This window comes from Thalassophryne amazonica, chromosome 2, assembly GCF_902500255.1.
Source record: "Thalassophryne amazonica chromosome 2, fThaAma1.1, whole genome shotgun sequence".
Taxonomy (NCBI): Eukaryota; Metazoa; Chordata; class Actinopteri; order Batrachoidiformes; family Batrachoididae; genus Thalassophryne; species Thalassophryne amazonica.
In genome coordinates this window covers 140,100,474-140,244,652 of record NC_047104.1, presented here as the reverse complement: position 1 = coordinate 140,244,652, position 144,179 = coordinate 140,100,474, and the positions used below count along the sequence as shown (strand labels likewise).

The 144,179-nt window shown below is 40.2% G+C and overlaps 3 protein-coding genes across 8 annotated transcripts; 2 read left to right on the top strand and 1 right to left on the bottom strand.

Moving 5' to 3' along the window:
- Positions 1 to 29,021: 29,021 nt before the first annotated feature.
- zrsr2 (zinc finger (CCCH type), RNA-binding motif and serine/arginine rich 2) lies at positions 29,022 to 43,439 on the top strand. 2 transcript variants are annotated; one of them, XM_034194784.1, is made up of 11 exons: positions 29,022 to 29,284; positions 31,089 to 31,168; positions 31,249 to 31,330; positions 32,785 to 32,893; positions 34,493 to 34,579; positions 35,061 to 35,099; positions 35,408 to 35,538; positions 40,423 to 40,636; positions 41,809 to 41,864; positions 41,987 to 42,096; positions 42,204 to 43,439. In XM_034194784.1, the coding sequence occupies exons 1-11, from the start codon at positions 29,202 to 29,204 to the stop codon at positions 43,034 to 43,036; spliced, it is 1,824 nt and encodes a 607-aa protein (XP_034050675.1). In that variant the 5' UTR covers positions 29,022 to 29,201; the 3' UTR covers positions 43,037 to 43,439. The 2 variants fall into 2 exon arrangements, with proteins under 2 accessions (XP_034050675.1, XP_034050676.1); XM_034194785.1 differs by having other exon boundaries at positions 29,023 to 29,242.
- Positions 33,325 to 59,679, bottom strand: LOC117531687 (AP-1 complex subunit sigma-2-like). 2 transcript variants are annotated; one of them, XR_004566703.1, is made up of 6 exons: positions 59,524 to 59,679; positions 55,115 to 55,293; positions 51,772 to 51,880; positions 51,534 to 51,671; positions 47,697 to 47,822; positions 33,325 to 33,340 (listed from the first exon to the last, which is right to left on the bottom strand). XR_004566703.1 is itself a non-coding variant. In XM_034194794.1 (5 exons), exons 2-5 carry the CDS (start codon positions 55,291 to 55,293, stop codon positions 47,775 to 47,777), a joined length of 474 nt encoding a protein of 157 aa, XP_034050685.1. In that variant the 5' UTR covers positions 59,524 to 59,679; the 3' UTR covers positions 47,337 to 47,774. The 2 variants fall into 2 exon arrangements, 1 of the variants encoding a protein (XP_034050685.1); XM_034194794.1 differs by lacking the exon at positions 33,325 to 33,340 and having other exon boundaries at positions 47,337 to 47,822.
- An 8,920-nt stretch (positions 59,680 to 68,599) lies between these two features.
- On the top strand, positions 68,600 to 141,016 carry phka2 (phosphorylase kinase, alpha 2 (liver)). 4 transcript variants are annotated; one of them, XM_034194778.1, is made up of 32 exons: positions 68,600 to 68,972; positions 69,209 to 69,367; positions 76,139 to 76,186; positions 79,867 to 80,035; positions 80,493 to 80,575; positions 83,001 to 83,081; positions 83,204 to 83,302; positions 83,413 to 83,559; positions 87,513 to 87,566; positions 88,489 to 88,611; positions 88,726 to 88,821; positions 90,683 to 90,790; positions 92,054 to 92,132; positions 97,227 to 97,361; positions 97,452 to 97,561; positions 97,688 to 97,832; positions 103,484 to 103,562; positions 103,682 to 103,824; positions 103,913 to 104,083; positions 109,950 to 110,059; positions 110,156 to 110,292; positions 110,411 to 110,573; positions 119,546 to 119,625; positions 119,703 to 119,781; positions 119,874 to 120,003; positions 120,107 to 120,208; positions 123,713 to 123,831; positions 123,928 to 123,951; positions 129,562 to 129,615; positions 135,539 to 135,772; positions 140,310 to 140,510; positions 140,582 to 141,016. In XM_034194778.1, exons 1-32 carry the CDS (start codon positions 68,895 to 68,897, stop codon positions 140,753 to 140,755), a joined length of 3,714 nt encoding a protein of 1,237 aa, XP_034050669.1. In that variant the 5' UTR covers positions 68,600 to 68,894; the 3' UTR covers positions 140,756 to 141,016. The 4 variants fall into 4 exon arrangements, with proteins under 4 accessions (XP_034050669.1, XP_034050672.1, XP_034050673.1 ...); XM_034194781.1 differs by lacking the exon at positions 123,928 to 123,951; XM_034194782.1 differs by lacking the exon at positions 129,562 to 129,615 and having other exon boundaries at positions 140,582 to 141,015.
- The last annotated feature ends 3,163 nt before the right edge of the window (positions 141,017 to 144,179 follow it).

The following is a 144,179-nucleotide window of genomic DNA, read 5'->3' as shown; positions in this document are numbered from 1 at the left end:
TTGCATTTATGTTTCTGATCAGTTCTCATGTTCATGCCTGCTTCCAGTTGTATTATGTTCTGTCCATAGTTCCCTGGTTTCCTCACACTCTGAGGAAAACCAGAAAAACAAAAACAGAACTCAGAACCCTCTGAGTTCTGTTTCACTTCATGCCCTGCACCTGCTCTGTTTTCATCCCTCTTACATCTCCGTCTGTGTTGTCATGTCACTCCACTAGTTCTGTGCCCTCCTCTCACACTTTGTCCCAGTCCGCTTTGTGTTTTCATTTAGTCACACTCTTGAGACCTGTTCACACATCTTTGTCTTTTCTTCTCTCCACCTTGTGTTCTCTTCCCTCACTGTCTTGCACAACATAGTATCTTTGTTCATTAACCACACCCCCTTTCTGGATCCTTCCTCTCACATGCAACTTGTTAACACCATCTGTTCCTAATTAGTCCACATGCATATAAACCCTCACAGTCCCTGCCAGATTGTTGTGGCTTCCAGCACACTCTCCAGCCTTTTTGTCCTGATTAGTCTTGCTGTGTACCAGTTCTTTGCTCTGAGTTTGTTGACCGCGCCTTTTTGCCTCAGACTATATGCCAGTGTTTGCTCGTGCCTCAGACCCCTGCCTGGAAATAACTACATTTGTGCCACGCCCTGCTTGTACCTCTGCTCCGCTATATGACCACCTGTGTACCGAATCTCTGTCTGTAATAAACATGACAACTTCTTATACCTCAAAGCCTGGTTTGGGAGTTTGTACCATGGGTCCACCCGCTCCTGGTGTCGGGCAGCCGCCCGTCATGACATTCTTAGCATTTGGCCACCTTTGTTAATTTGACCACAGTGTGAAATTCTGCTCAGTTAAAATTAATATTAGTTATTAGTCATAATAAGTAAAAAGTAATTAAGTAATAATGAATAATCAAAATGAAGTAATGATGATAAATTATAAAATCTGCTCAGTTAAAAGTAATGTTAAAACTAATAGTCTAACAATAGCAAATCAATTTTATTTATATAGCGCCAAATCACAACAGTTGCCCCAAGGCGCTTTATATTGTAAGGCAAAGCCATACAGTAATTACGGAAAAACCCCAACGGTCAAAATGACCCCCTGTCAGCAAGCACTTGGCGACAGTGGGAAGGAAAAACTCCCTTTTAACAGGAAGAAACCTCCAGCAGAACCAGGCTCAGGGAGGGGCAGTCTTCTGCTGGGACTGGTTGGGGCTGAGGGAGAGAACCAGGAAAAAGACATGCTGTGGAGGGGAGCAGAGATCAATCACTAATGATTAAATGCAGAGTGGTGCATACAGAGCAAAAAGAGAAAGAAACACTCAGTGCATCATTGGAACCCCCCAGCAGTCTAAGTCTATAGCAGCATAACTAAGGGATGGTTCAGGGTCACCTGATCCAGCCCTAACTATAAGCTTTAGGAAAAAGGAAAGTTTTAAGCCTAATCTTAAAAGTAGAGAGGGTGTCTGTCTCCCTGATCTGAATTGGGAGCTGGTTCCAGAGGAGAGGAGCCTGAAAGCTGAAGGCTCTGCCTCCCATTCTACTCTTACAAACCCTAGGAACTACAAGTAAGCCTGCAGTCTGAGAGCGAAGCGCTCTATTGGGGTGATATGGTACTATGAGGTCCCTAAGATAAGATGGGACCTGATTATTCAAAACCTTATAAGAAGAATTTTAAATTCTATTCTAGAATTAACAGGAAGCCAATGAAGAGAGGCCAGTATGGGTTAAATATGCTCTCTCCTTCTAGGCCCCGTCTGTTGGGAAGGTGTCGTAACACGGACCCACAACAGGGGGCGCAAATGAACGGACAATGGATAAGAAAAGGAGTAACAATTTAATGTTGTGAAAAAACACAACGGAATACAAACAAGAATAATGATGCCAATTGTACACAGGAGGACTGTGGGCAGGCTCGAAGATAGGAGACCTCGGATGAACGAAGAGCCGGGGCCCACACCACTTCCACCACCAACGGCCTGAAGAACACCGAAGCCGCCAAGCCCTGAGTCCCCAGGTGGTCTCTGTCCTCCGTTGTCGGCCCTGGTACTGCTGGCAGACAAGAAACAGAAGGCGGTGAGTGTGAGTCCTCACACCCAGCAACCTTTACACTCAATTCCTCCGGGAGGGATAACCTCCACCTCCAGGTACGTCTTTACTCGTGCAGCTCCCGTTTGTCCCTCTTCTGGGTCTTCACGGGAATGCGACTGCACACAGAACAATGTTAGACAATCAGTAATTCAGCAGAGAACGTTACCTCTAGTAGTAGAAGATTTCTCGGCGAGGAGGTGGAGTTGCAGTCCGGCCTTTATGGTGATGGTGATGAGATGAATGAGTGACAGCTGGTGCTGAGGATGAGTGACAGCTGTCACTCCCAGTGGCTCTGGCGCCCTCTTGTGCTTGAAGCCCGCACTCCAAGCAGGGCGCCATCTGGTGGTGGTGGGCCAGCAGTACCTCCTCTTCAGCGGCCCACACAACACCGTCAGTACTCTAGCTACAGCATTTTGAATTAACTGAAGGCTTTTCAGGGAACTTTTAGGACAACCTGATAATGAATTACAATAGTCCAGCCTAGAGGAAATAAATGCATGAATTAGTTTTTCAGCATCACTCTTGAGACAAGACCTTTCTAATTTTAGAGATATTGCGCTAATGCAAAAAAGCAGTCCTACATAATTTGTTTAATATGCCCATTGAATGACATATCCTGATCAAAAATGACTCCAAGATTTCTCACAGTATTACTAGAGGTCAGGGTAATGCCATCCAGAGTAAGGATCTGGTTAGACACCATGTTTCTAAGATTTGTGGGGCCAAGTACAATAACTTCAGTTTTATCTGAGTTTAAAAGCAGGAAATTAGAGGTCATCTATGTCTTTATGTCTGTAAGACATGACACGATGCAAGTAAAGGCAAATATTGACCTGTACAAAGTGTTCTCATTTTCATTTTTTTTTTTTCTCTCATCTTATACAGGTGCACTGGATGCTGTAGATAGCAGCTGGAGGCTGAAGTAATGGAGCTGGATAAAGATTTTACCACCCTTCAAGATGACAGGTGCGCATGATGCAAAACCAAAATTTCAAATGAAAATTGTGAGTTAGTATTAAGGTTTCTAAAATGTGCAAACAATTGTTACTGACATAAATTAATTAATTTCACTCCTAAGCACAGGGCAGCTCAGAAAAGAAGATGCTCTGAAAACCCAAACAATCGCCCAACTTCAAATCCTCGAGGAAGGAGCCATTCGCAGAGTGAAGGAGTATCACATCTGGGAACACATTCTTCCTCTGACTTTGTCTGGGACAGTCAACCACCTGTGGACCAGCTGCTGTGTGAAGACCAACATCCAGGGAACATTTGATTTGAAAGGCTATATTCCTGCTGAATAAAGCATCATTTTTTTTTTTGTCTTCATTCAAATATTACAGTGTGAATTCACCTCTAGTATGAAATCTGTCCTTTTGCACAAGTCTGCATATGGATCACACAGCTGTACTGTATATAATTTTGTATACTGGCCTTGTTCTGCTGTAGTCTGTATAGTTCGTTGTATGTATATATTGAATATGAGGAGTCATTCATTTGAAATGTAAACTTTTATGACACTAACATTTAGTAAACATTTAATAACTTGATAGCACGTCTGAGTTTTTTTTTTAATTATTATTATTTACAGTTAGGGCAACATGATGGCTTAGTGGTTAGCACTGTTGCCTCACAGTGATAAGGTCATGGGTTCGATTCCTTCCTGTGGCCGTTCTGTCTGGAGTTTGCGTGTTCTCCCTGTGTTTGTGTGGGTTCTCTCCGGGTGCTCGGGCTTCCTTCCACATCCAAAGACATGCAGGTTAGGCGGAGTGGGAACTTTAAATTGTCTGTAGGTGTGAGTGTGAGTGTGACTGTGTTTGTTTGTCTATATGTGGCCCTGAGACAGACTGGCGTCCTGTTCAGGGTGTACCCCGCCTCATGCTCTGTGACTGCTGGGATAGGCTCCAGTCCCCCCACGACCCTTAATTGGACTAAGCGGTTGAAGATGTGTGTGTGTGTGTGTGTATTTACAGTTGGTAGGCTCCTAAATGTGCAGCTGAGAAGCGGAGACCAATGTTTTCTGGTTTGTAGTCATCATGTAGTTTTCTGCACAGACACTGGTATGACCGGGGTGAACCTTGTGGCACAGGTCCGAACCTACAGTCCACCATGGAGAGCTCAAACAGGCCACGCAGCACCAAGGAGATCAGAGGTTACAGTCTGAGGCTCTTCTTTCCTTCACCAAGAGACAATAATGTGTCAGAACAGGTTCCTGAAATAAATTAAGCAAAATAAATAAGTGTTAAATTCACTGACCTTCCACACATCTCTTGCAACTTGTTTTGATTTTCAATTCTGACGTCAACAGTTATTCTGGAAAACGGCTGACTTCAATGTTTTATTTGCTACATCGATGTAAACAGTAGGTGGCAACATACAGCAATCTACATTATTAAACACTAACCAACATCTAACAGCCCAAAGTATATTTTTATTTGCTTGGCCCGTCATACAATATGCTTTATAAACTGGTTATTGATTAATTTTAACCTCCATGTCAATGATGTTGGATACTGATTAAAAACCCCAAACAAACCAGTAATTAATGCATCAAACACAGAAATGTACATGAACTGTAGAAACACTTATACTATGTATAGCAAGGTGAAGTCTGGATTGAAAACATGTCCTCCGGTCACATATGGATTATTGACTCAGGTAAACGGGACGGTCTTAACTAGCCACTAACTAGCACTAACTGTTGCTAACGTAGTTCATTACAGAACAGGCTACAAAATAAGTTAACTTATTTTTAAAAAGCAGACAAATGGTTTAGTTAGGATTAACATTACCTTCGACTGCACACATCATAACATTAACTGTTTATATAAATGGACTGCATTTATATGGTGCCTTTCCATCTGCATCAGACGCTCAAAGCGCTTTACACAACAATGCCTCACATTCGCTGCCATGTAAGGCACCCACTACACACTGGGAGCAACAAGGGGATTAACGACCTTGCACAAGGGACCTTAGTGATTTTCCAGTCAGGCTGGGATTTGAACCGAGGCTCCTCTGGTCTCAAGCCCAATGCTTAACCACTAGACCATCACCTCCCCTATATCTGAGCTGATGCTAAGCTGGCTAAGCTACAAACCTTTATAGTTGTAGATGAAGCGCTCAAACATAAACTGTATCCTTAGTCCAGTTTGGAGCAAGTGTAGGAGTGTCTCTGTTAATTGGTACACATCTTGAAACTTCACTCTTAAAAGATTCTGTAAAAAGAATAAACTTTCTGCAGAGCTTTGACTCGCCGCTGCATTGGAAGTCTCAATGCAGAGTAAACTCATTTAGCGGAAGTTAGCCTGTGGGTGCGTGAAAATCCCCCATTGGGCAGCGGCAGTCTCGTTTGAGGGCGGGCGCTAAAGGGGTAAAATATATGATGCATATGATGTAATTTCTCTACTTCAAGGGACAAAAACACTGCATTTTGTATGAGTTTTTGGACAAATTACATGCAAACAAAGTGAAAATGCAAAGAAAAAGTGATGGTGTGTTGGGAAAGTGGACGTGTGTTGCAATTTGTTTATGGCCCTGAGCACAAACATGTTGAGGTGGTTTTGCAGGCGAGAGAATGCAGCTACTCTGGTTAGCTGTGTAGGCTAACACTTACCAACACGACCTCTCACATTTGCCTCGTCTTCTCCACTTGGAACCGAAAAAAATCCACTGATCTGTATATAATACTGGATCGTTCATTGGCCCACACACTCCGTACAAACCCCTGAAGAAAACTGGCAGCCATCTTACCACTCGCAAGTTATGTGGACCGCACATCGACGGCTTATTAGAACGTCAACAATTTGAAGCAATAACTGACATGATTCTCTCATTTTCTAAAAATTAAAATTTTTTTAAATCAAAGTTTATACAAGTTTTGTGTAATCATGAGCAAGCTCACACACACACACACACACACACACACACACACACACACACACACACACACACACACACACACACACACACACACACACACACACACACACACACACACACAGACATATATGTACAGTAGTGTTCAGAATAATAGTAGTGCTATGTGACTAAAAAGATTAATTCAGGTTTTGAGTATATTTCTTATTGTTACATGGGAAACAAGGTACCAGTAGATTCAGTAGATTCTCACAAATCCAACAAGAACAAGCATTCATGATATGCACACTCTTAAGGCTATGAAATTGGGCTATTAGTAAAAAAAAGTAGAAAAGGGGGTGTTCACAATAATAGTAGCATCTGCTGTTGACGCTACAAACTCAATAATATTATGTTCAAACTGCTTTTTTAGCAATCCTGTGAATCACTAAACTAGTAATTAGTTGTATAACCACAGTTTTTAATGATTTCTTCACATCTGCGAGGCATTAATTTTGTTGGTTTGGAACCAGGATTTTGCCCGTTTACTAGTGTGGTTGGGGTCATTGTCTTGTTGAAACACCCATTTCAAGGGCATGTCCTCTTCAACTTAAGGCAACATGACCTCTTCAAGTATTTTGACATATCCAAACTGATCCATGTTACCTGGTGTGTGATATATAGGCCTAACACCATAGTAGGAGAAACATGCCCATATCATGATGCTTGCATCACTGTCTTCACTGTGAACTGTGGCTTGAATTCAGAGTTTGGGGGTCGTCTCACAAACTGTCTGCGGCCCTTGGACCCAAAAAGAACAATTTTACTCTCATCAATCCACAAAATATTCCTCCATTTCTCTTTAGGCCAGCTGATGTGTTCTTTGGCGAATTGTAACCTCTTCTGCATGTCTTTTATTTAACAGAGGGACTTTGCAGGGGATTCTTGCAAATAAATTAGCTTCACACTGGTGTCTTCTAACTGGCACAGTACTTACAGGTAACTCCAGACTGTCTTTGATCATCCTGGAGCTGATCAGTGGGTGAGCCTTTGCCATTCTGGTTATTCTTCTATCCATTTTGATGGTTGTTTTCCGTTTTCTTCCATGCGCCTCTGTTTTTTTTTTGTTTTTTTTTGTCTATTTTAAAGCATTGGAGATCATTGTAGATGAACAGCCTATAATTTTTTGCACCTGCATATAAGTTTTCCCCTCTCCAATCAACTTTTTAATCAAACTACGTTGTTCTTCTGAACAGTGTCTTGAACGGCCCATTTTCCTCAGGCTTTCAAAGAGAAAAGCATGTTCAACAGGTGCTGGCTTCATCCTTACATAGGGGACACCTGATTCACAGGGGACACCTGATTCACACCTGTTTGTTCCACAAAATTGACGAACTCACTGACTGAATGCCACACTACTATTATTGTGAACACCCCCTTTTCTACTTTTTTTTTATTAATAGCCTCATTTCATAGCCTTAAGAGTGTGCATATCATGAATGCTTGGTCTTGTTGGATTTGTGAGAATCTACTGAATGTACTGGTACCTTGATTCCCATCTAACAATAACAAATATACTCAAAACCTGGATTAATCTTTTTAGTCACATAGCACTACTATTATTCTGAACATCCATTTGATATATATATATATATATATATATATATATATATATATATATATATATATATATATATATATATATATATATATATACGAGACGAGGTCTGTCAATAAAGTATAAGTCCTTTTTATTTTTTTCAAAAACTATATGGATTTCATTCATATGTTTTTACGTCAGACATGCTTGAACCCTCATGCGCATGCGTGAGTTTTTCCACGCTTGTCGGTGACGTCATTTGCCTGTGAGCACGCCTTGTGGGAGGTGTGGTCTAGCCCCCTTGTTGGAATTCCTTTGTCTGACATGTTGCTGAGAGACTGGCGCTTTGTTTGATCAAAATTTTTTCAAAATCTGTGAGGCACATCGAAGTGGACACGGTTCGAAAAATTCAGCTGGTTTTCGGTGAAAAATTTTAACGGCTGATGAGAGATTTTGAGGTGATACTGTCGCTTTAAGGACTTCCCACGGAGTGAGACGTCGCGCAGCGCTCCCAGGCGCCATCGTCACCCTGTTTCATGCTGCTCCCCTCCACAGCATGTCTTTTTCCTGGTTCTCTCCCTCAGCCCCAACCAGTCCCAGCAGAAGACTGCCCCTCCCTGAGCCTGGTTCTGCTGGAGGGTTCTTCCTGTTAAAAGGGAGTTTTTCCTTCCCACTGTAGCCAAGTGCTTGCTCACAGGGGGTCGTTTTGACCGTTGGGGTTTTACATAATTATTGTATGGCCTTGCCTTACAATATAAAGCGCCTTGGGGCAACTGTTTGTTGTGATTTGGCGCTATATAAAAAAAAAAAATTGAATTGAATTGAATTGAAAACCTCCACATTTCAGGCTCTATTGATCCAGGATGTAGTGAGAGAACAGAGAAGTTTCAGAAGAAGTCGGTTTCAGCATTTTATCCGGATATTCCACTGTTAAAGGAGATTTTTTTAATGAAAGACGTGCGGACGGATTGCAGTGTCGGCTCGCAGCCGCCGCGACGCTCCGCCACAGGAAAAACACCTCCGTGTTGATAACCATTTGTAAAATCCAGGCGGCTTTTGATGGCTTTCAGTGGAGTGAGTATCTGAGAAATTGTTTAACAGCTTGGCATGTTCCAACTTGTCCTTAAGGCTTCCAACAGAGGTGTTTTTTCAGTGGTGGCGCGTCGCAGATTTTCGACCATTTCCAGATTTTAATTGTCTGGAAATGGTGGAATGAAAAGGACTTTTTTTCCATCAGAATTTTTTCAGAAGCTGTTAGAGACGCACCTGGAAACCATTCGAAAAATTTATCTGGCTTTCGGTGAAAAACGGGCTTCACAGAGAATAAGGACTTTTACTACAGCTTTCAGGACTGCTTTAAGGACGCTCGGTGCACCGCACTCCAAGCTGCGATGACGCGGCACAAACCACTGGATCATTTCTAAACAGATGGCTCTGTGGATACGAGACCGTCGTGTGCTCTTTCTCTGGTTATCACAAGAGCTGGACATCAGCCATTTTCCGGCAGATTTCACTTTTAACAAGAGATTTTGTCATGGAAAGCCGCGCGGAGGCTTCGTGCGTCACGACCGATTCGCTGATGAAGCGAGACAAAGGAACACCTCCGTTTCGGGGTGTTAGAGGACAAGCTGGGACATGCCCAGCTCTCCACAATTTCTCTTATACTCACTCGACTGGTAAGCACTGAAAGCCGAGATAGACATGTCCCAACTTGTCCTAACGAAACGTTGATAATGAAGCAAAATAGATGAACATGATTGGAGCATTTTTAAATTTTGACCTCAGTCTGACCTTTAACTGACTCCAACCTGGCTGTAGACGCTCTTTACACACTTCTATCATATATTTTTGTTTCTGTGTAGATGTAATCATGACAGTGATAATTAGTTTTGGTTTGATGCCACATTTTCAACTGGCTGAAGAACTGTGACGTCTAATTGGTGTTTTGGTTTCTAATCTGTTTGTGTCTGTTTCAATTTGAATCTTTGTATTTGAGGATTTTATGATGAAGAACACTGTGTAATTCTCTCACCTTAAAGTGTGGATGAAATAATAATAATTAATAATGTTCTTTCAGGATCACTGACTTTTGAACGATGGATTTGGATAAGGAGCTTCAACAAGCTATGGACAGAATCTCTCGGGGGGAGGACACTTACCCTAACATTGACTTTGAGGAGATGATGGGACGAGGGCACACAGCTCCTCCACCTGCTGCACCTGTTCTCCCTCCAGTTTCTCCTCCACCTGCACCTCCTTCACTTGTTTTCCCTCCAATTCCTCCTTCACCTCGTCTCCCTCCAATCAAATCCGCCTCTACACACATTGTCTTGTTTTATGTCAGACCTGTCATGTCCCTGATCCCCATTCACTCCAACCCTCCTGCCCCCACTTTGACCTCTGGGACCTCTGTGACCCCTGGGACTTCAGGGACCTCTGGGACCCCTGGGACCTCAGGGACCTCTGTCCCTGCCATCCCTCAGCCCGCTGCAGTGGCCAAAGTGCCCTATGTTAAAAAAACCACCGAACGCCTTCATGATTTTCATGAAGGAGCAGCGGCCCAGCGTCGTGGCGCAACACGGTGTCTCTGACTGCGCCAAAGTAAATAAGATCCTGGGAGAGATGGTGAGTGTGCACGCTCCTGCACATGCACAGGCTTGTAGTTGTGTCAGTGAGTGTGTTAACTGTCGTCTGTTTGCAGTGGAATTCAATGACTGAGGAGGACAAGGACAAATACTTTGTTCTCTCGAGGATGGAGGCCAAACGGCACAGAGAGGAGCATCCTGACTGGGTGCCCAACAACAAAAAGGTGAGCAAGCAGTCAGATCACACATGTTGTATGTTCACATCCCTCACACACACATGACCTTTGTTTTTAACACCTGACATCTGAATCTTTCTTTTTTCACAGCGAAAAAAGTCCTGAGAGTTTCTCGATCTCGTCCTGGACCTACACAGACAAAAACCCAGACCTTTAAAAAAAATAAACTGTAAATATGTAAATATGTTGGAATCCACATTTTTTAATCTTTGTACAATAAAATGTTTTAAATATATTCATTGTTTTGTGGCTTTTTCTGAGAGCAAACGGGTCTGTTGGGAAAGTGTCGGTACACGGACCCACAACAGGGGGTGCAAAGGAACGGACAATGGAGTAGGTCAAATAACAACACTTTACTGTTGTGAATGTGCACAACAAATACAACAGATTACAACAATAGATCAGAATCAATTCACAAAGGTGTCGTGTGGGCAGGCTCGAAGATAGGAGACACCTGTCCAAAGCAGAACCGGAACCACACGATTTCCTCCGCCACCAGACCCCGGGAATACTGGAGCCGCCAAGTCCCGAACTCCCAGGTGGCCACTGCCTCCGCGTGTCGGACCTGGTACTGCTGGCGAGGAACAAAAACACAATTAAAGGTGGGCGCGTTTGCACCCAGTAATCCGCACGGCAGGAAAGCTACCTCCACCTCTCGTTGGAAAAAAGGTCTGTTATCACTCACAAAAATCACAAAAGGTTACTGTCAAGCAGTCAGCTGAGAATATTACCTTCCAGGTAGAACGATATCTCGGCAAAGAGGTGGAGACGTCGTCCTGCTGATGTACCCCTGCTGATTGGTAACAGCTGTTGCAGGTGATGCGTGACAGCTGTCACCCTAGCTGCTCCTGTGAGGCGGCTGCGCCCTCTGGTGCCTGGAGCCCGCACTCCAGGCAGGGCGCCCTCTGGTGGTGGGCCAGCAGTACCTCCTCTTCTGGCGGCCCACACAACAGGGTCACTTATTTAGTTCTTAGGCTTAGATAGAGACTGAGGACTCTCGTGGTTCTTTCTCTAATCAGCACAAACTGAATATGAGAAGAAGAGCCAGTCTGAAAAATGTGTTTATAGATTTTCAAACAAATATTGAAGACTTCAAGCACCCTGCACCCCTTGGAACCAAAGCTGTCTCAGACAAACAGTCAGACAGTCCATCTGCTAAAGTCTGAAATCAACATCTGAATTTGTCCTGAAGGACAGTTAGGACAAAGCTGTGTGCTGGTGAGACAGAGGAAGATGCAGAGGACAGGATGAGATGGAGACCGATGATCTGCTGTGGTGACCCCGAGCAGGAGCAGCTAAAAGAAGAAGACATCAAATGAAAACTATTCTGTAAGGCAGTGCTTCATGGGCTTGTTGCACCCTTGGTGTCATGTTTGTTGGCCAGCATTTTGATTTTGAGGAAAAATCTTTAAAAGTTAAGGGCACAGGCAAAGTTGATATTTTGGTTATTAGGTTATTAATTACAGCACAATAAGGTGCTGGTCAGTTAGTTTTCTGATCTATGGATCCACAGCCACTGTGAAATTTGTCGATCATTATGCATCTTAATGTTTGATGGATAAATGTTAAGTATATATATATATATATATATATATATATATATATATATATATATATATATATATATATATATATATATATATATATATATATATATATATATATATCACTGAGTTTTCTGGCAGTGACATTATGTCTAAAGTTCTTCAGGGTGAAAATATTTTAATTTTAAATGTTCTTCCCTCTGGATAAGTCAGCACAGTTCCAATACTAAACAGAATTTGTTATCTGCAGTTAAAGTTTAGTTCTTGGAGCTGCTACTCTGTCAATAAAATGCTTCATTCACAGGAAATAATGACAGTTTTCATTTTCACCTCAATGTTTCCACAATAAACTGGATTCAGACAGTTTATCCAAATTACTGTGATGTTCACAAGTACAAAATGCTTTATTATTAATCTTTTGTTAATCTACAGTGCACTCTTGGACTTGCAGAATGATGTCCCTGCTGGATATATAATCCCCTGCTTCTGTGATCCTTTTGTTTTTGGTTCTGAGATCCGTGTGCAGTGCTCGTTCACGAGCTGGAACAGCCTCTTCTCCATGACACAGTGATGTCCAGCAGTGCTTCAGGGGTGTGTGTCCTTTGATTTGATGTATTCAGCAATCACATAAGTGGTACTGAATGATTTTCATGAATAAAGCTGTGATAAAAATGTGCACACACTGTGTACAGGATTACAGCTGATGGCACCAATGTTATCTGCTAAATACTGTCTTACTGTTCTGATTGGCACATTTGGGACACGTTTAAGAAACTTTGTCTATCTTCCTTTTGGCAAGTTATTGTCATTTGTCACAGTGTTATCCATAGATTCAGTCATGTCCGTGTATTTACACGAAGCCTGCACGTCCACATTGAAAGGCGCTGCTCTCCACAGCCTTCTACATGAGCCACTTGGAGAATACTCGTGTGTATGCACCAAACATTGGAACAACGGTCTATTCATTTTTTGTGAGATGTTTTGTTTTCAATTTCTTTACTTGTATGTAAATCAGACTTTATGCTCTCACAGCTCTCACTGTTGGTTCCTGTGTGAGAAACTTGAAAAAGTGATTTCAAAAAGAATGAATGAGTGCTGACGTGGCAGTCAAATGGGGATTTACAAAATTACACCTTACAATCAAAACAGCACCAAAATCGTGCCAGCAACCCACTTTGAAATCTTTGACACGTTACTGGAACAATATCTGAAGAAATTTGGCCAGTCTGGTGGCCAAAATCAAAATTTTTATACATTAATACTGCAAAGTCACAAAGCTTTGAGTGCCAAAAAAAAAAAAAAAAAAAAAAAAAAAAAAAAATCATGCATTTCTGACATTTACAAATCCATTTTTACTGAATTTTGCATTTCAAATAGGAAAAGTGCCAGAAGCCCTGAAATGCTCACATCACCCGCTAGATGGCAACAAAAGATGCTCAAATGCGTGACAAGGTCTTGACTGTTTATTCATTTGAAAAGCTAACTTTTGGTGAACATAAAAATGGGCTGACAGCCAAAAATCAACTTACAGTTGTCTCTCTTGTCCTTACAGGCAACTTGTTTTATTCATTTGGAACATATTAAAGGATTATTAACTTAGCACGAGGTCTGTATGGGAAAATGTCAGACTGAGGTCTTGACAGTACGGACCGAGTGCAGCGAGGTTAATAATTTGTTTATTACATGGCTGTTCTGAGCTGTTTTCATCTTGTTGGTCTTCATTTTGCATGTCCACTTCAAGCTTGTTTGCTGTTAATTCCTCCAATTCAAACTTGTCAGTGTAATAAAATTCACAATTCATAATTTCTTTGTTCGCTGTTTGTTTTGTGTAATTTTGCTCCATGAAAATTGTAAACAAAATTGCAAAACTCTGCGTGCAAATGGTGTTTGGGTGAAAATGGTGTTTTAATATTGGACATCAAAGAAGAATAGTTCAGTTTGGTTCATCCAACAATGGTCCAGTTATTCAAATAACCACTTGTTCCCACCAGGGAATGCAGAACCTTAAGGTCTGTGAGTGCACAACACGTCAACCCTTAAAGCAGATGGGCTACAACAACAAAAGACGACACCGGGTGCCAGAAGGTGCTATGCGCAGTAAAATCCCCACACCCAATTGTCTCTCTCACACACACACACACACACACACACACACACACACACACACACACACACACACACACACACACACACACACACACACACACACACACACACACACACACATCTTCAACCGCTTAGTCCAATTAAAGGTCGCAGGGGGCTGGAGCCAATCCCAGCAGTCAGAGCATGAGGCGGGGTACACCCAGGACAGGATGCCAGTCTGTCACAGGGCCACAAACAGACAAACAAACACAAACAAACACAATCACACCCACTCAACCACCTACGGACAATTTAAAGACTCCAATCCACCTAACCTGCATGTCTTTGGATGTGGGAGGAAACCGGAGCACCCGGAGGAAACCCACGCAAACATGGGGAGAACATGCAAACGCCACACAGAAAGGCCACAGGCGGAAATTGAACCCATGACCTCTCGCTGTGAGGAAACAGCACTAACCACTAAGCCACCGAGCTGCCCTTTTGAGTTTCATCACCAATTAAATTTTCAAACACCTCTTTGTTATCTTATCTTATGTTAGCATTAAACATGTCATTCAAGCATCTCAAACTACATTCCTTAATATCTGCTGTCTGGTTAAAATGTTCACAATCGGTGCATTTTGTAGTGTACCACACGCATTGTCATTCTTTTGCCAGCACGTTGCCTTCTGTCCTTTATTGTCTCTGCTTCTTGCAGCACTTCAATGTTTATTTTTCTGTGGTGGAGTTGTGAATGGCCGGCCGGGCGGACACGTTTCTTCTTTGCAGTGTTCTCTCTGATGGAAGAGGATAATGCTGCTGAAGAGACTAATATGCAGACGAACCACAGGCAAAACGTAACCGCGTGGCTTTCCTGACTGTGCTTGGACTCCACCTCACACCTGCTGGAGACAGGGACTTACACTGTTTCCAGAGATGGTAGACGTCTTTTCATACTGTCTTTCGTTGGCCTTCAATGAGTCTCTTGAATTTTCCTTTGGTTTCCAGAAGTTCACTTTGCAGCTCTTGGATTCTTCTCTGCATGAGAACATACAGACTGCTCTCTGTGCCCGGGACCTGCTCGTGGTTACTGTCCACGCTGGTTTCATTCTCTTCACCTGGAGGGAAAAGGAAGAAGAAAGGCACCTTTTGAATATTGAATATTTGGATGTCTATTTTAAAAAACAAATACCAAATAATTACCTCTGGATATCAGGTAATTTTTTTTCAATAAATAAATTAGACCATTAAAATTAAGGGTGTGCTATCCAATTATGGTATGGGCCCAACATTAGACAAAATTACTGAATCAGATATCGGAAATGACAAAATAAATAAATACATTTGATGACTCTTTTAGTCATGTTGTGGGTTATGCAGAGGTGGACTGGCCATTAAGAGCACCAGGATTTTTCCTGGTGGGCCGATCAATAAATGGGCAGACGGCTGCCCGTTGTTTTAATTTGTCATGGTAACATGGTTTTAGGCAGCGAGCCGTCCAGCCGTCATTTGGACGTTCAAATTTTGAAAAAGACAGCCGAAAAAAAAAAATGGACGGCTTGCCATCTAAAATGCACAGTTTACCAAAGGAGCTGTCTGTGTGTGTGGAGCCAACTGGCTGCAGACTGCAAGGGAGGGAGGGGGGTTTCTGAACGGAGGCATGAGATGTTACATTCTGCTCAGAAACATCAGTGCACATGAGACAGTGAGCGCTGAGCAGAGAGAGAGAGGATTTTAACCCGAGTAAACATGTTAAACAAACAAACAAACCAAAAAAAAACAAAAAAAACAAAAACCGTGGAGCTGCCTTTACTTCTCTCTCCCCTTTACCGATGCTGTTCTGACGGTACCGTCCATGTGCGCATCGTATATTGAATTTATATTGAATGAGATGAAATAAACGGTCAAATATCCTTAAAAAAATCCTTAAAAATGTGAATATGAACTGAACAAAAATCACGCATCAGCGGGGAAAAAAAAAAAACCTGCTGTGGAGAAGCTGTGCAGTGATGTTCAGAGGCACAGATCACATAAAGCAGGTGAGAACTCTAAACTTTAACAGCTGTTATTTTCCAAAGATATCTATTTTCAGTCTTGAGCTTAATGTAGTGTTCAAGCACAAAACATGACTGAGGAGGAGAACAAAAAGGATGACTTCATCACACTAAAATGGAATCAGGATAAAAAGACAAACTGCTGATTTGTATTATTTTTTAAAATTATTAAGCTGCAGCTATGTTTTATTTATTTCAAAGTGAGTTACCTCTTATTTTATTCTGATTTATTTACAAAAAATATGGGGAGTCAAATCAGCCTGCATTGTTCTGTTCAGTATATATCAAAGTTTATATCAAAGGTGTTTGTGTTTGTTCAACAAAGTTTTAAAAACAAAAATAAAATGTTCACATTTTTCTTTATAGGAGTTCTGTAATTTCAGAAATGCATCAGAAACAACCACAAATCACAAAAAGTTGGGACGACATGTAAAATGAAGATAAAAATAAAAATGTTGCACTATTCCCAGTTTCTCCACTCACAGAAGCCAAAAGTTCTTCCAGAGTTGTGTCTTGGTGGCTTCCCTCACTTGTCTCCTTCTAGCAAGGATGTTTAGTTTTTGAGAACTGCCTACCTGACACACATTTACCATAAAGTACCACACTGTTTTCATTTCTGAATGATTGATGTAAATGAAGTCGAAGAAATATTGACTGATTTGGAAATGTTCATGTTTTAATTCCCTGACGTTTCTCAAGAAAACTGGCTGTAAAAATGATTAATTAATTCTTACATTTAGAATAAACTGCCCTGCCCTAACCTTTTTTTTTTTTCTTGGAAAAAGCTGCAGGCCTTAAATGTAGGAATGGATGTATATTACCAAAGAAAATAAAGCTGACCACACAAAACATGAAATATGTTGGCTTCAGACAGTCTGCAGTAAACAGAAGTCAAAGAAAATGTCAGGATGATTGTGGGTCCACCACCACATTTTTCATATCATCCAAAGTTTTCTGATTTGAGGTTGTAAAAAACAAAACAAAACAAAACAAAAAAAAACAAAAAACAAAAAGAACAATTTAAAAAATATATAGTTGAACTGTATATAGAAAAACTTTATAAGCTGTGTTACCTTTATTCATTCATTTTAAAAGGTCAAACTTATTTGTCTGAAGGTGGATCTTTTGACAGTAAAGGTTGCAGACCCAGACTGATCCCAAATATGAGTAAATTAAGTACTTTTACGTATTTATTTTTTGGTGGTTTTTGTGGCATTTTGGAAATGCTCTGTCTTTAAAATGGTACATGTACTCTGGGCAGGTCTGCCAGCTGGTGTTCAAGAGATGAAACTTCAGCCACTCACCCAACAACGGCACCGTTTACATATGTACATAAACATGTATACCATTTCGTTCATACCCGATAGATTAACACAAATGAAAATCAATTTGGCTCACTCAGGGTGCACGGAAATAGCAATCAAATACGTAAATTTTGTGATTTTGCCATTTTGGCTCATTTTGACCCCAGAATTCCATGACCCCCTAAAAAAAGCAGATCCTACCAAGGATTTTTTAAAAATGTGATTTTTCTTCATTTCTAACATATATACAGTATCTACCCATAAAAAATTTGGGACAAATCTGAAGGGGTCATAAATCACCACCTGCCTGGCTCATAATGTATTTAAGACCGGACAATGGCTTCTCTCACCCCAGCTTTTTCCCCACATATCTGTGGACTTCTGTCTCTGCCCTTTTTTTTAAATGTGCCCCATATTCAAGACCAGAGTGAACAAATTGTTACAGAGGACTGTATAAAACTACAACACTGCAGCCTCTAGTCAGCTGCCTCAAGTCTCTGCCTCTATTCTACTGTGCAGAAAGGTGCAGCCCACTGCTCCTTCCACGGTGTGTTCACTTGTATGTAAAAAAAAAAGAAAAAAAAAAGGGGGGGTAAATTCATAGGTTGAATTTCCCCATTGTGGGATTAATAAAGCAATTAATCTTAATCTCAATTTTTTTTAAATTTATATATGTCAATATTAGTATTGTATCTCAATAGCTTCCAGGTCATGTGACCAATTGACTCAAAATCAGTGTGAAATTATAGTACTCCACTGGCTGCATGAGATACACCTCTTGTTTTTACATTTTAAATCAAATCAAATTTCTTATTAATTTTTATACATCAATATTAGCATTTTAGCGCAATAGCTTCCAGGTCACGTGACCAATTAACTCAAAATCAGTGTGGAATCATAGTACTCTACTGGCTGAATAAAATACACCTCTTGTTTTTACATTTGAAATCAAATCAAATTTCTTATTAATTTTTATATATCAATATTAGCATTTTAGCTCAATAGCTTCCAGGTCACGTGACCAATTAACTCAAAATCAGTGTGGAATCATAGTACTCTACTGGCTGAATAAAATACACCTCTTGTTTTTACATTTGAAATCAAATCAAATTTCTTATTAATTTTTATATATCAAAATATTAGCATTTTAGCGCAATAGCTTCCAGGTCATGTGATCAGTTGACTCGAAATCAGTGCGGAATCATAGTACTCCACTTGCTGCATGAGATACACCTCTTGTTTTTACATTGTAATCTCGAAATATTTTAAATAAATTTTTCTATGTAAATATTAGCATTTTGGCAAAATAGCTTCCAGGTCATGGGATCAATTGATTCAAAATCAGTGTAGAATCATAGTACTCCAGTGGCTGCATGCGACACGTCTCTTTTTTGATGATGATGAATACTTTATTGAGCAAGTTAAAAACATTTATACATTGCGCACATTCATCTTTGAAAATCCGTACATTACTCAAAGGGAGTAGAATGAAGTAAAACTTATATTTTCTACCCCCTTTCACATGTTTTATTTTCGACTACGCAGACAAGAATAAATAAAAAAATGTTGAGATCATATATACCTATATAAACACACACCTTGCATTATACATATCAACATGTATTTATATAAATACACTACCTCTATACACAAATACCCTTGCATACACCAATACACACATGAGATTCAATGAGATTTGACAGTATAACACTTTTAACCCACATACATGCACCCATGGGCACCCAGCCCATGCATGCATGCACGCACATTTACCTATATTCGATTAAACCTGATGATATATTATTTTTTTTTTCCCACACACATGTATCATGGGCAACTCGTGTGCATTCATATTTCCCATACGTTCGTCATGCCCAAATAATATAACAGTTTAGATCCACAAACATGCACACCTGTATGTATACTAAGAATTATGTTATTCAGTTTCATATTTTTTTTAATATTTTGAGTTTTAAATTTCTTTTGAATTGATGTACTGTAGTACATACTTTGATGTCCTCAGTTAGGTTATTCCATAAATCCACCCCATGTCTCGTAAGGCACATTTGTTTCATTGTTGTACGAGCATACTGTTTTTTTAAATTATATTTCCTTCTTAGATTGTAATCTCCCTCTCTTTCACTAAACAATTTTTGGAGGTTATCTGATAGTAGGTTTTGTTTCACTTTAAAAATAATTTGTAAAGTTTTAAATTCTGCAAGATCTCTAAATTTTAGTATTTTGGATTGTAAAAACAGTGTACTCGTATGATCTCTGAAGCCTACATTATGGATGATTCTTATTGCCCTTTTCTGTAACTTAAAAAGTGTGTCTACATTACTTTTATATGTATTACCCCATACCTCAATGCCATAGCTAATATATGGTAATATTAATGTGCAATAAATAATATATAAGGACTCCTGATCTAAGAAATGTTTGGCTTTCCCCATTATGGAAATACTTCTGGCCATTTTGGATTGTATGCTAGCAATGTGGGGTTTCCAGCACATCCTGTGATCAATTATTATTCCTAAAAATCTATGTTGGTTAACCCTTTCAATAGGAACCATGTCAATTTTAAGATTTACTTTTGTTTTCATTTCTCGGTTTCCAAAGAGCATTAATTTTGTCTTTGAAATATTAAGTGACAATTTATTACTATCAAACCAATTTTTTAATTTAATAATTTCTATTTGCATTTCGATCACAAGTTGTTCCAGGTTTTCCCCAGAACATACTATCATTGTGTCATCAGCAAAGAGGATAAATTTCAGTTTTTCAGAGATGAATTGCAAGTCATTAATATAAATTAAAAAAAGTGTAGGTCCTAAAACGGACCCTTGTGGAACTCCACAATGTATCTGTTTAAACAAAGATTTATATTCTCCTATTTGTACATATTGTTGCCTGTTGTTTAAATAAGATTGGAGACAATTTAGTGCAATACCCCTTATGCCAATTTTTTCCAATTTACGTAATAATATGTTGTGGTTAATAGTATCAAACGCCTTTTTTAAGTCAATGAAGATCGCCATTGTATGTTTCTTTTTATCAATATTATTTGTTATTTCTTCCACTAAATCAATTAAAGCTAAAGTTGTTGATCTATTTTTTCTGAAACCATACTGGTTATCGTTTAATATCTTGAACTTTTCAATGTATTGATCTAACCGTACTGTATATAGTTTTTCTAAAATTTTTGAGAATTGAGATAACACAGATATAGGTCTATAATTTGAGAATAGATACTTATCTCCACTTTTATATTTAGGTGTAATTTTGGCAATCTTCATTTGACTTGGAAACTCTCCATTAATAAAAGATAAGTTATAGATATAACTTAGAGGTTTTGCAATTTCATTAATGACTTGTTTAATTATTGTAGTGTCCAACTTATTGCAATCTACTGATTTTTTTTGCCTTCAATTCATTAACAGTGTTTATTATATATTTCCATTTCGTCTGTTGCTGATAGAAAGAATGAATCTGAGTTTACTTGTTCAGTACCTATTTCTGAGGCTGAATATGGCATTTTTATTTCAGCTGCCAATTCTGGCCCTATATTGACAAAATAATGATTAAATGCATTTACTAGCTCTTTGTTGTTATAGATCTTTTTATCACTGTCAATGAAATAGTCCGGCAAGGTACTACGGTTCTCCTTTTTCCTGATGACACTATTTATTACATTCCAGAGACCTTTAATATTTCCCTTGTTTTGTTCTAGTTGTGTTTTATAATACATCTTTTTACAATTTCTTAATACACATGTCAACTTATTTTTATATATTTTATATTTATTTTCTGTTTCGATTGTTCTTTCTTTAATAAATACCCTCTATAGCCAGTTTTTCTTTTTACAGGCATTAATTAAACTGCTTGTCATCCATGGGTTGGTTTTAGCTTGTTGTTTGATTTGGATTGATTTCACAGGGCAACATTGATCATAGAGAGTCAAAACTTGTTATAACGTGTTATAAGCCGAGTTAACCTCAGTTTCATCTAATATTACTTTCCAGTCTTGTTTTAATAGACTTTGTTTGAATAGCATTATTGATTCATTTGGTTTTACTCTTATAAAATTAGTAATCTTAATATTTTTCTTGGCTTTCCTATAGTTATAACTTATTTTCATAGTTAAAAATACTGGTAAGTGGTCACTTATATCGTTTATTAATATGCCACTGGAAATGTCATTGTTTAATATGTTAGTGAAAATATTATCAATTAGTGATGAACTCTGTGCAGTGATTCTGGTTGGTTTAGTTATTTTTGGATGGAATGACAAGCTATACACAGTGTCTATAAAATTTTCCGTAGGCTTATGTGTACTCATTTTTAATAAATCTATGTTAAAATCCTCACATATAAAAACATCTTTATGTTCCATTTTCGTATACAAGTTATGCATTAGTTCAGTAAACATTTCAATACTTGATCCAGGAGATCTGTAAACACACGTAATCAATATATTTTTTCTGTTTTCCATTATCAATTCAATTGTTATACACTCCATAATATCATCAATAGCCAATGTCATGTTGTCAATCTGTTTTGCATGTAAGTTTTTATCCACATATAATGCCACACCACCTCCATTTTTTTTTTTGTTTCTGCTCTGTGCAAACATCTCATAATCTTCTAACATAAAGTTGTTTGTTTCATCATTTTTTTTATCCAAGTTTCTGAAATTGCTAATACATTAAACAAAGTACCCAATTGGTTCAAGTAATCTTTTATCTTTTCAAAATTTGCATGAAGGCTGCGACTATTGAAGTGGACAATTGACAACATCTCATTAGGTTTATTCTGAGTTGGTATTTGCTGGTCTTGATAATACATGCAGTCATCATTTATGTCATTATAAAAGTTTATATCCGGGTCAACTTAATCTATAACATGTTGCATTTTAGATTCACTACATTCAAAAGTTTTAAATTGCATTTCTTGGTTTTGTACTTTCATTGTCCTCTATAGGCAGGGAATTGTTAATGTTTAATTTGTCATTTTGAATTGAAGGTAAAACTATCTAGATTTTTTATTTATATTTCATTTTTCAATTGTATTTGTTCAGTTCATGTTCTTCTTTGATGCATAGTACCTTAGCTTCTTCTGGTGTACCTAATAGTTTTATGTAAACTCTGCAGTTAGAGGTCCATGTTCCTTGGATTTTGTTTTGTTTCTTTAGTAGACGGGCTTTTCTAGCTATATCTGCATTTTTTTTGGTCAGATGATCGTTTATGTATACCTTGGTCCCTTTAAGTTTCTTTCCCTGCTTTAATATGGTTATGTTTCCTATTAACAAACCTTACTATTATTGCTGATTTTTGTTGCTTGTCTTTTCGGGGCAACAGATGACATGCCTCTATATCCTGCGTGTTCATTGTAATTCCTTTGGTAGCAAAGAAGGTGACCACCTGCTGCTCCATTGATTCCAGGTCTTTGTCAGTAGGCTCCTCTTCGTTGGTTACTGCTCTTACATAAGTTTTTGGTTTGATGTCAAGGCCTGTAACCATAAGATCGTTTATCCTGGAATATTGTTCAAGCTCTGATACTCTATTTTCAAGAGTTTTAATCTTCACGTCTTTCTCCATATTTTGCTGTTTCAGTTCATTCACTTGGGCCATTAAGTCTATAATTGTTTTTTGTTGGTTCGATATGTTTTGCATGTCCAGTCTTATAAAGTTCAGAGACTTCTTAATGTCCTCTTGCTCCTTTTCAATGGTTGGACTTATGCTTAAAGGGACTGATCTTATGTTTGACTCTGATGTCTCTGTGCCGATCTTTTTTGGCCCCATAATGGTTAATAAGCTCGGTCCTGTTACTTATGCTAAGCTGCTAGCTACCAGCATGCCGCCTGCTTATAGGCTTTTAGTTGCCTCACCGGTCAACCACAATGTTTCCCCGCCGGACAGCTCTCTCCGGACCAGCCACTCAGGCAGTTTTCCCCACCAACCACTCTCTCTATACCTCAGCCGTCCACTGCTACCTCGGTTAGCCCACGGGCCAACCTCGCTCCTCCGCCGCTGCCTCGGTTAGCTCACAGGCCAACCTCACCGGGGCGTTGCTTGTGTTTGTATTTTAAGTCTGTTAATATTTTTAATTAATTTTAAATGTACATTTTAGCCTTTTTGCTCAATAGCTTCCAGGTCATGTGATCAATTGACTCAAAATCAGTGTGGGATCATAGTACTCCACTGGCTGCATGAGATACACCTCTTGTTTTTGCATTTTAAAACTATAAATATTTTGAATCAATTTTATATGTAAATATTAGCATTTTAGCTCAATAGCTTCCAGGTCATGGGATCAATTGACTCAAAATCAGTGTGAAATCATAGTACTCCACTGGCTGCATGAAATACACCTCTTGTTTTTGCATTTTAAATCTGTTCATATATATTTTTTTAATTTTTATATGTAAATAGCATTTTAGCTCAATAGCTTCCAGGTCATGGGATCATTCGACTCAAAATCAGTGTGGAATCATAGTACTCCGCTGGCTGCATGAGATACACCTCTTGTTTTTGCATTTGAAAACTCTGAATATTTTTAATTAATTTTTCTATGTAAATATTAGCATTTTACCTCAACAGCTTCTCAGTAGCTTAAAAAACAATACGAGGTCTATTAGAAAAGTATCCGACCTTATTATTTTTTTCAAAAACCATATGGATTTGAATCACGTGTGATTACATCAGACATGCTTGAACCCTCGTGGGCATGCGAGAGTTTTTTCACGCCTGTCGGTTACGTCATTCGCCTGTGGGCAGTCTTTGAGTGAGGAGTGGCCCACCCTCTCGTCGATTTTTTTCATTGTTTAGGAATGGCTCAAAGACTGCTGCTTTGTTTGATCAAAATTTTTTCAAAACTGTAAGGCACAACTGAGTGGATACCATTCGATAAATTCAGCTGGTTTTCGGTAAAAATTTTAACGGCTGATGAGAGATTTTGGTCTGGTAGTGTCGCCATAAGGACGGCCCACAGCGCCTGACGGAGATCTGCGCTTCGAGGCGGCAGTGTCTCGCCGTTTCAAGTTGAAAACTTCCACATTTCAGGCTCTGTTGACCCAGTAAGTCGTCAGAGAACAGAGAACTTGCAGAAGAAGTCGGCATGAGGAGTTTATTCGGACATTCCATTGTTAACAGACATTTTGTAATGAAAGAACGTGCGGGCAGAGTCGCATGTCGGGCCGGACCCGACCGCGGGGGGTCGCGACAGGAAAAACACCTCCGTTGGAAACCTTAACGGGCAAGTTGGAACATGCCCAAGCTGTTAAACAATTTCTCAGTTACTCACTTGTTGAAAGCCATCAAAAGCCGCCTGAATTTTACAAATGGTTTTCAACACGGAGGTGTTTTTCCTGTCGCGGCGCACACAGATTTGCAGAGTCGTCACGGAACCGACTCGGCGAATTTGCGGGCACGTCTTTCATTAAAAAATGTCCTTAAACAGTGGAATGTCCGCATAAAGTCCTCATGCCGGCCTCTTCTGAATCTTCTTTGTTCTCTCACGACGTCCTGGGTGAATTAAGCCTTAAATTAGGATGTTGTCAGGTCGAAACAGGCCGAATACGGCGCCTGGAAGCGCTGCACGACGTCCCGCTCCGTGGGAAGTCCTTACACCGACAGAAACACCCCATAATCTCTCATCAGCCGTTAAACTTTCACCGAAAACCAGCTTAATTTCTCGAATAGTGTCCACTCGGATATTCCTCACAGGTCCAGAAAAAATTTTGATAAAGCAACGCGCGCCGTCTCGAGCAGCGTGTGAAACAAAGGAATTCAGCCGAGAGGGCGGGACCACATCTCACTCAAGGCCTGCCCACAGGGAAATGACGTCACCGACACGCGTGACAAAACGCACGCATGCGCACGAGGGTTCAAGCATGATTGGTGTAATCGCACGTCATTCAAATCCATATAGTTTTTGAAAAAATAAAAGGTTGGTTTATTATCTAATAGACCTCGTATCTCTGGTTTGACTGTCCCACCCTTTTATTTTGAAAACAGGAAGTCGGTACGCGCCGTAGCCGTGTACTATGTCCGTACACTCTCACGAGCGCCACTAGCTTAGCTTATCCATCCATCCATCCATTTTCTTCCGCTTTATCCGGAGTCGGATCGCGGGGCAGCACCTCAAGCAAAGCTGCCCAAACCTTCCGATCCACACACACCTCCCCCAGCTCCTCCGTGGGAACCCCAAGGCATTCCCAAGCCAGCCGAGAGACATAATCCCTCCAGCATGTCCTGGGTCTTCCCCGGGGCCTCCTCCCGATGGGACATGCCCGGAACACCTCTCCAGCGAGGTGTCCAGGGGGCATCCGGAAAAGATGCCCGAGCCACCTCAACTGGCTCCTTTTGACATGGAGGAGCAGCGGCTCGACTCCGAGCTCCTCCCAAGTGACCGAGCTCCTCACCCTATCTCTAAGGGAGTGCCCAGCCACCCTGCGGAGGAAACTCATCTCGGCCACTTGTACTCGCAATCTCGTTCTTTCGGTCATGAGCCAAATCTCATGACCATAGGTGAGGATCGGAACGTAGATCGATCGGTAAATCGAGAGCTTTGCCCCCGTACTCAGCTCTCTCTTCACCATGACGGTCCGATACAGCGACCGCATCACTGCTGATTTTCATCCCAGATGCTTCACACTCGGCTGCAAACCGCCCCAGTGTACGCTGAAGGTCCTGATTTGACGAAGCCAACAGAACCACATCATCCGCAAACAGCAGAGATGAGATTCTGTGGTTCCCAAACCAGACCCCCTCTACACCCTGGCTGCGCCTAGAAATTCTGACCATAAAAATAATGAACAGAACCGGTGACAAAGGGCAGCCCTGGCGGAGGCCAATGTGCACTGGAAACAGGTTTGACTTACTACTGGCAATGCGAAAGAAGCTCCTGCTGCGGTCGTACAGGGACTGGATAGCCCTAAGCAAAGGACCCCGGACCCCATTCTCCCAGAGCACCCTCCACAGGGTGCCCCGAGGAACACGGTCAAACGCCTTCTCTAGATCCACAAAACACATGTGGACTGGTTGGGCGAACTCCCATGAACTCCCATGAGTCTTTTATATTTATTTATTTGGTCTTTTCTTACTCTTAATGCATATTGCTGTTAAATGTCACTGTACAGATGTTATAAGTGTTACATGGGGTATTTAGGGGGTTATTTATTGCACTGGTTGCTCTTTTAACTACGTATGTGGATGCTCCAGACATAATTTCAATGTTCTTTGTGGCACTGACAATAAATGCTTGAATCTCTTGAATCTTGAACCCTTGAGCACCCGATAGAGCGTGTAGAGCTGGTCCAGTGTGCCGCGACCAGGACGAAAACCACACTGCTCCTCCTGAATCCGGCCACAGCTACGAGCGGCCACATCGACAATGGAGGTGGAGAACATGGTCTACTCAGACTCCATGTCTCCAACCTCCCCCGGGATCTGGGAGAAGCTCTCCCGGAGGTGGGAGTTGAAGACCTCGCTGACAGAGGGTTCCGCCACTCGTTCCCAGCAGACCCTCATGATACATTTGGGCCTGCCAGGTCTGACCGGCTTCCTCCCCTCCCAGCGGATCCAACTCACCACCAGGTGGTGATCGGTTGACAGCTCAGCCCCTCTCTTCACTCGAGTGTCTGGGACATGTGGCCGAAGGTCAGATGATACGACTACAAAGTCGATCATTGACCTCCGGCTCAGGGTGTCCTGGTGCCACGTGCACTTATGGACACCCTTGTGCTCGAACATGGTGTTCGTGATGGACAAACTGTGACTAGCACAGAAGTCCAACACCTGACCACCACTCGGGTTCAGATCGGGGAGGCCGTTCTTGCTGATCACCCCCCTCCAGGTCTCAGGAGAACAATGGAGTCCCCAGTCAGAGCGCTATCTAGTACCCCTCCCAGGGACTCCAAGAAGTTCGGGTACTCTGCACTGCCGCTCGGCCCGTAGGCCGAGTCAACAGTCAGAGACCTGTCCCCGACCTGAAGGCGTAGGGACACGACCCTCTCGTTCACCAGAGTGAACTCCAACACATGGCGACTGCACTGGGGAGCAATATGCGACCCAGCTCTCTGCCTTTCCCCGTGGGCAACTCCAGAAAAGTGGAGTGTCCAGCCCCTCTCCAGGAGTTGGGTACCAGAGCCCAAGCTGTGCGTGGAGGTGAGCCCGACTATCTCTAGTCGGTTTCTCTCAACCTCCCGCACAAGCTCAGGCTCCTTCCCCCCCACTGAGGTGACATTCCATGTCCCAACAGCCAGGGGCTGTGAGCACGGACCGGGCCGCCGGGCCACTCGCCTTCGACCGCCACCCAGTCCTCTCTGCACCCGACCCCCATGGCCCCCTCTACAGGTGGTAAACCCACAGGAGGGCGGGCCCACATCGCTCTTTTGGGCTGAGCCCGGCCGGGCCCCATGGGCTAAGGCCCGACCACCTGGCGCTCGCGTGTGAGCCCCAACCCCAGGCCTGGCTCCGGGGTGGGGCCCCGGCTCCGCCATACCGGGCGACGTCTCGGTCCTTGATTTTTTACTGGTCATAGGAGCTTCTGAACTGCTCTAACTCTGACCCATCACCTTGTTTGCCTTGGGAGACCCTACAAGGGGCACAAAGCCCCCGACAACATAACTCCTAGGATCATCCGGGTACGCAAACTCCCCCACCGCGATAAAGTGGCAGCTAGAGGGGGAGCTTAGCTTATGACAAGCTAAAAGTGGACGCTCTCGTTTTCGCCGAACAACTTTCCACAGTTTCTGTGTTAGTACGCGCCACTGAACTATACGTGGTACGCGCCCATGGCCGACGTGCTTGATAAATTCCTACGCAAAAAGTAGTTCCCATATAATTGACAATGAGTTTTTCACATCTACATTAATTCTAAAATTTACCAGTAATAAAATTATAAAGATAACTGAAGTTTTAAGAGTGGCCGTAGTAAATATTTAAGAAACTTAAAGTTTATGAGCAACTTCACCTGTTATTGCACAAGCACATTGTAAACATTGACATGATGGAGTTTGATGCGAAAGAGTTGCTCAGAGTCGCACTGTGGCTGGAGTAAAGAAAAGGTTTACCGTCAGCAAAGAAGAGGGTCTGTCCAATATCTAACGTAAAACTAATTTCACTGCGGTTATTAAGAAAGGGAAACTGACAATGTTTGACGAGATATGGGGGCCATTTAGAGAATTTGTGAAAAAATGTGAACTTAGCAAATATTAATGAAGAAGATTTGTAATATGGTGACTAATCTGTAAACCTGACATTTTCCATTTTTTTTTTTTTTTTTTTTTTTTTAGAATTTGATTGTTTACCTGTGTGTACACAAATAAGTGCTAAGTCTGAGGAAGAAGTTTTTAAAATTTTTTGACTAATGTTTTTGCACAGTGCTGAGAAATAACTCTGATGTATGTGTGTCAATTTAAAATAAATGAACACAGTGTTCCAAAAAAGAAAATATGGGAAACTGTTCAATTATCCTATACAAAAAAAAAAGATTATTATTGCAGCAGTAGCTGAAGTGTTAGTCGGAATCATCGAATGTAGAAATCCAATAAATAACAATAACTGGAAAAAAAAGAAGTACGTAATAGTAATTTGCCTTACACCCGGAAGTAGATATGCTGTATTTCCTGTTGTGCTCGCTAGCCAAAATTTACAAACGTGTTGGTCAGCCGAGGCATCGTAAAAATGAGTAATTTCAGTCTATGGTGAATATACGCTGCTCAGGGAGTGTAAGTAAAGCTTATTGTGCAATTAAAGAACGTCAGCTGAGAAAAATGTAAACGTCATGTGATGAAGTGTTGACGCTTTGATGCGCTAAAGTTAGCCGAAAAGCTAGTTAGCTGTGATGGCAACGTCTGCTCTCCCGCTTGTTTCTGCTCCTCCGAGGTACGTGCAGCTAACAGAGAAGACAGTGATCACAAAATGCTGGTAAGCAGTTTACAGGTGCATGTAAAAAAAAAAAACAAATATTGTGGGAAAAATTCAATATTTTGTCATGTATTTCAAAAAGTGGAAATGTTTATTCTGGACTCATTACATCGACAGTAAAATGTTTCAGGCGTTTTGAAATGCCTCCAAAACAACAACAATAACAATGTGTAGCTCAAAAATATTATAGTATTTCCTAACATCAGTTCATCAAAAGGATTTTTAATGCAGAAATGTTGAATTGGGTGGGGGATATACTGTTATAGTGGTTCCAGTTGAGAGCTGGTTCCAGATGTTATTTTTAATGTCAGGATCATTTATTTTCTGACAGTTCCCCATTATGCAAAAACTCATGTTGTCAATCTCCAACTGGCTGAACAACTGTGTAGGCCTACATTTCCCACATAAGTGGTCAGGAATTGATGAAGAATTGAACCAAAAAGTAGGATCTATTTTGGCACCAATGTCAGTAACACCAATTTAACTTTCAACTTTTAAATTCAGCTTTTAAGTTGCGAGTTGCAAACTGTCAGTAATCCTTACAAACAAAGATAAGAAGAGTTTGCCAAAAAGGTCTCAAGTCTTCACATCTCGACATAGAGACCTGCAGCGGGAGAGAAAGATGCTGCTTTCAGCTGTGCACTGCAGCGGAGAGAAGCTCTCTCAGCTGCTGTTCACTGTGCGGAACACTGAAGTCGCTTGACTGGTGATCTCATTTTAAAAAATGTATGTGTGAAGGCAGAACTTGGCGACCAGAGAGTCACCACATCCAGCTCAGTAAAAGTAATCTGACATATCGGCCGTTATAATTTACATGTCATTTACTCAATTATATGGAGTATATGAGTCCTTCCCAAATCTGGTGTGACACATTCCTAGGAGCTAATTGTGCTAAAAAAGTAAGGGAAATTTGAGATAAGATTGCACGATGCCCAGTGTTTTGTTTCAAAGCCAAACTATTGATGTTGTTGTTGTCCATTCGGCTGCTCCCGTTTTTGTGTTTGGGGTAGCCACAGCGGATTCAACCAAATCTGCATTGGTATTTGGCACAAGTTTTACGCCAGATGCCCTTCCTGACGCAACTCCAGTTTTACCTGGAGAAACACGCAGCCGCTGGTGTTCCACAGAGGTCTCCCATCCAAGTACTAACCAGGTCCCGCACTGCTAAGCTTCTGAGATCTGACGGGATCAGGCTTACACAGAGCAGATCGGCTGCACAAAGCCAAAATACTGATATTGATCTCATTGTCAATTAACCTATAAACATAACTTCATATCAGTAATCTTACATCCACTGAAATCAAGATTTTAAACCAGGGCTGGTTTAAAACAAAAAACAAACACTTTTTTTCCCCTAAAAAGTCATGATTTTTTTTTTTAAATTTAAAATCGACTTTATTAATTTAAAAACAATTTTCATTTTTATTTATTTCACTCTTCTAAATGAGACTATACAAATAATATCATTAGTTAGAATTATTGACATGTTAAAACATAAAGGTGCACATACAGCACATACATACAGCTGCCATTAATTAATGGTACTGATTTCATATTTCGTGATGTTTTAAGTACTGATTTCTAAAAAAACAAAACAAAAACATTTATATATATTTAAATCATACCAGCCCTCATTTAAACCACAGGGCGATGCTTTGGATTTTTCAGACTACATATGCTTCCCGAGATGCTGGTGCTGTCTCTGTCAGTGAGAAAAGGCAATGTGGTTTTTTCTTGTGGACATTCATGTCCTTGACAAACCTAATTATCATTATCCTTATCATTGTCATCTTTGTCATTTTAGCCAAAAGCAACGCAAAGCACTTTTGAGGAAAGAAAGAAGAAAGCGAAAACGTCAAGCTCTCGCCCAAGCCAAAGAATGGGGTATAAAATTTACTTCTGATGGTTGTGTTATTTGTAGCTTGAGCATTAATTATATACTCACAGCTTTTGCTATTCCACAGGTCAACAGCATGAGGTGGGTCTTATCGCAGAGGAAGCTGGAGATGTAAATGAAGAAGATGATCATACTGCTGAGGTGGAAAGGTGACTGTGCTGAAAAACTTGAAGAGACATTTTTTTTTTAATCCCCTGCTGGCTGAAGGCTCAAATGGGGGTTTGTGTCATGGGTCTGTCTATCCCTCTGTCCCTTCCAAAAAAGGGTATAAGTGTTGTGAAATCAACTCCTCTCACATTTTTTAGGAGGCATGTCATGAAAGTTGGTACAAGTCCTTGTTATATGTTGGCAATACGCACTTTATCATTTCTTTTGAGTTGGGCCCATTTTGAGTGATACCCCTTGATTAACAAATATAGACTCCATCAATTTCATGAGTGGGCGCCTGCATTCTGAAATCAACTCCTCTCATTTTTAGGAGGAATTTTGTGAAACTTGGTGCAAGTCCTCTATAGGTTGGTAATATGCATATTGTACAAAATTGACACATTTTGGCAGAGTTATTGCCCTTGATTAACAAACCTAGACACTGTTAGTTTCATGAATTGGTGTCTGCATTCTGAAATCCAATACCACATACCTTGAAATGTTACCAGAATGTAGCAAGCATTTGTACCAAAGCAACATTTGCCAGCAGGGGATTTTATGCTCTCAGAACACTCTTGTTAGCTATGTTGGCCAGTCACCGAAGTCTTGTAAACTAGAAAAGAATTAAAACCTTTATATTGAAGACTCTTCAATTTCAATTAAATTTTTTTCATTTATATAGCGCCAAATCACAACAAAGCTGCCTCAAGGCACTTCACACAGGTAAGGTTTAACCAACCCCTAGAGCAAGCATACAGGCGACAGTGGTAAGGAAAAACTCCCTGTGATTATTTGAGGAAGAAACCTCAAGCAGACCAGACACAAAAGGAGTGACCCTCAGCTTGGGCCATGCTACAGACCTTTGGAGTCACTATCTTATTGTTTATTTAAAAAATTAAAATCTTCATATCAAAAACTATTTCTGGAACAAGGTGTAATCTATATTACGTTACACTTAAAAGTCTGGTGCATGTACATCTGAAACATCGAGACTGCAGTAACCACTGGTCTCTATATATGTATTGGATGGTGGTGTAGTAAAGTGTACTTTCCACAGTTCATGATAATAAGTGCAGTGTTTTCCTGAGAATTTTTTGTAGGTCTACTCGTAGTGGTTTTCACAGAAAACAACACAAAACCACAGTACATTCTGTGGAAAAAATGAGGATCTCAGAAATGCTAAAGTTGCGCTCATTATTTATGTAATCCTGCTATAGTCCTGTAAAATGTCTGATCATTGGTTACATTTTTTTTTTCGATATTAAAGAATACCCCAAAACTAAAATCACACTTACAGTATCACTAACCTTCCCCACCACCAACTGTTAATGTTGTGTATTGGTGTGAGAATAGGTGAATGTGAGGCATCATTATAAAGCTCTTTGTGTGTCTGTCTCAGATCGAAAAGCATTATGGAAATGTGTCCATATACAGTTTTATTTGATTTGCCTTTCAGACAGTGGCTTCATGAAGAGTGGCTGGAAAGAGAGAGACTTGCTCAGGAAGAATTCAAGCTCAAGTCTGAGAGAGAGGAAGCTGCACGGAAAAGAAAAGAGGAAGAGGAGGTAATATACTAGTTTTTTGTTTGTGACATGATCAGGATTCTAGCTAGGACCATTTTAGTGCCGGGTAAATTATGTGATCACGCCTCATAGCTGTAGGGTTTTATACCACTAAAACATTATTGGCAACCCCTATTTTAACTAATTTTGAGTGGTTTTAGATGCATTGAAAGGAAGAATAATAAACAAAAAATTATATTTATGTTGTAATATTTGTAAGATCAAAGTTCTTTTTGCATGTTTCTGTCAAAGTCTAAGTTAATAAATAAAAAACTTTGAAAACATTAAAAACACATTGATGGACATACATTTACTCTCCTTCAAAAATGACACATCAGCCTTTAATTCAGTGAAGCAGGCAGTTTTTCTGTCATCCTGACAGTTTGTTTGTTTTTTCAACATTTTTCAGTGGGATTGCATTACTTTTCCTTTTTTTAAACAATATAACACCTAATTGCCTTGTTTAAACAAGAGCTGAACCTGGACTGATTTGTCAACCCTAAGGCCCTTCTATCAATTCAATTTCAATATATTTCCTTTATATAGCGCCAAATCACAACAGAGTTGCCTCAAGGCGCTTCACACAGGTAAGGTCTAACCTTACCAACCCCCAGAGCAACAGTGGTAAGGAAAAACTCCCTCTGAGGAAGAAACCTCAAGCAGACCAGACTCTCCCTTCTCCCCCCATTGCTCAGTTTAGATGGGCGGACAGCTCTAAGAAGAGTCCAGAACTTTTTCGATTTACAGATGATGATGGAACAGAAATATTTCTGTATCTGTACCCTTCCCCAGATTTGTGCCTTGAGACCATCCTGTCTCAGAGATCTACAGACAATTCCTTTGACTTCATGTTTGGTTTGTACTCTGACATGCACTGTCAACTGTGGGACCTTAAATGTAGACAGGTGTGTGCCTTTCCAAATCATGTCCAGTCAACTGAATTTACCCCAGGTGGACTCCAGTTGAGCTATAGAAACATCTCAAGGACAATCAGTGGAAACAGGATGCACCTGAGCTCAATTTTGATTGACTGTAAATACTTATGTACATGTGATTTCTTAGTTTTTTATGTTTAATAAATTTGCAAAAATCTTTAAAAAAGCAAAACAGAACAAAAAACTTTGTTCAAATTGTTATTATGGGGTATTGTGTGCAGAATTTTGAGGGGAAAAATTAATTTCATCCATTTTGGAATAAGGCTGTAACATAAAATGTGAAAAAAGTGCAGCACTCTGAATGCTTTCTGGATGCACTGTATTTTTTGGAATGTGTTGCAGGCCTTCAGTGCAGGAACAAATTAAATGAAGTTGACTACACAAAACATGAAATATCTTTGGTACATACTGTCTGCAATGAAATAAAAGTCAACGTAAATATGAGAATAACCCCCCCCCCCCTTGTTTTTCCATATCTAACTTTTTATGATTTGTTTTTACATATTCAACTTTTGCTGATTTGAGGTTATAATTAGATTGAGGGTTGAAAAAAGCAATCAAGAATTCCAGTTTTTCTGTGTATGTTTTCATTGATGATTTTAATTAAGATGAATCTATTTGTTTTTTGTTTTTTAAAAACTGGCTTCATATGTTCTTGTGTCTGCAGCGGAGGATTAAAGAGGAATGGGAGGCTCAGCAGAGGCGTGAACAAGAAGAAAAAGAGCAAAAGCAGCTGGAGAAGCAGCATAGAGAGGTGAAATGGGCCCCAGGCGGATAGAAACAAAGAGAAATATATCCTCTTCTACTTCACCACTGAGTTTATTATTCAAACAGTTCCACCATTAAACATAATTTATTTTGAATTTAAATTATGATTTTTCTTAAGTGGAGTTTTTCCCTTGAATGTAAACTTTACCTATACATTTTTAATCTTTCCTTAACTGAGTGGCACAAACGGCCCCTCCTCCTAAACTAAGATACACAGAGAGAGAGAGAGAGAAATAATACCTTCACAGCATCTTCAACTTTTGCAGCAAGAATGTATCTTTTACTGTGTGAAATCTGTCTGTGAAATTGTTTTCCGAAAACCCAGAAGAGTTCAGATTGTTCGGCTAAAATGCACACCAATTTTTGTGACCATCAGTTATTGTGAATGTGATCTTAACACCCAGAAACAGATATGTCATGTTGACCTCTGCATATTTTTACCAACAATGTCTTTACACCATTTATAGGAGGCTGTTCAGAAAATGTTGGATGAAGCAGAAAATCAGGTATAAACAGCAGGAACAGCAGCACACGTGTACATGGCTCATGATGACACAACAGGAAAACAACTTTTTTCTGAGATTATACAATATATTCAAAGTCAGCATACATATGTATCTAAAATTTTCAGTAAAACCACCTCACCATTCAGGATTTGGTGTGGATTTTTTAGGAAGAAAACCAGATTCATTGTAAAAAAAAATTCTTGACCATAGGATACATCAGAACTGTTAAGTATTGACAGGTAAAGCTTTGGTATTTGTCTTGAGTTTATTGATAATGAATTGACTGTTTAGTGTCGTCTCACTTTCAGCTAGAGAACAGAGGTCTGTGGATGAATCCTGAGGCTCCAGTGATAGAAAACTCTGAGAACTATGGGACAGAGCATGATGTAGCCAACTGTTCATTTTTTCTTAAGACTGGAGCATGTCGATTTGGTGACAGGTATTTTGATTCTGTTTTTGATAATGATTTGCAGCAGTAAAATCCAGACCTGCCAACTGCTATGCATTTTGCGTAAGAAGTACGCATTTCAGGAATTACTGTATAAAAATATCAATCAATCAATTTTTTTTAATATAGCGGCAAATCACAACAAACAGTTGCCCCAAGGCGCTTTATATTGTAAGGCAAGGCCATACAATAATTATGTAAAACCCCAACGGTCAAAACGACCCCCTGTGAGCAAGCACTTGGCTACAGTGGGAAGGAAAAACTCCCTTTTAACAGGAAGAAACCTCCAGCAGAACCAGGCTCAGGGAGGAGCAGTCTTCTGCTGGGACTGGTTGGGGCTGAGGGAGAGAACCAGGAAAAAACCATGCTGTGGAGGGGAGCAGAGATCGATCACTAATGATTAAATGCAGAGTGGTGCATACAGAGCAAAAAGAGAAAGAAACAGTGCATCATGGGAACCCCCCAGCAGTCTACGTCTATAGCAGCATAACTAAGGGATGGTTCAGGGTCACCTGATCCAGCCCTAACTATAAGCTTTAGCAAAAAGGAAAGTTTTAAGCCTAATCTTAAAAGTAGAGAGGGTGTCTGTCTCCCTGATCTGAATTGGGAGCTGGTTCCACAGGAGAGGAGCCTGAAAGCTGAAGGCTCTGCCTCCCATTCTACTCTTACAAACCCTAGGAACTACAAGTAAGCCTGCAGTCTGAGAGCGAAGCGCTCTATTGGGGTGATACGGTACTACGAGGTCCCTAAGATAAGATGGGACCTGATTATTCAAAACCTTATAAGTAAGAAGAAGAATTTTAAATTCTATTCTAGAATTAACAGGAAGCCAATGAAGAGAGGCCAATATGGGTGAGATATGCTCTCTCCTTCTAGTCCCTGTTAGTACTCTAGCTGCAGCATTTTGAATTAACTGAAGGCTTTTTAGGGAACTTTTAGGACAACCTGATAATAATGAATTACAATAGTCCAGCCTAGAGGAAATAAATGCATGAATTAGTTTTTCAGCATCACTCTGAGACAAGACCTTTCTAATTTTAGAGATATTGCGTAAATGCAAAAAAGCAGTCCTACATATTTGTTTAATATGCGCTTTGAATGACATATCCTGATCAAAAATGACTCCAAGATTTCTCACAGTATTACTAGAGGTCAGGGTAATGCCATCCAGAGTAAGGATCTGGTTAGACACCATGTTTCTAAGATTTGTGGGGCCAAGTACAATAATTTCAGTTTTATCTGAGTTTAAAAGCAGGAAATTAGAGGTCATCCATGTCTTTATGTCTGTAAGACAATCCTGCAGTTTAGCTAATTGGTGTGTGTCCTCTGGCTTCATGGATAGATAAAGCTGGGTATCATCTGCGTAACAATGAAAATTTAAGCAATACCGTCTAATAATACTGCCTAAGGGAAGCATGTATAAAGTGAATAAAATTGGTCCTAGCACAGAACCTTGTGGAACTCCATAATTAACTTTAGAAATATACTGTTCAAGCTATGAGCCTTGTAAAAATAGCACATCATGAACATAGTGAGCATGATTCAAAGTGTATTTTAACACTTTTCATCACTTTGATGAAGGTGGTATTGCTGTGTGATGCAGCAATTTTCAGTTAGCATTAGGTTCTATACTTTTAGAATGGAGCGGTAATACTGGGACATTGAGTTGTGCAGTGGTGGGGGTGTTTTTTTTAATAATCAGAGGTCAAATTAACATAACTGAAGTAGTATGTCTGGTCCATATGTCACAGTCAGAGGTGTCAGGCCTAAATTATGTTTATAGAAGGAGAGTGTGTAAACTGTCGTGGTACTCTGGGACTTTGGAATTGTTTAACATTAAACCTCAAATACATGAAAATGTAAAAGGTAGATTAAAAACTTGTTTTATAGTATATTACCAACTAAATAATTATCTTTTTTATCATTACTATTTGCATTTTCAAATGTGCTCCATGAAAATTAAAACCAAGATGAGAACAATGAATGAAGGAATTTTTTAAAATACAATTTTACATTTAAGAAATACTCACCTTCAACCGCTTAGTCCAATTAAGGGTCGTGGGGAGAAATACAGTAATTGGCCATAACAATGTGGCCACTGACAGGTGACATGAATGACATTGATTACCTCATCAGAGTAGCACCCATCAGTGGGTGTGGTATATTAGGTAGCAGCTTAACATTTTGCCCTTGAAGTTGACATGTTGGAAGCAAGAAAAATGGTGACACATCACAATCTGAGCAACATTGGCAAGGAGGGCTCCAGTTGCAACCAGATACTCTTATTTTGTTACCATTTTTTGAGACTACGTGAGTCCTCTTTATAGCCACTCGTGCATGAGTAATCTGCAAATTTCCCTCTTTTGACTTTTTCTTCCCATGAGTGAATCTGAAGGGGGGTTATGTGTGCAAGTGATTAGTCAACTCAGCGTTGTATTTAGATGCCACCCTTCGATTAAAAAGCTTGATGAATATATAAGGGAAGCAGATTTTACGTACCTGCACAAGATGCACGGCATCTTGTCCATCTGTATAGATTCTACTTGTTGCGCTGCGCGTGGAGCTTACAGCTCCATCACGCTGCTCTGTGTGAGCACACGAAAAATGTACACAGTTTGGTATCAGTCAGAAATTGCAACCCAGAATTCTGACATTGTTTACCTACGGTGAAGAATGGATATCGAGTGGCGCATGCTCTGTCTGTGAGGGTGTACTGTGAGCAGGCCAACTAAAGTCGGCTGTCACCCTTTTTACTTTTGTAGCTGTCAGTAGTGTTTCAGGATTAAACAAAAAAGTGATTTTAAAAACTTGTATTTTTTTTCTTTAAAGATAGTAGGGAGACCTACACAGTATTATAGTATAGACTATAGGCAGGTGGTCACAAAATTATGGCTGATCAATGCTTGTGGCTGTGCTTAATTGATTGTCAAGGCGTATAGTACAGCTGAAAAGTCAACCAGTTCACACAACAGATTCACATTTTAACCATATTTCCGATCCGTCAGGCCTGTACTATTATCGGGCAAATGTTGCATTTGACACTCCCAATATGCTGGAAGGTACAAGAGTCCATAAACCACACAAAAGTTTTCAAATTGTAAATCTAACAAGAGGCGCTGCTTCTTTTGATTTCAGTTTAATACAACCCCAATTCCAATGAAGTTGGGACGTTGTGTGAAATTAAAATAAAAACAGAATACAATGATTTTCAAATCCTCTTCAACCTATATTCAATTGAATACACCACAAAGACAAACTGATAGACTTTTTTGTTTTTGTGAAAATATTTACTCATTTTGAAATGGATGCCTGCAACACATTTCAAAAAAGTTGGGACGGAGCAACAAAAGACTGGGAAAGTTGATGAATACTCAAAGAACACCTAAATGGAAACAGGTGAGTGTCATGATTGGGTAACTATAAAAGGAGCATCCCGAAAAGGCTCAGCCATTCACAAGCAAAGATGGGGCGAGGATCACCAGTTTGTAAACAGCTGTGTGAAAAAAAAATAGTCCAACAGTTTAAGAACCATGTTTATCAACGTTCAGTTGCAAGGAATTTAGGGATTCCATCATCTACAGTCCATAATATAATCAGAAGATTCATAGACTCTGGAGAACTTTCTACACCTAAGTGGAAAGGCTGAAAACCAACATTCAGTGCCTGTGATCTTCGATCCCTCAGGCAGCACTGCATTAAAAACCAACATTGTGTAAAGGATCTTACCGCGTGGGCTCAGGAACACTTCAGAAAACCATTGTCAGTTAGCACAGTTCATCGCTACATCTACAAGTGCAAGTTAAAACGCTACCATGCAAAGCGAAAGCCAAACATGAACAGCATCCAGAAACGCTGCAGTCTTCTCTGGGCCCGAGATCATTTGAAATGGACAGACACAAAGTGGAAAAGTGTGTTGTGGTCTGATGAGTCCACATTTCAAATTGTTTTTGGAAATCATGGACGTTGTGTCCTCCAGAAAAAAGAGGAAAAAAACCATCCAGATTGTTACCAGCGCAAAGTTCAGTTCTGTGATGGTATGGGGGTGTGCTAGTGCCCATGGCATGGGCAACTTATATATCCCATTGAAAATATGTGGCGTATTATGAAGCGCAAAATACGACAATGGAGACCCCGGACTGTTGAACAACTGAAGTCGTACATCAAGCAAGAATGGGAAAGAATTCCACCTACAAAACTTCAACAATTAGTGTCCTCAGTTCCCAAACACTTATTGAGTGTTGTTAGAAGGAAAGGTGATGTAACACAGTGGTAAACATACCACTGTCCCAGCTTTTTTTTGAAACGTGTTGCAGGCATTCATTTCAAAATGAGCAAATATTTGCACAAAAACAATAAAGTTTATCGGTTTGAACATTAAATGTCTTGTTTTTGTGGTGTATTCAATTGAATATAGGTTGAAGAGGATTTGCAAATCATTGTATTCTGTTTTTATTTACATTTTACACAACGTCCCAACTTCATTGGAATTGGGGTTGTAGATGCTTTTCCTGAAATATTCCTGAGAATGAAATGTTAATTCAGTCACTGTACAGGTTTATCCTCATCGCGATGAAGCAGTGCTTCTCCTGCAGCTACGCTCCCCACAGACAGCTGCGAAAACAGACCAAGACCATTTTTTACTCTTTTATGCTGCAAAGCCGTGTCCTCTGTTCATATTCAGTTCTAGAAAGAAAGAAATATGTAAAAGTTGAAACACAAAGCCCCCATTACCACGACCAACACCAGCAGTTGCTACGCAAAATGTTTTTGCAGCCTTGGCAGGTCTATTTGTGAATCTGTCAATTAATGAAAGATGAATTAAAAGAAATCCCCCACAATGTGATTGTCAGTTCTCTCTTCTGAATTTGAGTCCAGATGTTCAAGAAAGCACATTTATCCCACATCGAGCCATACTTTGATGATCCGCGGTATGTTTACAACATTTGGAATGGAGGAGTCTTGCCGTGATGATTACGACATTGACGCTTGTTTGGAGCACAGCGAGGAAGAGCTGCAGGAGTATTTCCTTGAGTTCTACCATGACGTCCTACCAGAGTTCAGAAGTGTTGGCAGGGTTGTGCAGTTTAAGGTAAGATATTTTTTGGACACTGTCAAAAAAATGTGTGTTGTACATCTTGCTCGTGGGTTGGACCCTTTTTGCCTTTAAAATGACCTCAACTTCCTTTTACACACACATACATATATGTATAATAGAAAAACTGAAAAATGCATCTTTTTTGGGATTGATGTTATTTCATAATTGGTAGCTTGATTCATTGAATCCAGTATAATTATGTCAATCCAAAAAAAAAAAAGGATTTATAAAACAGAACTTTTGAACTTCTGAGAAGTATGTTGATTGTGCTCTCAATACTTGGTCGTGACTCCTTTTGAATGAATTACTGCACCAGTGTGGCGTAGCATGGAGGCGCTCAGCCTGTGGCATATTGTTTTATGGAAGCCCAGGTTGCTTTGATAGTAGCCTTCAGGTTATCTATATTGTTGAGTCTAGTGTCCCTCATCTTCCTCTTGACCATACCCCATCGATTCTCTGTGGTTCAGGTCAGGCATGTTGGCTGGCCAATCAAATACAGTAACACCATGGTCAGCAAACCATTTACTAGTAGTAGTTTTGGCACTGTGGACAGGTGCCTAGTTCTGTACTTTTTTTTTTTCTCAATAAATTTGCAAAAATCTTTTAAAAAAAAAAGCATTTTTTCACATTGTCATTATGGGGTATTGTGTGTAGACTTCTGAGTGGAAAAATTAATTTCATCCATTTTGGAATAAGTCACTAACATAAATAAATTTGGAGAAAGTAAAGCGCTTTGAACTTTCTGGATGCACTGTATGCTACAGCATCACGGGGAGAGAGACAGACCCATGTGACGTGTGTTGTCCCCCCACCTTGCCGTTGAGTCAAAGGCAGGGTGGGGGTGGTGAAGTGGTGGAATGAAGTCTCTGTGGTATTCCGTCACTGATTTATTCATAGAAATATGAGAAGTACACTTGGACCGTAGAGATTTAATCTTACCAGCTGCTCCTCGGGTATCACAGTTAGAATAAGAGCATTGCGACTTTTTTGGCCATTGACAAGATGTTCAGGAGTAATGTACTGTGTGCGCTGGGACTTAATAAATAATGACCAGTGTACTCTCATGGGCTTAAGTCCATTTGTCGTACAGTCAGCTGTGGCCTAAAAATATTGAGACTGAAATGATTCACTGGTATGCCCTCCCCTCCCCTTTTTTTTTTTTGTAGGTTAGCTGCAATTTTGAACCACACTTGAGAGGAAATGTGTATGTTCAGTTTGCGACGTAAGACTTCACACATCCGCTCAACAACCTTTTCAAAACATGCCAAAACAAAATGAACAATTGAACTGTTATATTTTTGGGGTTAAAGTTCTTTTGTGTTCTGCTGTCTGTATTGTTTCCAGAGAGGAGAAGTGTAAAGAAGCCTTCATCAAGTTCAACGGGAGGTGGTATGCAGGGAAGCAGCTTCACTGTGAGCTCTGTCCTATTACACGGTGGAAGAATGCTATATGTGGTGAGTCACTCCTTCATAAAAACTTACTGCAGAGACAGGCTCACAAAAACTCAGATTTACACTATTTTGTTGCTCCATGAATTCAGTCTTGTTTCTTTATCTGTCAGGATTGTTCGACAGACAGAAGTGCCCCAAGGGAAAGCATTGTAACTTCCTGCATGTATTTCGGAACCCTGGCAATGAATTCTGGGAGGCCGACAGGGACTTGAACATATCACCAGACCAAAGGGGAAATCACAGGGATGGACGGTATTCAGAGCGATACAGGGACAGATCATGGAGGCAACACTTCTACAACAGAAGTCCACCAAGATCAGAGCGATCCCACAGGAAGGGGAGGAGCAGGGAGAGGAGTCGAGAGAGGAGGAACTCCCTCCATCGTCAAGAGGACAAATGGTCGTCCCGATCCAGACACAGTAGCAGCAGAAAAGATGAGCATCGGAGCAGCAGTAGAGACAGGTCAAGGAGTAGGAGTAAAGACAGAGAGCGGCGCAGGTACAGGAGAGAAGACAGATCACACAGGTGCAGGAGCAGAAGTAGAGAAAGAGACGGAGATCGAAAACATAGAGACAGTCGCAGAGAAGAGAGAGACATTTCGAGAAGTTCAAGCAGAGAACAAGATCAAACAGAAAAAAGCAGCAAAAATAGTTCTGTCAGTCCATATAAAAACAAGAAAAACTCAGACGATGGTAACGCCACTCGTCATCGTCACAAACACTCCAAAAAGAGCAAGAAGCGGAGAAAGAAGCATAAAAAGAAAAGCCACTTGACTGAAGAGGTATCTTCATCTGGAGAGTCAGAAGATGATAAAAATTCAGAGGAAGACACTGTAGAGAGTCTTTCTGGAACGAGTCCTCGTCAGCAAGCTGATGTAGAGCTTCATCCAGCGGTTGATGTGGGTAAGATGTCCAGTGCTGACCAGGAGGAAAAGCCTGTCTGACCACATAATCCTCCAGACAGATGTTCCACAGTGTTGACTACAGTACCTTTTGGTTTTCCTTGTTCATAAGTCTGCATGACACAGATGATTATTTATGAGACTGAGTCGAGAGGATTAATTCCATGTGGAACTGACTTGTGCACATGTACATACTGAACTCTTTGGAGGTTTGTCAACTACTGAAGCAGCTGAACTGGCAAGGTTTACAGTGTTGAGTTAAAAAAACAACAAAAAAAAAAACCAGAGTAACAAGGGTTTCCATTTTAAATACATTTATTAATAAGACTCAGTTATTAAATAAAATGTTGGTCAACAGTCAATAAAAAATAGATTTTTTTTAAACAAATCAGAGTTGAACATGTTCAATGAATGCGTATGTAATTTTTTTTATTAAACACACACACACAAAAATCCAGACAAACTGGGACAAACTTGTCGGGTCACCAACCCTGCTCATGGACGTCACCTGCTCTGCTAGTTTTCCAGCTCCACCTACTGCTAATTAAGTCAGGTGTACTCAGCCAATCAAGAGCTATGAACTATCTGGCTTGGCTGGTTGCAGCAGGTACACATGCAAAGTATTCAGAGTTTATCTCCAGGAGCAGTGTGGGTGACTCCTCCTCTAATTAGTCTGTTGGGGACCCACCCTACAGTCAACTGATTGAGCTAATTGGTGTGTGTCCTCTGGCTTCATGGATAGATAAAGCTGGGTATCATCTGCGTAACAATGAAAATTTAAGCAATGCCGTCTAATAATACTGCCTAAGGGAAGCATGTATAAAGTGAATAAAATTGGTCCTAGCACAGAACCTTGTGGAACTCCATAATTAACCTTAGTCTGTGAAGAAGATTCCCCATTTACATGAGCAAATTGTAATCTATTAGATAAATATGATTCAAACCACCGCAGTGCCTTTAATACCTCTGGCATGCTCTAATCTCTGTAATAAAATTTTATGGTCAACAGTATCAAAAGCAGCACTGAGGTCTAAGAACAAGCACAGAGATGAGTCCACTGTCTGAGGCCATAAGATCATTTGTAACCTTCACTAATGCTGTTTCTGTACTATGATGAATTCTAAAACCTGACTGAAACTCTTCAAATAGACCATTCCTCTGCAGATGATCAGTTAGCTCTTTTACAACTACCCTTTCAAGAATTTTTGAGAGAAAAGGAAGGTTGGAGATTGGCCTATAATTAGCTAAGATAGCTGGGTCAAGTGAACCAACTAATAAAGATAGATTGATCATATTTAAGATCGAAGCATTAATTAATGGTAGGGCTTCCTTGAGCAGCCTGGTAGGAATGGGGTCTAATAGACATGTTGATGGTTTGGAGGAAGTAACTCAGTAAATAACTCAGAACAATCGGAGAGAAAGTGTCTAACCAAATACCGGCATCACTGAAAGCAGCCAAAGAGAACGATATCTCTTTGGGATGGTTATGAGTAATTTTTTCTCTAATAGTTAAAATTTTATTGGCAAAGAAAGTCATGAAGTCATTACTAGTTAAAGGTTGGAGATTGGCCTATAATTAGCTAAGATAGCTGGGTCAAGTGATGGCTTTTTAAGTAATGGTTTAATTACTGCCACCTTAAAAGCCTGTGGTACATAGCCAACTAATAAAGATAGATTGATAATATTTAAGATCGAAGCATTAAATAATGGTAGGGCTTCCTTGAGCAGCCTGGTAGGAATGGGGTCTAATAGACATGTTGATGGTTTGGATGAAGTAACTAATGAAAATAACTCAGAACAATCGGAGATAAAGAGCCTAACCAAATACCGGCATCACCGAAAGCAGCCAAAGATAATATGTCTTTGGGATGGTTATGAGTAATTTTTTCTCTAATAGTTACAATTTTATTAGCAAAGAAAGTCATGAAGTCATTACTAGTTAAAGGAATACTTGGCTCAATAGAGCTCTGACTCTTTGTCAGCCTGGCTACAGTGATGAAAAGAAACCTGGGGTTGTTCTTATTTTCTTCAATTAATGATGAGTAGTAAGATGTCCTAGCTTTACGGAGGGCTTTTTTATAGAGCAACAGACTCTTTTTCCAGGCTAAGTGAACATCTTCTAAATTAGTGAGATGCCATTTCCTCTCCAACTTACGGGTTATCTGCTTTAAGCTGCGAGTTTGTGAGTTATACCACAGAGTCAGGCACTTCTGATTTAAGGCTCTCTTTTTCAGAGGAGCTACAGCATCCAAAGTTGTCTTCATTGAGGATGTAAAACTATTGACGAGATACTCTATCTCACTTACAGAGTTTAGGTAGCTACTCTGCACTGTGTTGGTATATGGCATTAGAGAACATAAAGAAGGAATCATATCCTTAAACCTAGTTACAGCACTTTCTGAAAGACTTCTAGTGTAATGAAACTTATTCCCCACTGTTGGGTAGTCCATCAGAGTAAATGTAAATGTTATTAAGAAATGATCAGACAGAAGGGAGTTTTCAGGGAATACTGTTAAGTCTTCAATTTCCATACCATAAGTCAGAACAAGATCTAAGATATGATTAAAGTGGTGGGTGGACTCATTTACATTTTGAGCAAAGCCAATTGAGTCTAATAGTAGATTAAATGCAGTGTTGAGGCTGTCATTCTCAGCATCTGTGTGGATGTTAAAATTGCCCACTATAATTATCTGAGCTAAGCACTAAGTCAGACAAAAGGTCTGAAAATTCACAGAGAAACTCACAGTAACGACCAGGTGGACGATAGATAATAACAAATAAAACTGTTTTTTGGGACTTCCAATTTGGAAGGACAAGACTAAGAGTCAAGCTTTCAAATGAATTAAAGCTCTGTCTGGGTTTTTGATTAATTAATAAGCTGGAATGGAAGATTGCTGCTAATCCTCTGCCCCGGCCCGTGCTACGAACATTCTGGCAGTTAGTGTGACTCGGGGGTGTTGACTCATTTAAACTAACATATTCATCCTGCGTGAACCAGGTTTCTGTAAGGCAGAATAAATCAATATGTTGATCAATTATTATATCATTTACTAACAGGGACTTAGAAGAGAGAGACCTAATGTTTAATAGACCACATTTAACTGTTTTAGTCTGTGGTGCAGTTGAAGGTGCTATATATATATATATATATTTTTTTTTTTTTTTGAATTTTTATGCTTAAATAGATTTTTGCTGGTTATTGGTGGTCTGGGAGCAGGCACCGTCTCTACGGGGATGGGGTAATGAGGGGATGGCAGGGGGAGAGAAGCTGCAGAGAGGTGTGTAAGACTACAACTCTGCTTCCTGGTCCCAACCCTGGATAGTCACGGTTTGGAGGATTTAAGAAAATTGGCCAGATTTCTAGAAATGAGAGCTGCTCCATCCAAAGTGGGATGGATGCCGTCTCTCCTAACAAGACCAGGTTTTCCCCAGAAGCTTTGCCAATTATCTATGAAGCCCACCTCATTTTTTGGACACCACTCAGACAGCCAGCAATTCAAGGAGAACATGCGGCTAAACATGTCACTCCCGGTCCGATTGGGGAGGGGCCCAGAGAAAACTACAGAGTCCGACATTGTTTGAGATGACATCTTGTCATCTCAAAACTCATCTGTTTAAGAACACATGATTTTCATGGGAGTTATGTTGCAGAAGAGAATCAGGTGGCTTCAGCTCACAGAATGGTAGTCATCTGCTTGTCCACATTGATATCAATACACATATATGATAAATACTTTTGCCAGAACAGCTATTTTAAACATGTTTAGAACTTTCCTGAATAAAACTCTGTTCACTATGTTTTACGGCACTAATTTCACCATAGATTACAAATGGTTTCAAGCCCTGATTGGGTATCAGAATATTTGGTGCCAAAAATGTGCTTGATCAGCAATAGTAGACTGGATTACCTCACTTCACTGGCATGAGTCGTCATCATCGCTACTGGTAAAGTAAAACAGTGATCTTTGGTCATAGTGGCATATTAGTTTGTCCAGAGTATTTTAATACACAAAATTTTGTATATTAGGGTCCTTAATATTTGGAGACCATGTAATCTAAAAATGTGTCAAGTAAATGGAAAGAATAAAGATCCTTTAGATTTTAAACAATCTGTTTTGAACAGGACATACCAGATGAGAATTTCTGAAGCAGAATCACTAGTATTAATAGTGCACAGATATAACAATATCAGTGATTCCCACTATTGTCAATTGAAGGACCTTCATATTTATAAATTGTCAAATACTATATAAACAGTATGTAACCTTTTAAAGTCAGTCTTGGAAGCCAAATTGCACATGAACAGCTGATGTGATGATGCATGATCCTAAAATGAATCTGGTTTTCATGTTGATGTCCTCGCTACATTGTACTCTGGAGTTAAGGGTAGTGCATTAGGCCAGTGGTTCTCAACCACAGTTCTCAAGTACCACCAAAACTACGCATTCAGGTGTACTTCCAGTCAAGTACTAACAGACACCTGAATGAGCTCATCAGCTTATGGTGGAACAGATAGAAAATGTGTAGGGTCATGGTACTTGACCAGGATAAAGAACCACTGCATTAGACTACCTGCAAATATCAGCTTGTACATACAGTGGGGGAGACACAAATACCACAGCTGGTACAACATTAAAATAATACTACAGACTAAGACACCACAGGACAATACAGTACATAGTGACTATTATGTGTATAACACTGAAACAGTGACCAGGAGATGAATGAACACGGACATGTTGCCAGATCTTGGTCTGGGAAAACGTGAAGGCAGCATGATCTAGGTCAGCCCAATTTCCTCTAACACACTCCGTGGTGCCTCAGCCTCCTGCAGAGTAGAAAGAAGATACTAAGTGGACAAGACAGACGTTGGCTGTTCAAACAGTCAGGTCCATTAGTATTTGGACGGTGACAATTTTTGTCAATTCTGTAGACTAACAATGGAGTTAAGTGAAACTAGATGATTACACATGAAGAGCAGAAATTAACCTTTAATTCAAGGAGGTAAAAATACCACAACCATTTAGGAATTAGACAGTGTCTCCATTTTCAGAGCCCGTAAGTGGACATTTACAACAATCATTAATAAACCAACAATATAATGCTGCACAATAAATCTGGATAAGGTTGTTCTCTCCATTCTTCTGTGGATGTGATAGGAAGGTAGAAACTTTGTTCTGTCATGGTGGACCTGTGTACCATGGTGCACTTGTGGACCTGACTAGATTCTCATTTAAACCCATGCACATCTTGTTTTATAGAGCAAATTATACATATAGCTCAAGGTGATTAATTTTATGCACATGGCAGATTTATTTTGGTCTTGATAAATGCTCTGGGCAAATAAAGTCAAATCACTGAAGAGGCAACATCAGACAATCGGGGATTACACGACTCAAGGAGGAAACAGTCTGAATGAGAGAACTGTTTAAGTGAATGTTTTGTAGTTCAGTGACCAGTGTTCTAAATTGGCTTTTAGTCTTCTGGTGAAGCATTTGCTGGGAAAGCTTTGATGTTACAAGGTTTCATCTTGCAACACTAAATAGAACAGTACACACACCCTCAAACATTTGACCTCAGTCTCATATTACAGACACAATACAATTTGGAAAGACAGTAAAAATAAATCCAGAGGAAGGTTATTTGTATGTACATTATAAGAGATGCTTGCCTTAGCCACCATGGCTATGTGCTAGGTATTAGCAGTCAAGTTTACAGCATAGACTACCTGCATTGGTCATTTGACAAATTTGATCCCCACACTGCCACGCAATTCGTCATGCCAATGCGTCCTGCTTGACGCCATGCTATATAAAATAATCATTTCTTAGCTGGTGATGCATTTGTTCTCAGAACTTGGCTGATGAAACCATTCTCTCATCGCTCCCAGAATCACAGATTGATAAGAAATTAACGACACTACCAACACATAAGTGTCAAAGTTACCAAATATACACCTGGAACATCAAACCTATAATACAGCACAATATCCATCACCATAGGTTAAACTTGAGGTCTCAAACCGGCTCCAGAAAGCTTTCTGTGCAACCACCCACTCCAGCAGGTGATTTCACTGATTAACATCACTTTGAGCAGGTGAAATCAGTTATTCAGTGAAATCCCCTGCTGGAGTGGGTGGTTGCACAGAAAGCCTGCACTCTCTCTGCCCTTTCTGGAACCGGTTTGAGACCTCTGGGTTAAACAGTTATCAGTAGTATAGGAATGCAACTACTTCACCGGGATAATTCCCTACCCTTTACGACAAATGAAGCAGGTCCGTTAGCATACAAAAGATGTGCCTCCCCCTACATGGGACTGACGGCTGAAAGTCTCCTCTGAACAACTAGGCAACTGGAATAAAATACCTTGCCCAAATATCCAACTGGTGTGAATGGGAATCCAACAGTCTCCAACTTAAAACCTAATAAAAAGATTAATCTGTTTAAGAAAACTTACAATGCTTGATCGTGAAACATCTCTAAATAACGTCTTAAGATCAGGAACGTCATAAAAATTCCCAGAATCACAGAGAAATTATCTACAGCTACAGGTTGTCTCATGCATGTTGTGTAGTGGAGATTACATCTGCAATTATGTCTGTTGTTCATTTGGCTGCTCCCGGTTTTTGTTCGGGGTCGCCACAGCGGATACAACCAGATCCACATTGGTAACTGCCACAAGTTTTACGCCGGATGCCCTTCCTGATGCAACTCCAGTTTTACCTGGAGAAACACACACAGCCGCTGGTGTTCCAAAGAGGTCTCCTATCCAAGCACTAACCAGATCCTGCTCTGCTTAGCTTCTGAGATCTGACGGGATCAGGCTGACACAGAGCAGACCGGCTGCATTTGCAATCTTGTCTGAAAGGTAATTATATATATTGTAATGAATTGGTAAAACAGTTGCATTTTCATTCCTTCTCATGAGTTAGATAATGCATCTGTAACATCTTGTCATAATCTAATTTCAAGTTCAGATGCCCTGCACGCAATGACACGCATTAACATGCAGTTTTTTCCAATAGGTTGTGCAATGTTCAGGACTAGTTCATACAAGTGGCACAAAATTAATGTGTGCCAGAAATTTTGAACATTTTAAAACATTTGCGCACTGGCACACACCTGTGCACAGTTCACACACAGTTTACGATGAGTTTACTCATTGGCACACAAGATTGTGTGCCAGTGCGGTAGGGCTGTTCATGTTATATAGTGAAAAAATAAAAGTTGTGAGAGACTTCGGGCCACATGTTGTTTTTGTTCCACTTGGGGTGTTATACGTGCAGACCAAATTTGAACTCAATAAGGTAAGATTTAGAGGTCCCCCAGAGTGACACATTTTCCTCTCCCTCCGCTGGCAAGAAAACGTCACCCTACCCTAACGGGAGAAGACTGATGCCATTATTTTTCTTTTACAGGTACATGTGATGGCTTCTAATTGCAAAAAGTGGTGGCTGATTGGTCACCCAGAGGAGAACATTACTGGAAGTTGTCTACCTTTTTTCTTTGTTTGGGGAAAACTTGCTTTGTGGGGGACCCCTAAACAGTGTCTGATTACAGTCAAATTTGGCACAGATCTTTTATTTCATTAGTGGAACAAGAATAACATGTGGCCCAAAAGATTTTGAACATTTGACATTTTGAACACGTCTACAGTGCGGGGATCAAATTCGTATAAGTGTCAAGGTGCCTTTACGAATAATGATTGCCAACTGTCTGGAACCACCTCCCACAGGCATACAGGATTCCCATCATGTCCCACAGGGTTGTCATTAATAATTGATCAGATTTTACTGGGGCATATTCTCCAGTAACAATGGGCCTAACAAGAAATGCACTCTTCATTATTGCATCATGACACAGGCAGAGTAAGCGCTGCCAACATGGTGACACCTACAGCTGCACTTTTTGTGCTTTAAAACGACTCCTCTTTGTCTACAAAAAAACCTATTAGTGCAGCAGATAAGAGAATATTTAAAGTGGAATCCTGCAAATGGTGATAAAAGCATCAAATTCGGCAGAAATACTCGTACTCCTCAGACAATCCTCTTACCAAAATTGGAGCAACTTTTGACCCCTGTACAAACTGAAACTGACCTTTGTCACCATTCTTGCTGTTTTTTTTTATCTCGTAACTCCATAGAATTCAGTCACAGATAGTCCAAACTATACCTTTATTGAATCTTTATGATCAGGTAAATAATGTGGAATATTTTTCAATATGATTGGAGCATCTTTTAATTTTGAACTCTGTGTAATTCTTCAACTGACCGCTACCTGACCACCAACTGAAAAGTCAAGTGGCCAATCGTTTTTTTCCAAAAGAGGATTGTCTAAGGAGTATTTATTCCGAATTTGATGCTGTTATCACCATTTGCATGATTGTTTCAGTTATCTGCTGCACTATATGGGTAATTTCACGTAGAGTTTCTTCAGTATACATACAGTCTATGATTTTAAATAATTACTGTACACTTTAATACTGGGAGGGTTGTCTGGGAGGTCAAATTGTACACACACTGTGTTGATGAACAGTGTACCTCCTGCAGCAGGTCGGCCTGCTCAATGGCCTTCAGCACATTCTTCTTGGACGTCTCCTGAGCTTCTCCACCCAGCAGAAACTCATCGAGGATAAAGTAAGCTTTCTCAAAGTTGAAAATAATATCCAGCTCGCACACCTGTGAGGCAGCATTGCCACAAACAGCGTGTAAGAGGAACTTCTGTTTGGAACCTTCAACAATACTCAAAGTTATCAAGTGTGCTTATTAAATGACTCACACTGCCAAAGTATTTATCCAACAGCTCCACATATCTGTGGATGACCTCCAGGGTGATCAGCTCATTATCCTGATCCTCTACTGCACAGCAGAAATACAGACTAGCATATCTACAACATAAAAGAAAAACAAGTCAGTAAATGGGCCAACAGAAGTGACACAGAAAACAAGAGACAACATTAAAATGGATGAACAAACAAAACTGACAATAATTCCATTAAAGATTATAAATGTGGTGAAAAACTCATACTTCAGTGAAAAAAAGGTTTTAGTCACAAGGTTCTCTAACAACGCTAACGCAGCCACTATTAGTACCATTTTACACATCACTTTGAGCATGCTTTTATATCCACCCATATAGTTGCAAACACATGGGTGTGTTAATTGTTCATCAGTGTGGCTGATGTGCACATCACTCTGATAACTTCATGTTTTCACACTACTGATGGTTCCTTACGTCACCTCTACGCATTGGCGGAGGCGCAATAGTTGTAGAAACCTGAGAACGCCAGCCAGGATTTTTGTGACGCACCACAGATTGAGGGTCATCTCACTTTTGATACGTCTGAACGTGGGTGTGGAGAAGGACGTATGCCACATTTTGGTGCATATGAACGCTTTGTACATGAGGCCCCACAATTCATGTTGTAAAAGAATATAATTAGAATGAATGTATAAATGTTGCAAAACATAATTCTGCTCTAACAATAATACTGAAAGATCTCTGAGGGCCCTTCCACCCCTGCACAGTTGTACAATGGTTTAGTCCAGGCGCACAGGCGACCCCACACACACACACACACACACACACACACACACACACACACCCCCCCCAAACGGGATCTGACAGAAAGAGGAGGTATTTAGTAGTGCTGAAACAACTAATCGATTTAATTGATTATTAAAATAGTTGTCAACTAATTTAGTCATCAAATAGTTGCTAAATAACTTTGTTTTACCGCAAATGTTTCATTTCTTCCATATAAATCAACTGTTTCTGCAGCGCGGCTTTGCTTTGAACCTTGAACCAATCGAAGCAGTGATTTGCAGATCGAATCAACAAAGCTGCTTCGATCTGGTGCTTTGTTGATTCAGTGTTTTATTTTGCTTATCTCAATTTTTCCCCCACTAAAACCCCAAAGAGCATATGTCTGTGAGTAACATTTACCTTTTTATCTTAATCTGACCTGTTCTGGTCTTCTGAAACAGTTGATAGATGTATTTTATAACTTAAAAACGGGACCGATGCTAACGCGTTAGCTTGTCTATGGCGTTTTTAACGCTGAAGTTAGCATTAAGCTGTTGCAGCTGTCTGCACATGTTTTCTGTATAATAATTCATGGCTCAGCGTTTGTTGTAAAAGAGTCAAATGTATTACAAATTGTAATATTTTATTAATTTATTTGTATTTATATATCAATAATAATAATAATAATAGAAACAACAACAACAATAATAGTAATAATAACTAATAATGCCACAATACAGTTTTAGAGAAACAGACAAAAATAATCTGATAAAGCAAAACAGAAAAGATTAAACCAAGTAACAATGAACATAAATAAATATAGAAATAACTGTTTCCTGTGAACACCTAGTGACTCTTAAACCTCCAATTCATCCCTGTTTTATTAAGTTTAATCACAATCTGTTTCGGTCAAACCACATCTAAGCTGTGTTTTTACACAAGAAAAAACTAAAATGCAGTAAACTGCACATTTGTGTCTTTTTTCAAGAAAATATCTTATTAAATATAACATATTACACTTTCGTCAGGCCTTTAAAATACTTTAGTGGACTCTTGCTGTAATATGTTGTCAGTGGTTGAGATAGTTGCTGTAGGCATCTAAACATGATGGAAATCTCTTTGTGGTGTGTCGGTGATGTATGTATGTGCAAAATAAAACAAAACATTACTCCAGGTATGTTTTTGACGAGAATATAACATAACTTTGTTACAAGGTCAAATGTTGATATTGTGTGACAAAGGCCTTTTAATAATAATTCACTGAAAGAAGTAATGGCAAAACTCACATGCAAGTAAAAAAAACCCAAAACAATTAATCGAAAAAATAACCGACCAATGAACTGATTAGTAAGATAATCGTTAGTTGCAGCCCTAATGTTTAGGCTGAAATAAAATGTCTTTCCTAAAAAATCAAAGTACGGTTTTCAAAAAAGAGAAAAAAGGACAGGGAAATAAAACTAAACGAGGGAAGGCAGCAGCTAACCAAATTATTTGAAAAGAGAGGTGAGCTTGAAAGCTAGCTATATTGAGTTGGGGGGTCTGGAGGACCAAACTGCACCATTTTTCTAAATGGTGCAGTTTGGTCCCCCAGACCCCCCAACTCAATATTGCTCCCCCAACTTTAAAAAGGGTTCTGACTCCCAGGTGTGATGTATACATGATGTAGACCTGGTTTGACTACACATTAGAAATTTGGTGTTTGCGTTAATAAAAAAAGAACGGGGGGGGGGGGGGGTGTTCTTCAATATGGCTAGTACCTAGGGCCCAGAATGAATTGAAAGAAGAATGAATGGAAAAATGTACCGAGACATTCTTGATAAAAATTTGCTGCCACCTACCAGGATGATGAAGATGAAATGAGGATGGACATGACAATGATCCTAAACACACAGCCAAGAAAACTCTCAACTGGTTTCCCAGAATGAAAATAAATCTGCTAGAATGGCCCAGCTAATCACCTGACTTTATTCCCATAGAAAATCAACACAAAGAACTAAAAATCAGAGTTCATGTAAAAGGTTCAGGGAACCTTTAAGATTTGAAAAGGTTTTGTGTGCGGAAGAACGGGCCAAAATCACACACACGAGTGATGTATGCGATTAGTTACTCCACACAGGAGGTATCATGAAGCTGTCATTACCAAAAGAGGCTTTTGTACGAAGTATTAAATAAAGTTCAGTAAGCATGTTCAGTACTTTTTCCCCTGTAATTCCCTTTTATTACACGCAACTTAATTTCTATATTTATTTGTTTTGGATTCTTTGCATATATGATTACTTGGGTTGCTACAACTTCTGGTGACAATTTCATGTCAACAGCACCTTTAGAAATATATTTACTAAGGAAAATGTGTTCAACTTTCTCCAAGACCCTCTTAGAACACTTAGCTTCAGTGACTAGAAGGCTGAATAATTGAATACTGTGATTTAGTGTCAACTGGCAGGTTTTTTTTTTGTGATCAGTATAAGCTGGCTCTTTGTCATATCCAACACCAAGCAAATCAACCATAAACAACAAACAAATAAAGCACACACTGCTGATATAGGAGACTGTAAATTTAACCCAGCAATATCCTACACTTCCACTCTTCATTCACCTCTTGTAGACAATCTTGAGGTCCCTCCACTCCAAGAAGCTGCACATCTTAGGTTTCCTGGCCAGTATGGTCTGGACCAGGTCTCTGGAGATCTTCTTCCTCTCCTTATCGGACAAAGGCACATACCATTTTTGTAACCGTAGCTTTCCCTGCCGGCTGAACAACAGCATGAACTGCATCTAATGAAAAAAAGATTCAGTTCAGTTGGACTCTGGCCCATAAAAACAAAAACTTGTTACTTCATTATTTCAGTGACAGAGTCTGACAATCTGGAATGAAATGGCATTAAAACTTTAGCAAATACCTTAATTTCAATTTTTACATGGTTAATTACGACTCTTTTTTGTTTATCTGATTGTCAGTCTAGAGATCTTGATGTGTCCCGACTGCACACCTCTGACATATATTGAATTTTTGGAGCATTATTTATACTAATTCACTCTTCTCATCACTGCATGATGATAAAGGCACAATTTAGGAGGTTTAGTTGCAATTTTCTGATTTTAGGAAGCTGGCACAGCACACTCATACAACCCTAAAATACTTTAAAAAAAGACATAAGTTTACAGAAGTGTTGTTGCATGAGGCCCATTGTTAATAGATTGCTCAAATACATCAAATCTGAACAAATATGCCTTAAGTCATGTGACAAAATTTATAAGCACGCAATGATTAATAGAATATTAAATTAACCAACAAATATTGCGACAGTTGATATTATCATTTCCAGTCATTTAAAAAAACCTCTTGATTTCAACTTGTTAAACATGAATACTTATGATTTATTTGACTTGTTTCTTGACTCCTCTGTGACAGTAAGCTGACCATCTCTGAAGGCATTATCTTCAGCTCTGAAGAACACTGATCAAAATTTTCAACATTTTATGGACCAAACAACTAATCAATTAATCTGTCAATTATTTTCAAGACTGATTATGAAAATAATCACTTGCTGCAACCCTAATTAATAGAGCCCAACCGATATGGATTTTTTGAGGCCAATGGCGATAACGATATTTGGACGAAAAAAATGCTGATGAACGATAAATCGGCTGATTTGCAGATAGATCAGCCAATATTATTACTATTTTTTAAATGAATAAAATGTTCTTTTTTGGACCCTTGACAAAAAAGGTATGAGCTAAAAGCTGAAGCTTTTTCCTCATATTGATTAACTTTATAACAGAGAAGAATTTTCAAGTTCAAAAAATGCAATCAAGAATCAAACCTTTGTGAAATTAGCAAATAAAAAAGTCCCTTCGGCTGCTCCCTTGTTTGCACTCGGGGTCGCCACAGCAAATCCAAGGTGGATCTGCATGTTGAATTGGCACAAGTTTTACGCCAGATGACCTTCCTGTCGCAACTCCACATTACATGGAGAAATGTGGCAGGGGTGGGATTTGAACCCGGAACCTTCTGAACTGAAACCAAGCACATTAACCACTTGGCCACCGCCCCTGTGAAATTAGCAAATACATATCCTTAAAAAGAGTTGTGAAATACATCTGATCTTATACCTCTTGTTGCTGCAACTTAGATATAGGTTCAGGATAAGGATATAGATCCTTATAAACTTACATGTATGCTTTTGTCAGCCGATTAGTGCAGTGTGACGGCGAACTACGGGGGCAGGTGATGAACACAATTAAGCAGGGGTGTAATCAGCTCTCAGTTGAATGGAGTCTGAGCGCCATCTACTGGACAAACGGTGCAAGTACATTTTACATTGCTGACACAAATATTATTTCCGTAAGTGTTCTGTTTATGAGAAATTATCAGCGTTCTATCGGCAAAATTTTGGCCGATAGTGAGTACTTTGAAAAGGGCTTATATCGGCCGATAATATCGGCTGGCCGATATATCCGTCGGGCTCTACTAATTAACACTTGATCCAGTCAATATGAATAATGTGCCTGACCTGTATTTAAGAGCCAATATTTTTAAAGTTCAGGCAGGTTTACATCATAGGGTGCGATTCAAGCCGACTCGGATTTCAACTAAACTTGGCTCAGAGATGGAACCTACCAAGAAACAAACTTTCCCAAAATTTCTCAACCAAAAACCAAATGGTGACCTTGCCAAGGGTCATCAAAGTTCAAGGCAAAAATACACAAAAACTGATATTTCATTAAATTCCCATCTTTCAAGTGGTGTAACATTCAGTGCCATCAAGTCCCCAAATGACATAGGAAGGCAAACTCTTTCAGCTTATATACATATTTGGTTGGGGGATCAATGGCGCTTAATATAGGGGGCGCTCAAAGTCTGGTCTTTTTGCAAAACTGACTGTATTTAAAGGCCCATAACCCTCTGCGCCATCAAGACCCCAAACAGATTTCAATGTTATCAACGAATATAGACCCAACTCTATCAAATGCAACTGAAAACATATTGTGGTCTTGATGGCGCTGGCCACCAGGGGGTGTCAAAGTACTCGACTTGTCCAATTCTGAGCAGGTTTAGCACCACCTGGTGGCACTAAACTTGTGCTAAATCAGCCTTTTTTTATGAAATTTGCAGGAGTGGATAAAGTAACATCTCTACTTTATATAACAGTTGGCAGAATATTGGGGACTCCTCTTATACTGGTTTGATATCCCTTTATAATCAGGTCATTGAACACATACTCGCTAACCCAACTGCATGAATTACCACATAAATGCATGTATGATCTGATATTTTCTTTTGATTCTTCTTTTATTTACAGTCAATAGGCCACGAACACCAGTCTGTTTTTGACTGGTGTTCGTGGCCTATTGACTGTAAATGGATGGATATGTAGTGACGTGAAGATGTCTGGAGTTTATACTTGATGTGGACATGTCCTGTCTCTGGCAGCCAGCCTGTGAGCAGGACTTATGTCCCTTTTGTCCTTTATTTCACAATTATTACAGAGTTTTGAGGGGAGAACGAGCAGCACCACAGCAGCAGCCAGTTTTTTTTCTTTGCTCACATGTGCGCGTGATAATTTTAGGATAATTTTATTAACTATACAGATGTATAATAATGGTGACTGGTTTATAACACAATGATGACAGAGTTGGAGGGGAGAGTGAGGAACCACAGCAGCAGCCAGTTTTTTTTTTTGTTCAGATGTACACGCGCGAACGAATCATCTGTGAAGATAATTTTATTAACTACACAGATGTATAATAAAACAAATGGTGACTGGTTTATAACACATTGATGACAGAGTTTGAGGGGAGAGTGAGGAACCGCAGCAGCAGCCAGTTTTTTGTTTGTTTGTTTTTTCTTTGTTTACATGTGCACGCGCGAACGGGACAGGAGGTCCTCAAACTTTTTCCGTGAAGAGGTGGAAGTACCGCTGAAAGCTGCCATCATCCAGACGCAGCTCCTGCATCAAATAATGAAACTCCCCGAATTGGGAACGTCTCATGAGGATGTTGTGAACTAAGAGACGGCGCCGCTGGTGACGTTTTTCAGCTTTCCACAACAAATAGAGCACAGCAACTTGCTCCGTGTGATCAAGGTCCGTCATATTGACTTGATGGCGAGCGGAATGGAAGCTCCTCCTATTTTATGACGCATTGGGGTGAATTTCCACAGCGAAAGCAGAGTGACACACCGGGCGATGGTGGTGCGTCCATCGCCAGGCGAGGGACGGAAATTTGTGGCGTTGCGTGCCGTCCAGTGTGAACGCAGCATAAAACGTCAGAAAATGGTGAAAAAAAAAAAAATCTGCGTTCTACAAAGCCCAAGATGATGCCTTCAAATGTCTTGTTCTGTCCACAGCCCAGAGATATTCACCTGACTGCAAGACAGCAGTAAATGAGAAAAAAATAAACCAGAAAGTATTCACATTTAATAAGATAATATCACAGATAATTTGGATTTTTCAAAAATGATAACTGATCAAAGTAGTGATCCAATTAATTTAATAATCACTGAATAATTGCAGCTTTGCAGTTGTTAATATTGCATCTTTAATGTATTTTTAAGCATTTACAGCATAAATGATTACACAAATGCCCATGCTTCTCTCTTTACTGAGTGCACCAAATCACATTACTAAACAGAGGATGAGAACGATAAAAGACGAACACAATTTTATCTGGAAAATGTTAAATAAAAAACAGGTGTTTTTGATGTAAGAAGAGGTCGAACGTAAATACCAACCTGACATTTAACTTTTCACAATCAGACAAAAGTCACTTTAAAACGATCAACTCGATTACACCTCGATTGCGTGAAATTATGATGCTTCGATTTCAACAGAAAACCAGATGAAAACAAAAGCTGTACTTTATTAACAGCATCTCCACGCATGTACACAGTTTATATTTTGGTGTAGTATAAGATAGCATGACGCTAAATGGACAAAAAAAAATCACTCATCCTGCGACGCTAATTTAGCTACAGCAGATTAATAATATAATTGCTCTGGTTACCTTCAAACTGGCTTTCGCTTTTGTCCCTCAAACGACTGAAATATCTCAAAAAACAATCTTATTTCATCGACTCAAGGGGAACAAACTACGAGACTGTAGGTTAACTAGAGGCTAAATAGCTGCTAGCAGATATGACTGAAACTCGTAGCGGCGCTGCTATTGGCTGGACAAAACACCACTGTGGATTTTGATTGGTTTACAGATTCTGTTATTCAAGTACGTGACACAGGCTACTGCCGTAAAGTTAGTTTTATGTTGGATATTCGATAGACATTCGCTCCGGTTTACCTTCTTACTCGATACGGTTTAACCTCTTCTTCGCTCCGGGTACAGTGCGACTCTGCGCAAGCCACTCCAACATTTCAAGTGCACCCGTATTGCAGGCTTTACAGTAAACACACGGCGATAGAAGACGGCTACGGCATGTACCGACTTCCTGTTTTCAAAATAAAAATGTGGGCTATTCAAACCAGAGATAGGTTTAAAGTTATTAAGAAGCTGTTGAGCTACAATGTTAATATTTACCCATAAAAATTATTTAAAAAGTATGAATAGATTTCAAATGCAAAATCAAGAGGTGTATCTCATTCAGCCAGTGGAGTACGATGATTCCATACTGATTTTGAGTCTATTGAGGCCATGACCCGGAAGCTATTCAGCTAAGAAATATTTCCATTTAAAAATGAATAAGAAATATTCAGGCATTTAAAATGTAAAAACAAGAGTTGTATCTCATGCAGCCAGTGGAGTACTATGATTCCACACTGATTTTGAGTCAATTGATCACATGACCTGGAAGCTATTTAGGTAAAATGCTAATATTTGCATATAAAAATTTTAAAATATGAACAGATTTCAAATGCAAATACAACTTCTATCTCAAGCAGCTAGTGTTTCCTTTATTCATTGGCATAAGGGACATTTGCAGGGTTTTTTTCCAGGCCCTCAATAAGATAGAAACAACAAACTAATTGTCCACTTAATAATAATAAAAACAGTCTCAAATAGGATGAAATTGTCAGGGCAGGCGGCTGTCTGGCAACCGTAACAGCTGGAGCCACAATGCAGACTCTCAGACCAGGTGTAGGTATAAAAGGAGTTGTCGTATTTATTCGAGGCTGTGGTTCGGTACACAAGTTATCAAGCAGCGGAGCAGAGGTACAAACAGTGTCAGGCAAAAACGCATGCATGGTTGAGCAGGGGTCAGAGGAATGAGCAAACACAGACATCCGGGATCAGGCAAAAGGCACAGTCAAAAAACACAGAGCAGGATTCAGGTACACAGCTAGGCAAAAACAGGACTGAATACAAAAGCTGAAATGTGTGCAAAAGCGACAACAAACTGGCAGTGGAGTGAAGGCTGGGAGGTGTTTAAATAATGCAGGTGTAAACTAGGTGCAAGTGAGGAACAATCTAGAAAGGGGCGTGGCTGGTGGACAAAGATAATACATGGGGAAAGATAAGGAGGAAGGGACTGCACAAAGTGGTGTGATGTAAATTACAAAGATGCGTGAACAGGTGCCAAGAGTGTGAATAAATGAAAACATAAAGCAGGCAGAAACGGAGAGACAGAGACGCGAGGCAGGTGCAGGGCGTGGTGTGAACATATTCAGATGGGCAAGAGGGAAACAGAGAACAAAGATCAAACAGAAACAGAGGACAAAATATAATAATATTATGAACAGGACATGAACATGAGGACTAACAGCTACCATCAGAATATAAGTAAAGACAAAAGGCTACATGGGAACAGAACAGAAAATAATAAGAAAATAAATACAAAAACAAAACTAAACCGGAGCTAACTAAGAAAATAAAGTGATAAAACAAGCTACTGTCATGATTTGGCCCTGATTACGGCTTTGAGCCCATTTCCCCTCTTTTATTCTCTATCTGCCCCAGCTCTATGTTATTTGTTTATTTTCATCATGTGTTTATTGTCTGTTCTATTGTTCATTTTCACTTTGTTTCTTTGATACTTCTGCCACAGTTCAGTTCCATTCTAGTTCTGCCACGTTGTTTTTTCATTGTTCATCATTTAGTTGTCTTCTGTTTATTTTTGCTGTTCTGATTTCTGTTATTTTCTGTTGCACTTTAATATCAGGTTTTGCTTTTGGTTTATTATGTAGTCTTTACTTGTTGATTTTGTCATCTGGTTATCTTTATTGTATTCTTCAGTCATAGTCAGTTCTAGTCTAATTTTGTTCTAGTGTTTATTTTCCATTTATTCCCTGATCAGTTCTCATGTAGCTTCTTCCTTTGCACTCATTTATCTTGGTTCACTTTTAGTTCTCATGGTCATAGTTCACTGTTTCCCTCACTCCCGTCTGATTTGGTTCCCTTCACATCACTGCACCTGCCTCGTATTGTGGACTCACTCTCTAATGCTGTCTGCTTTGTGTTTTCTTTCACTCACACTCTTGGCACCTATTTACGCAATTTACATCACTGTACCTTATAGTACTCCCTCACTATCTTGCACAGTGTATCATCTTTGTCCAGCAGCCACGCCCCCTTTCTAGAATTTCCCTCCACATGTGCACCTTGTTACCTAATCAGCCTGCATGTGCACCTCATTAACATCACCTGCTATTTAAGCCCTCACAGTCTCACAGCTCACTGCCAGATTTTTGTCTTATATACACTTTCCCACCTTTGTTCACAGCTGTAGTTTTGTCTGTGCATGGACTGTATTTTTGCTCTGTGTTTTTGATTGTGGACTTTTGCCTTATCCCTGATGCCTGTGTTTGCTTGTGCCACTGAACCCTGTTCGTCAGTGACTGGGTTTTTGCCTGATCCCGACTGTACCTCTGCTCCTCTGACTGACGACGTGTACCATACCTGTGCCTGAAATAAAGACCATGTTATCTCTTACACCAAAGCCAAGTCTGGGAGTCTGCATTGTGGTTCCAGCCACTCCAGGTGCCGGGCACCCGCCCGGCCTGACAACTACCAGAAAAACAGAGACTACATGATAACAGAAAACAAAACCTGACATGACAGCATAACTGATATCACAGATGAGAAAAGCAAAATAAACAAGTGATAAACTAGTGATCAATAATGCAAACATAAACCGGCTGAAGAAAACTAGAATGGAACTGAACTTGTGGCCAAAGAGTAAAAGTAACAAAGAAATAAAGTGGCAAAGAAAAGTAGAACCTAGAATAAACGCATCATAAAAATAAACAACTAATAAATCAAAGCTGGAGCAGATGGTGTGCAATTATTACAGTAAACAAGTAATAATTGTGGATGAATTGCTGTATCTCGTCTGTGGTATTTGGAGTGTGGACATAATTTTGTTGTTGTTGCACTCGTGTAATGACAGTGACAAATAAATCTTACAATTCAATTCAAGTCCACAGTGAACAAATTGTTACTGAAGACTGTATTACAACACCAGATAGGTGCAGCCCACTGCTCCTTGCATGGTGTGTTCACGTGTGTGTGTGTGTGTGTGTGTGTGTGTGTGTGTGTGTGTGTGTGTGTGTGTGTGTGTGTGTGTGTGTGTGTGTGTGTGTGTGTGTGTGTGTGTGTGTGTAAAAAAAAAAGTATGGTTTAAATGCAGAAGTTGAGCTTCCCCATTGTGGGATTAATAAAGAAATTAATCTTAATATTAATCTCTATTTTTTTTATTAATTTTTATATGTCAATATTAACATTGTAGCTCAGTAGCTTCCAGGTCATGAGATCAGTTGACTCAAAATCAGTGTGGAATCATAGTATTCCACTGGCTGCATGAGATACACCTCTTCATTTTACATTTGAACTCTAATCAAATTTTTTTTATTAATTTTTATATGTCAATATTAGCGTTTTAGCTCAATAGCTTCCAGGTCATGTCTGGAATCGACTCAAAATCAGTGAGGAATTATGGTACTCCACTGGCTGCATGAGAGACACCCCTTGTTTTTGCATTTTAAATCTCTAATTTTAAAAAATATTTTTTATATGTAAATATTAGGGTTTTAGCTCAATAGCTTCCAGGTTATGTGATCAATTGACTTATTGGCTCAAAATTAGTGTGAAATCGTGTTCCTCCACTAGCTGCATGAGATACACCTCTTGTTTTTGCGTCTTAAATCTGTTTATATTTTTAATTAATTATTATATGGAAATATTAGTATTTTAGGTAAATAGCTTCCAGGTCAGGTGATCAGTTGACTCAAAATCAGTGTGAAATCATAGTACTCCACTGGCTGCATGAGACACAGCCCTTGTGTTAACATTTTATATCGGTGATTTTTTTTTTTTTTTTTTAATGTGTAAATATTAGCATTTTGACTCAATTGCTTCCAGGTCATGTGATTAATTGGCTCAAAATCTGTGTGGAATCATAGTACTCCAGTGGCTGCATGAGATACACCTCTTGTCTTTGCATTTGAAATCTATTCAGATTTTTTTTTTTTATTAATTGTTATGTGTAAATATTAGCATTTTAGCTCAACCTTCTGAAGATCCCACATTTTTATTTTGAAAACAGGAAGTTGGTACACGCCGTTGCCGTCTTCTATCTCCGTGTGTTTACTGTAAAGTCTGACATACCGGTGCACTTGAAATGTTTTAGTGGCTTGCTCAGACTCGCACTGTAGCCGTAGTGAAGAAGAGGTTTAACTGGAGTGAATATCCAACTTTAAACTAACTTCATTGCGGTTGTCTCAATGCAGTTCTCAATGTTACTGAGATCTCGCAGCGCGGCGACCTTTTCGAAGTTTTGCGGGATTTGAAACGTCAATAGGGCGAATACTGTTTGTGTTTCTAATATCTTTGTAGCATGGCCCAAGCAGAGGGTCACCCCTTTGAGTCTGGTCTGCTTGAGGTTTCTTCCTCAGAGGGAGTTTTTCCTTACCACTGTTGCTCTGGGGGTTGGTAAGGTTAGACCTTACCTGTGTGAAGCGCTTTGAGGCAACTTTGTTGTGATTTGGCGCTATATAAATGAAAATAAATTGAAATTAATATTTGATGCAAATGAAGTCCAAAACATATTTGGTGACTTGGAGATATTCATGTGGCCATCCTGTGATTTGTCTAAAGTGCCTCTAAAAATCATAACATTTAGCTTGTTCAACTATTCATGAAAATTGAGGGACTGGGTATGAAAATAATTGTAAATCCTAATTGGTTATTGCAACATTTTTATTTTAATTAAAGCTAAAAGTCTCAATCACAAGCACAGTGTGACTGTGGTCAGAGCCCATCCTTGATGTAATCCCACCTTCACCATGAATGCATCTGTCATTCCTACTGAGCGTCTCACCACTGTCACACCATCCATGTACGAGGTCTGTCCGTAAAGTATAGGTCCTTTTTATTTTTTTCAAAAACTATATGGATTTCATTCATATGTTTTTACGTCAGACATGCTTGAACCCTCGTGCGCATGCGTGAGTTTTTCCACGCCTGTCGGTGACGTCATTCGCCTGTGAGCACTCCTTGTGGGAGGAGTCGTCCAGCCCCTCGTCGGAATTCCTTTGTCTGAGAAGTTGCTGAGAGACTGGCGCTTTGTTTGATCAAAATTTTTTCTAAACCTGTGAGACACATCGAAGTGGACACGGTTCGAAAAATTAAGCTGGTTTTCAGTGAAAATTTTAACAGCTGATGAGAGATTTTGAGGTGATTCTGTCAATGTTAATATTTGGTACAGTAGCCTTTGTTTGCAATTACAGAGATTAAACGTTTCCTGTAGTTTTTCACCAGGTTTTCACACTGCAGCAGGAATTTTGGTCCACTCCTCCATACAGATCTTCTCCAAATCTTTCAGGTTTGGAGTTACAGCTCCCTCCAAAGATTTTCTATTGAGTTCAGGTCTGGAGACTGGCCAGGCCACTCCAGGACCTTGAAATGCTTCTTACAGAGCCCCTCCTTAGTTGCCCTGGCTGTGTGTTTGGGGTCATTGTCATGCTGGAAGACCCAGCGATGACCCATCTTCAATGCTCTTACTGAGGGAAGGAGGTTGTTTGCCAAAATCTCACAATACATGACCCCATCCATCCTCCCTTCAATACGGTGCAGTCGTCCTGTCCCCTTTGCAGAAGAGCACCCCCAGAGTATGATGTTTCCACCCCCATGCTTCACGGTTGGGATGGTTTTCTTGAGGTTGTTCTCATCCTCTAAACATGGTAAGTGGAGTTGATTCCTAAAAGCTCTATTCTGGTCTCATCTGACCACATGACCTTCTCCCATGTCTCCTCTGGATCATCCAGATGGTCACTGGTGAACTCAAACGGGCCTGGACGTGTGCTGGCTTGAGCAGGTGGACCTAGCTGCCCTGCAGGATTTTAAACCATGACAGCATCATGTGTTACTAATGTAATCTTTGTGACTGTGGTCCCAGCTCTCTTCAGGTCATTGACCAGGTCCTCCTGTGTAGTTCTGAGCTTTCTCAGAATCATCCTTACCCCACAAAGTGAGATCTTGCGTGGAATCCCAGACTGAGGGAGATCGACAGTCATCTTGTGTTTCTTCTACTTTCTAATAAATAATCCTAACAGTTGTTGTCTTCTACCAAGCTGCTTGCCTGTTGTCCTGTAGTCCATCCCAGCCTTGTGCAGGTCTACAGTTTTGTCCCTGGTGTCCTTAGACAGCTCTTTGGTCTTGGCTATGGTGGACAAGTTGGAGCGTGATTGATTGTGTGTGTGAACAGGTGTCTTTTACACAGGTAACAAGTTCAAACAGGTGCAATTAATACAGGTAAAGAGTGCAGAATAAGAGGGCTTCTTAAAGAAAAATGAACAGGTCTGTGTGAGCCAGAATAATTGCTGGTTGGTAGGTGTTCAAATACTTATTTGCAGCAGTAACATACAAATAAATTATTAAAAAAAAATCATACGTACATTGTGATTTCCGGATTTTTTTTTTTTTAGATTATGTCTCACAGTGGACATGCACCTAAGATGAAAATTTCAGACCCCTCCATGATTTCTAAGTGGGATATATATATATATATATATATATATATATATATATATATATATATATATATATATATATCTACATGGCCCTTTATGCAGCCTTCATAGGCCTAACCAAGGCTTTTGACACAGTCAGTCGTGAGGGTTTGTGGAAGATTCTTGCACGCCTTGGCTGCCCTCCAAAGCTCCTCACCATCATCCGCCAGCTGCATGAAGGCCAGATGGGACAAGTGAAGTACAACGGGACTCTGTCCGGCAGCTTCCCCATCTCAAATGGCGTCAAACAAGGTTGCATCCTCGCTCCCACTCTGTTCTCCATCTTCTTCAGCATGATGCTTTGTGAGGCCAAAGAAGACTTGACAAACAGCATCTATATCCGCTTCAGAACCGACGGAAGTCTGTTTAACTTGCGGCGCCTTCTGTCCCACACTAAGATCACAGAACAGCTAATCATGGAGCTGCTCTTCGCAGATGACTGCGCCCTCGTCGCCCATACGGAGCAAGCCTTGCAGCACATTGTCAACTGTTTTGCTGAAGCAGCAAGAGCCTTCGGTCTCACCATCAGCCTGAGAAAGACAGAAGTGCTATATCAACCGGTCCCCCATACAGCATATACCCCACCCCAAATCAACATCGAGGGTACCAGTCTGAATGCAGTAGAGCACTTCACGTATCTCGGTAGTGTTATCTCAAACGACGCATCTGTTGCCAAGGACCTAGCCAGTCGCCTTGCCAAGGCCAGCAGTTCTTTTGGTCGACTCTCAAAGAAAGTCTGGCAGAATCATGCACTGCGCCTTTCCACAAAAGTGCAGGTCTACAGAGCCACTGCGGTCCCTACCCTCCTGTATGGAGCTGAAACCTGGGTTCTGTATCACCAGCAGATCAGATTACTGGAACGCTTTCATCAGCGTTGTCTCCGAAACATCTTCGGGATCAAGTGACAGGACTACGTCTCAAATGAGGACATCATTACCAGAGCCAAATTGCCCAGCATGGAGTCTATTATACTCAAACAACAGCTTCATTGGGCAGGTCACGTATCCAGGATGGATGATACACGCATGCCGAAATTAATTCTCTTTGGCGAGCTCAAGGAAGAGAGACGAAACCATGGGGCCCCCAAAAGCGCTATAAGGACCAGCTGAAGAAATGGCTCTCCCTTGCAGGCATTCAGCATCAGTCATGGCAGCATCTAGCTACAGATAGACTCAGCTGGCGTTCCAGCATCAAATCCGCCAGCCTGATGTTTGAGGCAGAAAGAAGTGAGGCCTCACGCCAGAAGCGTCAAAGACAGAAAGAGCGGGCAGCAGCACAAGCCCAGCCTACTCAAGTGTTCATTTGCCCCAAGTGTAACAGGTCTTGTGCATCCCGCATCGGACTTTTCAGCCACCAGAGGGCTTGTAGAAAATAAACAAAAAAAAAAAAGAAAAGGCCGTCCCACTATCCTCGCAAGCGAGGAAACTGACAACAACAACAACATATATATATATATATATATATATATAAAATTAATAAAATTAATAAAAATTATATTTTTCTAAATAATAGTAAGTCCCTTCGGCTGCTCCCTTGTTTTTTGTACTCGGAGTCGCCACAGCAAATCCAAACTGGATCTGCATGTTGAATTGGCACAAGTTTTACGCCGGATGCCCTTCCTTACGCAACTCCACATTACATGGAGAAATGTGGTAGGGGTGGGATTCGAACTGGGAACCTTCCGCACTGAAACCAAGTACATTAACCACTTGGCCACCACCCCTATTATATTTTTATAATGATAATAATAAATTAAAATAATTTAAAAAATAATAAAGTAATAATTGTATGTATGTGTGTGTGTATATATATAAATTATTATTATTTCATTGGTGTGCTACCATTGTGTGAAGTTACACTGATCACAGCACCACCTGCCCAAAAAATTCTACCTACGCTCCTGGATAATTGAGAAAAAAGGTTTGTTGTGCATTTGCAGCTTATCAAAATCGGAAAGAAAGCATAAATAATGATTTTTACAGAAACCTCCAAATATGTAAACAGGTATTTATTTCAAGGTCCTGCACAGAAACAGAGATCATTTGTTGCCCCCTATCGACAATTAATGAAATAACCGAGACAGTCGAGTTTTTTCCTCCTTGATGGCAGCGCAGTCGTTTTATTTACATGTATGTACTCCGTAAGTGAATTCGGCGTATCCAGTTACAGGGCCTTAATGTTGTACATCACATACCAGTTGTGTATATGTACAGCTTGTAAATGCTTTGGGCGTTTATCCTAGACTTTATATATTTTGTCGGCACCGACAGCCGGATGCTACTTTGCTAGCACAGCTACCTTAACGCAGCGCATCCGAGCCACCAGAAGAATGGCTCCGTGGGAGGTTTACCCGAGTTAAACGGCTGTACGCGCTGTAAAGCCATGTGCACAGACTGTGTAACGGTTTGTTGAAGCGTGAGGATGAGGAGCCGCAGTAACTCCGGGGTGAGGCTGGACGGTTATGCCAGGCTGGTCCAAGAGACGATCCTGTGCCACCAGGTGAGTCCACACGCAAACAAAAACATTATCCCGCCTGCAGTTTTCCCTTAAAAAGTGACTGTTTTTGAAACCAGATCTTTTCTTTACGTTGCACTTAGTACGTAGGCTGTCTGTGCTGATAGATTTGAGTAAAGTTCAGCTGCTGTATCGTAGTGGACTGGAAAACTATGCACCTTATCTGAGGCGCAGGCAGCACTTGGGACTGATCATGATGGGATGTGTGTTGTGTGTTTCAGAACCCGGTGACAGGGCTTCTGCCTGCCAGCAGCAAAATGAAGGACGCCTGGGTGAGGGACAATGTGTACAGTGTCCTGGCTGTGTGGGGGCTGGGCATGGCCTACCGCAAGAACGCAGACCGGGATGAAGACAAGGCAAAGGCTTACGAATTGGAGCAGGTTTGTCACAGACACAGATAAGGTTGTCTTCCATTTGGTTGATCCCTTGTGCTTGTCCTGTCTGTGGGACAAAGTGTTCTTGAGTAAGATTATTAATGGTAAGTTGTTCCTGCTGTGCAGACCAGCATCTTGCACAGCATTTTTTAGGTACGTGATAAAAAAAATTGTAAAGAGCCCATAGAGACTTTTTAAAAATGGTGTTTAAATATTTGTTCTATGCCACATATAAAGAAAGGTAGGAGCATTTGAAGGTCAGAAGATATTGGTAATTTATGTCTGTGTGTTTAACCTTCTGGGGTCTGAGGGCATTTTTTGGACAGTTCACTCGCCTGGCATAAATGTTTTATTATTGCTGTTAACAGCTCTCCCTGCATCCCACAATTAAGTTTTATGTCTCTTTTTTTTCCAGGACAGAATATATATGTTTTTGTTGTGTTTTATAAGTGTAATAAAGGTTTACAATCAAAAATAGGCAAGGAAAAAAATAAAGCGAAAAATAATTTTCCACACACATTTATTCAAAACACACAGCAAACTATAATAAACAACTGTTTTGACAATTTAAAAAGGTAATTTGAGGTCTTGTGTGAAAGGCTGTATAACAAAAAGGTTCAAACAATAAACACAAATGCACATTTTGAACAATATATACAAAATGGTCTATGCGTTTTGTTGTCCATTGATATGGTAAACAGTGCTTTACGCAGAGAAAGCAACAGAGTTATCCAGTAATATTCACATGCAAACTCGTGGAGCAGTCCTGATAGTTACACACTCTTTGTTTGAGTACATGAGATTGTCATCAGAGGCTCTCCGTGTGCTCCTGCTTTCACTGATCGCTGTGCGTAATGGCGCAGGGCGCACTGAGTATATGTACTAATAGTATGTACTCATTGGAGTACACCAATTAGCTAAACTGCAGGATTGTCTTACAGACATAAAGACATGGATGACCTCTAATTTCCTGCTTTTAAACTCAGATAAAACTGAAGTTATTGTACTTGGCCCCACAAATCTTAGAAACATGGTGTCTAACCAGATCGTTACTCTGGATGGCATTTCCCTGATCTCTAGTAATACTGTGAGAAATCTTGGAGTCATTTTTGATCAGGATATGTCATTCAAAGCGCATATTAAACAAATATGTAGGACTGCCTTTTGCATTTACGCAATATCTCTAAAATCAGAAAGGTCTTGTCTCAGAGTGATGCTGAAAAACTAATTCATGCATTTATTTCCTCTAGGCTGGACTATTGTAATTCATTATTATCAGGTTGTCCTAAAAGTTTCCTAAAAAGCCTTCAGTTGGTTCAGAATGCTGCAGCTAGAGTACTGACGGGGACTAGCAGGAGAGAGCATATCTCACCCGTGTTGGCCTCTCTTCATTGGCTTCCTGTTAATTCTAGAATAGAATTTAAAATTCTTCTTCTTACTTATAAGGTTTTGAATAATCAGGTCCCATCTTATCTTAGGGACCTCGTAGTACCATATTACCCCATTAGAGCGCTTCGCTCTCAGACTGCGGGCTTACTTGTAGTTCCTAGGGTTTGTAAGAGTAGAATGGGAGGCAGAGCCTTCAGCTTTCAGGCTCCTCTCCTGTGGAACCAGCTCCCAATTCAGATCAGGGAGACAGATACCCTCTCTACTTTTAAGATTAGGCTTAAAACTTTCCTTTTCGCTAAGGCTTATAGTTAGGGCTGGATCGGGTGACCCTGGACCATCCCTTGGTTATGCTGCTTTAGACGTAGATTGTGGGGGGGTTCCTATGATGCACTGTTTCTTTCTCTTTTTGCTCCGTATGCATCACTCTGCATTTAATCATTAGTGATCGATCTCTGCCCCCCTTCACGGCATGTCTTTTTCCTGTTTTTTTCCCTCAGCCCCAACCAGTCTCAGCAGAAGACTGCCCCTCCCTGAGCCTGGTTCTGCTGGAGGTTTCTTCCTGTTAAAAGGGAGTTTTTCCTTCCCACTGTTGCCAAGTGCTTACTCATAGGGGGTCGTTTTGACCGTTGGGGTTTTTCATAATTATTGTATGGCCTTGCCTTACAATATGGAGCGCCTTGGGGCAACTGTTTGTTGTGATTTGGCGCTATAGAAGAAAAAAGTTGATTGATTGATTGGAGCACCCAGGGGGCTATTCAAACAGGCCAACTAGTAACATATCACTCCTGAAAACGATCTTTGGCTTTTCACGTGAGGTAAATCTGCCGTACGATTGCATTTTGGAAAACCATGTGACGGTGAGCCAATTCCGATTGGACACTCACATTGCGCACGTCATCACGCAGCTTCTATGAGGAGTTCAAAAATGGCCGATGGCTGACTCGAAAGTCCGGAGTTAACTTTTCAGCAAAAAAAAGTAAGTTTCTGTCTCATATCATTCAAAAGTTATTTATAATTTAGTAAAGCTTGGTCTTAACCATCGTATACGACGGCGTCTGCCCCAGAGGGTTAAGGGAAAAAACACCAGAAAGCTGTGACAAGTGTCTCATTGTTTACATTTCAAAATGATGGAACTCTGACAAACCTAATTATTATCTCATTTACATGTGTGGTTTACAACGATCCACCATATAAACATTGTTTTCTGAAAGTAGTTTCCAAGCTAAAAAATGATCTATTTCGCCATGTCTGCCATCTTGCTGGCTTGACACTGGTTTTGCGGATCATAAAAATATGCATGCGAAGGCTTTGATCACCACCAAACCTCACAGAAAAGTACATAATCACATGAATTAAATGTTCTATATTATTTGAAAACTGATCTTTTAACAGCAAATGTTTTCAACGCAATTTTTCAATTTAGTTTTTCACAGAATTTCCTAGCGTCTACTCGTCACAGGAATACCATTTAAAAACAAAGTTGCAGGGGGGTATTTCATCTATGTCATCAAATAGGGAGATGTCCGATTGTCACAAAATGAATGCATTCCTCGAAGCGTGAACTCAGCACTACTGCCTGGAAAGTCTCGCAAGCCAGGCGCAGTTGATACAGCCACATCGGTGGACGCCATATTTAGGTCACGTGCGTACCTACATGTTTGTACACACTGTTTAATGGCAGACATTATTATACAAATAAATGTTTGAGTTCAATGGTACAAATATTTCATGAGGTGAAAGATGGAATGTTCCATTCAGCGACGCAAAGACGAGTTGAATGGAACATTCCAGTTTTCACCTAATTAAATATTCATTTGTTTTATATAATGGTTAAAATACATCCTTGTCATTTGATATTTTATTAATTTATAAATGACAGAAAACAGGCTTACATTTTGGTGTTCCACCGGTACTTAACAATCCAACATGAATTTTTAATCTGAGTCCAAAATTGAGACAGTGCAGTCTGTGATGCCATGCAATGACTTTATGTACTTCCAAAAACAGCAAAAACAAAAAGAGAGACTTTGTGTACTTCCTCAGTCCAGCGAAAAATCACGTCACAAATTTGTCCAGCTTTTCATCCTAACAGTTCTTCATAACTCCAGATGGCTTACAGCGTAGTGGATTTGTTTGTTTTTTGTACTAGAAGAAATGCAGTGCAGTTCTGTCCTCTACAAACAGAGAAGAGCTGGTTCTAGAAGAAACCACTCTGTCCTGTGCAGGCAAAAGAGAACTGGTCATAAAAAAAGAAAAAAACTCATTTCTTTTGACCCCATACCAATACGATGGCAATGTCACCCAAGTCATCCAGAGGCATAGAGTTTTAACTTATGGTTAGAATTTTAACCAAACTAATTTCGGACAAGTTATTTAAATTAATGTCACGTTTGAAGTTTTATAAAGTGAAAATATCAGATATATGTTTTAGTTTTAAAGTAACGCACTAATTTTGAAGGTTTTAGTGTGGACATGGTGTGTGCACAGTGCATTATGGGTAAAAGTTCATGACAGGAGAAATGCATTTGATACGCTCTGATCAGGCTCCACATGGACAACAGCATTAAACTCTTTGTATATTGTGCCTAAAACTCTCGTGAATATATTCTTTGGGTTCATAGACGTTATTGTGTTTGTTTTATGTAAAAATGCCAGAAGAAGTCCAGGTTGCTTGTCCAAAAGCCGAAATTGTGATTTAGGCCGTGTGATAAAACTGGTGCCAAAATGCATAGAACACTGCCATCTACTGGCGACCGGTTGTATCACAGTGTTGTTGACCGCAGGATTTTAAAATTATCTGTAGGTATCCAAAACCTGAGAGACCACACACATGTGGAGATAAAAACAAATCATAGATCTGACAGGTTTAGTTGTATAGTGTGTGTGGTGTCAGCCACATGGTAAAAACAACACACACAAACGGGTTTCACACATGAACATTCCCAGGTCAGACACCTTGCTTTCTGATTGGCTGCATGTCACATTTAGCTCCTCACGTCCTTCTTAACACACCACACATGGCAGGAATATCTGATAAGATTATATTTAGCGTTATCACGATTGTCGGGGCGTCCTTAAGATTGCTGGAAGGGGAAGATCGGGTCCGATATCGGCCTAATTATCTTGCCATAAGAACCAGGCTTGATGTTATGACACCGCACGGAGCGACTGATTGATCTGTTATAACACCGCACCGAGCCGCTAACTGATCGGCTGTTATGACACCGCACGGAGCGACTGATTGATCTGTTATAACACCGCACCGAGCCGCTAACTGATCGGCTGTTATGACGCCTCACGGAGCGACTGATTGATGCGTTATGACACCGCACCGAACATGTTTTCACTATTATTTGATTTCTTTGTGTGACTGACATCGTTATTCAAGCATTCAAAAGGCGATTCCTATCGCCACACAACTCCAACACACGAGAAGTTTTTTGACAGTTCTTGTTATTGAAAGAAACCTTGTCTCCCTAACCGGATAGAGTTGTGATGTCATCACGCATGCGCTTAGGTGCTGTCTAGTGGGATCTTGAAAATTTCTGTCTTTTTTTTTATACAAATGAAAAAAATGACATTTTACAAAAGCACATTTATTTGTAAACATCAACACGTTACATATGAATGAATCAACCAATCAGTATGAGTGGAGGCTTAGTTACCCATAATCCCCTTTGGGGATCTGTGTGTTAATGTTCAAATCTTCAGAATTAGTGCATTATTTTAAAATTAACAGATATGTGTTATATATCACTTTGTACATTTTAAGAGGTTACATTAATGTAGTTATTCTGTCTGGAATAATTTTATTTTTAAAGCAAAACCATAATTCAAACCTGCTTTCCATTTCAAGACCTCTGCCTCATTGCGGGACCACTGTATCCTGTAAGGGTAAATGACGTTTTCCTACAGCAGGGGGCAGAGCGCACAAAGACAAGCACTGGCTCATTGGCTGTTTGGGTTTGTCATTGCTATTGGTTCTATCAGAAGCTTTGGGGGTGTTTAAACTCGAAATCAGCTTCTTAGTAGCTGAGAGCGTACGGGAGGCAAAATTTAAAGTTATCGGTAACCTGTAGCTTCCGATAAGCTTTTAGACAGTTTATCAGTTTAGCGTTAAAAAAGATAACTTTTCAGTTAGCTGATTACCAGTTATCGAAGCTAACTTTTTGGTTAGCTGTGCCCACCACTGCAAGCCACCAATCAAATGACAAGGATCCACTCAGCTGTTATATAAAAAGTCTTGTTCTCAGACAGAAAGGTGTTGTAAAATTCAGCTCACTTACCGTTTTCATCTTTAAGTGTACATGGTTTATTATGCTCTTTTGCTAGTGAAGATGCCAGATATAGCTGTGCTGATTAAAATAACCTAATACTCAAAGAAATATTTTCATCTTGTGTTTTTTTTTTTTTTTTTTTGTCTATGAGGGTGCATAGCACAAATAATCAAACTACTGGAATATCCTTAGATTCATTCATTTGTTCATTCACTTTCTATACCCTCTTATTCCAGTTAAGGGCCGGGGGGGGGGGGGGGGGGGGGGGGGCTGGAGCCTATCCCAGCAGCAATTGAGTGAGAGACATTGTACACCTTGGTAGGATGTCAGTGTATCGCAGGGCAGTATACAAGGATTTTTCCAGAAATGCTTCGAAGCGCAAGGCTAATATCCCCATCACACTATAGGTTGAATGAGTCTGAATGAAAATTTGACCCACATTCCAGATGTGTCAGTGCATTTGGAAATGTCGGACAGCATTTTCAGAGCAGTCTAAACAGCCTGACTGTTACACTGCTCTGAGAATTGTAGCTGGGTTGTAGAATATTATATAAAGAATGATAGAAGTCTGCAAATATATTCTAACTTGTTTGTTGCACACTTAATTTGGCTAAATACTTGAAACAGTGATTAATTTGCAAATAGGAAATGAAGTGTTGACCAGCTTAACTAGTTTCAGAAAGTGCATACAATTTAAAAAAAAAAAAAAAACTTTTTTTTGGTATTACTCTCATTTTAGTCATGTCATTAATTTGCGTGTCTGTTGGACTTGTAGCATGTGTTGGACACTGTTCCGTAGGTGAGTATCTTTAACACATTTATCAAGTATAGATCTCTGTCTCTCCTACTCCTGTTCTGTTTTTACAAATCTGAAATATCTTTTAGTATAACTTAATGTTGTTGTTAATCTCTGCACATTGAGGAAAATATGAAATGAATTGTACTGAAGGATATTATCAAGTTATCTTGACCACAAGGACAGGATATTAGTTTTTCTTCTTTTGACACCGTTTCATGAACATGCGTTGACTTTGATGCAGTGGCTTTTTAAAAATCTTTTTGTTGATATGTTTCACTGATATGATTTTTTTTTTTTGGTTTGTTTTTGTAGAGTGTGGTGAAACTGATGCAAGGGCTTCTACAGTGCATGATGAGACAGGTAAAGAATTTTTGTGCTCATGCTAATTATTTGCAGAGATTATATTATGGGCCTTTTAATGTCACATAGCTCAAACAGGGTCTTAAAAACATACGGAAGGTGGGGAGAGAAAAATTTCAGATCTGTTTCGGTGCCTGTACTTTTAAAGGATCTGCTTCTCACTACACTATCTTCCACAGACCTCCCAATGCCGGGAGTGTGCATTGGGAGTGTGCCCATTCCAGCTTTCAGCACTGCAGGCTGTGACATAGCTTCGCGCATGAAATAGAAATGTGGCATCAGGCCAAAACACAAAAGACAACAGAGTGCAGAAATGTGCATACACTGCAGTTTTCTGAATAAAATCCTTACATTTGTTTGTTTTTTTTTTACCTCAAGGTTAATTTGATTACTGTACATTTTGAAGTTAAAAAATGTTTCTTACATTAGAAAACTTGTAATTAAAATATTTTTAAGTTTAAAAAAAAAAAGATTCTTTAGAAATCGGTCATTTAACATCTGCAGGAAACTCCTGTGGATGTTCTACCAGTCTGTAGTAGCCAGTGTCCTCTCATACACCATGGTGTACTGGGGGGGGGGGGACAACACATCCAAGAAAGATACAGAGATACAGCCAGGCTGGACAAAGTGATCAGGCGGCATGAAGCTGGACTCTCTGATGATGGTGGCAGAGAAGAGAACGTTGGACAAACTGCTGGACATTATGGACAATGCCAGTCACCCTCTGTACACCGTCGTCAACAACCACAGGAGCCTCTTCAGCTACAGACTGCTCCTTCCCAAGTGCAGGACCAACAGAGTGGATAAACAATGTTATCCTTCAGGCCATCAGACTATACAACTCCTCACTCAGGGGGAGGAGGAGTAACAGGAAGACGGGATGGGAAGGAGAGGAACAGTAATAGCCAATAAACCAGTATGTCTGGTATTTATGTTGCAACCTGTTTTTCTTTTTTGCATTCACTGTTGATACTCTGTGTACTTCTTACCCTATGTGCTGCTATACAATGCTGCTGGAACCTCAATTTCCCTGAGGGAGTTTTCCCAAGGGATCAATAAAGTTCTCTCTAATTGTTCTTAGCTGACAGGAGTGGCACCCAGTGCTGTTTCTGTGTAGGGCTGGGTTTCAAACGTTTCTAATATTCTAATATTTTAACTTAAAATATTAGCCAGAGAGAAGAAATGGTTTGAGAGAGGGGTCAAGGAGGCATTCTTTGTGAAACGTTTGAAACCCAGCCTTAACCGGGGAGGGGGTCTGAGACACACTTTATCCCCTGTTTACAATGGGGTACTCAGGTCAAAGGAGTTTCAGTCTTTTGTTCATGGTAATGAGTCATTCACGTCATCAAGGGAGCCATCAGAAAGGCATCCATCCCATCATTGGAGGGACAGCTGTCCTGCCATTAGGTGTGCTAACTACAGCACAATAGTTGCTAATTAGAGCTATTGTTTAGTCACTAGCCTATAGCAGTCTGCCTCTCATTAGGAGGGGTCTGGTTAGGTTTAAAACTCCAGCTTTTGTTGGCTTCTGTTTTATTCTTCTCTACAAGAGTCAGACAGAAGTCAGACTTCCAGAGCAAGAATTTTAGCTGAGGAAGCTTCTGCGATTTGAAGCGAAACGTCCTCGCGTCAAGCAACCCAGTCCAGTTGAAGATTCAAGCTTCTCTACCACCCAGTGTTGTCTCCTGCTGCTCAAAAGGATTCAAGGATTCAAATGAATTTTATTGTCATATGCACAAAAGAACATGTTCCCTGCACAATGAAATGTGTCTACTGCATTTAACCCATCCTAATTGCCAGTAGGAGCAGAAGTCGCCATTAGGCGCCCGGGGACCAGCTCCAGATGTACATCCCTGCCTTGGTCAACAGCAGGGCTGAGCAAACCAAGACCGACCCATAACAAACGACACACAACACACATAGGCCGGCCCGGTACATAAACACATATTAAAACAAAGCACACACGAGGGAAAAAGGAGAGAAAAAAACCCTCATAGCCGCTGCATTACACAGCAGCAATGAGGAAAAAACCCCCCATCAGCACAGAAAAACAATAATCACACAGACAAACAAAGACGCAGGACGACAACCGAGATTTGAAGGTCCAGTTTATCAGAACACTCCGGAGGAAGCCTATTTGGCGCCGTCAACGGCCTTGTCCGACAATCCTGGAGGGGGAGGGGCTCAGCCCTGAGCAGTCCACTGTCCACAGTCAATGTCAGAGCTGGAGAAGCTGAAGGGAGGGGGATGACCAGGGGAGTGAGGCTTAAGTGTTGATCTTCTTGAGGAGGTTTTTTATCATAGCGGCCTTGGAGTGCAGCTGTGTTTTGGGGAGGCCAAATGAATATCCAGATTAGCAGACGCCTAAAAGATTCCACAGTTACGAGAATGGAGTGGCTCTCAATGCATCTGAATGTAGAATGTGGTCTTTACAGACGGTCAAAGCGGGTGTCCAGAGCTGCAATCCTGCCCGAGATGTTTTCCAGCGTGCGGTTAACACCCGCCGACTGCGCAGCCACTGCCTTCCCAATCGAATCAGTCATGTAGGGCAGTCTGGACGGCCCAATCAAAGCTGCCTCCACTTTCTTGATTTTCCGGTAAACCAGCGCCATGCCCGCTCCACACAGCAGAAAGCCGGTCACCACCAAGCCAAATATATACACATCTTCGACGTCCTCCACAGAAAGCATGTAAAGGCACATGACCTGCCATCTCCTCCACGAGTCCATCACGTACCCATCAAATGTGTCCCGGCAGGACAGGTCGGGTCCTCCGCCCCCGAATGTCTTGTAGAAAAAATAATGTCAATTGCGTTCAAAGACCACTTTAACAGATCCATTTTTGTCATTTTCCAGAAGAACAAAGCTGCAGCCTCACAGACAACACGCCGCAGAAGCAGGAAAGATAAGGAGGGAGGGAGAAGAGATAAGTGCGTCCGTCTCGGCCGAGTGCAAGCTGGCAAAAAAAAAAAAAAAAAATGCTGTAGCCCATCTGCTTCAGGGTTCCACATGTTTTGGGTTCACAGATGCTTTTCTGCATACCTTGTCTGGAGATGGTGGTTATTTGAGTTACTGTTTACTTTCTATGAGCTTGAACCAATCTGACCATTTTCTCTGTCCTCTGCTGTCAACAAGGAATTTTCACTCAGGGAACCTCTACTCATTGTATTATTATTATTATTATTATTATTATTATTAATTTTTTGGACCATTCTGTGGAGACTCTACAGAGTGTTGTGCTTGACAATCTCACAAGGACAGCAGTCTCTGAAACACTCAAACCACTCTGTCTGGCATCAACAGTCACGCCACATTGACTCAGTCACTTAAATCAGCACACCCTCTTCACTATGTCTACTGTACATGTTGAAATTAATTGACTTTCTGAGATATGATTGGCTGATTATTACTGTATTTTCTCGAGTATGTCGCAGGACCTCCCAAACTAGTAAAAAAAAACAACAAAAGGAGACCCCCCCCCCCCCAAAAAAATCCTCAACTTATCCTCCAGAAAATACAGAAGGTACTTGCTTTAATGAGCAGCTGAATGAGGATTTGTCTGAAGTATTTCTTTCTTTCAGTCCTTTAGCACTCTGAGTTTCCATCCTAAATTTGAGATACAACTGGGTTTTTTTTTTTTTGTAGCTGTTCATGTGTTGTTGATTTATTGTGCATCTTCAGGTGGCTAAGGTGGAGAAGTTCAAACAGACCCAGAGTACAAAGGATTGCCTGCATGCCAAATATCACACCCCGACGTGTGCCACAGTGGTAGGAGATGACCAGTGGGGCCACCTACAGGTGGATGCTACCTCTATTTATCTCCTGATGTTGGCGCAGATGACAGCCTCTGGTAGGCAGAGTGAAGTAGATTATTGTTTATATTAGCTTTTCATTCATGTGTGTGTTCACACATTGAATATGTGTTCATTGTTTTCATTTTAGTAAAGCTGAATTTCCCCAGTTACTAAATTTCTAAAAGAATAAAGTTTTTTTTTTTTTTTTTTTTTTTTTGTAGTACAGTTCTTCAAAGATAATGATTGTCACAGTCGTGCAAAAAATCTTTAGAATCACAGCATTTTCACCTTTGGACTCTGTAGAACGTACTAACTATGACATAATCACAGCAAATATACACAGGCGCTATTCACCAGTTCTGTCTCTCTGGCATGCAATAAGACAAATTACATGTCCACATTTACTAATAAACTCCTTCTTTTTTCCCCTTTTTATACACACCCACACACATTTGAATTCAATATGTGAGCAAGATGTAGTGTTGAACATGATTTTGTCTCATTACTGTTCAGGTCTTCGTATCATCTCAAACCTGGATGAAGTGGCCTTTATCCAGAACTTGGTCTTTTACATAGAGGCTGCCTACAAAGTGGCGGTAAGGAGCATTTTTGGAGGTGGGACGATGGCTCCAGCGGCCAAAGTACTAATGGGCAGCTTTTTGCACTACAGCCTTTTTCAAATCTGTGCATATCACGTTACTGTGTTCAAGAAAGTATAACAATGCTGATGGCAATCTGACAATACATTAGCCTTTATGGTCTATCGAGTTCTTGTAATTGGAATGGTCTTGCAAAGGACTACGTATTTATTAACTTTCACATTATTATAGTTCAGATATTTAGATTGTGGAATTTGAACAAATAAGAAATTCAGCACTGTTTTGTTTATGCTGTGTTTTGGAAGATAGAAATTGCCAGCAGTGCTTATTTGTGGCCTATATTGATTTTCAAAAGTATTTGATTAATTTGACCAGGCTTTTCTCTGGAGCATTCTTTGAATTTGTAGGATACCCAACAAGTTGCTGGACATCATAGCTGGCCTTATACAGGTACTATGAGTGCTGTGCAGAACAGGGGCAGAATCTCTGACACTTCCCCACTAAATTCTGATATTTGTTAGAAATGTTATTTTGGTTTCTGCTGTGTTCAGTGCTTGCATGGACTGGGTGTTGGGTAGGGTTGTGGAAACCATTGGGTTAGGTGCCTCTGTTGGTGATTAAATGTTTACTGACCTTGACTTTGTAGATGATACTATGATCATCATGGAATCAAGCGATACTTTGATTGCAGCAGTTGAGAAGCTGAGTGAGGATTCAGGGTCCAAGGATTCAGGGTCATAAGGTCCAAGACAGAGGTGTTTGATAATATCTGTGCCTTTGCAGGAGAACAAAGGTCCGAGTCTGTAGCGTCTTGGTGTTTTCTGTCTAACTGTGCATTGTGTTTGGCACTAACCAGTGTCTTAAGGCAACAACTGGATGTCTTTGCTACTAGGCCTCTTTGGAGAATTACTGGTACTGCTGAAATTACTTTGTGTCACACAGTTACTTCTTAAGTAGACTTAAATGAGGAGTATCACTTGCATTGTGAGGGAATGTCACCTAAGACATTTGGCCATGTGGTGTGTTTCTCTGGCCATGATCCAGCACACAGGTACCTCAGTGTTAAGGATCCCAACAAGTGAGAAAAGGCTGCCTAGGCGGCTCCTATTCATGACCCTGTGGTCTAGTGGATGTGGAAATGTGCTGTACCAACACGTTTCCAGACCTGACATCTTGTTGCAGACATTTCTGGCAGTAATTCTGAACAATCTTCTTCTTTGTCTTTCGGCTGTTCCCGTTAGGGGTCGCCACAGCAGATCAATCGTTTCCATCTCACCCTGTCCTCTGTATCTTCCTCTGTCACACCAACCACCTGCATGTCCTCTCTCAGCACATCCATGAACCTCCTCTTTGGTCTCCCTCTTCTCCTCCTGCCTGGTGGCTCCATCCTCAGCATCCTTCTCCCTATATACACTGGGTCCCTCCTCTGCACATGTCCAAACCATCTCAATCTCGCCTCTCTGACTTTGTCTCCAAACCGTCCCACCTGAGCTGTCCCTCTGATATGTTCATTCCTAATCTTGTCCATTCTTGTCACTCCCAAAGAGAATCTCAACATCTTCAGCTCTGCCACCTCCAGCTCTGCCTCCTGTCTTTTTGTTAGTGCCACTGTCTCTAAACCATACAACATAGCTTGTCTCACTACTGTTTTGTAAACTTTCCCCTTCACCCTTGCTGATATTCTTCGGTCACAAATCACTCCTGCCACCTTTCTCCACTCACTCCACCCTGCCTGCACTCTCTTCTTCACCTCTCTACCACACTCTCCATTACTTTGAACAGTTGACCCCAAATATTTAAACTCATCTACTTTCACCACTTCTACTCCTTGTAACTGCACTATTCCACTGGGCTCCCTCTCATTCACACACATGTACTCAGTCTTGCTTCTACTGACTTTCATTCCCCTTCTCTCCAAAGCATATCTCCACTTCTCCAGACTAGACTCAACTTGCTCTCTACTCTCACTACAGATCACAATGTCATCTGCAAACATCATAGTCCATGGGGACTCCTGTCTGATCTCATCCGTCAACCTGTCCATCACCATTGCAAACAAGAAAGGACTCAGAGCTGATCCTTGGTGTAATCCCACCTCCACCTTGAATGAGTCTGTCATTCTGACTGCGCATCTCACCGCTGTCACACTATTCTTGTACATGTCCTGCACTAGTAATAATTATAAAACTATGTAGGTGTTGATAGGACTCTGCTAGACTAATCATGAGTATGGATGTCTTGAACACATTTAGTTTCTTGATGCTACATGCGTAAAACAAGTTCATACTCTAGTTTCATAAGTGGAAGGCTAAAATATGTAAAGTATCAGAGAAAACAGAGGTGTTGGTCAAAGATGTGGGTTTAGATAGAGGAGAAGATCAGAAAGGATAGTGCTGTCATGAGCTTTTTATTTCTCCTGTAGGATTATGGAATGTGGGAGAGAGGTGACAAGACCAACCAGGGCATTCCTGAGCTCAATGGTAGCTCTGTTGGTATGGCCAAGGTACTGAAGATAAGTACCACAACTCTCCAACTATTGTCAACATCTATAATATGCACGACAATAGAAGTGAGCCTGGGTGTGTCCAAGAATCTTACATTAAATGCATGTTCACTTATTTGCAGGCAGCTCTGGAGGCCATTGATGAGCTGGATCTTTTTGGTGCACACGGAGGGCCTAAATCTGTAATCCATGTTATGCCAGATGAAGTGGAACACTGTCAGGTATGGCTCACTTTACCTCCAGCGCTGACATTGTCAGTAGTGGTGTCGTGTCATCTGATCTCTGCTGGGGTTACTCTACTCTGTGTCGTGTGTAACCCCCCCCCCCACAGTCCATCCTATGCTCCATGCTGCCACGAGCTTCTCCTTCCAAAGAGATTGATGCTGGCCTGCTCTCTGTCATTTCCTTTCCTGCCTTTGCTGTTGAAGATGTTGACCTAGTGGCAATCACCAAATCCCAGATCATAAGCAAACTACAGGTACAGTCCTGATCAGAATTATTGGCACCTCTGTGATTTAAGTACAGAATATAAAATATGTTCACAGCAAAATGTTAAAAAAAATTTTTTTAGAATAAAGTCTCTGTTTTGTTTTTGTTTTTTCTACTGGCAGCGAGTCATGTCCTGTCTGCGGGGTGTGTGTGTGTGTGTGTGGGGGGGGGGGGGGGGGGGGGTCTCAGACATTATGCACACACTGACAGACACTTATACAAACTCACCTGACTGATATGAACTCATCTCATCTGCACACATGATGCATGCCTCCTCTCTCCAAGACAGGATTGTCTCAAGGCACAAATCAAGTATCAAGTAGACTTTATTAGCCTCCAGGGGCAATTTGTTGTGCAGCCAGCCGTAGAACACATTCGGACATACATAAACATAACATGATCTTAAATATGGCATAAAAACTCACCATGAAAACACACCACACAGTAAACATAATAACTCAATAATAAGAAAACCTAGTTAAAAACCACTCATGTGATAGTGTTTAAAAATCTAATAGTGGGAATAAAAGAGTTCTTGTACCTACTGGTCTTACATTTATTAGACATAAATCTATGACCAGATGGAAGCAATGTGAACTCGGGGTACAGGGGGTGACTGGAAATTTAGGGAAGGGTACAGAAACATTTCTGCTACTTTGGCAGCCCCAATGAGAAATTTGCCAAAAAAACAAAACTGGTTTCATGTTGTCATTATGGGGTGTTGAGTAGAATCTTGATGGGGAAAAAAAAAAAAGAATTTACTCCATTTTGCAATAAGGCTGTAACATTACAAAATGCGGAAAAAGTGAGGCAAAAGGAATACTTTCCAGATGCACTGTAGAGTGATGCACACCGAATTTGCGTGCACAGTATGAAATGCCTTTAAGGTGTACACGTAAAGCAAGGTTGTTTCAATGGGATTTTGAGATTAACCATCCAGATGGGCAATTCGACGGTAACGGAATTACAATCTGAGCTAATCTGTGATGGTTAGATGCCATATGTCCAGATTTTGCTGCTGTTGTAATTCCATTACCATAGAATTGCCCAGTGGAACTGCTGCAGGCAGAATGTTTTAAGGCAAGTTATCCCTAAAATAGTGTTTTAAATATTTCACATTCTTGAAGTAACATTATTGGTAAATAAAAATAAACCCTAGCCAAATACAAAAAGCACAGGCGTTAGATCAGTCTTGTTTAAGTCTCGAAGCCATGGAGCCCCTGTGTGCGGCGGCAGCTTTAACCCCGTGACTTTGATGGCTTCATGTTTCTATTAATAAATCAGTGAATGAATGTTACAGATGTCATTTGACCACTTCTTGAAACTACAGTATCAGTTCTAGTTTCAATCCCTGTTCTAGATGATCTAGATGATCTTTGCTTCTCAGCCAATCCTAGAACCCAGACAAGTCACCTTGGTCTGTTTGTGGGCTCATTCAGAGTGGAAAGTCACTCACTTCAGTTGTCACACTCATTCACATGGCACAGAACCCTTGTAAATGCTAAAAAATGGTCATGTCAGCCTTTTACTTTTTATTCAGTCCTATAGACAACATACTATGCTGCTATGAAAACCCATGGATGTGTGGATGGGCTATTTTCTTTTCCAGGAAAAGCAAAGAAGCAAAGAATATGTGAACAGTATTTGAGAGAAATACTCTTAGGTCTTTAGTGTATTTAGAAAGTGTTTTAGGTCTTTGAGATCAGCTCATGGAAAATGGGAGCAAAAACAAAAGTGTTGCATTTATATTTTTGTTCAGTGTACATACTCACCAGCCAATTTATTAGGTACACCTTGCTAATACTGGATTGGACCCACTTTTGCCTTAATTCTTCATAACATCGATTCAGCAAGGTGTCGGAAATGTTTTACAGTGATGTTGGTCCATTTTGACATGATGGCATCACACAGTTGCACATTCAACCTTTCTGCCCATTGTAATCTGACCTCTGATGTCAACAAGGCATTTTTGTCTACACAACTGCCACTCACTGGAACTGGATATCTTCTAAATGCTAGAGATGGTTGTGCATGAAAATCCCATTAGATCAAGAGTTTCTGAAACACTCAGACAAGCCCATTGCAGAAGCAACCATGCCACATTCAAAGTCACTTAAATCTGCTTTCTTACCCATTCTGATTACTTGGTTTGAACTTCAGTAAGTCGTCTTCACCACGTCTAGATGCCTAAATGCATTGAGTTGCTGTCATGTGATTGGCTGATTAGCAATTTGTTAACAAGCAATTGAACAGGTGTAGTTAATAAAGTGGCTGGTGAGTGTTTATATATATATATATATATATATATATATATATATATATATATATATATATATATATATATATATATATATATATATATATATATATATATATATATATATATATGAAAACTTGCATATAATGGATTCAGGTTGACCGGTGAATGTCGAAGTCCGTTATATGTATGTAACGGATTAGTTACAGTCAGGAGGCACCGAATGATCTACAGGGAATCCTGAATTGGAACCTGGCTCATTTAATGATGGGTCAAAACTTCTTTTGAAAAAAATAAATGTCTCCCTTAAGTAAGTGTTGGAAATTATGTGCATTAAAAGGATTACATTTAGTTGAGTCAAGTCCACTGTGGAGTGGTACCATAAAATCCTGAATAAAGCCGATTTGTGCTTCTGCAGCTCTGTAATTCCATGGCCAGGCAGTGATGTTGATGTGCACGTTAATCTTTTAAAGGTCTCCGTCACGTCTATGTGCAGTTTGCAGCAGGAACAGTGGCTTCCTCTGGCTTAAATTATCCTGTCAACGAGCTTCTTTATACAATCATCAACCTCTAAATCAAAGGTAATCTGTACAATTTCCTCCATGAATTGCGGGTCATTTGAGCGTCTTTTTCCAACTCCATGTTGTGAATTTGGGCATATTTGTGGACTTTTCTGCCAAATGTATTTGATCCATGATCGAAATGAAGTCAGCGTGCACACTGCAAAAACTTAAAATATGATGGAGGAGGAAGGACTGAAACCAGAAAAGTGACAAATCTGAGCCTTTTGTGGCGTCCAATTTAGCAAGTGCGTCAGGTTCCGGAGAGCCAGGCAGAGGGCTGTGATCTGAAGCTCTTTTGTTCATCCCACCCAGGGTTATGTGTGAAACCTGACACCATATTACAGTGTAGAAAAGAAGGCCGGTCTTTTAATCACAGAAATGAGGTGCCCACTTCCCTCGAATCGGTGAGTGTCAGTTCGAAACTTAATTTCATACCTCTGTTACTGGGCATGTCCAGACTGCTCTGTCACGTATATGCAAGGGGTTTTTGATGGAAATACATTGTGATTGGATGGGACATTTTGTCTGATGTGAGCGAAAATCCATTATACAAAATCTGTTATATATAGTGTTTATTTCATGCAAAACCATACAAAAACATTGGGGCTTTTGTCTGGTGAGTCCGAATATCCGGTTTATACGATGGCTGTTTAGGCAACATAGTTATGCCTCATTGGATATTGCAGTCTCAACAACTTCATCTTCCTTGAGTCCCCATGTCTTATTCCATCTTTCCCTGTGTAAGTATATGTAGTACAGCATTTCAGATGACTCATCTTTTTATTTTTTCAGTTGTGTATTTATTTATTCCTTCTTTCAGCAAATATAAAAGTAACATCCATCATCAATATATGTAGATAAAACATCAGTAATCTGAACATCAGAATTGTCCCACTTAGGATCTGCCTCAGCCACCAGTGCTGTTCAGTTCAATAAAACATCTGAGAAGGAATTTTTTTTTTTTAATGCTTATACCCTGAAACAAAGCAAATGTAAAAAACAAACAAACAAAAAAACGTACAAAACATAATAATAAACCAAAGGCGTAAAGTATTAATGACTTGAATGTCAAATAGTTATGATAGGATTTAAAAAGATGACTGTCGTCTTATATGTTCACAGGGTCGTTACGGCTGCTGCCGCTTCATCAGGGATGGACATCATTGTCCGAGGGAGGTATGATGTTTCATTTCGCTGTTTATAGTAGTTGTGTATTTTAGCGGTGCTGCCAAAACGTAGTGTATCATGTTACATTACATCAGTGTATTTGAATACTTTTATTACTGTCAGAAGTTGAGATTCTGTTTTTTTTTTTTTTTTTTTTTTTTTTGAATAGCTTATAATAATTATTATTATTATGTGTGCACACTTTGAAATTTCTTTTTCAGTTCATTTTTTTATGCCTCCTAGTTGAATATCAAGAAACTGTGAATAGCTGAACTAAGAAATTTGATATGAAAATAAATTTGGATTAGCTTACATTTTGACCAAAATATAACATTTTATGATGCACCCAGTTCTCTAGAACAATAAAATCAATTTTGAGCTGATTTGCATTGGTGCAAAGACTATTGTGTTTCTCAAAATAAATCCCAGCAATGATTATTATTTTAATTTTCTTTTTATGAAGTGTTATGTAAAGTGTGCCCTTAAGATTTAACTTTCTCCACACGTCTGCAATACCCGTTTCATACATTGAGTTCTTTTATTCATGTTTTTAACATTAGATTTTCCATTTGATGAGTCCAATTTTAGGTTCAATCAAATGTTAGTTGCCACTGTATATTAAGATTCCTTGATATTTTTCTTTTCTTTTTTTCCTTTGGTTATCATTAGTTCAAATATATATTTTTGAAATGACCGGTCACTGCCTGGAGGAACATAAATATTAAAGAGCCTCATTACAGTACCCCACTCTTGGTGATGTGTGTTTGACTTTTTTCCTATAAATTCTAATTTCCATTTTAAGTGAACACTAAAGTGCTTCATGCATGACTATTTCTTATGATTTGTATGTTTTTTTATTTTATTTTTCTTAGACCATAACTTCAGTAGGAATAACAGAAAACATAAAAATCAACTGTGGCTTACCTCCTAGGATCCGACTCGCCTACACTATGATCCTGCAGAGCTCAAGCTCTTTGAGAACATTGAATGTGAGTGGCCTGTGTTTTGGACATACCTCATTTTGGATGGTATCTTTACTGAAGACCAAGTGCAGGTAGTGCGAACAAACATGGTGCTAAATGTGTTGTATCTACTGCATAAATGCTGTCATAGCATTTGCAGTTACATCATAGACATCATACAATAAGTCAGTATGTGCTGTGCACAGGTGCAGGAGTATCGTGAGGCGCTAGAAGGCATTTTGATCAGAGGCAAGAATGGCATCAAACTGGTGCCAGAACTTTATGCTGTACCTCATGACAAGGTATCCGGTATTTTGAAAAGTGTGGGTGCGTGGGTGGGGTGGGGGTGGGGGGGGGCAAAAAGGCAGACATATTTTTCATGTCATATGTGAAAAATGAAATAGTGAAAACTATGATATTGCACCTCAGGAATGAGTTTAATAAAATTGAGAAATGATTACAAGGGATTATTAAAGTTATATCTAATCCAAATAATTTTTAAATAGTGTTTACCTGAATTCTCTAAGCTATAAGTGCAGATTTCTCTAGTTAAGTAGTTTTAAATTGACCTTTTTGTTCTTGGCACAGAACAAAATCTTACACCTTCACCTTGAGCTTTGCAAATTTGTACATTTGCAAATTTGTTGTTTCATACATAGTGTGAAGTTTGGACAAAGTGTACACTTAGTGCGCATGACCAAGGAATCGTGTGCAAACCGTGTAATGTTGTCCCTGTGGGCCACAACTATTTGCGCACACAAGCGCCTGAAAGACAGAGTGTGCACTGTATGAACCCATCGCATCCTCTCGCGGCAGGTGCCGGCCAAATTCCAGGTGACACGCACAAACACCAAACACTGCTCACATGGCACTTAGAAAATGTGCGGCCAGTCTCACTCTTGGCACGACAACAGACTGCAGACAATCACTGTCGTACTGCTGTGAAATTTGTCTAAGTTCCCCACGAGTGTGACTTTGCAAACACACACTAACACGTGGGTGTGTGCGCTCCACTCATGGGAGGCGTGGCTTCCGACAGAAGCAGCTGTGGTGATCTTTCATTCTGGACGTCACAGCTGGAAAACATCTACTGTGTTTGGACAGTTATGGACTAACAACTGTCCACTGTGAGGTGTGTGTGTGTGTGTATGTCTGCTGTATGTACGTGGACATAAATAAAAACATATATCGCCATGGTGGCGACAGGCTGCAACAAGCGAGCGTGCACACGGAGCGGACACTGACATCTCCTCAGGTTGAAACGGACAGTCAGCTCAGAACACGCAGCGGGCGATCTGACCGTCACGTCACCCACATGAGCTCTGTTCCACATGACACAGTGTTTATGCTGCGGTGCACCGTCCACAAGATGCGTGTGTCGGGCAGAACACGCACGCAGCCAACTGGATGCACCTTACCAGTAGATGTGGACATGATCCGAGCACATACAGTGCTGTATGTCCGCGACCATGGGTTATCACCAGAGAAACGGATGGATCATATTTGGATTGCTCGCTTCATAAATGTGGTGTTTTTATATGGTGTGGGATTTAAATTTTTTTTGTAATATTTCCATGTCCTTCCTGATATGAGGCAGCTTTCAAAGAACAGTTGCATAGCTCAGTGGTAAAGTCTCTGACTGGGAATCGGAGGTTTTGAAAGGCGTGAGTTTGTGTCCTGGGTGGTGTGTGTGTGTTTTTTTTTATTTTTTTTTTATTCCACATAAGCAGCACAATGTGGTCCCACAGGTATGGGCTGTTTTTTATTTATTCCACATAAGTGGCGCAATGTGGTTCCAGACCTACCAGCTGTTTTTTTTTTTTTCTTCCATTTCACATCATTTCTTCCATGTAGTGCACCTGTCACTGTTCCTGCTCGACGGACACCGGCGCGTGGGTGAGCTCTCGTACCGGGTTCATGCACACCTGCCCGTCAGCGCGATGTTTCGTGCGTGATGTTTCATGCGCTAATTTCGAACTGTTTCGTGCTGTTTCACCGTTTTTGTCCGAACACTGTCCATACTTGGCACTATGTGTTAAGGGGCTATAATGTTTGACCAAATTTTAAGCAATTTTTTTTTATTTTTTAAGTTTATTTGTGTGATCTACTTATATCGGTATGTCTCCCCACCACATAGATGTGAGAAAATTTTGTATGTTGCAGGTAGAAGAGGAGTATAGCAATCCTCACTCAGTGGACAGAGTGGCTTTGGGGCAGCTCCCTCACATGTGGGGACAGTCACTCTACATCTTGGGCTGTCTTCTGGCTGAGGTAACTCAAGATGGGGTTATGTGCACAGTGCACTGACATTTCTAATATTCGGGCTTGTTCAAAGGGAGGCATGTATAGCGTTATGTGTATAGCATAAAAATACATCTAGCTTGAGCTGTTACGATGTTTACAGCTCAAGCGGTAGTGTGGGTCAGTGTATAGAATGTACCTCAAAGCCTCTGCAGTATTTTTACACCATCAATATGTGACATTACAACTGTGGCAGGGGTTTCATCACTGTGTTTAATGACAGTATTTTGCAGTATGTTCATACATTTTACCACTAGTACCACATTTTTCATACGTTTCAGCCATTTCATTAGTTGGGTATCCATTATAGATTTGTGCACATTTTAAGCAGTATTTTTGGAATGATGACAAAACACTATATTGAAATGGCTGGGTTTTCATTGATTGATTGGAGTGGGATCATTGGGTTTTATCCGCTTGCAACAACGCATTCTAATAGTCATGGCAGCGGAAGGGTAAGTCCCACTAAATATTGCCATTTTGGGTTCTTTAAGCCAACATTTCTATAACATTCTCTCTTATAAGGCTTAACAAGCTCTCAGTCTCTTCTTCTGTCTGCACATTTGATGCCATGTATTCTGGAATGTCATGTGACACGTTCTGTGCATCATGTGACCTGCAATAGTGGAAACGTGTTACCATTGCCGTTTTGCAAAATATGACTTTTTCAAATCATCTAAAAAAATGGCTTCATACAAGCAGAAAAAACTCTTATGCAGTTTTGCTGCTTCAAATTGTACAATTTGGAGGTTAATACATACCTGCTTAGTGACAGTAATCGGTGCATTTGGGATGTGTGTATGTGACTAGCAAATTTGTTTAAATGAAGAAAGGAAAAAAAAAAATTGAAAACTACTTTGACTTATGTTTTTGTCTTGCAATCTTAAATAGCCCAGAAGTCACCTGAGAAAAGTTGTTAGGCATACACTGTTATCCTTCTTGGATATAACTGGCAACATGGGGGGGATTCCGTGTAGTATTTGCTGATTTTATGTCAACCAAGTGGTATTTTACACATCTCGTGTGCACAGTTGACCACTAGTTTTAATATACTCCTACTGCATTGAATATCAGTGACTACCAAAAAGACAAAGCTGTTAAATTTAGGGTGTGTCACAAACCTGTAACAACACTGATTTTGTGTTAATGAGGAAAACGCACTTTTATTTTGAAAATTAAAGACTGCTGTCATTGTTTTCTCAATAACATGTCCTTCTTTTCACCTCTTTTAAGGGCTTTTTAGCACCAGGAGAAGTTGATCCTCTCAACAGGAGATTCTCTACAAACTTCAAGCCAGATGTTGTGGTACAAGGTTTGTGATTTAAGTTTGAAGAAAATGCCCAGAAATTTATATCTACAGGTTCACTGTACAGCAACCTGTTGGTCTTTTTCCCCCAGTTAAAAAATTTTTTTTTAAACTTTTTCCCCCTTCTTAAAGGACATCTCACATTTTTTAACGTCCCACTTAGCAAGACAACATAAAAGTACTCATGATTGTAAGTCTCTCTGCACACATGTGCCCATCATTAGTGATCTGTAATGTATTTTATTCCTCTCACTCTAATCGTTAGCAGGTGTATTTCTGGAAAACGTTTCACTCCGCAATTCTGAGCATTTTTCAGTGTGTGACGCATTTGTTAGCAAAACGGAAACATCTCAGTGACTGACAGACAGAGGGAAACAAACCTGCTCCATCCAAAAAGGAAGCTTCTGAGCTGCCATTCGAAAGTGATGGCTTGGATTTACAGACAGGAGACGACACACTTCACCCAGAAACTCTTAACTTTTTCAGTGTCGGATATTGGAAACTGAAGTGTGGTGATGTGCTGTTTGTGTGGATGCTGGTTTATTAAAGCTGTGGACATGGACGTGGGGACATCTCCATGATGATGCTGTTTTTAACAGACTTCCTGACACGGAGATGTGTTTATGTTGGTAAAAGTCAGAATACATTATTTCCAGGAGTTAATGATACGTTATTTAATGTGCCACAATCGTGAGAGACGCGAAGCTGCAGTCGCACGCACACACGCATGTGCGTACTTTGATCTCGTGGACTTTACATTTGGAATTAAATCTATAACACAGTGGTGAGTCTAGCATGTTCAGGATTTTACCCCTTTTGTGTTTTGTGGCAAGGTCTTTTGTTTGTTTTGAGTGTGAATTTGGAGCTTGTGTGTGTGCGTGTGTGTGCACGTGCACGTGTGTGTGTGTGTGCACGCTCGCGCGTGCAGGCTGCTGCTCGTGGCGCCTCTCAGCTCACTGCCGAAAGGAATGTCTCCAAGACGTGTTTTTCCCCTGGCAGCAGATGTCTATTTATTTTATTTTTTTTAGATTTTATTGATAACAACACTCATACAGTAGTGTTCAGAATAATACACTCAACAAAAATATAAACGCACCACTTCTGGTTTTGCTCCCATTTTGTATGAGATGAACTCAAAGATCTAAAACTTTTTCCACATACACAATATCACCATTTCCCTCAAATATTGTTCACAAACCAGTCTAAATCTGTGATAGTGAGCACTTCTCCTTTGCTGAGATAATCCATCCCACCTCACAGGTGTGCCATATCAAGATGCTGATTAGACACCATGATTAGTGCACAGGTGTGCCTTAGACTGCCCACAATAAAAGGCCACTCTGAAAGGTGCAGTTTTATCACACAGCACAATGCCACAGATGTCGCAAGATTTGAGGGAGCGTGCAATTGGCATGCTGACAGCAGGAATGTCAACCAGAGCTGTTGCTCATGTATTGAATGTTCATTTCTCTACCATAAGCCGTCTCCAAAGGCGTTTCAGAGAATTTGGCAGTACATCCAACCAGCCTCACAAACGCAGACCACGTGTAACCACACCAGCCCAGGACCTCCACATCCAACATGTTCACCTCCAAGGTCATCTGAGACCAGCCACTCGGACAGCTGCTGAAACAATCGGTTTGCATAACCACAGAATTTCTGCACAAACTGTCAGAAACTGTCTCAGGGAAGCTCATCTGCATGCTCGTCGTCCTCATCGGGATCTCGACCTGACTCCAGTTCGTCGTCGTAACCGACTTGAGTGGGCAAATGCTCACATTCGCTGGCGTTTGGCACGTTGGAGAGGTGTTCTCTTCATGGATGAATCCCGGTTCACACTGTCCTGATAACGTTTTGAATAATCAGGTCCCATCTTATCTTAGGGACCTCATAGTACCATATCACCCCAATAGAGCGCTTCGCTCTCAGACTGCAGGCTTACTTGTAGTTCCTAGGGTTTGTAAGAGTAGAATGGGAGGCAGAGCCTTCAGCTTTCAGGCTCCTCTCCTGTGGAACCAGCTCCCAATTTGGATCAGGGAGACAGACACCCTCTCTACTTTTAAGATTAGGCTTAAAACTTTCCTTTTTGCTAAAGCTTATAGTTAGGGCTGGATCAGGTGACCCTGAACCATCCCTTAGTTATGCTGCTATAGACTTAGACTGCTGGGGGGTTCCCATGATGCACTGAGTGTTTCTTTCTCTTTTTGCTCTCTATGCACCACTCTGCATTTAATCATTAGTGATTGATCTCTGCTCCCCTCCACAGCATGTCTTTTTCCTGGTTCTCTCCCTCAGCCCCAACCAGTCCCAGCAGAAGACTGCCCCTCCCTGAGCCTGGTTCTGCTGGAGGTTTCTTCCTGTTAAAAGGGAGTTTTTCCTTCCCACTGTCGCCAAGTGCTTGCTCACAGGGGGTCGTTTTGACCGTTGGGTTTTTCCGTAATTATTGTATGGCTTTGCCTTACAATATAAAGCGCCTTGGGGCAACTGTTTGTTGTGATTTGGCGCTATATAAATAAAATTGATTTTGATTTGTCCAGGGCAGATGGCAGACAGCGTGTGTGGCGTCGTGTGGGTGAGCAGTTTTCTGATGTCAATGTTGTGGATCGAGTGGCCCATGGTGGCGGTGGGCTTATGGTATGGGCAGGCATCTGTTATGGATGAAGAAGACAGGTGCATTTTATTGATGGCATTTTGAATGCACAGAGATACCGTGATGAGATACTGAAGCCCATTGTTGTGCCATACATCCAAGAACATCACTTCATGTTGCAGCAGGATAATGCACGGCCCCATGTTGCAAGGATCTGTACACAATTCTTGGAAGCTGAAAATGTCCCAGTTCTTGCATGACCGGCATACTCACTGGACATGTCACCCATTGAGCATGTTTGGGATGCTCTGGACCGGCGTATACGACAGCATGTACCAGTTCCTGCCAATATCCAGCAACTTCGCACAGCCATTGAAGAGGAGTGGACCGACATTCGACAGGCCACAATTGACAACCTGATCTCCTCTATGCGAAGGAGATGTGTTGCACTGCATGAGGCAAATGGTGGTCATACCAGATACTGACTGGTATCCCCCCCCCAATAAAACAAAACTGCACCTTTCAGAGTGGCCTTTTATTGTGGACAGTCTAAGGCACACCTGTGCACTAATCATGGTGTCTAATCAGCATCTTGACCTGTGAGGTGGGATGGATTATCTCAGCAAAGGAGAAGTGCTCACTATCACAGATTTAGACTGGTCTGTGAACAGTATTTGAGGGAAATGGTGATATTGTGTATGTGGAAAAGTTTTAGATCTTTGAGTTCATCTCATACAAAATGGGAGCAAAACCAAAAGTGTTGCATTTATATTTTTGTTGAGTGTAGTAGTGCTATGTGACTAAAAGTATAACCACAATTTTTCATGATTTCTTCACATTTGCGAGGCATTCATTTTGTTGGTTTGGAAGCAAGATTTTGCTCATTTACTAGTGTGCTTGGGGTCATTGCCTTGTTGAAACACCCATTTCAAGGGCATGTCCTCTTCAGCATAAGGCAACATGACCTCTTCAAGTATTTTGACATATCCAAACTGATCCATGATACCTGGTATGTGATATATAGGCCCAACACCATAGTAGGATAAACATGCCCATATCATGATGCTTGCACCACACTGTGAACTGTGGTTTGAATTCAGAGTTTGGGAGTCGTCTCACAAACTGTCTGCGGCCCATGGACCCAAAAAGAACAATTTTACTCTCATCAGTCCACAAAATATTCCTCCATTTCTCTTTAGGCCAGTTGATGTGTTTTTTGGCAAATTGTAACCTCTTCTGCACGTCTTTTATTTAACAGAGGGACTTTGCGGGGGATTCTTGCAAATAAATTAGCTTCACACAGGCATCGTCTGTCACAGCACGTACAGGTAACTCCAGACTGTCTTTGATCATCCTGGAGCTGATCAATGGGTGAGCCTTTGCCATTCTGGTTATTCTTCTGTCCATTTTGATGGTTGTTTTCCGTTTTCTTCCATGCGTCTCTGGTTTTTTTTTTTGTCCATTTTAAAGCATTGGAGATCATTGTAGATGAACAGCCTATAATTTTTTGCACCTGGTATAAGTTTTCCCCTCTCCAATCAACTTTTTAATCAAACTACGCTGTTCTTCTGAACAATGTCTTGAATGTCCCATTTTCCTCAGGCTTTCAAAGAGAAAAGCATGTTCAACAGGTGCTGGCTTCATCCTTACATAGGGGACACCTGATTGACACCTGTTTGTTCCACAAAATTGACGAACTCACTGACTGAATGCCACACTGCTATTATTGTGAACACCCCCTTTTCTACTTTTTTTTTTACTAATAGCCCAATTTCATAGCCTTAAGAGTGTGCATTTCATGAATGCTTGGTCTTGTTGGATTTGTGAGAATCTACTGAATCTACTGGTACCTTGTTTCCCATGTAACAAGAAATATACTCAAAACTTGGATTAATCTTTTTAGTCACATAGCACTACTATTATTCTGAACACTACTGTAATTAATCGTGCACAAAGCTGAATCTGGAGCAGAGATTGTTATTGACAGGTTGTGTTTATGACTCATGGCAGCAGGTGCACAGAAACCTTCACAGAGCTGCAGCTTTTACCGTGACTCCATCAAAATGAACAGTTTTCGCACACTGGGACGCGTCTAGTAGCGATGTCACTTGTCAAAAACACCGGAGTACTCACGAGTACTTTTCAGACGTCTCCGCAGCTGTTTGCTGTGAATGCCGTATAGTTTGAAACCAGTCACAGAAGTGCACAAAGTAATCCCGGTGGATCATCAGATGGTCACTAGCAGCCTAAATCTTAATTGTTATGATTTCAGTACGACATGTTCTTGAAGTCTGGATTTAAAATACTAAGATAAGATGTTCAGTGAAGTTCTGTCTGTCTGTCTGTCTGTCAGTCACTGTGATTGTGATTGACAGCTCCTCATTGACATCTGAGCAAGGAGCATGGAATAAAAAGACCCTCAGACTGTCCATTGAGGCTCTAATGTCAACATTTGTTTAGGCACTATTCAAAGAAGTCAAGATGTAATGTCGTTTTTGTTTGTGTGTCAGTTTGTGTTCTAGCAGAGTCTGAGGAGATCCAGGAGTTATTGAGCAAACATGGGATAGATGTACAGACAGTATCAGAAGTCCTTCCAATTCGGGTTATGCCTGCTCGTATCCTCGGCCACGTCTATGTCAGACTGGGTAAACAAGTTGTCTTTTCTTAGCCTTAGCCTTCCTGTGTGTGTAGTAGTATAATATAATAAATGTGAATTTCTTGTGTTGTTGCTACAGGGAATTGCAAGAAGCTAAACTTGAGTGGGAGACCTTACAAACACATTGGAGTTCTGGGAACATCTAAATTCTATGAGATCAGAAAGCGCTTTTATGTTTTTACCCCTCAGGTAAAACAAGGGTGACTGTTGCAAAGCCTTTGTCTGTCACATGACTCTAAAATTATATTTTAAAAATATGATTGTCATCCTCTGGTTTTGTATCTGCTGACTTGCCTTCTTGTCTTTTCGGCCTAGTTTTTGGACCAGCATCATTTCTACCTGGCTTTGGACAACCAGATGATTGTGGAGATGTTGCGTACAGAGCTGGCCTATCTGTCCTCTTGCTGGAGTATGACTGGACGCCCCACGCTCACTTTCCCCATCACACGCAGCATGCTGGGTAAGGCACTTGTCACATGGCTCATTCGTTTATGACAGTTTTTTTTTTTTTGTTTTTACTCATGCATGCATTTTAATTGTCTGCCAATTTTTCCGTTTGGGATCTTGCAGAATTATCACTCATATTACTAACATAGAAGGTTCATCACTGAATGCACACCCGTACAGTCTAGGGCGCATGTGAGCTGGCATTTCCATGCTTGTAAAGTCTTTGATCTTTAAAGTATATTTAAATTATTTTGGGCTATATTTCAGTTTAAGTTGGGGGGTGGGGGGCAATGGGCACTTTGCATCTGCCACAGGGTTGTGTTTCATTCTTCTAACTTCTTATTCTCCCATTAGTAGTCACCACAGTAGATCATGTATTTCCATCTCACTTTGCCCTCTGCATATTCTTCTGTCACACAAATGACCCATTTCCCTCACCACATCCATAAACCTTTCACCTGCGTGGTGGCTCCATTTTTGACATCCTTCTCCAGATATATCTTGCATCCCTCCTCTCACCTCTCTGACTTTGTCTTTAAACCATGCCACCTGTATTGTCCCTCCAAAATACTCATAAATACTCTTCCTTATACAGTAAGTAAAATAAGTATTGAACACGTCATCATTTTTCTCAGTAAATGTATTTCTAAAGGTGCTGTTGTCATGAGATTTTCACCAGATGTTGGTAACGACCCAAGTTGGATGCAAAGAATTCAAAACAAATATGTACAAAAATTAAGTGATGTGTAGTAAAATGGAATGACACGGAAAGGATATTGAACAAGCTTACTGAAATTTATTTACTACTTTTTACTTTTATTTACTAGTATTTACTTTTTATCCCCCACTGACTGAAGGCTTGATGGGGTATTATGTTGTGGTGATTTCTGTCTAGCTGTCTGTCTGTTCGTCCATCCACCCCAAAAAGGGTATAAGCGTTCTGAAATCAATTTGCCTCACACGTTTAGTAGGAATTTCATGTAACTTGGTACATATTCTTGTTATAGGTTGGCAATACGCATATTGTAATATTGTACAACATTGACCCATTTCCAGACTCAGACTTACTTTTATTGTCACTCGACCCTTACAGGCAGAACGAAATGCAGTTTCTCCAGGTCTTGGTGTAGTTAACTGGGCCAATTTTTTTTTTTTTTTACCTAACCTATTGTATAAACCTTTGCAATGTACAATATACGTACCCCTGTGGCCATAGGGAGAAAAAAAAAAAAAAAAAAAAAAAAAAAAATATATATATATATATATATATATATATATATATATATATATATATATATAACCCCTGGCAATAATTATGGAATCACCGGCCTCGGAGGATGTTCATTCAGTTGTTTAATTTTGTAGAAAAAACGCAGATCACAGACATGACACAAAACTAAAGTCATTTCAAATGTCAACTTCCTGGCTTTAAGAAATCAGGAAAAATAATTGTGGCAGTCAGTAACGGTTACTTTTTTAGACCAAGCAGAGGGGAAAAAAATATGGACTCACTCAATTACTGAGGAATAAATGATGGAATCACCCTGTAAATTTTCATCCCCAAAACTAACACCTGCATCAAATCAGATCTGCTCGTTAGTCTGCATCTAAAAAGGAGTGATCACACCTTGGAGAGCTGTTGCACCAAGTGGACTGACATGAATCATGGCTCCAACACGAGAGATGTCAATTGAAACAAAGGAGAGGATTATCAAACTCTTAAAAGAGGGTAAATCATCACGCAGTGTTGCAAAAGATGTTGGTTGTTCACAGTCAGCTGTGTCTAAACTCTGGACCAAATACAAACAACATGGGAAGGTTGTTAAAGGCAAACATACTGGTAGACCAAGGAAGACATCAAAGCGTCAAGACAGAACACTTAAAGCAATATGTCTCAAAAATCGAAAATGCACAACAAAACAAATGAGGAAGGAATGGGAGGAAACTGGAGTCAACGTCTGTGACCGAACTGTAAGAAACCGCCTACAGGAAATGGGATTTACATACAGAAAAGCTAAACGAAAGCCATCATTAACACCTAAACAGAAAAAAACAAGGTTACAATGGGCTAAGGAAAAGCAATCGTGGGCTGTGGATGACTGGATGAAAGTCATATTCAGTGATGAATCTCGAATCTGCATTGGGCAAGATGATGATGCTGGAACTTTTGTTTGGTGCCGTTCCAATGAGATTTATAAAGATGACTGCCTGAAGAGAACATGTAAATTTCCACAGTCATTGATGATATGGGGCTGCATGTCATTATAGTGTTTCTTAAAGCCAGAAAGTTGCCATTTGAAATGCCTTTAGTTTTGTGTCATGTCTGTGATCTGCTTTTTTCTACAAAATTAAACAACTGAATGAACATCCTCCGAGGCCGGTGATTCCATAATTTTTGCCAGGGTGTGTGTGTGTGTGTGTGTGTGTGTGTGTGTGTGTATATATATATATATACACACGGCACAGGGTCGATAGCAGCAGCGGCGTTAGAGTATTAAGAAGGTGACAATGTGCATGTAGTGCAATGTCCACAGTTTGGTGGTGGATGTTGAACTGTTCAACAGTCTGACAGCATTCGGGTAGAAGATGTTTTTCAGTCTGGACGTTTTTGCCTGGATGCTGCACACCCTCCTTCCAGAGGGAAGGGGTATGAACAGACTGTGCACAGGGTGGGTGGAGTCTCAGAGGATGCAGGTGGCTTTGTCTCTACATCTGGAGATGTAGATGTCCCCAATGGGTGGTAAGCTGCATCCGATGGTCCTCTGTGCAGAGTTCACCACCCGCTGCAGCGCTTTCTTCTCCGCCACCGTGCAGCCACCATACCACACAGGGAGGCAGCAGGACAGGACACTCTCCACTGCACAGCTGTAGAAGGCCCTGAGGACCACGGTGTTCAGTCCAGCCCTTCCCAATTTCCTCAAAAAATAGAGACGTTGGTGGGCTTTCTTAATGACAGCCGTGGTGTTGGTTGGTGTGCCACGTGAGAGTGTTGGAGAGGTGGACTCCAAGATACCTGATGGAGGAGACGATCTCCACTGCTGCTCCGTTGATGTAGAGGGGGGAAGGGGTGGTGGGGGCTGACCTGCGGAAGTCAACAACTACCTCCTTGGTCTTCTGGGTGTTGAGGATGAGGTTATTGTCTCCGCACCACCGTGTCAGGTTCTCCACTTCTCGCCTGTACGCTGTCTCCTCCCCTTGGCTAATGAGGCCGATCACTGCTGTATTTTGTACTTTGAATGCAGCATCACAAATTTTCAGCAGGGACCGCACCTTTCCGGTCATCCAGGGTTTCTGGTTTGGCCTGATGGTGATGGTCTTGGAGGTGGTCACATTGTCTATGCAGCTCCGGATGTAGCAGTTGGCAGCGTTATGGCCCTTGATTAACAAACCTTGACCCTGCTAGTTTCATGAGTTGGTGCCTGCATTCTGAAATCAACTTCTCTCACATTTTTAGGAGAAATTTCAGGAAACTTGGTAGCGTTCCTTGAAATGTAATGAGAATGTTGCAAGCACTTGTACCAAATCAGCATTTACCAGCGGGGGGATATTGTGCTCTCAGAGCACTCTTGTTGGGTGTGCTGAAGACACATCCCTAATGGGGAGGTCTGGCGGCATCCCCACTGGGAAAAATGGAAAACATCTTTCGCCTTTTTCTGACATTCTAAGGCAATATAGGCAATCTGGGAATCTAAATACAGGTAAACCCCCTTAACTTGTATTCATGTAAGTCTTGTTTTGCAGTTTGCGTTTATTCGCAGTTGATTTGTGGACCCCGAAAGTTTAGACTACTGTATAAAAGTCAGTTTTGGTTTGACCGTTTTTGGGAGGGATCATCAGTGCAAACGATTCTGGATGATGATTACATCATCTGGAGTGGGTTCGGCACTTCATCGATGCGGGCTTCATCAGTGTGGACAATTATGGACGATTCGAAGTTTTTTTGATGTGACCTTCCACTTTAGATCCTTCTCACTGGTTCAGATTGGGCCGCAGTTTATACACGTGCTCGCTCCTCATGCATGTGGCGGGCGTGTGTATAAAGAAGAATCGCCCGCACTGACGAAGCCCTCATCACTGAAGTGCAGCAGTCCGAGGAGGAAGAAGATGGCGAACCCAACTCCAGATGAAGAAATCATCAATGCCCAGGAAGGAATCACGCTTCAAATGGTTGAAAGTATTGTAATATGGCAAGGTAAGCTGATTTTAAGTTTTTTTTTTTTTTTTTGGTCAACCTCATTAACTCGCAATTTCACATAACTCATGGTCTGATTTTGTGATGGGGTTCACCTGTACTTACTGTCCAGTTTTTTTTACCCCTTTAACTCCCCTTGATCTGCCACTGGACTGCAGTCTGGTGTCCAAAGGTTGAAACCCAGAACTAAATCCACACTGACCTCTGTGACTCAAAGGATATGGATCATAAAAAATAATCAAAGCTAGTGAGTTTATATGTATTTATATTTTTAAGTTTATGTAATTAAACGTAAAGGTGTGCTGTCGGGTGATGTCTGTGTCGCAAGACCGAATGGTCCGCCCCTAAAAATCGGTCCACCTTTTGCATGTGTCATATCGAACCACAGCAGCACATCTGAGATGGAGTCTCTTCACCCAAAGCAATCAGATGGATTAATGGGATTATTAACCATCAGATGATTAAGGTAAAACCTCTTAAATCATTCTAAAGTCAGTTTTAAGCAGAAACAAGGCCATTTTAAGCAGAAATGAGGCAAAATTCCGTGACACTTTGAAATGTCCCACGCGCAGCGAATGCTTCAGCTGGCAGCTCGTTTAGCCGTGGCGCTCTGATCGCTTCCGCTGCATTTATGATGAAATAATGCTGAATGTATGTGGAAATGATTGTTGTACTAAAGCTTCAGGTATCTGTCGCTGAGATAGATGAGTCGTGTTCAGTTTGAAGCAGAAATGAGGTGTTAATCCATGAATTGTGTCATTGGGGGCGACCGTTTGGTCGACGACACATGATTCAAATAAATGTTCCAGTGTTTCTTTGAGGAATACTCTTTGTAAACATTTCAGTTATTTTCTCACACATTTGTTGACACACTGGAGGTCCTCTACCCATCTTTGTTCCTCAAGGACTCAGTCTGTTGTCGATACTGCTTTTGTACCAAATCATGACAACAATCATTTGTTGACATCACTTGTTTAAAATGACATCATAATTTTATTTCTTTATTTTAAATTATTACTAGCCCTAAATTGCCTCTGTACCAACTTTATTTTTTTAATGAGTTGCAGGCCAGAATTGGACAAATGGATATTTATTATCAAACGAAATTAAGATGACCACACAAAACATGAAATGTCTTGGTTTCATACTCTGTGCAACAAAATAGAAATCAAAGTAAATTTGAGTAACGCCCCCTATTTTTCATAACATCTCAACTTTTTCTTATTTGTGGTTGTAGATTAAACCTAGATCCATAGCATTTACAAAATTGTCAAAAATGTAAGCAATTGTAATAATTATATAGCAGTACTGACGCCCGTAAAATGTATATTGGCCTGAAAAGGTTTTTTCTCTCTATTAAGTTACTGCAAAATATTTCAGTGATGCTTGATACCTATTTAATAGCCATTTACATAAATTGTTGGCCGGAAGACACTCACGATACTTATTTTTTGGGTTTTTCTGACATCCAGTTGAAGATGGTGATTCGGTTGATCCGTGCATCTTGGCAACACTGAGGAAACTACAGGACGGCTATTTTGCTGGAGTGAGGTCTGTTCCCACTGTAACCTCCAGAGGAAATCATTCTAATATGAGTTGTTTGTTGTAAAATATTGTTCTGACATGATTGCTTTCTTGAGCATTGCATACTGACGAGGGTGTTCTTGCAGAGTGCAGCTCTCAGACCTGTCCAGCTTTCAGACCACTTCATTCCACACTCGCCTCAGTTTCCTGGATAAAGAGAATGATGACAGCTTACTTGAGGTTGAAGATGATGAAGACTCTCAAAAGGATGCCGACTCTGCGTCCTCAGGTAGCCAACCAGCGATGAAGCTATTGCTGAAAAAAAAAAGCTTAATTAATTGCAAATGTAGGTAATCAAGTGTATGTGTTTCATCCAGGAGGCTCAGAGGACGCACTGGATCAGTACCTCATGCAGCTCCTCGACAGCACCAGCACCAAGCGTCACCTCCCTCCCATCCACAGGGGGCAACAGCATGTCTTCAGTGCTCAACACAGCACCAGAGATATCCTGTCGTTTATGGCCCAGGTCCAGGGTCGAAACATTCCCAGTGAGTTAATGTTCCCGTGCTGCCACAGGGTCAGAGCAGTGTGGCTTTAAAGTTTTATTCGTGGTGTCAGTGACCCTATTTACATGCACATAAAAACCTGTTTGCTATCTGATTATTGGCAGTTATCTGATTATTAAGTGGTCATGTAAACTGCAAAATCTGATGTGCTTTATCCGATATCGACTGTTTGTCTGTTTATGAGAAATTGGATTAACACACCTGGATTTCTCCGATTTCTTCCCTACATATAAACAATTAATCCGATTTATTTCATTGTTTTACATCTGTGCATGTGTAAGAGTAGGTGTCACTCACATTTCCAGAGGTTCAGCGGGACGACCCGCTGTCTCGTCATGCCTCTTAACATCATTCATCAGATCACAAAGTTCTAAAGGGCAAAGGGCATCATGCAGAAGTAAAAAAACATGAATAAAGTACAAAATAAAAAGCATTGGAAATGGACCATTTTGACAGTTTGGCCTCTTTCTCCAATGACACAACTGGTAATTGTAGGGAAAATTGGGTGGGACTGTAGCTTTTATTATGGCCCTGTTCATCAAAGCTGGGGGGCATAACATTTTCACCCTGTGCATCCCGCCCATCTGTAAGCTTTTTTTTCCACACAGTAACTAAAGAAGGCCTTGCCTGATTAGTGTATTGGCGGAGGATAGATAAAGGTTCCCTTAACAAATGACTGTAGTCTGTTCTCCAGTATGGCCACTGCAGATGCCATCTTGACTTTTGTTTCTGTGTAATAAGTACAAAAACACCTGGTCTGATTGAAACCATTTCTTGGTAGTGTATTGGTGGACATTAGAGGAAGCGTTCCTTTGAAAATGGGGCTCCGTACACCCCATACCAACTGTTAATCGGAAGTTGTTTTGGCTATACAAATAGACCATATGTCACGATTCAGCCCTGATCAGGGATTTGATCCTATTTTTCCCCTCTTTCTTTTCATTTCCATCTGCTCCAGCTTTGATTTATTAGTTAATTTATTTTCATCATGTGTTCATTCTCTGTTCTGTTTTGCTTTGTCACTTTGTTTCTTTGTTACTTTTATACTTTGCCATAACTTCAGTTCCGTTCTAGTTTTGTTCTACCAGTTTGTGTTTTTGATCATTAATTAATCATTTGTTTATTTTGTTCATCTCATTTGTGCTGACGTATCGGGTTTCGGTTAACACTTAGTCTTTGTTTTACTTATAATTTATTTCTTAGTCATTTCCAGTCTACTTTTGTCTTTGTGTTCATTTTCTTACTGTTCTCTGATTAGCCCTCATGTTCATACCAGATTCTAGCTCCTGTTCATAGTTATATTATATTCTGTTCTAGGTTTCTGTTTGATCTCTGTTCTCAGGTTCTCCTTCAGCCCATTTTATTATGTTCACTCCATGCCCTACACCTACCATTATGTCTTTGTCCCTCACTTATATCTGATTGTCACTTCCTTCCACTTCACCAGCTCTTGTGTCCTCATCTCTCTCTGTGTTTATGTCTGTTTTGTGTCTCCAGTCACTCACGCTCTTTGCACTTGCCCATGCATCTTTGTATCTTACATCACTCAGGCCTGGTATTTTCCTGGCCTGAGCCAGATTTCCGGCTTTTGGATCCGGATATATGCAGTGGAGGTGACAGGTTGCCATGTAATCCCTATGGAAGGACGCGTTGTGGATATGTAGTGACGTGGAGATGTCTGTCTGGAGTTTATACTTGACGTGGACATGTCCTGTCTCTGGCAATCAGCCTGTGAGCAGCACTTATGTCCCTTTTGTCTTTTATTTAATACAATTATGACAGAGTTTGAGGGGGAGAAAGAGAGGAAGTGCAGCAGCAGCCGTTGTTTTTTTACGTGCGTGCGCACGCGAACGAATCGTCCGTGAAGATAATTTTATTAATTACACAGATGTATAATAAAACAAATGGTGACTGGTTTATAACACAGTTATGTTTGTGAGTTTGAGGGGATTGTCCACGAATAACATTTAGTGCCAGGAAATATACCTGTTCTTTGTTTAATAACACGATTTTCATTGGTCTAGCTCAGTGTGATAACCAATCATTGAACATGTTTTAATGTGACTCGATCTGTATCAGAACAAAAGTCTTTACTTAGCATTTTGCAGGCGCCTGTTAGACAAAGTGATCAAATTGAAGAAAGAGATTATTTAGTGGATATGATTTTGACCAGTGCAGCCGATTGCCGTAAGTAGTATTTTATGTTTTTTATCTATGTAGTTTGAAGAGGTCTTAGTAAAAGGATTAAGCATCCATTAGAATTTTGGCATTTCGAAAACAAAATGCTTAGCCTATGTTTAAGTTAATAAACGTTCATTTATTGAAATAATAATTATTTTTCACATATTTGAAACTCGGAGTGGATGCGAACCCAACCCTTTTCATTTTCTGCTTTGCTTTTCTTTCCACACTCATGTTCACTTGGACTTGTCTGTTGAATAAACTATAAAATAATTGCCCTGAAAATATGAGCCCAGCAGCAACAATGTTCAGTGATGGTAGTATGTAGACAAAACCTGCAGATGTTAGGGGAACTTATGCCCAATTTTTGTTTGTGGTTATTTTATTTTGCTTTCGAAAACTGCATTGTAAAACACAAACCACTTGACCTCAAAGATGGTAATGATTGTTTAAAATCTTTAACATTGGGTGTTCCTGAGAGCTTTCCAAACAGGTTTGACAAAGCCTAAAATTGCAGCCCCCAGCCCGGGGCTTTGCCCCTGGATCCCATTGGGGACCTAGGCGGCTCCCAAACCCCTCAACAAATTAGTTTCAGGCTTAGCCATATTGCCTCAATGCCAGCCCTGATCACTCTACTTTGTGCACTCTCTTCCTCTCTGTCTTGTACAGTGCTTAATCTTTGTTCACTGGCTACGCCCCTTTCTAGATTGTTCCTCATGTGCATCTTGTTAACTCCAGTTTTATTTAAACACCTCCCAGCCATCACTCTCCTGCCAGTTTGTTGTCTCTAGTACACATTTCAGCCTTTTGTTCATAGTCCTCTTTTTGCTAAGCCGTGTATCAATTTTTGCTCTGTTCTCCTTGACCATGCCTCTTGCCTCATCTCTGAGCTCTGTCTTTGCTCGTGCCTCCGACCTCTGCTTGTCCATAACTGTGTCTCTGCCTAATCCTGATTGTACCTCTGCTCCGCTGCTTGAATACCTGTGCACCGAACCTAAGCCTGGGATAAAGACCATGAGATCTCTTACACCAAAGCCGAGTCTGGGAGTCTGCATTGCGGGTCCAGCCGCTCTGGCAGCCACCAGCTATGACACCATATGCGATCTTTAATGCACCAGTTTTTACAGAAATAATTTCCAGGCTAAATCATCACCTCTGCTGTAAGACCATTCACCAATTTAACAGATGAGCGGGAGCCTGTCCTATGTTTTGTTTTATTAGTGCTGTCAGACAATTTAAAAAAATAATTTATTCCAAGATGTGAAATTAATTCATCTAATTTAAATTTAATTTAATTCATTTAATGAATTTAATTGATCTAATTTAAACTCTGTCTGTCTGTCTCATGCCATTGGTTCTGTTTGGTTTCCATTATTTATGCCTTCTGTGGATAGTCAGTGCTACTTTATAGTTTGCAGCATATATTTTTTCAGTTACTCATCACACCTGAACATAAAATAATGATATTACGTTTTTGTGGATATTCCTTAAATGCTGTATTGACGAAGTCACTGCCCCATAGTGCTGTTGAAGTGCACAGATGTACAACTCCAATTCCACTGAAGTTGGGACGTTGTGTAAAATGTAAATAAAAACAGAATACAGTGATTTGAAAATCCTCTTCAGCCTGTATTAAATTTAATACACAACAAAGACAAGACATTTAATACAAAAAGGAGAGTTCTCCGTGCTTTTGTATAGCACAAACAGATCTGGGGCAACCAGATAGGATTGATTTGTAAAAGATAAAAACAGTTGGTGCAACACAGAAGTAGGTTCTGAAAAATTTAATAAGGTGCTGAAAACATACAAAAAGTATACAACAGAGACTAACGTTTCGACGTGAAAGTCACCTCTTCATCAGAGTCCTTTTTTTTTCTTTTTTCTCTTTTACAAGATATTTAATGTTCAAACTGGTAAACTTTATTGTTTTTTGTGCAAATATTTGCTCATTTTGAAATGGATGCCTGCAACACGTTTCAAATGGGACAGTGGTATGTTTACCACTGTGTTACATCACCTTTCCTTCTACCAACACTCAATAAGTGTTTTGGAATTGAGGACACTAATTGTGAGTGTCATGATTGCATATCAAAGGAGCATCCCCAAAAGGCTCAGTTGTTAACAAGGAAAGATGGTGTGAGGATCACCACTTTGTGAACAACTGCATGAAAAAAATAGTCCAACAGTATAAGAACAATGTTTATCAATGTTCAGTTGCAAGGAATTTAGGGATTCCATCATCTACAGTCCATAATATAATCAGAAAATTCAGAGAATCCGGAGAACTTTCTACACGTAAGCAGCAAGGCTGAAAACCAACATTGAATGCCCGTGACCTTCGATCCCTCAGGCGGCACTGCATTAAAAACCGACATCATTGTGGAAAGGATCTTACCGCATGGGCTTAGGAACACTTCACAAAACCATTGTCAGTTAACACAGTTCGTCACTACATCTTCAAGTGCAAGTTAAAACTCTATCATGCAAAGCAAAAGCCATACATCAACAACATCCAGAAACGCCGCCACCTTCTCTGGGTCCGAGCTCATTTGAAATGGACAGACGCAGAGTGGAAAAGTGTGCTGTGGTCTGATGAGTCCACATTTCAAATTGTTTTTGGAAATCATGGATGACATGTCCTCTGGACAAAAGAGGAAAAAGACCATCCAGATTGTTGCCAGTGCAAAGTTCAAAAGCCAGCATCTGTGATGGTATGGGGGTGTGTTAGTGCCCATGGCATGTGCAACTTACACATCTATGATGGCACCATCAATGCTGAAAGGTACATCCAGGTTTTGCTGCCATCCAAGCAATGTCTTTTTCAGGGACGTCCCTGCTTATTTCAACAAGACAATGCCAAGCCACATTCTGCACGTGTTACAACAGCGTGGCTTCGTAGTAAGAGTGCGGGTACTAGACTGGCCTGCCTGCAGTCCAGACCTGTCGCTCATTGAAAATGTGTGGCGCATTATGAAGCACAAAATACGACAATGGAGACCCCGGACTGTTGAACAACTGAAGTCATGCATCAAGCAAGAATGGGAAAGAATTCCACCTTCAAAGCTTCAACAGTTAGTGTCCTCAGTTCCCAAATGCTTATTGAGTGTTGTTAGAAGGAAAGGTGATGTAACACAGTGGTAAACATACCACTGTCCCAGCTTTTTTGAAACATGTGCAGGCATCCATTTCAAAATGAGTAAATATTTGCACAAAAACAATATAGTTAATCAGTTTGAACATTAAATATCTTGTCTTTGTGGTGTATTCAATTGAATATAGGTTGAAGAGGATTTGGAGTTGTATTTTGTATACTTAAAGTAAGACCCTTCGGCTGCTCCCTTGTTTGCACTCGGGGTCGCCACAGCAAATCCAAGGTGTATCTGCAGGCTGAATTGGCACAGGTTTTACGCCGGATGCCCTTCCTGACGCAACTCCACATAACATGGAGAAATGTGGCAGGGGTGGGATTTGAACCGGGAACCTCCCACACTGAAACCATGTGCATTAACCACTTGGCCACCACCCCTGCACTTATTTTATACTGTATACTTGTGCTGTAAATTTCTGTTTCTTGTACATGTTTGAAGCTTTTGAATTGGATGGATGGAACTTTGTCTCATCTTCAGCCAGTTGTCAACACTGAGCTGTAATGTGTGTCCTTCAGAGTCATCCATGTATCTGCCCACGACTCCTGTCATAAGCAAACACCGCAAATCTTTAAACCTGCTTGAAGTCCCCCATCCTCAGAATGTCTCTCATGCGAAACAACATAAGGTAGGCACAGAAAATCAACCTTGTTTTTGACTCAGCAGGAATGATTTCAGCGTTTGTATGAAAATGTCATCATGTTTCATTTCCCGCCTGTTACAGTCTCATAGTGCTGCTGATCTACATCTGCCTCATGACTCCCAGGGCAACACAGATTTTGCAGTGTTAGTGAGGCAGCTGAGAGAGTGTCCAACTCTCCAGGACCAGGCTGATATCCTCTACATTCTCTACATCATGAAGTGTGTACAAACGTGGCCTTAACACACAGCACTTATGGGCAGCATGTAAATATATTCTTTCCTGTGTTCCTTACGCATTGTCATAATGTAGTGCACTGTGCTCTCTGTTCCTGAGCAGAGGACCTGATTGGCAGGTGGATTTGTCTGGCCCCGGGCAGGACGGAGTCAGTGTGCGTTCTCTTCTGGAAGAGCTGTATGTGGAAGCTGGAGCTTGCAAGGAGTGGGGTCTCATCAGATATATCTCTGGAATACTCTGCAAAAAAGTGGAAGTCCTCGCTGAGGTCAGATTGAACTGTACATCATCTTGTCTTTGAAGGCATGTTTGCTGACAGGGTAACAGTTTGAGTGCTGGACAGACAGATTGACATTAGCACATAGCAGGGTGTTGAAAACTACAGGTATAATGTTTGTGACATCAGATGTAATTAAACTTAAAATTCCATTCATTGTCACCATTTTATCTACTTTTTGAGATCAGAAGAGCATACATTAGAGCTGAAGGTTGGATTCAGATAAACCCCTGTTCCCATCAGATAATGTAAACTCAAAATGAAAAGAATGGCATTTTAATGATGGCAAATAATGGCAAATAATTGCTCTTACCTCCATTATCATGAAATGCTTGGAAAAACTTATTCTTCACACCATTCTCCCAGCTGTCAGACCACTGCTGGACCCATACCAGTTTGCTTACAGGGCCAGGCGGGGAACCGAGGATGCTGTGGCATGCCTCCTCCACCCCTTGTTGCAACATCTCGAGTCACCTGGTACCTTTGCATCCATACTATTCATTGATTTTAGCTCAGCATTTAATACAATACAATGGCCCCAAATGATTAAGAAGCTCCAAACTCTCAATCTGTCTCCACTCTTCATTCATTGGATTCACAACTTCCTCAGCAACAGACCACAGTTTGTCAGATTTGGCTCAGACACTTCATCAACCATTATCACCAATACTGGTGCCCCCCAGGGGTGTGTATTCAGCCCTTTCTTGTACACCCTCTACACCAATGACTGCACCAGCCCCTCACCCACAACTACATATTTTAAATACTCTGATGACACAGCCATTCTTGCTCTTCTCAAGGACAGTAACTCCATAATCGCCTTCCATCAGTCTGTTACCCACTTCATTAAGTGGTGCTCGGATAACTTCTTGAAACTTAATGTGGACAAGACTAAGGAGCTACTGATTCATACTCAATCACACACCCCGGACTTGGCCCCCTTTAACATTCATAACAAAACAGTTGAGCGTGTCAGTCATTTCAAATATCTCGGACTCATATTGGACAATAAGAGACAATAAAAAAAAAAATGAGGTGGGCTTCATAGATAATTGGCAAAGCTTCTGGGGAAAACCTGGTCTTGTTAGGAGAGATGGCACCCATCCCACTTTGGATGGAGCAGCTCTCATTTCTAGAAATCTGGCCAATTTTCTTAAATCCTCCAAACTGTGACTATCCAGGGTTGGGACCAGGAAGCAGAGTTGTAGTCTTACACTCCTCTCTGCAGCTTATCTCCCCCTGCCATCCCCTCACTACCCCATCCCCGTAGAGACGGTGCCTGCTCCCAGACCACCAGTCCCTGTTGGTAAATGATATAATAATTGATCAACATATTGATTTATTCTGCCTTACAGAAACCTGGTTACAGCAGGATGAATATGTTAGTTTAAATGAGTCAACACCCCCGAGTCACACTAACTGTCAGAACGCTCGTAGCACGGGCCGGGGCGGAGGATTAGCAGCAATCTTCCATTCCAGCTTATTAATTAATCAAAAACCCAGACAGAGCTTTAATTCATTTGAAAGCTTGACTCTTAGTCTTGTCCATCCAAATTGGAAGTCCCAAAAACCAGTTTTATTTGTTATTATCTATCGTCCACCTGGTTGTTACTGTGAGTTTCTCTGTGAATTTTCAGACCTTTTGTCTGACTTAGTGCTTAGCTCAGATAAGATAATTATAGTGGGCGATTTTAACATCCACACAGATGCTGAGAATGACAGCCTCAACACTGCATTTAATCTATTATTAGACTCTATTGGCTTTGCTCAAAAAGTAAATGAGTCCACCCACCACTTTAATCATATCTTAGATCTTGTTCTGACTTATGGTATGGAAATAGAAGACTTAACAGTATTCCCTGAAAACTCCCTGCTGTCTGATCATTTCTTAATAACATTTACATTTACTCTGATGGACTACCCAGCAGTGGGGAATAAGTTTCATTACACTAGAAGTCTTTCAGAAAGCGCTGTAACTAGGTTTAAGGATATGATTCCTTCTTTATGTTCTCTAATGCCATATACCAACACAGTGCAGAGTAGCTACCTAAACTCTGTAAGTGAGATAGAGTATCTCGTCAATAGTTTTACATCCTCATTGAAGACACCTTTGGATGCTGTAGCTCCTCTGAAAAAGAGAGCTTTAAATCAGAAGTGCCTGACTCCGTGGTATAACTCAGAAACTCGTAGCTTAAAGCAGATAACCCGTAAGTTGGAGAGGAAATGGCGTCTCACTCATTTAGAAGATCTTCACTTAGCCTGGAAAAAGAGTCTGTTGCTCTATAAAACAGCCCTCCGTAAAGCTAGGACATCTTTCTACTCATCACTAATTGAAGAAAATAAGAACAACCCCAGGTTTCTTTTCAGCACTGTAGCCAGGCTGACAAAGAGTCAGAGCTCTATTGAGCTGAGTATTCCATTAACTTTAACTAGTAATGACTTCATGACTTTCTTTGCTAACAAAATTTTAACTATTAGAGAAACAATTACTCATAACCATCCCAAAGACGTATCGTTATCTTTGGCTGCTTTCAGTGATGCCGGTATTTGGTTAGACTCATTCTCTCCGATTGTTCTGTCTGAGTTATTTTCATTAGTTACTTCATCCAAACCATCAACATGTTTATTAGACCCCATTCCTACCAGGCTGCTCAAGGAAGCCCTACCATTATTTAATGCTTTGATCTTAAATATGATCAATCTATCTTTGTTAGTTGGCTATGTACCACAGGCTTTTAAGCTGGCAGTAATTAAACCATTACTTAAAAAGCCATCGCTTGACCCAGCTATCTTAGCTAATTATAGGCCAATCTCCAACCTTCCTTTTCTCTCAAAAATTCTTGAAAGGGTAGTTGTAAAACAGCTAACTGATCATCTGCAGAGGAATGGTCTATTTGAAGAGTTTCAGTCAGGTTTTAGAATTCATCATAGTACAGAAACAGCATTAGTGAAGGTTACAAGTGATCTTCTTATGGCCTCGGACAGTGGACTCATCTCTGTGCTTGTTCTGTTAGACCTCAGTGCTGCTTTTGATACTGTTGACCATAAAATTTTATTACAGAGATTAGAGCATGCCATAGGTATTAAAGGCACTGCGCTGCGGTGGTTTGAATCATATTTGTCTAATAGATTACAATTTGTTCATGTACATGGGGAATCTTCTTCACAGACTAAGGTTAATTATGGAGTTCCACAAGGTTCTGTGCTAGGACCAATTTTATTCACTTTATACATGCTTCCCTTAGGTAGTATTATTAGACGGTATTGCTTAAATTTTCATTGTTACGCAGATGATACCCAGCTTTATCTATCCATGAAGCCAGAGGACACACACCAATTAGCTAAACTGCAGGATTGTCTTACAGACATAAAGACATGGATGACCTCTAATTTCCTGCTTTTAAACTCAGATAAAACTGAAGTTATTGTACTTGGCCCCACAAATCTTAGAAACATGGTGTCTAACCAGATCCTTACTCTGGATGGCATTGCCTTGGCCTCTAGTAATACTGTGAGAAATCTTGGAGTCATTTTTGATCAGGATATGTCATTCAAAGCGCATATTAAACAAATATGTAGGACTGCTTTTTTGCATTTACGCAATATCTCTAAAATCAGAAAGGTCTTGTCTCAGAGTGATGCTGAAAAACTAATTCATGCATTTATTTCCTCTAGGCTGGACTATTATAATTCATTATTATCAGGTTGTCCTAAAAGTTCCCTAAAAAGCCTTCAGTTAATTCAAAATGCTGCAGCTAGAGTACTGATGGGGACTAGAAGGAGAGAGCATATCTCACCCATATTGGCCTCTCTTCATTGGCTTCCTGTTAATTCTAGAATAGAATTTAAAATTCTTCTTCTTACTTATAAGGTTTTGAATAATCAGGTCCCATCTTATCTTAGGGACCTCGTAGTACCATATCACCCCAATAGAGCGCTTCGCTCTCAGACTGCAGGCTTACTTGTAGTTCCTAGGGTTTGTACGAGTAGAATGGGAGGCAGAGCCTTCAGCTTTCAGGCTCCTCTCCTGTGGAACCAGCTCCCAATTCAGATCAGGGAGACAGACACCCTCTCTACTTTTAAGATTAGGCTTAAAACTTTCCTTTTTGCTAAAGCTTATAGTTAGGGCTGGATCGGGTGACCCTGAACCATCCCTTAGTTATGCTGCTATAGACGTAGACTGCTGGGGGGTTCCCATGATGCACTGTTTCTTTCTCTTTTTGCTCTGTATGCACCACTCTGCATTTAATCATTAGTGATCGATCTCTGCTCCCCTCCACAGCATGTCTTTTTCCTGGTTCTCTCCCTCAGCCCCAACCAGTCCCAGCAGAAGACTGCCCCTCCCTGAGCCTGGTTCTGCTGGAGGTTTCTTCCTGTTAAAAGGGAGTTTTTCCTTCCCACTGTAGCCAAGTGCTTGCTCACAGGGGGTCGTTTTGACCGTTGGGGTTTTACATAATTATTGTATGGCCTTGCCTTACAATATAAAGCGCCTTGGGGCAACTGTTTGTTGTGATTTGGCGCTATATAAAAAACAAATTGAATTGAATTGAATTAAGCTCACCTTTGATCAACATGTCATTGACATTCATAAACGTTCCCAGCAAAGACTCCATATCCTTCGTAAGCTCCGTGCCCTCTCTGTCACCCAAAAACTCCTGTTATTGTTATACTCCAGTATCATTCAACCCATCCTTTTGTACTGCTCACCTTGTTACTTCAATATGCTCTCCATCACCAACAGAAATAAACTTAATAAGGTCACTCACACAGCATCCAGAATCATCAGCTTGCCCACCACGGACCTCTCACAACTCAACAATAAGGCAGTCATACGCATGGCCTGGACAACCAGCACAGACTCTGATCATCCTCTCCACTGTTACTTCTGCCTGCTGCCCTCTGGTCGCAGGTGCAGAACTCTGAATTGGAAGCGGGCGCGCTTTAGTAAAAGCTTTGTCCCTTCTGCCATAGCAGTTTTAAACAGTTTATAACATGTCCTGATCACTTGTCATTTATATGTGTGTTCTGTGTCTATATGTGTTTTTATGTAACAGTTGCTGTGAAAACAAATCTCCCCCTGGGGACAATAAAGGTCTGTCTATCTATCTATCTATCTATTTAGTACCGTGCACTCTGTTGGTGGTTTTGTCATAATTTTATGTGCCTGGCTCAAGTGATATATTCTCTATGCGCCAAAATGTAATTTCACACTCACTGGCATTGTGACCAAATTAATACACAAATGAGGTCACTGTTGTTCCGGTGATCATTCTGCTCCATTTGGCTGACCCGTGTGCCGCATTTAGTTAGATTGGACACAAGGTTTGTAGAGCTATAGTACAACCCCTGGCAAAAATTTTGGAATCACCGTCCTCAGAGGATGTTCATTCAGTTGTTTAATTTTGTAGAAAAAAAGCAGATCACAGACATGACACAAAACTAAAGTCATTTCAAATGGCAACTTTCTGGCTTTAAGAAACACTATAAGAAATCAAGAAAAAAGATTGTGGCAGTCAGTAACGGTTACTTTTGTAGACCAAGCAGAGGAAAAAAATATGGAATCATTCAATTCTGAGGAAAAAATTATGGAATCACCCTGTAAATTTTCATCCCCCAAATTAACACCTGCATCAAATCAGATCTGCTCGTTGACATTGACCCTATGCCATGACATTGACCCTATGTGTCTTTTTGCAAGGAATGTTTTTGCAGTTTTTGCTCTATGGCAAGATGCATTATCATCTTGAAAAATGATTTCATTATCCCCAAACATCCTTTCAATTGTCCAAAATATCAACATAAACTTGTGCATTTATTGATGATGTAATGACAGCCATCTCCCCAGTGCCTTTACCTGACCTGCAGCCACATATCATCAATGACTGTGGAAATTTACATGTTCTCTTCAGGCAGTCATCTTTATAAATCTCATTGGAAAGGCACCAAACAAAAGTTCCAGCATCATCACCTTGCCCAATGCAGATTCGAGATTCATCACTGAATATGACTTTCATCCAGTCATCCACAGTCCACAATGCTTTTCCTTAGCCCATTTGTTTTTTTCTGTTTAGGTGTTAATGATGCCTTTCTTTAGCTTTTCTGTATGTAAATCCCATTTCCTTTAGGTGGTTTCTTACAGTTCGGTCACAGAAGTTGACTCCAGTTTCCTCCCATTCGTTCCTCATTTGTTTTGTTGTACATTTTTCAATTTTTTAGACATATTGCTTTAAGTTTTCTGTCGTGACGCTTTGTCTTCCTTGGTCTACCAGTATGTTTGCCTTTAACAACCTTCCCATGTTGTTTGTATTTGGTCCAGAGTTTAGACACAGCTGACTGTGAACAACCAACATCTTTTGCAACATTGTGTGATGATTTACTCTCTTTTAAGAGTTTGATAATCCTCTCCTTTGTTTCAATTGACATCTCTCGTGTTGGAGCCATGATTCATGTCAGTCCACTTGGTGCAACAGCTCTCCAAGGTGTGTTCACTCCTTTTTAGATGCAGACTAACGAGCAGATCTGATATGATGCAGGTGTTAGTTTTGGGGATGAAAATTTACAGAGTGATTCCATAATTTTTTCCTCAGAATTGAGTGATTCCATATTTTTTTCCTCTGCTTGGTCTAAAAAAGTAACCATTACTGACTGCCACAATCTTTTTTCTTGATTTCTTATAGTGTTTCTTAAAGCCAGAAAGTTGCCATTTGAAATGACTTTAGTTTTGTGTCATGCCTGTGATCTGCTTTTTTTCTACAAAATTAAACAACTGAATGAACATCCTCCGAGGCCGGTGATTCCATAATTTTTGCCAGGGGTTGTAGTAAATATTTGGATGGACAAGGCTCTGCAAGATCTCATGCTGATACTTTATTTGTATTGATGGAAAATAATGAATTTTGTGTTGTTTGATTTATTAAACTTTTTGTAAAGCTGGCAGTGACAGGTTACACTAAATGTTTATGAAGATTTCCAAATACTGTTTTATGGACTACAAGTTGCACTGGGTTATTAATTGCTTCTGTGTCAAAATGTGTCATGGAGAGGAAAAAGCACATAAGTTGCACTGTTCTGTAAGGTGCATTTACTTTTGAAATGTTGTGTTACCACTTCATGCAGTAAGGACAAAAGTAATTGGTGCATTTATATATTTCTCACACAAACACTGCATTAGTGAGATGGAACTAATGAGCTAATTTATGTTATTGTATCAGACACAACATGAGTAAATTGTGAATAAAGGAGGTTGTTGTGGACTTTCAGAAGGCACACACCCAACACCCTCATCTTGACCATCAACAGTGCTGCTGTGTAGTGGTTGAGCAGCACTAAAATTCTGGGTTTACACATAAGAGGACCTTTCCTGGACCAACATCACTGCATCACTGGCCAAGAAGGCCCAGTGGCACCTCTATTCCCTCTGCAAACTGAGGGGAACCAGACATTTGTTACCGATCATGTGTTCCTTCTACCAAAGCACCATTGAGGGCATCTTGATCATCTCCAACTGGAAATTCATGTAGGGCATAGTTAATGCAGCAGGAAAGATCATTGTTTCCTTTTTCCCCTCACCCATAAACACCCATAATGCACTCAACATTGTGGATGATCCCCACCCATCCCTTCACAGAACTTTTTCAGTCCCCTGCCATCTGGGAGGACTGCTGCTTTTCATGCACTACAGACACATAATTGCACAATTTGCACAAATAATGTAAATGTATTTAAACCTTCATGTACCCATATTCAAACAATCATGTGCCCTTATTTTGTACGTGCTTGTAGTTTTTGTACTTTTTATGTGCTGCATGCTTTATTTAAATATTTTATTCCACCGTTGGTCTGAGAAAAACACAATTTCAGTACTCTGTATGTACGACCTGTACATATAGCAGATTTGACATTAAAGTTGACTGACTTCTTGTCACCACTGAAGAGAAAATCATAGGTGAGGTAAACATGCAATGTCAAACATTTGAAAACTGCGCATTATTTATAATGCGCACACTGTGTTAGCATTCAGAAGCGAACAGTGTAATTCATATTTTTGTACAAAGCACAAAGACGAGTAAAGTACTGCCTTTGGCCACTGAACAGACAATCATAGGTAAGATACATGTACAGTGTAATTAAATGTTTGGAAATTGTGAACATTATTTATTTTCAAAGCAAATGGTGTGTTAGTAATTATAAGCTAATGGGTTAATTAATGTTATAATAGGCACAAAACAGGAAGAAACTGCTTCTTGTCACCACTGAACAGACAATTGTAGGTGAAGTAAACGTGCAATGTCATGAACCGTTTGAAAACTTGATATTTATTTATAACGTAATTATTTACCTTAGATTTTACTTGCTGACGTACTGTTGCTGCGCCTGTTGTCTCACACAGTTGAAACAAGTATTATTTCAAGTTGTATGAAAGTTATATTCAGCTTCTTTTTTTTTTGGCTTTCAGTTTGAGAACATGATTTCTTAAATTTACTTTTGTCTTGGACGCATAACATTTCTCTCATTCAGATCTTCTTGTTTTATGGTGGTTGGCATCCAGCTTCATAGCTTTAAACATTTTAGTTCATATGTAATGGGTCTAAACTACATAAATTTTACTTTTCTGAAGTATCTAACAAAAAATATTGAACTTGTTTTGCGATATTGTAATTTTTTTTTTATTTTTTTTAGATGCACCTGTAAGTCTTGTGTTGTTGAATAACTTCTTACTCATTCACAGCTTTTTACCACAGTGTTGTGCTTAATTACGGTTCATTTATGGGTCAAACCAATCTTCCTGTCTTACTCTGTGAACTAAAATCACTTCCCAAGCTTTCTTTGGTGTTTATCTGAGAATCGTATCCTCAACCTGCCTGTATTTCTGAGAAAACAGAAAACAAACAAAAAAATCAACTGCAGGAAGAATCATGTGACATTATCTGGATTATTTGTGTTTGTACATCTCTGTTCCACAGGCTTGTACGGATCTCATTTCTCATCACAAGCAGTTGACGGTGGGTATACCTCCTGAACCCAGGGAAAGAGTCATCACAGTGTAAGTCTTATTATTTAGGTTTAGTGGAAATATTAAGCAATGAATAAAGTTAAGTTCTAGTTCTGTTTCTTCTCAAGTCCACTTCCTCCAGAGGAGCTGAAAACCCTCATCTATGAAGCCAGCGGTCAGGACATTAGCATAGCTGTTCTCACTCAGGCATGTATATTTTTCAGCCTCACGGTTTAACAGGTCTTGATAAGATGCCAGTATTACAGCTATCAATACTCTGTGTGTGTTTGTTCATATAGGAAATCATGGTCTATTTAGCCATGTACGTGCGCTCCCAGCCAGCTCTGTTTGGAGATATGCTCAGAATCAGGATAGGACTCATCATGCAAGTGATGGCTACCGAGCTGGCTCGTAGTCTGCATTGCTCTGGTATGAATTCCAAGAACAGTTGCATACATACATACATCTGTGTAAATTAAAAAAAAAAAAAAATGGTCTGCAGATTAAGAATGAAGTGTATAACATTTTGCAGGAGAGGAAGCCTCTGAAAGCTTGATGAGTCTGAGTCCATTTTGCATGAAGAATTTGCTACATCACATTCTCAGTGGCAAAGAGTTTGGTGTGGAGCGGAGCAGTGAGTTTTTATTTTTTTGCTTTTTCTTCTCTGGCTACAAACACTATACACCAGAGGTCTCAAACTTGTTCCAGAAAGGCCCAAAAGGGTGCAGGCTTTCTTTGCAACCACCCACTCCACCAGGTGATTTCACTGATTAACTGATTCCATCTGCTCAGAGTGATGTTAATCAGTGAAATCATCTGGTGGAGTGGGTGGTTGCAAAGAAAGCTGGCACCCTGTCTGCCATTTCTGGAACAAGTTTGAGACCTCTGCTATACACACTAGTAGTTGACCAAAATGGGGTTTTCCTCATTGGCAGTGCAAATTTGTATAGAACCTGATGGCTGATTCTATAATGCTTATTTATTTATTTATTTATTGTTACATTCTCTTAATTTAACACCGTTTGTTTGCTTAAGTAGATCAGTGCTGTCTGTCTGCAATGTGCTTTTAAAATAAAATTTTTAAGTTTAAAAAATATACCAATTACATAAATGTCCACAGGTTAAAAAAATGTTCGCAACACATATCAGAATCTCCTTGTTTCTGAGAGAAAATTAAAAAAAATTGCAAACTTGCCAATGTAGCGCACGCAATAGCACCATCTCTTTTAGTTCTAGTTTTATGAGCTGCAAGTTGTCATGCAGAAAACAGAGACAAAGTGTTCATCACAGTCCAGGGCAGGAAGTTGGTTCATGCGATTAGCACACTTGCCAAAAGACACCTGGTTCAAGACCACCGGTGCGCCATTCTCCATGTAAATCTAGAGTTGCATCAAAAGTGCTGAGGTTGAGGTTAAAAGCTTGTCAAATCAGTAGGCATTTCCATTCCAGATCTGCTGAAGTGACGTGGGAAAAAGTTGGTGCAGCCAGAAGAGAAAGACCATCATGGTGTCCAGGTGTTTCCCACAGCCAGCAGCAGTAGCTGGCTGTGCTCTTTTTGAAAATGGTGCAGTTCAATGTTTGCGGCATACTAGGCATTGCATGGAGAGATATTTTTGAAAGTCAACCTTTATGTCATGAATACAAGGTGAGGTTGAGTAACATCTGATGATGTCATTAATAATTAATTGATAAATAACACCACAGGAGAAGGAAATGATTTACATCGTGTACCCACCAACAAGGAATGCATACATGAGACAGTCAAGTAGAAACAACAAGAAGTTGGAACTCGGCAACACCAGCAACGCTTATGGTCCATGGGAAGAGGATTTGGGTTGGGCGTGCTGTTAGCGTCCCGTGAAGCTAACAAAATCCATCCAAAAAAGGCTACATACAATGTTTTAGCGGCAAAAAATTTATTATATTCTTTAATCCTCTTACTCTGTGACAGGATAAGAACATCAGGCATATGCACATACATACATACGTTATCAACAGGGGTGCTGATTGTGGGGGAATTTGTTCAGTTGTCCCCCAGTCCCCTGGGTGAAGGCAGAACCAAAAAGACCTAATATTTCAATAACCTGATAGAGTAATTTGTCAAAAATGCCTATTTGTGTAAGTGTTGTCTAGCATTTGAAAAAAATATAAAAGTTATTTGAAGCAAATATTGTCCCTGGGCCCCAGAAAGACACATGGCAACCCTGATTATCAGCGTCAATGAATCAGAAAATGTGAACAAGAAGGTGAATTACAACTAATATTACAGGTTTGCTTAATTCACAGAAACTTAATCAAACAATTTTGTGTTTGTGTAAATAACAACAGGGAAACAATTTTAAATGTTTTAATATGCTTATTAATTTATTATTATATTTTTGTTATCTGGCTTGGAGTGCTGCCCAGATTCCCAGAGCTATGGCCACCAGTGATTGAATGCCACAAGTTCCATTTGCGGTGCACCTGGACCGGCACTTCACTTTTTCCAGATTTTGTTATGTTACAGCTTTATTCCAAAATAGAGTAAATTCTTTTCTTTTTTTTCTCATCAAAATTCTACACACAAATACCCCATAATGACGTTTCCAGTGGTGGGCACAGATAACCAAAAATTTTACTTTGATAACAGATAATCAGATAACTGAAAAGTTATCTTCGATAAAGATAAAACAATAAACCACCCAAAAATGGGTGGTTTTAAAAATAAAACTTTTAACAGGTAGGTGCTGAACTGATTTTAAATTTTAAAAATGCTTGTCGCTGTTCAGCTTTGTTTACTTTGTTTATTGGTCTAAAAGTTACTGGACAAAAATTAATCGGAAGATAATTGGTCCGATAATGGTTTTTAAAGTTATCAAAAAGATAATCCAATAATGAAAACATTATCTTCGATAATTATCTGTTATCGGATTATCGGAAGTGTGCCCACCACTGGTTGTTTCCCATTCGGCTGCTCCTGTTTTTGTTCGGGGTCGCCACAGTGGATGCAGCCAGATCCGCATTGCTATTTGGCACAAGTTTTACACCGGATGCCCTTCCTGACGCAACTCAAGTGTAACCTGGAGAAACACACACAGCCACTGGTGTTCCAAAGAGGTCTCCCATCCAAGGTCCATCCAAGAGGTCTCCCATCCAGGCTGCACTGCTCAGCTTCTGAGATCTGATGGGATCAGGCTATATGACAAAAATGTTTTAGATTTTTGCACATTTATTAAACAAAACAAAACAAAAAACTAGTGACAGCGCATGTCAGAGCACAAATCAAGCATGAAGTCAAAGGAGTTGTCTGTAGAGCTCAGAGACAATCCTGTCTCAGTAGATTTAATCCAAGATCTATTCTATCTTTTAGTGATTTTGAACGAGTGATTCATGCTTTTATTTCCACACGTTTGGACTACTGCAATGCACTTTATTTTGGTGTTAACCAGGCTTCCTTGGCACGCTTGCAGTTAGTACAAAACGCTGCTGCTCACCTTTTAACAGGCATTAGAAAACATGAACACATCACCCCAATCCTCGCTTCACTTCACTGGCTTCTAGTCCATTTTAGAATGCATTTTAAAGTTTCATTGTTTGTTTTTAAAGTACTAATCAGATCAGCTCCACAATATATTTCAGATCTCTTAAATTTTACACTCCCTCACGATCTCTTAGGTCAGCTGATCAGCTCCTCCTCAAGAGCAATTTAAAAACACGAGGAGATAGAGCCTTTTCTGTGGCAGCCCCTAAATTGTAGAATGAGCTACCACTAAAAATAAGGTTGTCCCCCACCCTACCTACTTTTAAATCTCGTCTTAAAACTTATTTTTATTGATTGGCTTTTAACTCAGCGTAAGAGTTGTGTGACCTCTGTTCTTGTGTGATCTCTGTTTTTTGTTGTTTGCATTGCCAACACTTTTTGATTGAGCATTTGTGTGTTAACTAAACAGACTATTTTTGCATTTATCTCAGCCTGTGGACATTTTTTCAATGACTTTTTAGCCGAGCCAGTTTGGTGTGCAGGTATCATCTTTGCTGTACAATCAGGATAATCACAGTTCATATCTAATGTTAAATCGTGGGGGGGACAATTAATTTGGAGGAGTGACGAAAACATGACGTTTGAGGTAAAATATGCCTTTTTGTGTCTGTGCGTCAGTGCACCCCACCCAGTCAGCAGCAACCAGTCCTTCTATCTCCATCCATGAGCTTGGCCACACTGGAGCCACAAAGACTGAACGCACAGGAATCCACAAGCTGAAGAGTGAGATCAAACAGGTGAGATGCAGAAATCCAGTGGTTGACATTTATTGACTGTCTGTTGAATTTGTTGTTATTTTCTTGGAATAACACTGTTGTTGCTTCTGATTGCAGCTGGATGAGCCTCAACCACTCAGTGTAGGTTTGATAACATTCAGCATGGGTCATTCTTTAAAGGACAAAACCACCAGATAAATTCTCTACTAAACCACATGCTGGGTGTTCATATTTTGCAGTGCCTTCCATTGCTGACTCTCACTTATTCACTGTTGTCATATCATTAGCCGAACATGCTCTGGTAATTTGTTCTGTCAACACTTTTTTGGGGGGGCTCAAAAGGGTGAAATAGAGCCTCAGCGTACATTACACACAACAAAATGAGTTGTCTCCATTTAACCCATCCTATTTACATGTAGAAGCATTCATTTTAGTCACCCTTCTTTGTCATATCATTTGTGATAGCATTTTTAGCATGGAGTGGGACCATTTCTGACCTTTTCCTGTAATTGTACAGAATATTAATTTGTTTCCCTTGAAGCTTTTAAGTATGTTGTTGCAGGGTTTCATTATGCTTCATTTGATAGCAAATATATCCAGCTATTGTGCACCATGTGGCTGTCCCCAACCATGTCACATGTCAATTTTTGTGTCTGAATTATTATTTTTTAACATAATCTCCTCAAACATTCCCATAGTACAACCCCTGGCAAATATTATGGAATCACCGGCCTCGGAGGATGTTCATTCAGTTGTTTAATTTTGTAGAAAAAAAAAACAGATCACAGACATGACACAAAACTAAAGTCATTTCAAATGGCAACTTTCTGGCTTTAAGAAACACTATAAGAAATCAGGAAAAAAAAATTGTGGCAGTCAGTAACGGTTACTTTTTTAGACCAAGCAGAGGGAAAAAATATGGAATCACTCAATTCTGAGGAAAAAATTATGGAATCATGAAAAACAAAAGAACGCTCCAACACATCACTAGTATTTTGTTGCACCACCTCTGGCTTTTATAACAGCTTGCAGTCTCTGAGGCATGGACTTAATGAGTGACAAACAGTACTCTTCATCAATCTGGCTCCAACTTTCTCTGATTGCTGTTGCCAGATCAGCTTTCCAGGTTGGAGCCTTGACATGGATCATTTTCTTCAACTTCCACCAAAGATTTTCAATTGGATTAAGATCCGGACTATTTGCAGGCCATGACATTGACCCTATGTGTCTTTTTGCAAGGAATGTTTTCACAGTTTTTGCTCTATGGCAAGATGCATTATCATCTTGAAAAATGATTTCATCATCCCCAAACATCCTTTCAATTGATGGGATAAGAAAAGTGTCCAAAATATCAACGTAAACTTGTGCATTTATTGATGATGTAATGACAGCCATCTCCCCAGTACCTTTACCTGACATGCAGCTGACTGTGGAAATTGACATGTTCTCTTCAGGCAGTCATCTTTATAAATCTCATTGGAACGGCACCAAACAAAAGTTCCAGCATCATTACCTTGCCCAATGCAGATTTGAGATTCATCACTGAATGTGACTTTCATCCAGTCATCCACAGTCCACGATTGCTTTTCCTTAGCCCATTGTAACCTTGTTTTTTTCTGTTTAGGTGTTAATGATGGCTTTCGTTTAGCTTTTCTGTATGTAAATCCCATTTCCTTTAGGCGGTTTCTTACAGTTTGGTCACAGACGTTGACTCCAGTTTCCTCCCATTCGTTCCTCATTTGTTTTGTTGTGCATTTTCGATTTTTGACGCTTTGATGTCTTCCTTGGTCTACCAGTATGTTTGCCTTTAACAACCTTCCCATGTTGTTTGTATTTGGTCCAGAGTTTAGACACAGCTGACTGTGAACAACCAACATCTTTTGCAACATTGCGTGATGATTTACCCTCTTTTAAGAGTTTGATAATCCTCTCCTTTGTTTCAATTGACATCTCTCGTGTTGGAGCCATGATTCATGTCAGTCCACTTGGTGCAACAGCTCTCCAAGGTGTGATCACTCCTTTTTAGATGCAGACTAATGAGCAGATCTGATTTGATGCAGGTGTTAGTTTTGGGGATGAAAATTTACAGGGTATTCCATAATTTATTCCTCAGAATTGAGTGAGTCCATATTTTTTTCCCTCTGTTTGGTCTAAAAAAGTAACCGTTACTGACTGCCACAATTATTTTCCTGATTTCTTATAGTGTTTCTTAAAGCCAGAAAGTTGCCATTTGAAATGACTTTAGTTTTGTGTCATGTCTGTGATCTGCTTTTTTTCTACAAAATTAAACAACTGAATGAACATCCTCCGAGGCTGGTGATTCCATAATTATTGCCAGGGGTTGTATATGTAGCATCGCAATTGGAATTTCATTTACTATCCTGATAATTTAATTTTTTTTTCATCCTTTGAAAGATAAGGATTTATTAGTTTCTTTCAGTCAGTTTCACAGGCACACTTCATGTAGCAATTAAGATGGGATTGTTCTATTCAGTACTTTGTGCAAGCCCACCAGCAGTGCAGCGGCGCTTGTTATAAAATCATATTTATGCTCTGCTTCACTTCAGATAAGAACAGTCTACTTCTGACAGATGGAACATGTGGTAATGTTTCTCACCTGCCAGTTAGGTAGCTTTCCACAGGAATACACATTTCTTTTTTTTTTGTCATCCAGTCTTATCTGTGTTTTCCTCCTGGTAACAGGCCCTGTACAGGTCCTTAGCCAGGAAATATTGACAATGATAATTTAACATCTAAAACAGCCACCTGTCTTTGATCCATGTCATTCAGTCAATGTTACTCAGTGTTTCTGTGATATAGTATGTTGCAGTTAGAGACATAAAAACTGCTTATTTTGAAAAATTTAATAAATGAAAACATTAATAAGCATTTGTAATTGAAGGTACATTTTTTTTCTTAATGCGTTGCTGAGCTGTGCAGGTGACATGTACCGGTATACTGAACAACAAAAGAAACAAGTTTTTCTGCAAACAGTAGGGTGGAAAGTAATTGTCATTTCAAGTAGAAACTCATTATTTACAATGCAGATTGTAAATGGTGAGTTTTAAGTCACGAAACATGAATTTGCACACAAACATGGCCACAGACGCTGAGGAGCACCTGGGCAGAATTACCGAGATGTGGCGTGTTTTGAGCAATGATTCACTGTCGGTAGCAATTGGAGTGGCTTTTTTTTTTTTTTTTTTGGTACGAGGGGCCTATAAAAGCAAATGATAAAATTTTAAATTTACTGCATTTGTGCCATGCGACACCTCACTGAAACTCTTCACAAATGCACCATTGGTATGCTGAATGCTGTTTTGACAGTGTGAAACATAGCCAGACATTTAAATGTTCATGAGTTGGCTACCAGATGGTTAAGGAGGACATTCATGAAACAGGGAGAACGTGCACAGACCAATAGAACACTTTGCGGACACAGTAAAACTCGCATATAATGGATTCAGGTGGACCAGTGACCATTATAATCGCATATGTGTATGTATTGAATATGTATGTATGTATGTATTTATATATGGATAAAACTGACAAAATCTGTTTTATGTATGTAACGGATTAGTTACAGTCACGAGTCGCTTAACAATCTTCAGTGCATCCCGAGCTCCAATTAGGCTTATGTGTTTCCTTGATTAAAAGCCTGACCTTGAATAGGGGCCTGCCTCATTTAATGGCATTGTATAAAAAATAAATACCTTCAATAGGTGCCGGGCATTATGTGCATTAAAAAGATGACATTTAGTCAAGTCACTCTTTTTTTTTTTTTTTTTTTTTTTTCCCTAAGTCTGCTGCGGAGTGGTACCTTAAAATCCTAAAGTCTGATTTATGCTTCTGCAACTGCATAACTCTGTAGCCATGCAATAGTGTTGATGTATGCATGACCCTTTTAAAGTTCTCTGTCATGTTGGTGGGTGTCTTAATGCAATTTACAGCAGGAACAGTGGCTTTTTCTGGATTAATTTGTCCCTCAACGAGCTCCACTTCTTTATACAATCATTAACCTCCAAACCAACGTTGCAGTATTTACATTTTTCCTCCATGAATTGTGGGTCATTTGAGCATCTTTTTCCGACTTTGTGTTGTAAAGTTGGTCATATTTGCGGACTTTTCTGCCAAACATATTTGATTCATGATTGAAATGTAATCAGCATTCACCCTGAAAAAATTTCAGATATGACGAGAGGAAGGAGTGAAACTGTAAATGCGACTGATCACAGTCCTTGTGGTCTCCTTCATTAAGCAGGTGCGCGTCAGGCTATGGGAGGGTTCGCAGCCACGCAGAGGGCTCTCATTTAAAGTGGTTGTCTTTGGTTTGCCACATCCAGCGATATGTGTGAAACGTAACACCATACTATAGTGCAGGCAGCATGCAGCATTTTGTTAATAATCGCCTGCCTTGATTAGGCACCGGTCTGATCGCGGTTTTAAAAAATTAACACCCAGGCTTTTAGTCAATGAAATACAGTACCCACTTTCCTTGAATCAGCGAGTGTCGGTGCCGAACTTAATTTCATACCTCTGTTACGGGGCACGCCCAGACTGCTCTGTCCGGTATATGCGAAGGGGTTTTTAATGAAAATGCATTGCGATTGGACAGGACGTTTTGTCCGATATGAGCAAAAATCCGTTCTACAAAATCTGGTATATGCAGTGTTTATTACATGGAAAAACCATATAAAAGCATTGAGACTTTTGCTTTTGTCTGGTGAGTGTGAATATCTGTTTGTACGATGACGGTTTAGACGAGTTTTACTGTATTCTGGATTGTCGTGTTCGTGCTTGCATTCCAATACCAAACACTGTTCAACTTCAGAATACCTTGGGGGAGGAGTGGCAGGGCATTCCTCAACAGGGAATTCGCCATTTAGGGGGTTCCATGTGCAGAAGATTAGCCGCATTAATTGCAGCACATGGTGGTCACACGTCTTATTGACTGATCTGATCCAGAACATTACTTTTTATTGTTTCGTTTGTTGTTCAGTATATATTAGATGGTATGTACATTGGATTGAGTTTTACTGTGTTTACAGTATGTTCTGTGCACGTGTATTGTTGTTTAGGAAAATACAAGTATTTGGATCTGTATCAACAAATACTCAGTATTGATTGAGTCAGATCTGGGGCAAAGCGAAGCACACACAGAAAGGATTAGTTTAATTAATTTCATGAGAACATAACCACATGTGGCACATAATGAATGTGAAAACACACCTAAAAGTTGTCTAACATTAGATTAATCTTATTGCTGATCATCAGAGCTAAGAGTTGATAATGTGGTTTTTTTATTTAAAGATACTGGTAGGTCTTGCTGGAGGTATTCACTCCATTGAGTGCCGTTGCAGTTCTTGTGGGACTATTGAGTGAGGGTGTGATTAGATAGCAATTAGACTGTAGTGATTTTTAGACGCATTATCTGCTTTTTTCACGGTAGACATGTTGTGTCAGGAAATCCATGGTTATAAACCACATTATTAAAAATGGCTACAATCCATTTAGGTCTAGAAGCCGGAGGGTTCCTGCCTGGTGTTGTGCCAGTTGACTCACTGCCCGGATTAGTGATATAACTGAGCTGTCATTACAGTATTAAGTCTGTCTGTGTGGTTTCCTGCTTAAAGTGTCTGCTGGGAAAAAGGCCCGTGGTATCATTCATGTTGTCATGGCTGTAGTGTGAGGATGAGGTGGCATCATCACACTGTATGCTTATTTTTGTTTGTCATCCATGGCCATGTGTAGATCATTGGGGGTGGTCTCTCCTTGGGTAGCAATGTCACTTCTCCACGTTCCACGGTAAAACATTTCACCTCATCTGCTGTTGTGAACTGTGTCCGCTGCGCCTTTGTTTGCTGTGTGAATTGTGCAGTTGCTTTATTTATATGAAGGACAATACTGGTGTTATCTTAGCTTTCCAATGGTAACACATTTCTTGAAGGGAAACGCAATGAATTTATCCCACCTCACACCCTGTGACTGCTTAGATACCCTTAATTGGAGCAAGCGGGTATAGAAAATGGATAGATGGATGGGTGAGAGGGTGGGGTGATGCATAACCTGCACAGGCACAACATGTAATTTTGTGACGCTTCATTGACATCACTTACTCCAGACACACTCACACACCGATGTCAGGGTGCTGCCATGCAAGGCGCTCACTACACACTGGGAGCAACTTGGGGATTAAGGACCTTGCTCAAGGGCCTTTAGTGATTTTCCGGTCAGGCTGGGGTTGTGAACCGAGTATCCTCTGGTCTGAAGCCCGCGTAACCACTAGACCATCACCTCCACAAAATGTAGCTTGGCAGTTCTTTTCACAATGAACTTTGGATCACCTCTCCAGCCCTGTTGATCCTGGAAAATGTGTTATTCTGGTAATTATGTCATTTACATTATTAATGTCACAAATACCATTTGGTTGCAAATGATTTACTGATATGATATAAACCAGTGGTTTTCAAACTGTGAGCCCGAACTGTGACCCAGTTCTTTTCGAGAATCATTAAGAAATTATTTGATCCACCGACATCAATAGCCTTTTTGCTTAACGATTCCCTTATCGGTCCTTCAGAGTGGCCGTTGTTTTATCGGGAAAATGATAGTTTCTTTACGTTGATTGCAGACCCTGCAGTGGCTCTGTAATCAACCGCTTCTGTAACGGCTCCGCTTTGAAGCTTGAAACAATGAAGGAGTGCTTCGTTGGCTCATTGCTTCGCTGATTTTCAGAAGTGGCAAGTCCACTTCTTAACCCTTGTCAAAGCCATTTAAAAATGTCAATCATGAGTCACTTTTATGCAGATTAAAGTCACTAACTGGGACTCTTGTCTTGTTGCAGGAAAGAAACGACAATCGTCCACGTTCCGTTCGCACAGCTCCAAATGTTGCACAGCTCTCTGCCGAGACAGAGTCCAGTCAGAATTGATAACTTCAAAGTGAATCACTGTTTAAATCAAATGACACCTCTTTCCAAACGTAACACAGACAACAGACTAAAATGTTTTTTCCTCCCAAAATGAGACATCCTGTGCTCTTTATGAATTACATGGATGTTGACTTGCAGCACAGCTGGCTGTAAGAGCTCAGCTCAGAGTTATGGAGTGACATTCATGCCATTAATGTCTGAAAGGAAATGCTTTTGAGAAAAACTACAGATTTTATTTTTATTCATGTCCACAGATAAAGGATCAAGTGACTAATTTCATATTTATTTATTTTAAGACTCAATAAAATGTTATTGACATAGAAAACCTGTAAATCCTACTTTTAGTACACAGAAAATTCACAGGAGGTATTGATAAGGGAATCGATAAGCGGAATTGATAATGACATCGATATTGATAAAATCTTTATCAATACCCATCCCTTATTATTTATGTTAAAATGTTTGTTATGTGAAAGATGTTTAAAAACACACAGGGATGTTTAAATGTTTAAAAACAGATGTTTAAAATATGACAAAAGGTAAAAATAGAAGAATAGAAAGTTATTTAAAAACACGTTTAAAATGTTTACAAAGGCTGTAAAATGTGTAAATGCATAGACAGTTCCTTAAAAAACACAAATACTTTTAATATGTGTTTAAGATGTGTAAAATAATAAAAAGAAACACACGAAGATGAAATTGTGTGTCAGTGGGGGGGGGGGCACAGCTATTTATTTGTTCTCTGAAGGGTGTGTGTGTGTGTGTGTGTCACTCTCCCACAGTTTGAAAACCCCTGATAAAACTTTACACTGTCCATCTAGCCCTATTGTTGTGGAAATATCTTGGAAAATGTCTTTTTAGATCATATTTTTGACAACCTTGTTCTTTGACTGACTAGCTCTAAAGGTTGATCATCTGAAGACACTTACCAATGAATATTTCTACCTGGGCTGGTAAACCTCACCTATTTCAGAGAGGTTTTGTTTAGTGACAAGCTATTACAGTACTCTGTGCTACCGCCAATAAGTTGGGTAAAAAGCCACGTGTCCGTTAATACAGTGAATGTGTGCCCATTGTATTTTTATTGTGAAATCACTTCAAGGCTGCACTGATGACCTCTCGAGAGTGGTTAAAGTCGTGCAGATGTCACACTGCTTTACTACTGTGAGCAGCTCAAACAAATAACATTCACCATATACACTGAGATTTAGTCATGAGTGCATGTAAATGGCTCACCTATGTCATGGCTGGCTTCAATTCAATTTCAATGTATTTTCCTTTATATAGCGCCAAATCATAACAGAGTCACTTCAAGGCGCTTCACACAGGTAAGGTCTAACCTTACCAACCCCCAGAGCAACAGTGGTAAGGAAAAACTCCCTCTGAGGAAGAAACCTCAAGCAGACCAGACTCGAAGGGGTGACCCTCTGCTTGGGCCATGCTACAAACATAAATTACAGAAACAATTCACAGGACAGTTCACGGACAAATATACAAGAATTGCTGTTGGTGCACAGGACAGGAGGGTCGCCAACACAAATACAACTCCCATCTCTGGATGGAGCTGCACCTTAAACAGAGAAAAAACAGAATCAGGCATCAGAAAGACAAAAAATACTGTATAATTTGCCAGCATTAATCACCATAAAAACAGAGAAATACTAAAGTGATCGCCAGCTGCTAGCCTTAAGCTTCACTAAAAGACCCAGAATTTAGGTAAAGTTGAGGCTGCGGCACGCTTCAATTACTAATAAATGAAGTAAAAGAGTAAAAAGCGTGAAACAAAACTGTACCAATATGCTAGCCATCTGAAAGGGAAAAGAAGTGCGTCTTAAGTCTGGACTTGAAAATCTCCACAGAATCTGATTGTTTTATTGATGCAGGGAGACCATTCCACAGAACAGAGGCACGATAAGAGAAAGCTCTGTGACCCGCAGACTTCTTATTCACCCTAGGGACACGAAGTAGTCCTGCACCCTGAGAACGTAAAGCCCGGGCCGGTACGTAAGGTTTAATTAGGTCAGCTAGGTAGGGAGATGGCTTCAAATTAAAACCTGTTTGTGTTCAATGTGAAATGAGCTGCCAAGATACATTTTGAGTAGCTGTGTGAAGATTAACCAATCCATGAATTGGCATTCATGGCATTTTCCCCCCCATTCAGTTTGATGGGAAAGTGTGTCCTAACGTTTGACTGATAGTGTACATTCACTTTTACTTCAGATTTGATTAGGGGAAGTATCTGCATATCTAGGTATTAAAGCCAAGGATTCATGCATTGGTATGGACTGTTAACGCTTTCATCCACCAGCCCCAACATGGAACTCAATTCTTACCTGACACAAGTGTGACTACCAACCCTAGTGCAGTTAGACTGGGATGTTGCCATTCTTCAAAGGTGAATTCTTTGTTTCACAATTCATAATCCTTTGGAAAGTAATAACAATGAAACATCCTTTCTTAGTGCAGCAGATAACAGAATATTTACAGAGGAATCCTTCAAATGGTAATACAAGCACCAAATTTTGCAAAATTGCACCTTAGATATTACTCTTTTGAAAAACCGACAGGCCACTTGAATTTTCAGTAGGCGGCCCACGTAGGGGTCAGTTGAAGAATTACACAGGGGTTAAACTATAAAATGCTCCAGTCATATTGAAAATTCTACCATATTATTTGTCTGATTGTAAAGATTCCAAAAAGGTATAGTTTGGACTATCTATGACTGAATTGTATAGAGTTATGGGGTAAAAACAACAAGGATGGTGACAAAGTTTCAGTTTATACATGGGTCAAAAGTTAGAATTGCTTCAATTTTGTTCAAAGGTGATGCAAATTATTGGTTGAGTTAATAGGGTTTCAAAAAGGAATAGTTTGCACCATGTATCATGCTTAGTTATCACGTTACGGGGTAACATATGTCACATTTCATAGAATTCAATGGATGTCAACATTATTTGACCTTTACTTTAGAGACTAAGCATTCAGCACAGTAAAAACTATTCCATTTATTATTCCAAGTAGCTTAATCAACAATTTGCATAATTTTTTTTACTAAAATTGGGGCAACTTTATCTTTTGATCCCTGTGCAAACTGAAATTGACCTTTGTCACCATTCATAAGGTTTTTACCCAATAACCAAATAATGTGGTATAACTCCATAACATTCAGTCAGATAGTCCAACCTATACCTTTTTGGAATCTTTATGATCAGACAAATAATGTGGTATAGTTTAATATGATTGGAGCATTTTTATATTTTAATCCCTGTGTAATTCTTCAGTTGACCCCTACGTGGCCGCCTATTGAAAATTCAAGTGGCCGTCGTCTTTTTTTTTTTTTCTTTCTTTCTTTCTTTTTTCCAAAAGAGCAGTGTCTAAGGAGAATTTGTGCTGGATTTGATGCTTGTATCACCATGTGAAGTATTGTTTCAGTTATTTGCTGCACTATCTGTTTTAGTGACATGAATACTGAGCAGAAAACTAGTTGGGGATCATTTATTTTCTGGAAGGTAGTCCAAGGTCCTTGACCTATGATGTCAGTGTAAATCCTCTATAGCAGGGGTGTTGCTAAAATGTTATTAGATTTTGGGTGCAATTGGCATGAATTTCCAAACATTCAACTGTAAAAAGAAAATATACTTTTTTTTCCCATAACATGCCTTTTTTGCAGTTAAGTTGCAGCTGTTAGGGTAATTAGTTAGTTAGGGGACAGAATTCCTCTTCTAATGTGGCTTTGGTGTTTTGTCACTTCTGGATCCAGAGTGGATCACAAGACTTGCTCGTTAATAAGGTGACAGTAGCTAAAATAAAAAATAAAAAAAAAACTGCTGTGGATTGTGATTAAAATGTTTTGATGTTGTGTTTCAAGCTGTTGGTGACTCAATCAGCCATCAATCCTTTAAAAAAAGTTTAGTTCAAAATGAAATAAGTTGATTATGTTTGTACAGTGTAGAAAGATATTCAGTTGTATGGAAAGGCAGAGGACATCATGACAATTTTTTTTCCTTGTGATACTCGTTTTTTTTTTTACTCAGAGAGCAGTCATACCATTCACACAACACATATGTTTACTCGAACAGAACAAAACTATAATTTCAGTTGGAGAAAAGACAAAATAACACCAGTTACCTCCTTTAATTTATCTTGCTGATTGCATGATCTGTGTAACACCCCATTGGTGTTAAAATTGTCCCTCCAGTGAACATTTCACAATACACATTATCTTATTTGAAGGCTCTGTTCATTTGCCCGTGATGAAATGAGCCTATTAGTTTGAAAAGTCGTTATTTTAACTGTGCACTGTGGCACACTGCTGTTCAAAGGTGTCATTTTTATGTATAGCAAAGGTGCAAACTTGCTTTATTCAGTAAAAAGTAAAAACTTAAACATTTTTTTGTATTAATTTAAATAATAAATAATTTGAAGTGGTGCCCCAAATGAGTATTGTAATATTTGTTTTGCAAAATTTTATTTTAAACACGTTTAGAACTTGCAAACTAATTAAACATTCTGCTGAGCCAACAGTAGACACTTGTCCGCTTCCTGTTCTGCTCAACAGAGTTGGATGGAAATACCCTCAAATTAAATGTGAAACTCAGCATGTTTAGGTCACATTAATTTCTGCTTACACCTCTGCTATATTGTGTTAAACCAGTTAAAACACTGGCTTGGTCAGTATCCAAATATTATGGAGAAGATTGTTGGCACATAAATGTGTTACAGATGGATAGAAACAAGGTTGAAATGCTGTGGTCCCTTAAATGACTTATCCTGTGCTATGCCCTTCCCCATCCATAGCGATGCAGCAGCCCCTCCACCCCCAGTGGGATTTTGTCCCCAGTGGGCACCGGTCCTGGTGATGGACATTTGCACTGGGAGGACAGGCAAGGCCAGTGGCTGAGGAGGCGCAGGCTGGACGGAGCTATTAACAGAGTACCAGTAGGATTTTACCAGAAGGTCTGGAAGATCCTGCAGAAATGCCACGGTTTGTCCATTGATGGATATGTGTTGCTGTCATCTACCACCAGAGAGGTAACTGCCACAGTTTTTTTTTTTTAAGAAAATTAAACTCATCTTTTCATGTAAATAACTAATAGTGCAGCAGATAAGAGAATATTTACAGAGCAACTTTGACTTTTGGCCCCTTGTACAAACTGAAAATGACGTATGTCACCATTTTTGCTGTTTTTACCCCATAACTCCATAACATTCAATCATAGATAGTCTAAACTATACCTTTTTGTAATCTTTATGATCAGACAAATAACATAGGAAACCTTTCAATATGATTAGAGCATTTGTAAATTTTGACCCTTGTGTAATTCTTCATTGACCCCTACTTGGCTGCCTATTGAAAAATCAAGTGGATAGTCTGCTTTTTCAAAAGACTAATGTTTAAGGAGTATTTGTGCCAAATTTGGTGCTTGTATCACCATTTAAAAGATTGTTTCAGTTATCTGCTGCACTATAAAGCTAAATTAAGGACATTGTGTTTGCTAGATGCTAATATTCTACTAGGTTTCTCCAGCATCCTTCCAGGACTGGGACATGTGAGACCTACAGGGGAACCATTGAAATCTGGAGCGTGCCAATGATTTAAGGAATCATCATATGGATGAAAACTGCGGAATGTTCCTGCAGTGACTGATCTGGTGTTGATCACTGACTGGCAGATTACTGAAACTCTGCTGTTCACTGTTTGGATGCACTTTAGGCCATCGGTGGTTTTAATAACTGGTCTCTACGAGGTCTGTGATGAAAAAAGCGGTCCTTTTTTTTTTTTTTTTTTTTTTCCAAAAAATAAATGGATTTGATTCATATGTTTTTACATCAGACAAGCTTGAACCCTCGTGCGCATGCGTGAGTTTTTTCACGTGTCGGTGACGTCGTTCACCTGTGGGCAGGCCTTGAGTGAGGAGTGCTCCACCCCGCCCGTCGGAATATCTTTGTCTGAAAACTGCTGCGGACGGCACGCGTTGCTTTATCAACATTTTTTCTGGACCTGTGAGGGATATCCGAGTGGACACTAAGCTGGTTTTCGGTGAAAAGTTTAACGGCTGATGAGAGATTATGGGGTGTTTCTGTCGGTGTAAGGACTTCCCACGGAGCGGGACGTCGCGCAGCGCTTCCAGGCGCCGTCGTCGGCCTGTTTTGACCTGAAAACATTCCAATTTAAGGCTTAATTCACCCAGGACGTCGTGAGAGAACAGAAGATTCAGAACAGGCCGGCATGAGGACTTTATGCAGACATTCCACTGTTTAAGGACATTTTGTAATGAAAGACGTGCACGCAAATTCGCCGAGTCGTTTCCGTGACGACTCGGCAAATCTGTGTGCGCCGCGACAGGAAAAACACCTCCGTGTTGAAAACCATTTGTAAAATTCAGGTGGCTTTCGATGGCTTTCAACAAGTGAGTAACTGAGAAATTGTTTAACAGCTTGGGCATGTTCCAACTTGCCCATTAAGGTTTCCAACAGAGGTGTTTTTCCTGTCGCGACCCCCCGCGGTCGGGTCCGGCCCGACATGCGACTCTGCCCGCACGTTCTTTCATTACAAAATGTCCGTTAACAATGGAATGTCCAAATAAACTCCTCATGCCGACATCTTCTGAAAGTTCTCTGTTCTCTGACGACTTACTGGGTCAACAGAGCCTGAAATGTGGAAGTTTTCAACTTGAAACGGCGAGACGCTGCTGCCTCGAAGCGCAGATCGCCGTCAGGCGCCGTGGGCTGTCCTTAAAGCGACACTACCAGACCAAAATCTCTCATCAGCCGTTAAAATTTTTACCGAAAACCAGCTGAATTTATCGAATGGTGTCCACTCAGTTGTGCCTTAGTTTTTGAAAAAAATTTTATCAAACAAAGCAGCAGTCTCTGAGCCATTCCTAAACAATGAAAAAAATCGACGAGAGGGTGGGCGACTCCTCACTCAAAGACTGCCCACAGGCGAATGACGTAACCGACAGGCGTGAAAAAACTCTCGCATGCCCACGAGGGTTCAAGCATGTCTCATGTAATCACACGTGATTCAAATCCATATGGTTTTTGAAAAAATAATAAGGTCCGTTACTTTTATCACAGACCTCGTATATGCAGTACCCTGTAGTATTATACTGCAGGCCTGGTCGCCTGCCAGCCCAGAAATATTTTAAAAACACCAACTAATTCTACAGCCAAATAACCATTTGTTTGGATGTCAGTAATAATTTCAGCATATCCAAAAGGCTTTGAATCTGGTATTTTCTACAACAATCTTCTGTTGAGTAAATATTATTTTTATAGTGATTTAACAACTAATCAATCATCATTTTATGTTAAAAGCTCCTGCTGTGGTCCACATCAGTGCAGTCTGATGTCTACTCTACAAAGTTTGACTACATAAAAAGGTTGTCATTCATTGGTGGACTTCACCTCCACTAATTTTTCTTATACTGGTGATTCTTAGACTACGGGCACTTATTATGTCCTTTGATCATATTGTATGAAAAACAGAAAAAAGGGGAAATTTCACACTTTTATAGTTATCTTTACAATGAAAGTGTGTTAAGAAATTTGTTCTAGTAGTCTATGATGACTTTTTCACCTTTTTTCAGCATCATATTGGTCTCTCTTCATTGGCTTCCTGTTAATTCTAGAATAGAATTTAAAATTCTTCTACTTACTTATAAGGTTTTGAATAATCAGGTCCCATCTTATCTTAGGGACCTCATAGTACCATATCACCCCAATAGAGCGCTTCGCTCTCAGACTGCAGGCTTACTTGTAGTTCCTAGGGTTTGTAAGAGTAGAATGGGAGGCAGAGCCTTCAGCTTTCAGGCTCCTCTCCTTTGGAACCAGCTCCCAATTCAGATCAGGGAGACAGACACCCTCTCTACTTTTAAGATTAGGCTTAAAACTGTCCTTTTTGCTAAAGCTTATAGTTAGGGCTGGATCAGGTGACCCTGAACCATCCATTAGTTATGCTGCTATAGACGTAGACTGCTGGGGGGTTCCCATGATGCACTGTTTCTTTCTCTTTTTGCTCTGTATGCACCACTCTGCATTTAATCATTAGTGATTGATCTCTGCTCCCCTCCACAGCATGTCTTTTTCCTGGTTCTCTCCCTCAGCCCCAACCAGTCCCAGCAGAAGACTGCCCCTCCCTGAGCCTGGATCTTCTGGAGGTTTCTTCCTGTTAAAAGGGAGTTTTTCCTTCCCACTGTTGCCAAGTGCTTGCTCACAGGGGGTCGTTTTGACCGTTGGGGTTTTTCCGTAATTATTGTATGGCCTTGCCTTACAATATAAAGCGCCTTGGGGCAACTGTTTGTTGTGATTTGGCGCTATATAAATAAAATTGATTTGATTTGAAATATTGCCGTTTTGTGCTTGGCCCACACCCAGACTTTTGATCTTCAATGATAAAAATGAATGGTAAAGAAACATTTTTTCTAATGTTTTAAAATATCTCTGAATAAAATATCAGTAAAATAATCAAAACATAATTGGGGTATTCAATGTCATACAACTGTTGTGATTTTTTTTAAAACAAAATGTAGTCCTACCCTATTGCCGTAATTTCCACCACAACACTGTAATGTCCCTTTAAACAGTTTGTATGAAAGATTGTTTGGATAGTTTCTATGGAGATAAACAGTGACATCAGAGCACATGTATATAGCGCCAAATCACAACAAACAGTTGCCCCAAGGCGCTTTATATTGTAAGGCAATGGTGTGGTGGAAATTACATTTACAAGGCCAATAGTGCCCGTAGTTAAAGAATCACCCATGCACAAATTCGTTGTTTGCACCCATACAGTTCTTGGTGGTAGTAAAACTGAAACTGGGTGATCCTAGCATTTTGGTATTGTGGCAGGATTACATAAATAATGAGCACACCACTTAAATTTAGCTTTTGCATTTCTGAACGCCTCTCATTTTTTCACGCAATGCTTCTCAAGATTCCATGAGTACCACTAGGCCTGAAAAAAAAATATGAGGGCAGTTGTTCTCAAACTCATTGAGGTGTGCAGCTAATCAAATACTAACAGATACCTGAACGAGCTAATCAGCTTGTGGCAGAGCAGGGAGAGCTGGAAAATGTGTAGGTGGTAGTTGAGGAGCAGGGTTATGAGCCACTATTCTGAGGGAAACTGATATGTGTATGGTTGCTGTACAGCAGCATATCTGTCTGTCATTTTTGACAGTTCTTTAATGTGCTTTTGTTTTATTTATGTTGTTATTATTATGGCTAAAGCAGATGGTCACCTCACTGAGTCTGGCCTGCTTGAGGTTTCTTCCTATAAAAACACTTGAAGTTTTTTTCCTTACCACTGTACAGTGCTTGTTTGGGCGTCATTAAGGTTAGACCTTACTTGTGTGAAGCATGTTGAGGCTTTTTATGTTTTTTGGTTGGTGCTTTATAGATAAATTGATTTGAAAATTGACTTGAAGATACAATAAACAGGAGAATAAATGCAGTGTACTCACCATGCTGTACAGTTCTTAAGAATATTTTCATACCATTCCATACCTCTAGGGGGTATAGTGCTGTCAAGTTGGCTTGTCTCTCTAACTTTTGTTCTCTGCAGATGACTGAAGGAGAGATCAAGTTTGCGGTCCAAGTAGAGTCTGTCCTGAACCACGTCCCTCAGCCAGAGTACAGACAGCTACTGGTTGAAACTGTGATGGTTCTGGGTCTGGTGGCAGATGTGGATGTGGACACCATTGGTGGTATCATCCAGGTGGACCGCATCCTACACTTGGCCAATGACTTTTTCCTCAATGATCAGGTAATACCACATTCCTCACGGCACTATATTTATTGATGAGCAGTGCCACCACTTCAGTTTCTACTTCCCAGAAATCGCACAGTGCCAGTGATTATTTCCTCGAGAAGGACCCAGCCACTGGTATCTGCAACTTCTTCTATGATAGCGCCCCTAGTGGCCGCTATGGTACGATGACCTATCTGTCCAAGGCAGTGATCACTTACGTCCAGGACTTCTTACCAAGTTCCAGCTGCCTGATGCAGTAAAACAACAACAGACCTGGCTGTCATAACCACGTTGTAATGAAGAATGTGAAGGGTTGACGTCAAAAGGCTGCAGAGCTTTTCATTAACTCTGACAATCCGTACACCACTTCTGTGCACTTTTCATCGCATTCTCAAAGGAACAGTGTTGTATTGGCTTTTCAGGGAACTTTTAGGACAACCTGATAATGAATTACAGTAGTCCAGCCTAGAGGAAATAAATGCATGAATTAGTTTTTCAGCATCACTCTGAGACAAGACCTTTCTAATTTTAGAGATATTGCGCAAATGCAAAAAAGCAGTCCTACATATTTGCTTAATATGCGCATTGAAGGACATATCCTGATCAAAAATGACTCCAAGATTTCTCACAGTATTACTGGAGGTCAGGGTAATGCCATCCAGAGTAAGGATCTGGTTAGACACTATGTTTCTAAGATTTGTGGGGCCAAGTACAATAACTTCAGTTTTATCTGAATTTAAAAGCAGGAAATTAGAGGTCATCCATGTCTTTATGTCTGTAAGACGTTCCTGCAGTTTAACTAATTGGTGTGTGTCCTCTGGCTTCATGGATAGATAAAGCTGGGTATCATCTGCGTAACAATGAAAATTTAAGCAATGCTTTCTAATAATACTGCCTAAGGGAAGCATGTATAAAGTGAATAAAATTGGTCCTAGCACAGAACCTTGTGGAACTCCATAATTAACCTTAGTCTGTGAAGAAGACTCCCCATTTACATGAACAAATTGTAATCTATTAGATAAATATGATTCAAACCACCGCAGCGCAGTGCCTTTAATACCTATGGCATGCTCTAATCTCTGTAATAAAATTTTATGGTCAACAGTATCAAAAGCAGCACTGAGGTCTAACAGGACAAGCACAGAGATGAGTCCACTGTCTGAGGCCATAAGAAGATCATTTGTAACCTTCACTAATGCTCTTTCTGTACTATGATGAATTCTCAAACCTGACTGAAACTCTTCAAATAGACTATTCCTCTGCAGATGATCAGTTTGCTGTTTTACAACTACCCTTTCAAGAATTTTTGAGAGAAAAGGAAGGTTGGAGATTGGCCTATAATTAGCTAAGATAGCTGGGTCAAGTGATGGCTTTTTAAGTAATGGTTTAATTACTACCACCTTAAAAGCCTGTGGTACATAGCCAGCTAATAAAGATAGATTGATCATATTCAAGATTGAAGCATTAATTAATGGTAGGGCTTCCTTGAGCATCCTGGTAGGAATGGGGTCTAATAGACATGTTGATGGTTTGGAGGAAGTAACTAATGAAAATAACTCAGAACAATCGGAGAGAAAGAGTCTAACCAAATACCAGCATTACTGAAAGCAGCCAAAGATAACGATATGTCTTTGGGATGGTTATGAGTAATTTTTTTCTTTAATAGTTAAAATTATATTAGCAAAGAAAGTCATGAAGTCATTACTAGTTAAAGTTAAAGGAATACTCGGCTCAATGGAGCTCTGACTCTTTGTCAGCCTGGCTACAGTGCTGAAAAGAAACCTGGGGTTGTTTTCATTTTCTTCAATTAGTGATGAGTAGTAAGATGTCCTAGCTTTACGGAGGGCTTTTTTATAGAGCAACAGACTCTTTTTCCAGGCTAAGTGAAGATCTTTTCACTTAGCAGATCTTGTAGAATTTCTGCAACACCTGTTTGCCAGGAATTATAACTAATTCCATCGAGTTAATAACTCCTGTTATATAACAGCTGAGTGGGTCCTTGTCATTTGATTGGTGCTTTGTATGTCACATGATATGGATTATTCGTCCCATTTGTGTTGCATTGCATTTAGAGTGCAATTTGGTTCCATACCTTTGGCACTGCACTCCATGCACACACAAAACAAATCCACTGCGCTGCAAGCCATGTGGAGGCTGTTAGTAGGGCGTTAGAACGAAAAGCTGGACTAATTTCTGATGTGTGTTTTTTTTTTTTTCTTCACTGCACTGAGGAAGTAGTTTTTTTTTTTTTTTTTTGGTAGTACACATGCGCACAAGCGCTGTCCCGGTTGTGGGCGCGCGCAAGCAGGACAACACAAGCAAGATGATGATTTGATTGAGATAACTGAAGGTGCTAGTTCTTGTAACACACACAAAAATCCACTCCGCTGCCATCTGGGTGCATGAAAAGCTGATATGATTATTGGCTGGACTGAGGAGCTCCACAGGTTTTTTTTTTTTTTTTTTTTTAATCAAAGTGCGAAGTCGGTGCACGGGATCACCAGACTACACGTCACAATTTGGACTCCTGTTTAAAGTTCGTGTTGGACTTTAGCAGCAGTGGAACACCAAAATGTAAGTCCCTTTTCTGTTTTTTATAAATTAATAAAATGTCAAATGACAGGGATCGATTTTAGCCGTTATATAATAAAATATCAAATGACAAATATCTATTTTTGCCGTTGAATAAAACAAATAATGAATGTTTTTACATTCTTTCAATGGAACGAATATTTAATTCGGTGAAAGCTGGAGCAAACCATTCAACCTCATGAAATAGTTGTACCATTGAACTCAAACATTCATTATTTGTATACCCTAAAATTACCCTATTTCTTGCTGGGAATTACTGATTTGTGTACAGTTGACTGTGGACCTGCCCAGGGTGTATCCTGGATTCCTTTTGTGACTCAGGGGATGACATTCAAGCCTTTTTGTTGTCATATTAACCTGTAAGAGAACAAGAACCATGTTTTTGCGGTGCATGAGCTTTTTGAGGGTATTCCTGTCACTCAATCATCTGTCATCGTATGAATGACAAGGCTGTAGCATACAAGCCCTATGCAGCCGCGTCAACTTCAGCACTGAAGCCCACATTGGTTAGCAAATCAAAACGCTTGATTCAGTACATAAATCTGCCTTTCAGCATCAGAATAGGAAGCACACACCCAAATCTCTTCCTCTCTAAATATGTTAAACACTTAAATGGTGAGTCGAAGAAACCACATTTGGCAAATTATTCACTAGTTGGGGTGCTGAATCCATGCAGGTTACCCGGATAATTTATCACCATGTCTTTGACAAACTGCACAACAATCTTGTAAAGCTGGTTTCACTTGACTGATAACCAAATAATACAAAATGAAGCTTGAAGAAAAAAAAATATTAGTAAATCTATGTACTTTTGGTTTCAGACAGGAACTCTACAGGTCAGTACTAAATACAGAGCAGATCCAAAAGTATCCCAAAATGAATGTAGTCCAGTCCAAAATAGCCTGAGGGTAAATGCCACCAATTCAAAATACAGAGGAGATATCCAGAACCAGATGTGGACATGTAATGCGCGAGTGATCTGAAATCACATTGGTTTGAAATCCCAATTACCTCATCAATTACACAGATAATGCAGAAAGGGAACAAATGATCACACAATATTTGTGGATTATCATTGTGAACAGCAGTTTT

Coding starts and splice junctions, on each gene's coding strand:
- LOC117531687 (XM_034194794.1), bottom strand. CDS start 55,293: ATGCAGTTCATGCTGTTGTTCAGCCGGCAGGGAAAGCTACGGTTACAA. Junction 51,881..55,114: donor CTCAAGATTGTCTACAAGAG/GTGAATGAAGAG, acceptor TTTATGTTGTAG/ATATGCTAGTCTGTATTTCT. Junction 51,672..51,771: donor TGGATAAATACTTTGGCAGT/GTGAGTCATTTA, acceptor GCTGCCTCACAG/GTGTGCGAGCTGGATATTAT.
- zrsr2 (XM_034194784.1), top strand. CDS start 29,202: ATGGCAACGTCTGCTCTCCCGCTTGTTTCTGCTCCTCCGAGGTACGTG. Junction 31,331..32,784: donor CATACTGCTGAGGTGGAAAG/GTGACTGTGCTG, acceptor TTTGCCTTTCAG/ACAGTGGCTTCATGAAGAGT. Junction 41,865..41,986: donor GTGTATGTTCAGTTTGCGAC/GTAAGACTTCAC, acceptor TATTGTTTCCAG/AGAGGAGAAGTGTAAAGAAG.
- phka2 (XM_034194778.1), top strand. CDS start 68,895: ATGAGGAGCCGCAGTAACTCCGGGGTGAGGCTGGACGGTTATGCCAGG. Junction 80,576..83,000: donor AGGCTGCCTACAAAGTGGCG/GTAAGGAGCATT, acceptor TTTCTCCTGTAG/GATTATGGAATGTGGGAGAG. Junction 103,825..103,912: donor TGCCGACTCTGCGTCCTCAG/GTAGCCAACCAG, acceptor TGTTTCATCCAG/GAGGCTCAGAGGACGCACTG.